Source organism: Phocoena phocoena, chromosome 3, assembly GCF_963924675.1.
Source record: "Phocoena phocoena chromosome 3, mPhoPho1.1, whole genome shotgun sequence".
Taxonomy (NCBI): Eukaryota; Metazoa; Chordata; class Mammalia; order Artiodactyla; family Phocoenidae; genus Phocoena; species Phocoena phocoena.
Window position 1 is genome coordinate 118907865 of NC_089221.1, and position 141857 is coordinate 119049721.

The following is a 141857-nucleotide window of genomic DNA, read 5'->3' on the forward strand; positions in this document are numbered from 1 at the left end:
GCTAAAATGACCACCCCGAGCGCCCTGCCAGGGGAGGAGGGTGGACTCTCCTCTGCCAGTCCTCCTCCACACCCCTCACCTCCCCCACCCTCCCTCCCAGGGGGCTTGGAATGCATGTGTTGGGTGGGGGGGAGGAGGGAGGCGGGCGGTGTCAAGGGGACAGAAAGGGCAAGACAGATATAAGATTGCCCGCAGGCGCAGATGCCCTCCCTCCTTCCTCTCTCCCTCTCTCCGTGCTTTACATTCACTTCTTGCCTAGCCCGTCTCCCGCCTCCTCCAGCCTCCTGGAAGCAAGGAGGGATTCGAGGTTGCTGCCGCCAAAGAAGCTGCAGGCAACAGAGTGGGAGGAAGGGGCGGAAGGACATAAAGACAGACCCATTGGGGTTTTCAGGGGGGTCGGTGAGGGCAAGGGCATGCCCAACCGCAGGGTTGGGGGTGGCTGTCTCTGGGTGTCCTCTGTACTCTCCCAGGGCCGGTCAAGCGGTCTCCCAGCTTCTGAAGTCTGTTGTCATGGAAACCAAGCCTTCCAACTAGGTAGGCGTCTGGGGGCGGCTTTCTTGCGTGGGAGGAAGGGTGGTGTGCGTGGTTGCTGAGATGGAAGCAGGGTTTTGTTTCTGAGAGCCAGGCTGCAGAGGGTGGGGTGCCGGTCGCCTGGGTTCTATTCCAGGCACGGAAGGAGACTGGCAGAGCGCGTGAGCAGCTGTGGTTGGTCGGTCCCCTAATTGGTATGTGTGCCTATACAGCTCTAAGCCAGAAACGCGTGGCCTCTGGGGGTGGGGAAGAAGGAGGCAGGGAACCCACCTCCGCATCCCCAGCCATACGATGGAGACAGCTGCACAGGCTGCAGGGTTACTCAAGAGGCTTTTATTTCCAGTTCCAGAGCCTGCCCAAATGGGTTTGTGGTTCCTCTCCAAGCCTTTCCCTGTCTGTTCTGGACCTGGTTTGTAAGATTTCTTTGTGCAGGTCACAATGTGCTCAAACAAGTCTGGGCTCTGAGCATCAAGTCACCTGGAGCATGACTTCTGTCTTTTGACCTCTGCTGGGCAGGCTCAGGTTTCCACCCCAGGGTAAGCCCTAGCCTGGAATGTGGTCTGTGGACACCAAAAGTGAGTGTGGGAGGGGAATACGGGAGAATGGCAGAATGGCAGTCATAGGTTTCCCTTAGCAAAAGAGGCACAGGTACTGCCAGGAAACTGCATGTGAAGTCTGGGGTCATGGGGAGGTGGGGTCCCAGAACTGATTCCAAGAAAAGGGTTCCAAGGCAAGAGGCAGCAATGTGGAAGGGTAGGGGGCTGAACTGGGGCCCTGCTCCTTTACAGAGGGCAAATGGCGGGACAGAAGCCACTATGTATGAATCAGTTCTAGCCCTGCGCCCAATCGTAGCGTCTGGCACCTTGAAGGTGCCGGCACCCTTTTGATGATTTTGTCAGGTCAATCGTGCTTGAGGCAGGACAAGAGTGGAGAAGCCTGGATGAGAGTGGAGAAGCCTGGATGAGAGTGGAGACAAACAGTTCAGAAATTCACAAACGAAGCTGTAAGGCAGTACTGTTTCAATGCTTTATTAACAGTTGGAAACAAACCCAACAAACTGGAGGTGATGACATCCCAGAAGCCCAAGAGGTGAGGGGTACAGGTTTGCATTTTGTCCCTTTTTTATTATTATTATTAAATGCATCTTAGCAAAAGTAGATTAAAAAAGAAAGGGTCAAAGCCCCAGATGTCAGCAGGGAGGAGGGACCTAGGGGAGCAGCAGGCCCCTGCACCGCGGTCCTCCCAGAAATAGTGCAAAGGAGCTGCTGTTGCCCCTCCACACACAGGCTCCAACAACCAGAACCCTCCTTCCGGGCCTCAAGGCCTCCCTGCAGGCGCCCTTAGGTCTCCTAAGCTCCCCCTTGCTCTAATAACTATACTTTTGCACCAGGTCCTACCAGTGCCATTCTCTCTCCCAGGGATGGGAAGCTGAAAGGAGCACAGGAGGGCAAAGTGTCACCTTGACCGGAGAATCTAAGCTTCCTGTGGCTGGGACCGCCAAAGAGTCTGGCCTGCCCACTGCAGAGAAGTAGAGCAGGGTGGGGCACAGCCTGTGCGCACTGCTCCAGAGTGGCCAGTTAGCATTTGCACATTTGGCTTGATAAATATATTAAATTTATAAAAACTCTGTCGTTTCAGAGCTCCCACTACTCTTAGGCCTGGTCCAGCTCAACAAGAGAAGAGTTTCCCCTTGCCCCAGAGTCAGATGCTGGGAGAGGGAGTCTGCGCTGGCCTCAAGGGCCCAGAGGCTTGAGGGCTGAGGTGGAGGTCCAGGGGCTTGTTCAGAATTGAGGCTTGTGGGGAGAAATCCCAGGGACTCTGGAACCTGCCATCAAAGCCTCTTATATTATGGAGGGGAAAGGAGGAAGGAAGAGTTATTTTTCTTAAAAAAAAAAATTCATATAAAAATAGATCCTTTTGCAAAACAATTTCTCAGCCAGGAGGCTCCACCTCCCATTTCCCTGGAGACAGAGGATAAGGTGTTGGGATGAGATGCACCAAAGCTCTAGGGAGGGCGGGAGAGAGAAGGGCCTGTGGCTCAGTAGCCTAGGGCTGGTGCAGAGGGTCCAGAGAGGCAAGGGCACAGAGCATGGCAGCAGACTGGGGGCAGCTCCCACCTGTGCCATGCCTGCCCGCCCTAGGCTCTGGCCTAGGCCACAGGAGAACAGATAAAAGTGGTCCAGGTTCTTTTTGTTTTGGGAGGCCTTTCCCAAAAAGTGGGATAAGGGGGATTTGCTCCCCACTTCCTTGGAAGCAGCTCCCAATGCCACACCCCTAGTAATAACAAGAGCCACGGGCAGGAAGAGCAGGGAGGCGGGGTGGTGGTGACAGCAATGAAAGGAGGGACAGAGCCCAAAGGTTCATCAGCCCATGCTGTTCTCAGGGCCAGAGAAAACACAAAAGAAAAGCATAAACCCAGCAAGACTGACCTAGGCAAAAGCCCACGGGAAAGGTAGAGGCTGAGAAAGCAAGTGGGGCCTTGTCTGAGATGAGGCCACGGAGAACAGAGGAGACACTTGGGGTTAAGGCAGCAAACACAGAGCCTGCTTTGGTAATACGAGAGCCAGGGCTGGCCAGGTTGGCCTCAGGCCTCCCCACCCTGCCCTTTCCTTCTGGCCTCCAGGCAGCTGAAGCTGTGTGTGATGTACAGAGAGCAGCAGGCTGGAGACAAAGATGGGGTCAAGGTGATGGGAGTGGCCACCGCAGAGGAATATCTCTGTGACCCTTCACCCACACGCTGCAGGGCAGGGACAGTCTGGAGCTCCACTGAGGAGCTGCCATGGCCCCAGGACCTGGCTTAGCTTGCACGGCCGAGCAACTCCTTGGCCTCCTCAAGGATGGTGGGGACTTCCTCGCTCTTGGACGTCTTGGCAGGAACACAGGTCATGGCATCGTCCCTGGTCAGCACTGATTCTAGCTGAGATATGGCTGCACACCCAACCTTCCTGTTGCCTGCAAGAGAAGACATGAGAGATCTCATCCATGGAAGGCCAGTTTCGAATTCCTATGGATCTCTACGGCAGATACTCGGCCAGAAGCCATGCACACATGGCGGCCCTGTCCAGTTCAGAGGCCCTTCTTTTGAAGAAGGAGGGGAAGAAAGCCAGGAACACATGGGAGATGCCTTTGCGACGGGGAGGGGGGCAAGCAGGGAATATGAGAGTACGGTACAGGTAGGAGAGCAAGCTCTTGAGTTCCTGTGTGAAAAGTAGTAAGAAGTTTGAATACAGCTAGACAGACACAGCGGAGTTCAAGTATCAGCAGTGTAACGTAAACAGAGAAGTACTCAAAATCTGTTTCCTCATCAGAGGGTTGTTGGAAGTAAACAGACTCAAGCTTAGTAAACAGTATTGTTTTTGTTTTCTTGGCAGTTCTCAGGAAGCTCCTAGGCCAAAATCACTTTCAGTCAGCCCTGGGCAGGGTTGTCCCGAGCAGAGGAAGGCCTTTAGCAGGTGGCCAGAGGGACTCCCGCAAAGAGGAGCTGCAGCCATGCACTGATGTCACATGATGCCACACTCGCCTGGGTCCCACCAACCCTCCCTCTCTCTCGCCGTGCCCACACGCTGAGCTCTTTTCCACCTCTTCAAGGGCAGCAGCGATGATCCAAATGCCAAGGGCTCTACAAGGTGTGCAATATGTGTGTGTGGGTGTGTGTAGGGGGAGGGGTAGTGAAAGGTGTGTCAGGGAAAGCAGAGCTGGGGTCAAGGATGGCCAGGACGAACCCTACAAAGAAATCTTAGCCCAGTGGGCTAAGGGATAGTGAAGCTTCTGTTGCCACCCTAAATAGGAAGAGAAGAACCAATCAGTCCATGAGTTTCTGTCCTAACTCCTGGGCGTCATCCCCAAGACTCTCATATTCATTCATGGAATCCACATTTATGGTTCCAGTTATCCTCAACAAGAAAGCTGTTCCTTGGGACCATGCCCATCTCATGCTCTCTGCCTCTTCCCATGCCCTACAAGCAGCGCAGAGAGACTGCAGGTCCCAAAGAGCTGCCTGCCAGGGGTGAAAGAAGCCGGACACAAAGGCCACAGATGCTATAATTCCATTTCTGTAAAATCTCTAGGATGGGCAAATCCAGGGACAGAAAGTAGGTTTGTGGTTGCCAGGCCTAGGCGTGGGGAGAATGGGTATGGGGTTTCTTTTTAGGGTCATGAAATGTTCTGGAATTAGTGGTGCTGGTTGTACAACCTTGTGAATATGCTAAAAAAAACACAGTAAATTGTATACTTTAGAAGGGTGAATTTTAGGTATGTGATTTATATCCAATTAAAAAACAAACAAAAACCAAAACAGCTTACTGGGTCATGGGAAAGCTGGGTGGAGAAAGCAGTGCCTAAACCTTAAAGAAGCAGAGACGGAGGAGAGAAGGCCAGCACTCCTAAATGCAGGACAGGGCAGCGGCAGGGCACGAGCAGGAAGGAAGAGGTCCAGGAGGGTCAGTGAACAAAGTGTCCACTTTGTCTTCTTGAGACGAGCAAAAAGCTTTAGCTGGGACGGAAGCCAAACAGGGTCAGAGGGCCCAGGTCTTCACTAGGGCTGTCAGCCTCTGCAGAAACATGACCCAGAGCCACTGTGTTCACACGGCAGAGGCTACCCGCGGGTCAGCTGGGAGCACACAGCACGTCCACAGGTTACCAATTTACAGGTCTCCTCCTCTTCCTCCTCCCAGGGACACGCAGGATTGTCTACCAAGAGGAGAAAGAATAGTGAAGACCCTGGCTGGCTGGCAGGCACAGGGCTCATCTGGTTACGGGGGAAGGTGTGTGACCAAGACTACAGGGTTTCACACAAACTACTCCTCGGATTATGAACGTGTAATGATGCCTCAGGGACGGACAGGGGAGGAAAGGGGTGCGTAGGAGTGCGACTAGGATGGTCTCCTATCTCCAGCAAAATCTTCCTCAGACCTGCTGAGTTTCTGCTCTCTTTCTGGAATACTCCCTTCTCTAGGACCCTACTTGTCATGTCCAGAAAAGGCAGTGGCTTGATTATCACTTTGCTGCTCATTTGAATTCAGTCAGGAGCAGGTGAGAAAATATTCCAACTATATTTGTGTGTGTGTGACTCAAGGAGTAAGTATATGTTAAAATAATTTCTGACTCTGGACCCAGGGAAAAGGAACACTGGGTCTTCAGGAACACCTGTCTTGGACAACATGGGAAAAGTCAAAGTACAAGTGTGAAGTATCTTCAGCTGTTTCTCTCTTTGGTTTCTGCCTCTAAACTAAGAAGATACCAGTTGTACCTAATCAAGCACGTCTCTGTATTTTCCTAGATTCAAAAAGCTTCCGATGCATTGCAGATTGCATAAAACCTGAGTGGATGGTAAGTCAGGAAAGTCCCTTTTAAGGCTAGAAGGTAGGTATACTAGGCATGGACCTGATGTGGCCTAAGGTCAGAATCAGAAAAGAGAAAAACTCTTGTTGGAACTGGGAACAGAATCGAGGAATCCTGGCTGCCACTCTGGCTTCAGGGCCACAGTTACGCTGAACAGCTTGACTATCCAGAAGACAACCTCTCCCAGCCTTTCCCTAACTTGGGTACTTGTTAGGACGATGAAAAGCAGCCACAGAAGCAGATATATATTTTGATTCTATGGGACCGGGGAGGATTATTAACTCCTAGTAGTCCCACAGACTGTGGGGAAAAGGGAACAATCTTGAGACATTGGCCAAAGCTCTCTGAGGCCAGATTTCTAGAAGTTAGGGGTGAGCTAGATAAAAACACCAGCGAAATCAGACATATAACACTAGTATGGATGAATTAGAAAAAGGTTAATGATTTGGAAAAAAGATATTTATAACACACAGGCTAGGAACTACTGCTAAGGAGGAAGTACTCTTGTTAATAAGCTTCCTTAGGGAAGAGGAAACTAGGACAGATGGGGCAATCATTACCATCCTAAAGAACTCATTATTGTCTACAACACTCCTAATTATAATTCCTGTCCTATTTTTACAAAAGTGGAGGGAGAAATAGTGGTGGTAGAGGATCTGCTCTTAACCTCTCTAGACAGGTGGTCTCTGGAAAACTCCCTGAAGCAATTTCACCATGTCCAGGGCTCTCCTTGCTGGAAGGTATGAAAGAGCATTTCTGGCCTACACAGAGGGCTCGCTGTCATCTCCTGCTCCTCACATAGGCTTAGTAGAAATATTCCTGGACTTGGATTCACAACAGTGGGTTACAGTTCTGGCTCTATCATCATTAGCCAGTTCTGTAGATCTTGGCAAGACCTTATCTGGGTCTCAAGTCCTGTTACCTACGAGAAGGTGAGATGCTAATTACTGGAGGGCTTCAGCGCTGGTCCCAACTCTAAGGTTCTATCAGTGTAGGGAGAGCTTAGCTGGAAGCTGGGAAGTGGCAGAGGGAAGGAAAGGGAGAGGGAGATGAATTTCTTTCTTTCCTTGACTTTTATCCCAGTGAGCAGATGGCCTGTATATAAGGAGCCACAATTCAGACATGGAGATAAAGTTGAGTCATTAAAACTACAAGCTGACTCAATCATCAGCCTGAAATAGTAGCTGTAATACAATCACATGGATTCTTCCCCTTGACACTCAAAGCATTGTTCTCCCACACCCTGCAGATCACAGCAGTTTACATGTCACTTTTAATGAACCAGCCCTGATAGTAACGCTCCTCTTCCAACCCCTCAATGGGTCTTTGTATACTGGTCACTCCCTCAGGTCTCCAGAGACCAGATGATGTTTTTTAAACATTCCTTTAAATCCCAGGGCAAAGGCTGTGTCTTTCAATATGAACAGCTGCCTTTCTGGGACGGAGGAGGGCTGTGAGGCAGACCTGCATGATAGTGCTTCGGTTTTTTAGCTCAAAATCAGTCAGCAGGAACAGTCAGAGACGGCCAGGCACTGGGTGGACCAGCTAAGTCTGGCAGCCAGTGAGGGAAACCTTTATAGTTTTACAACGTGGCCTTCTGGGTCCAGCCTCTTTCTTTTCTTCTCCTCTTAATCCTACTGTCACGGTAGAAAAAAAAAAAAATACTAAAGCTGTAAAGGGCCCTGGAGACCACTCTAGCCCAACTCTCATTTTAGACGTGAAGAAATTGAGTCCCAGAAACTTGTCTCAGGTAATCTAGGCAGCATCAGTTGGATGTGACATTGGGTCTTCTGATGCCTACCTAGGCCTGTGCTCTTTGCTCTCTACTGTGATGCCCTGCCTTCTGTTCATGTTTAATGGAAGGCCACGTCACTTTCTCAGAAATGAATGTACCAATCAATGTCTACAGGGGTTACCAGGGTAACTAGAAACGTCTCCCCTGATTCTCCCAGATATGTTCGGTGTGTTTAGTGACCCCAGAAAGATAAGGATACGAGATGGAGCCAATTTTAAAAGTACGTAGTTCTCAGTTTCACCTTCTTTTCGCTTCAGAATCTCCTAGTCCTTCTTGCACTGGGAAACAGCACTTTGACTGACCCAGGTCCTCTGCTGAAAGGTTAGGTTCCAACAAAATCCCTGCTTCCTCGGCCTGTAAGTCCTGGTTTCTCACTTGGGAAGAAGTGGAGAATGGGGCCTCTCCAGTAGAGGGAAGCCACTGATGTCTGGCTGCCTGTGTCCAGGAAGCATCTGGGATTCTGGTTTAGTTCTACAGGAAGAAGCTTAAAAGGGAATTCCCCACCAAAAGTCCGGTGAAGGTTGGCACTTAGCTGAGAGGATAGAGGAAAATAGGGAGAGGCAGTGTATTTTTGTTTATCTAGAAACGCTTAATGTCAGGCCACATCACCTTATATGGTGGGGAGGAAACAATGTCGCAACAATCTCTAAAGACTAAACACACCAAAAATACCACTAGCTTCATACTCTGCCCAAACCTAGATCTACACGACTGAACACGCTATCCCAGAAAGACCTAAGTCCATCACACTCACCTCTCCTCCCCTCCAGAAAGCCTGTACTCAGAGGATGCCAGGAAATAGGTAAGAGTTGTAATGAGGGATTCTTCTGTTTAGGGCAGGTTCTGAAGTCCTAGAGCAGAGCCCTCAGAGGGAATTTCCCTCTGGGTATTCAGAGTATTGGCAGAAGCAGGCAGTCAGCCATTCACGAAGAAACTCATAGTGATCTACAACGTCTGGCCCAGGACACTGACTCTGTGTGGGCTAACATGCTCCATACCCTTGATCATAAGGTCACCTTCACAGGCTGTGACGGGTACTATAGGTCCTACAGATACCACTGTTAATAGCTAAGCAGTGTCCCAAGCAAACCACACAACTCATCTGTACAATAACGTTGAAGTGAAGCTCCTATCACACAGGCCTACAGAACACACCAGCCAGGGAATAGGGAACATAGCTTAAACCACCTCAGAAGTACAAACTCTTAATGCTGCCTTTTCTGTAATGCCCACCCTTCAACCTAGGAAAGAAGCCATCATGCCTAGCCCCAAAGGGCCTTCACCAGACTCAGTGGTGCAGGTCATGAGGAGTAGCTTTGGCCATACCTTCTGGACCAGCCTCTTGGCCGCTATATACTTCCCTCAAAGGCAGTTTAACTGTTGATCCGTCCCCATACTAATGCCTGGATCATTTGTCCTCCTATCCCCATAATTCTTCTTAGAGGCTCTGGCTCAACATAATCCACTTAAATCTTCTGAAGGTCGGGAGAGGAGGCTGCGGGGGAGTAAACGGGGAAGGCAAGTGCAGTGGAGGCCAATTACACCCAAGAAAAAGGCAGGTTTCAGACATAGCACAATCCTTCGGTTGCGATGCTCCTCTACATTCTTACATCTGGGGAGAATGATGCCTAGCCTTCTCTCTATAGGATTCTATACTTTCTATTCTATCTCTTCTGCTTGTGAAGCTGAGAGTAAGGACTCTTGACTTATTTTTTTTGTATTCCTACATCTAATGTACAGTTTTGAATTTACATCAAATTTTTTGTTCATATCTCTGTGTCCTGCACAGTGGTTTGCTTATTCTACGTTTCTGCTTCAAGAATGAGGAGAGATACAAGAATAATCAAATGTAATATCTGTTGCCAGTCCCTCAAGTCCTAGTTCTCCAAGTCAGCACTTTCTAACATGGTTGGAAGAGGACTAGGTAATCCACTCTAGATGCAGGGACTATTGTGGGGAAGTTTCTAAACCCTCCAGAACATCATTACCTGCTCATTAGCCCGAGACAAGCAGGACCAGGAGCAGAGAGGCCTCACTGCCTTCCTTCAACACACAGGCTGGGCTCCACTTGCTGACTTACCCTGACGGGGTCCTCTCTTCCGCCGGAATGCTGCGCCTGACTGCAGGGCTTCCAGGAGACTGTCCATCACACCTGTCTCATCGCCCTCTGTCATGAACAAAAACGGAGATGTAAGCTCTTCAGCCCGAGTAGCACTCATGTGTTGAGCCCCACAAAAAATGCACTGCTACTGAACTGCTTGCCCTCGCCCAGTTTCTCGGGGCTCGGAGCACACGGAGGGCTCAACCTCAAGTCTCACAGCCCATGTTTACTCGTGTCTGTTTGAAAACAAAAGGTTTCACTGGTTACCAACCACTGCAAACCTTGCATAATTTTCCTGCAGTGCCCTCCTCCCTTCCCACCCCCATCAGAACTAGCACAGAAAAGTGTAGACCTGCTTGACTGCAAGACTGGGATACGTACAGAGACTGGGATTATGACATTAATAAAGAACTATATCACTCTCTATTTATCCTGAAGTGTTTCACTCCAATTTACATAAACCTCTCACGGAAAGCCTGCTTTCAGTTTCAGAGCAGGGCTGAGGAAAGATGAGAGACCACTGATCGAGAGTGTATTTCACTTAAGTACTGCCCCCAGTGGCTGCATCTTCCGGAAGTCAGCTCTGCATCTAAGAGGAGCTTCTGGTTGGAATACAAAGAGTTAATGTAAAATCCTTATTCCAGCCCGCTCCGTTTCCATGGCAACAGCTAAGGGTGGTGAAACCTGAAACTGTGAAATCCCTAGGAGCCTGGTAGGCTGCCAGCCACAAGGCTGGGCTCACTGCTCCCAGTGCCGCCTGCTGGCCAAACACCACCAGTGCAGCTGCCCTACATTCCAACCTCATCTGCTTGCCCTTGGGGACATGGACCAGGGCAGGGTCCCCTGCGCTGCCTGACGACTGTGTGCAGCCTTCGAATCAGCTGGACTCCCACAAATCAGCTGGACTCCACCTTTCCCTATTAGGTCCTAAACATTAACTGGGGACAAAGCCTAGAGGCCTGGGGAGAATGGGGGAAGGTGAAGGATGCTTGGTGCGGGCTTTTTTAATGGCATTACTAGAGCAAAGTTTGTGGCTTATATACAACTGGAGCAAGGGCAGGGGAACTGCTTCCCCAAAAAATATAAAGAAAAGACAGACACGCAGGCAGTTCTGCTGCTTCAGGTCCCTGATCGTGCCACAAAGAGAAGTCCCCGGGAGCTGGAGTGTCAGAGCAGCCCTCACCACTCGTGCTCAGCAAAGCATGGATTCTTGCCAGACCCAGCAGCCCAGAGAACCTCTTTACTTAGATGGCTCGTAGCCCCTCAGGTTCAAGAAGGGTGGCACCAGCTCAGGGCTGTGTGCAATGGATGCTGGATTTCCGCTGCCCACAGAGAGAGCAGCCAGAGAGGGGCAGGGAGTCGGCAGCAGGAAAGAAGCAGAAACAGGAAACAGAGGGCCAGTAATTGAGGCCATATGTTTCAACAAAGACATGCTTCTGAGAGTGAAAGAGATTCTGCTGAAGAAAGAAGAGGGTGGCCAGCTCCCCTGCCCCCTTTCCAGAAGTTCAATCCATTTACAATCTGATAGGTGTGTACAACTGTGCTGAGGTACTGGGGACACAATACTTAGTGAAATGAGCAGAAAGAGAAGGCAAGCCGTTAAAAGACAGGAGCAGGGCCAGGAAAACAGTTTGGGAAAAAGAACGAAAGATGTACTAGAGGGTATGAAAACCGGACGGGGGAATTTTTGGACAGGCAGAAGGCAAGAGTACATGTTACAGCAATACTAAATCACTGGGGAGGTGAGACATAACGCAGAACCAGCAAAGGAGGGAAAAAACTGAGAGTCGAGCACTGGAACGTGCATGTAATGGAGTCGGGGTTAACGTCCAGCATCAGGATCGTGGAGGAAGAAGGCTGCCAAAAGTCATTTGCCAGCAGTTGAGCTCAGACATGAGCTGTTCTCTGGCCTCTAGACTCTAGACAGAGAAGCCTTCCAAATGTGCCTGTATCAACCCATCGGCCCTTTGCCTTCGCTTCTTACCAGCATTCATGTCTATGAGCTGCTCTCTCTTCTGCTGCTTCTCCAGCCGCTCCTTCTCTGCCTTCTCCTTGGCCAGTTTTGCTCGCCGCATCTTCTCCTCTGTCTCCCGCCGCTTCTGGTTCTCCTTGACTGCTTGCTGTGGGGGAAGAAATGAACACGTGGGCACGTATGCACTCACACATGTACACACCCACCACCAACCAACATGAACCCAGTGGAAAGTGAGAAAGGCCCACGAAAGCTTCAGTCGGCAGATATACCCTGCTTACCACAAACATATTCTTAAAGTTGTGCAGGTCCATGAAGAATTCTTCCACAGACACCTTCTTGGGGTCAAAGAGGAAGTACTCGCCCAGCTCCTTATAGAGCGTCTCCATGTTCGAGTGCATCATCCGCAGCTTGTTGTACTGTTCCTGTGCCTCCTTCACAAAGCTGTGCAGCCAGAGAGTGAAGAGCCAACACCAGGAAGCAGACCCACTTCTCTAGCCCTGAGGACGACTCACAGATGGGCACCGGCATGCACGAGGATGCGCAACGCGGCGCATTAGCAAAACCCAGAAGCAATCTAGACACCCAAACGGGAATGGTAAACCATCAACTATGGTATTCCTAAAGAACAGGAAGTGGCAGTTTAAAGAGGGACTGTTCTGCATATACTGCTATGGAAACAGGGCCAAACATATTAAGTGCTAAAGCAATACAGTGCAATTTTTACTAAAATACATTCATTAGGGTGCAAATCAGAGAGAAGTCCAGTGGCAGTGGTTATATTTGGGAAGGGGAGGGAGAAGGGAATATGTATGTGTGTGTAGTATGGGGTGTGTGTGTCTGGCAGGTGGGGAGATGGGGCAGAGGGCAAGGGAGACTTTTACTTTATCTGCATGGTTTGATGCAAACCACAAGAATGAGAATGCTTTCAAGAACTATGCATTTAATGAAAAACCATTTTTTAATGAAAAACCATTTTTTAAGGGAAAATTGTGTATCATCGTATCTATCCTGTTGTCCCCCCACGGGAAGTTCTTTTTTTTCCTAGGGGGCAACTCCCTCCTTTCAAGAAAGGATATGGTCATTTTTTCAACGAACTTGTCTTTCTCATCTGTGGCAGCTGGAAAATTCTGAATATCACGTTCCACATCAGAAATCTGTTTCTTCATCTGATCTAGGTTCTTTTGCAAGTTTTCAGCAGAAACTAAAAAAACAGACAGCAAGAGCTTTTACTACCTCCAGTCTCAAAACCCTATTCTGTTTTTCAGGGCACTGCTCCAGTCTGTACATCCAGCTGGTACTTAATTATTTTAGCCCTCTCACGTGCCCTCTAATTGTTTCACACAGCTTTTCAGTGAAACTATAAATTACTTGATGATTAAACCTCCAGCCTCCATAAGCTGTACAATACTAAGAAGAGAAGAGAGGCTTCATTTAATTTAACAAGAATCTATGAAATCCCCCGGGATCTTGGTCTCATTTATTTTAGAGAACAGGGTTTGGGAGGAAGGAGACCTTACACAGAAATATAGAGGGTGGGCAGAAATCTGTTCCCATTTCTACTGAATGCTGCTTTTTTTCTTTGCCTAGTCCCAGGATGGTGAGGCCTGGTTTTTGCTAATCCAGTCTACGCTTTCTGAATGAGAAAAACTGTTGACTTAAACTAAAAATACCTGCCTTTCTTCTAGTTGTTTTTTGGTGTCTGGTGTTTCCCTAAGAAGGGAAAGAGCGCTTCCCACTTCTGTACATGGAGACCTCTCTTCTGCCCGATACTCCTCCCTGTGGCTTAGACATCATGCCTGTGCTCTCTCCCGTTCCTTAAAATTGTCTGAACTGAAAATGATCTAAAATCTAGACTGAGTCTTCTTTCCCTACCCCGTGCAGAGGTTTCTGGGGCTTGGAACCACCTTCTAGCTTCACCCCAATCTGCCTCACCTCGGCTGGCTTTCTCCACGTGGGCAAGCTCATCTGGAAACTTGAGGACCTCGGGATGGTCATTCTCACACAACTCAGCCAAGAAGTGCAACAACGTCATCTTCTGATCTGTGGACTTGGTGTCTCGAAGCTTGGGGGAAGAGGAGAAATGGTGAGTCCTGACACGCCCACGATCACCTCAGGCTGACAGCAGTTGGCCACACTGGGCTCCTAGAGGCCACAGCCTTCCCTTCCATCGTCCTGCTCTAACCCCCTGGCTCACCTTACAGAGGAAGCTGATATTGAAGCCGAAAGCACCAGCATTCCTGGAACCAGCATTCATATAGTTTCCAACAAGCAAGGTCAACTCCAGGAGGCTAGAGAAGTTCTCGCTCTTCCGCAACTCCTCACACGCGGCAGTGACAGAAACAATCTCTGGCTTGATATTCTCCACTTGCTCACTGAACTGCAGCTTGAAGAGGATGGCATTGAGGCGAGGCCGCAGGCGGGGCACAGCGCCCATCTGGGGAGGGACAAGCAGTTCCGTTATAGCCAACAGAGAGACAGGAAAGGAAGAAGAAGATACAGGCTTAAGCCCCCTATGGCAGAATCTGAGTTCCAGGGTAGGGAGGAGAAAGAGAGAAAGATGGGTTCAGAATAGACAAGAGGCCAGGAGCAAGTGCCCCGGATGCTCTCGGGGAAGAGGGGGTCAGAGAAGAGTCTGTGTGCCACAGGCCTCACTCACCACCACGCCGAACTGCTCTGACTCAGCCAGATCATCATATTCGTCCTTCAGTTCGGAAAGCATTTTTAACTGCTCTGGCTCTGGCATCTGCTTAATGAGATTCTGCAAGACAGAAGGGACTGTCTCAGTTTGAGGGGGATGAGCTGACAACTTGAGCCTCCTGTCAGTCCCTCGCTCTGCCCAAAGACCACTAAGAAGGAGACACGGGCTGGGGTAGGGGGTGGTGGGGGAGGCAGCTAGTGACATGGCAGGACTTTTGAAAAATATACCAGAAATAACCTGATCACCAGAGAGATGGAAGCTTATATAAAGCCAGCATTCTTTAAGTCCACGATGCTTACAGAGTCCTCGTCGTCTAGGCGGAGAGGAGACAGAGCTAGTGTATAGCAACGCAAAGAGCCAGCTCCAGAATGACCCTGCTCCTTACCTGGATCATAGACTCGGTCAGAACAGCCTCATTCACCTCCAGGATGACATTCTTAATCTCGCGATAGGGCATGCGGAAGGAACCCAAAAAGATTGCTGCCAGGAAATGAGATGTAAAGACATGTTCTTCTCAGTCTCTTCCCGCTTCCAGCCCACCCTACAAACCTACGCTGGACATCCTTCCTGGGAGTGCTCTCTTAAAGTCATGATCTGAAACCTCCACCAGCTCCCCACTGCCTGTATAGTTAAGCTCCAAGTTCCTGAGCTCAATGTTTAAGGTTCCCACCTCCCAACTCTCCCTCCCACGAATCCCCACATTTATGTCACACGCCAGCCACACTGTTCCAAGCACCACATTCTACAAACACCTTGTCTTTGCTCACACAGGAAGTCTTTGATCTCTCTCTATATATACATCAAAAATGTTCACCCTGTTCTATTTTAGTTCCTCACTCCCTTGACTCCATCCTCAAAGCTGCCACTGCCTTGAAATGCTCTGATTCTTAAATTGCCACATCCCATTCCCCAACAAACACTTCCCATCCTTTCGGCTCTCTCACTTATCCCTAAATTGACTCTTCAGTCTCATCAGAGTGCTCTCTTCCTGCGCGCTCTCTCTCTCCCACGAGAGAGATGACCACTCCATTTTCTCTGTCTCAGTTCTACTTTGCTTTCTCTGTTTAACCTAGACCCTGTAGTCTACCCTTTCACTCCCATTCTATTATTACTACTATTCTTATTCTCTTGTTTCCTTCTCCTTCCAGTCCTAAGTTAACCCAGCCATCTCATATCTCTCCCTTACACCTGGGCTGATGAACACTGCAGATCAGATTCTACGAATCTGAAGTGGCACCGGTGATGGTGGGGAATCCTTCTGTGTGTCCCTACTCCACGCTCTCCTGGCTCTCTTGGCAGCTCCTCCACATAAAATATCCCCATTCTCCCAAATGTCCTGCCACTTCCCCATTTGTTCTAAAAAGGCCTTGCTGCTTTTTACTGAGAAAAATTGAAGCCATCGGTCAAATTACTTGCTAAGCTTTCTCTCATGCCACTTATAAACTGAGCACTGGGGGCCCTCAGTTGGAACCAGACTAGAAAAGGCTCGAGTAAGGGCTATTTTGGAATCATCTAGAAAAAAACTTGTGCCGACACTTCTTTACGTAAGCTTAGCAGAGCTATATCCATATACTCATCCTTTTCTCGTGTTTCAATAGAACAGGTAGCCCTAAGGACCTTTTCCTTCAGCATATACAGTGGGCCTTCCGCATCTGTGGATACAGAGGGCCAACTATACTACACCATTTTATATAAAGGACTTGAGCACCCATGGATTTCGGTATATGAGGGGGGTTCTGGAACCTATCCCCCACAGGTACCGAGGGACAACGATATACACGTTCAAGTTTTTCCTATCTTAAAAAAAAAAAATCCTCCCCGATGCAACATTCTTAATTACCAACTTCCTTCTTTCCTTCACTTTATAACATTCTAAAAATATAACAGTCTATTCTTGCTTCCACATTCTCATTAATTCTTCTGTCCCCACAAAGTCAGTGAAAAGATGACCATCATTTGTTGAGTGCATACTCCATGTAAGACCTAGTATCTTAAACACAATCTACATATATGGTCTCATTTAACCCTATTTATAATAATGTATAAGTGTGTATTATTAACCACATTTGACAGAAAAGGAAACATACTTAAAGAAGTTAAGCTACCCGTCCAAGGTCACACTGCTAGTAAGGGTTGGAGCCAGGATTTAAATACAAACGGATTCCAGAGCTTCTGTTCTTAACACTTAGGCTATACTAAAATTATTCCTGCCTAGGTCACTGGCTTTCCTAATGCCAGATCCAAAAGACACTTGTCCTGTCCTGATTTTACTTGACTATGACTCCCACTTCTTAGACTATGTCAGACTATTTTTCTTGCTGTTCCTTTCCAGCCTCCTTTGAGGTCTCCCCTTTTTGTTACTTGCCCCCCCAAATATTAATGACCTTCAAAGCAAATTATTGGCTTCAACTATGACTCATATACTATCTCTTAAATTCTTATCTCCAGCCAGACATTCCTCCTGATTTCTATACCCAAATGCCTAATACACCCATCCTGTTGGAGGATTCCCACAGGAACCTTAAATTCTATCCTAAAATTAAATCAATCATTCCTACCTACCACTCTGCCATCTCTCACTCATGTCCACCATTTCTCCCACAAAAGACAGAATCTGCTCCTGCTGGATTTTCCTATTTCAATAAGTGGTACCACTCTCTATAGAGTGATCTTAACCCAAGAAAACATCTCCTTTATCCCCTCTATCAATCACTAAGTTCCATTAATTCTATCTTCTTAATATCTTCTGCCTTCCTATTCATTCTTACAACTTAGTTTCAGGCCTTGATCACCTCTCGCCTAGTTTAAAGCCATAACATAACACATCTCTCTGCCTAGAGTCTTCCCCTACCCTAGCAATCCGGCCTCATAATCACTGCTGAAGTAGCCCTCCCTCAAATTACATAGGGTTGTATCACTCACTTTCCTGATTAAAATCCCTCCAATAACTTTCACAGTTTTTAGGATAAAATACATACTTCTTAGCCTAAGCCTATCAGACTTCTTTATGATCTAGCCTCTATGTCTAGTTCTTGAAAGCTTCTTCAACCACCACTCCCCCACGTATGGCCTTTACTCAGCTGTACTCAACTACCTGCAGTTCTTGAACTGCATACATGCCTCTGCCTTCATACATGCTGATCCCTCTGCCTGAAACAAGCCAGCCCTCACCCTTCATTTAGTTTGTTGTAAATAGTTTTAAGCAGTACTTCATTTAGAATGACTGAGCTCTCTCCAATACTCCTCCCACTTGATTTAGATGCCCCCTTGCCCAGTGCTCTCATAAGCTTCCTAGCACACCTCCATCATAACACTTACCAACTTGTGCTATAACCATTATTTACTTTTCTGTCTCTACCAGACATATGGCTCATGAGGATAGGGACTACCTTACTTAGTTTTGCATCCTCACCATATAAGAGGCACTTAATAATCACTGAATCACTAAATAACACCTAGACCCTCCTAATCTCAATTCTCTTCCTAAATTCTGTTTCCCATATTGATATCGTTCAACTGGAAATAACAATGTACTACCCCACAGTCTTTTATCATTTTCTAAAATAACAATTGCTCATTTTAATGTTGCTAGAGATAATCTTGAGAAGAGGAACTATCTCACATCACTTTAATTTCCATAAAAGGACTTACCTACAGACACTATTTAGTAATATCTGCTGCCAATGATCTAAGATTATATAGTCAAGAATTGTAAAGGCTTACTGTTCTCATTATATCACTGACTATACTTGTGGGTATGTGTCCTCATTACCTGTGTGATCTTGGCCAAGTCATAACATCTGAACTTTAGTTTTCTCACTTGGTAAAATGGGGACAACAGCCATGTCACTGGATCATGAGTGGGCTTTATGGAATACATACCCTTTCATCTCTGAAACACACACCTAGTATGTGCCTAATAGAGCCTGAAACCTGGCAGACCTTCAAATATTTGTTGAACAAATATTTAAATCTTCATTATGCAACATAAAGTAGGGATATCAACAGTTGAAGTGAACAAAAAAATGAACGTTCATTCTGATCATTAAATACTACCTATATCAACTCTGCAGAGGAGTTTCTGATCTGAAATTTGCCACCAATCACAGTTATGAGTATAGGTAGCAAGTTCAGAACAGAACTCTTTGAAGTTTTTGATCCTACTCTGAGAAGTACAGGATTTACATTATTTATTCTAAACCACAAAGTTACTTTAGATTTAATGGAAGTCAAGCCAGTGCCCACCTTTAAAGGAAATACTTAAAAGAAAATGAGAAAGAAGGAAATGTGCAGTGGCTAGAACATTTGTGTTAGATTTTCTGTGGATGTAATGGAAATAGTAATGGCTTTGAAATAAGAAAATATGAGGTTCAACTCCCAGACCTGCCTCTTACCCGCTATGTGACTAGGCAAATTCCTAAAAGTCCTATTAGCCTTTATTTTCTTGCTGTAAAACTAGATGCTAACAATCCTGCAGTGCTATTGAAGGGATCAGATATCAGGTATTTACTATGCAATGCCAGGAACTAACAAATGGAAGTTTCATATCAAGGGACCCTGGATCCATGAGAATTAAGCTCTTAGAAAAACTCCTTCATATTTCAAATTGCTGAGATCACAGAGTTACTCACAGAGATTCTGGGCTGTCTTTGAATCCAACACCTTTAACTCTTTCACTTTTTTCTTTTGCACAGATTTCTTTTCTTCTCCACCTTCCTGATCCTTCTTGGCTAGCAAGGGAAAGATTAGAAAAGTATGATTAAGGACAAACCACATCTATGTCTAAATGAACTACTGTTCCAGCCTAGAGATACTCTTCACTTCCTCTCTATTAGTAATGGTCTTCCTATTAAATTCCTTCAAGGATAACCTCCTCTTTAGCCACCCACCCTTCTATTACTGACTTCCCCCTCTAGCTATAATAAATATATCATTTTCATTTCTTTAATAGTTAGCAATAATACTTTCCCACCCATAGCCTATCTACTTGTAGGGAACAGCAAATTTTCTTTCTGTAAAGGACCAAATAGTAAATATTTTAGGCTTTGCAGACTATGTGGTCTGTCTCAACTGCTCAACTCTGCCACTACAGAGTGAAAGCTGTCACAGACAATACATAAACCAATGAGCATGACTATGTTCCAATGAAACTTTACTTACAAAAACAGGTGGTCAGCCTAAGGGCTATAGTTTGCCAACCCCTGTAATAGAGTCTTCCACTGTGTTATCCTTTTGTGCTTATTATTACTTATCTTTCAAGCTCTGTCTTGATCATTAATTCCCTATAAACATTTTCTTGATCCCCAAATGGTTATGATCTCTCTCAGAATCCCCACTGAATGTGATACTTTTTTACAGCAAGTCCTCTCACTGACTTTGTCATAATCACATATAATCTCTCCTCTACAAGATGAGGACTTTGTTATTCCTCTTCGAAAAATCTCATGGCATAAAAATATATTCCTAGTATATAAATATCATGTTGGTACACACACAGAAGGTATAATATACTCCTTTCCTTCTACACTCTTCTCAGATTATCCAAAACCAATGTATTCTTCTCTGATAAATGTAGTCACTCTCTGCTTTGATGAACTAATTTTCGTGGTATCTGTTACTTAGATTTCATTCAACAATTAATAATTCAATGTTCATGACATTTCATATATATCATCTTGATCTTTCTAAATCCTGTGTTACTTTGTAAGTGTGGATACCTTCCCGCCCCATTTGGATTTTGAACTTCAAGAGCATGGGCAAAATAATTCTTCACTATATCACTCCCTCAGCACCTAGCATGACAGTAACATTCTCTCAAAAATGATTTACACTGCCTATTGAGAAGGATTCAGCAGCAGATAGAAAGAGAAACAGGAACTGTTCTGGACAGACAATTGTAAAATATTTTGTCAACTTTTCAGAAAGCCTTATGGGACTATCTCTTTAAGAAGTATCAAGAAAGTGACAAAGCTAGTTGCTTTTGAGGAGAGGAATGGGGTGCTTGACTATGGAAGAGGGAGGAATACTCTTCAACACAAATCCTGTTATACTGGTTGAATTTTAAACCATATGAAAAGTATTACCTGGTATAAATAAATAAGAAAGCGAACAAAAAAGAAAGTTATATGGCAAAAGGTACAAAGAACTATTAATAAAAAAACACATCCTTTGGCCTGAGAGTTCTAACTTGAAGAAGGAAAATGCTAAATAGATGAAGATTAGTTATTTAAGTAAAGACTTATTGAGTACCTGTGTGTGCCAGGCTCTGTTCTGGGTACCAGGAATAAAACAAAACAGAAAATAGAAAAATAGAGAAAAACTCCTGCCTTCATGGAACTTATATTCTAATGAAGAAAAATAGACAATAAACCAGCTAATAGATAAAATAGTATATTAGATGGTCATAAGTGCTATGAAAAGAAAACCAAGTAAGGAAGAGAACTGGGGGATTTGATGAGGGGACGGATTATAACTTTAGTGGGATGACCAGGGAAGGTCTTAGCGAGAATGTGACATGACAGTAAAGACCTTTTAGAAGGTGAGAAAGCAAAGCAATTCAGGCAGAGAGAACAACAAATGCAAAGGCCTGAGACAGAAGCAGGCCCTGATGTGCTAAAGGAAAAGCAAAAAGGTCATTATTCGTGGAGTAGATGGAATGAGGGGGAGAGCTGGAGCTGAAGTCAGAGAGGCCCTAAGGACAGATCATATAAAAAAATGAAGGGCTTCCCTGGTGGTGCAGTGGTTGAGAGTCCGCCTGCCGATGCAGGGGACACAGGTTCGTGCCCTGGTCCGGGAAGATCCCACATGCCGCGGAGCGGCTGGGCCCGTGAGCCATGGCCGCTGAGCCTGTGCTCCACAACGGGAGAGGCCACAACAGTGAGAGGTCCGCGTACCGAGAAAAAAAAAAAAAAAAAAAAGAAAACCATGGGTAGTCAGATAAAACTTTAGACTTAAAACATCCAGACTGTATCACAAAACCTTAGAAGCAGAGGGGCAAAGTACAAGTAAATCTCTCATTTTATATAGATAAAGTGAAAAGATACAGAGTCACTGCTGATGTTGAAAAATAGAAAAAACAGATGCAACTTTTTGTCTGGCAATAAGATAAAAATAAATGAAAAGTATAAATACAAGAAAGAAAGGGATGAAAATGTCATTTCTGTGGAAGATATAACTATATGTAGAATTCAAGACAACTACTAGAAGTAATGAAGAACTACTAATGAATAATCCAGTAAAGGTGACAGGTAAAAGACAAGCATATGGGCTTCCAGTTTCACCAAAATGGAGTAGCCCCATGTGGAGGAAATACTATTACATTTAAAAACTGGGGAAGGTAAAGGGACCTAAATGGAAATACGGTTTCTACACTTCACGTGGACTGGTAAAACACTGATATCGTTAGACTGGGAAAAGTTATGTGTGTATAATGTAATACCTAGAGCAACACCTAAGCAAACTGTATAAAGTGATACACTCAGGCATTATAAATAAATTTAAATGGAATAAAAAATATTCAAAAAAACACAGAAAAGTAAGAAAAAAGGAGGAAGCATACAGAAAACAACACAGTGGCAGACTTAAGCCCTAAAATATCAGTAGTTACCTTTAATATAAACGGTCTAAATATACCAATTAACTGAGATTGGCTGTAGTGTAAGTACCTGACAGTTTGTTTTTTTTTAATTGTAATATAAGTACCTGATAATAAGCTTTTGATTGCTGAGGCATCCACTTCAAAGACATCCATCTTGAATAAACATATTGCCAGCTACACAACTAGATAAAGAACCAGGCTACCATCCATGAAGTTCCTCTTTTAGAAAGCCGTGGGTGACCTACATAACTGATCATTAGAGTGACCCTGCTTTTCCTTTTGTGCACTTTAATTCCCGCTCTCATGTTTTAAATTCACCAATAAAGAGTGAACCCACGAAACCCTAGGCACCTCACCCTCAACCCCAATAAAGGAAGAAGCCCAGGGATGACCTAGAGCCCCCTACCCATCTCTCTTCCTGTGACCTCAATGCGTGGCCTGAGACATGTCATTCAGGACCTGTGAGCAATAAAACCTTGCTTGTTCTCTGATGCTTGTTGCTGAGGTGCATCTTGCAATCCTAATAAGAACCACAAGGGCTGGTCCAGCCACAACCCTGGCCCAGGTAAGTGCCCCCAGGCATTCCCAGGCAACAGCATTAGTAGGCTGAGACCTACACAAAATATGGCAGAGTGGATTAACAAAAGACCCAACAATATGCTTCAAACACAAAGGCTGAATGTCAAAGGCTGAAAACAGACATACTGTGCAAACATTAATTAAAAATAAAAGCAGAGTGGCTATATTCTATCCAGTGAGTAGACTTCAGAGCAAAGAAAATAGCTGGAGACAAAGAGGGACATTACATGATGATTAAAGGATCAATCCACCAGGAAGACATAACAATTCTAAATGTGTATGCACCAAACAACAGAGCCTTAAATATAAGAAACAAAAACTGATAGAGATGAAATGAGGAAACCAGCACAGCCAAGCCACAGTAATACTTCAAGGCATTAATACCCTATCTCAGTAATGGGTGGAACTCTATACAAAAAATCAACAAGGATATAGAAGTGAACAGTAAAATCAATCAACAGGGTCTAATTGATATATACATATATAGAACACTTCATCCAACAAGAGCAGAATAAATTTTTTTAAAGTGCTCACTGAATATCCACCAAGAAAAATATCCACCTGGGCCATAAAGTAAACCTCAACAAATTTAAAGGATTAAAATCATAGAGCGTGTTCTCTGACCATAATGGAATCAAACTGTAAATCAATAACAGAAAGATAACAGGAAAACATCCAAACACTTGGAAACTAAAGAACCACTTCTAAATAATTTGTGGGTCAAAGAGGAAATCTCACAATAAATTTAAAAAATACATTAGAAATGAATGAAAATGAAAGTACAACATATCAAAATATATGGGGCATAGCTGAAGCGACGCTGAGAGGAAAACTGACAGTGCTAAGTTTATATCAGAAAAGAAGAAAGAGCTCAAATCAGTAATCTAATTTCCTACTTCAACAAAGAAGAAAAAAAATAAACCCAAAGCAAGCAGAAGGAAGGAAATATAAAAGAACAGAAATCAGTAACAATGAAAAACAACAGGAAAAAAAAAATCAACGACACAAAAAGCTGGTTTAAAAAATAAATTAATAAAATAGATACACCTCTAGAAATACTGACAAAGATAAAAAGAGAGAAGACGTATCTCTCCAACATCAGGAATGACACAATATCACTTTAGGTCCTGCAGCCATCAAAAGGATAACAAGGGAATAATACAAACAACTTAGTACTCATAAACTGAACAATTTACCAAAAAATGGACCAATTCCTCAAAACCCACAAACTACTGAAACTCAACCAAGATGAAACAGATAACTTGAGTATTACTGAAATCATTTAAAAAACTGAATTCATAACTAAAAGTCTCCTGAACAGAAAATTTCCTGGCCAAAAGGTTTCACTAGAGAATTCTACCAAACATTTCAAGAAAAATTAATGCCAATCTCCTCCAAAAAATAAAAAAGGAAAAAATACTTTCTACTTCATTTTATGAATGCCACCAAATTATCCACTTTAAATGGTTCATTTTATGATAGGTGAATTTCACCTTAATAAAAAAATCTGTAATTTTTAAACATCTGTTTAAGATATTTAAAATCACTAATTAAATCAGTGAAATTTGAACATGGATTGTGTATTAGATAACAGTATTATATCAATGATAAATTTCCTAAATGTGATAATTACACTGTAGTTACGAAAAAGAAAGTCCTTATACTTGGGAAAGGCATGCTGAAGAACTTAGGGGTAAAGGGCCATGAAGTTGGTACTTTATCTCAAACAGTTCAGTTAAAAAAGAAAAAGAGAGAATATTCACAGCAGCATTATTCATAATAGCCAAAACATAGAAACAACCCAATGTCCACCAACTGACAAATGGAAAGACAAAATGTGGTATCTCTATACAGTAGAGTAGTATTTGGCCATAAAAAGGAATGAAGTGCTAATACATGCTAAAACATGGGTGAACCTTGCAAACGTCAGGATTAGTGAAAAAGTCAGACACAAAAGTGTACATATTGTATGAGTACACTGATACAAGACATCTAGGACAGGCAAATTCAGAGACAGAAAGTAGATCAGTGGTTGCCAAGTTGTGGGAAAAAGAAGTGGAGAGTGACTGCTAATGAACTGAGGGTTTCTTTTGTGTGTAATGAGAATGTTCTAGAATTAATTCAGTGGCTGCACCACTTTGTGATATACAAAAGACCATGGAATTGTACACATTAAGGGTGAATTTATCTTAATACATAAACAAACACATACATGCATACAACGAACCACAGGTCTAGATAGAAACCCTAAAACTATTAACCTTCTAAAAGGAATCACATGGAATTCCCTGGTGGTCCAGTGGTTAGGACTTGGTGCTTTCACTGCCATGGCCCAGGTTCAATCCCTAGTCAGGGAACTAAGCTCTTACAAGCTGTGCAACACAGCCAAAAAGAAAAAAAAAGACATCAGAAAAATTTTCACCACTTTGGAGTAGGCAAAGATCTTTCAGAAAAAGAAAAGTACAAACCATGTGGTAGGAAGAATCCTAAGTTGGCATCCTGGGATTTTCTTGGAGTTCTAGGAAACTAGGAGTTTCCCTCCAGTGCACATACCCTGTATAATCCTCTCCCTTGAATGTGAGTGGGCTTGACTTATTCTGGTGAGCCCTTTTTTTTTGGTTTTTTTTTTGTGGTACGTGGGCCTCTCACTGTTGTGGCCTCTCCCGTTGCGGAGCAACAGGCTCCGGACGTGCAGGCTCAGCGGCCATGGCTCACGGGCACAGCCGCTGCGCGGCATGTGGGATCTTCCCGGACCGGGGCACAAACCCGTGTCCCCTGCATCAGCAGGCGGACTCTCAACCACTGCGCCACCAGGGAAGCCCTGGTGAGCCCTTTTAAACAAGGGTTTAGAGCTCAGAGACAAGAGAAATCAGAGAGATTTGAAACTGAAGCAGATGCTCTCTTGTTTTTCTTGAAGAAGCAACCATCATGTTGTGGAGAAGGCCATGTGGCAGGAAATGGTGGGCAGCCTCCAGGAGCTGAGAACAGCCACTGGCTGATGACCAGCCAGAAAAGAGGAACCTGTGTCCTACAATTATAAGGAACTGGATTCAGCCAAATACCACATGAGCGTGGCAAAGGACACTGAGCTCCAGAAGGCAATGCGGCCCAGCCAGAACCCTGACTTCAGTTTGGTGTGACCGTGAGCAGAGGATCTAGCTAACTTGGATTCCAGACCCATGCAAACTGTGAGATAATAAATCTATGTTGTTTTAAACTGCTAAGTTTGTGGTAATTTGTTCACGGCAATAGAAGATAACACAAAACATAAAAGAAAAAATTGATAAAGTGGACTCTATAAAAATTTAAAAGTTTTATTCTTCAGAGACACTGTTAAGAAATAAAAAGACAAGCCACACATTGGGAGAAAAATGCCTGCAAAATACATTTTTGATAAAGGACTAGTGTTCAGAACATATAAAAAAAGTCTCATGAGTCAACCATAAGAAAACAAACAACCCAATTTTTTAAAACAGGCAAAAGACATTTGGACACTTCACCGAGAAGATACACAGATGGTACATAAGCACAGAGAAGGATGCTCAACATCATTAAGTCATTAGGAATATGAACTAAGAATTAAATTAATTAGGAATTAAAACTATAATGCCCAACCCACTAGAATCACTAAAATGGAAAAACAAAACTGATGATACCAAGTGCTGGTGAGGATGCAAAGCACCTGCAACTCTCATACATTGATGGTGGAAATGAAAAAAATGGTACAGCTACTTTCGAAAGTAAAGTGAAAACAGTACGGCAGTTTCTTATACAGTTAAACATACATTTATTGTAACATATGACCCAACAATCCCATTCCTAGGTATCTGTCCAAGAAAAAGAAAAACATGTATGTCCAGACAATATCTTGTATGCAAATGTTTCTATTGGCTTTATTCATAAATGCCCAAAACTGCATTCAACCCAAATGTCCATCAACCAGTGAATGGACACAAGGAAATACTACTCAGCAATAAAAAGGAATGACCACGCATGCAAACAACATGGACAGACCTCAAACACATGATGCTTGGTGAAAGAATCCAGACTTCAAAGACTCCTCAGTGTATGATTCCATTTATATGACATTCCGAAAAAGACAGAAACTGTAGGGACAAGAAAACATATCAGCCCCTGCCAGGGCCTAGTGGTGAGGAGAGGTGATGGACAAATGGGGAGGAGGAAACTTTAAGAGTGAGGAAAATGTTCTCTATCTTTACATGGCTGTACACATTTGTCAAAATTCACAGAAATGTACACATAAAAAGGGTAAATCTTACTGTATGCAAATTATGCCTCAATAAACCTGCCTAAACACACTGTATCTTCAAGGCCAATAAAATGTATTAGTATAAAGCTATAGTAACTCTAAGAGTGATAATGAAAGAAGAACAAATGAAGTTCTTAATAATAAATAATAATAAATAGAAGAGATTCTAGAAATAGATACGAAACACATTTATATGCTAAAGTAAAAACTCAGATTAATTTTAAAAAGTATAGTCTAGGGCTTCCCTGGTGGCGCAGTGGTTGAGAGCCTGCCTGCCGATGCAGGGGACGCGGGTTCGTGCCCCAGTCTGGGAGGATCCCACATGCCGCGGAGCGGCTGAGCCTGCGCTCCACAACAGTGAGAGGCCTGCGTACCGCAAAAAAAAAAAAAAAAAGTGTAGTCTAACACAGGAGTTGGTAAACTTTCTTAAATGACCCGAAAGTAAATATACGATTCTGTGGGCCACAGTTTCTGTTGGAACTACTCAACTCTGCTGGTATAATATTAAAGAAGTCAGAGCCAATATGTAATCAAATGGGCACGGCCACGTTCCAATAAAACTTTATTAACAAAAATGGGTTGGTCATAGTTTTCTGACTCCTGATCTAATCAATAGTGTTGGAACAACTGGCTCTCCATGTTAAAGGAAAATAGTTAGATCCTAACTTTACACTATTCACAAAAATAAACTCCAGATACATTAAACAGCTAAATGTTAAAAACCAAAATACAGTATTATTTTGAATAAATGAAAACTTTCCTAAGAATAACACAAAATAAAGACGGTATAAAGGAAAAGACAGACTGATTTGAGTACATAAAATTTTTGTTTTTCAGTGTGAAAATCATCATAAAATATATGAAAAGAAATGAAAATTTCCATTTCCAGTATTGGGGGTCAAGTCTCCCATGGAAAAACATCTAAAAATGCTGGTATGGTATTTTAAAAAATCACCTTGAAGCACAGAAGAGCTGAGAAGATGATGAATTGCTCCAGAGAAACAGTGAGCAAAACACTGGAGCATTGTTCCAATATCAGTTTGAGGGCTTTGTGCAGCAAGGGTACACAGGGATCAAGATCCAGTTTCTGCCTAATGTGGGGAATCTCATATGAGACTCTCTCCTCTTTAGCTGGGAACCCAAAAGGCTACATCCTCAGAGATAAAAGTGATCACAACAGGCTTGCACTTGGGAGCCCTAGAAAGCCTACACTCTAGGAAGAGGGTGAACCAGAGGTAGATCAAGCCTTTCCAAAACCACAACCAAACCTTGGCATAGCTCACTCCCTGACTGCATGAAGGTGATCAGCCCACACACACATCTGCCTAGAGAGGAAAACACAATAGGAACAGACTTATGCATGATCCAGACATTGGAGCTTTAAAGTAACGATAGCTAACATGTTCAAGAATATTGAGGGAAAGATAAAAATAGATGAAGATGGAGAAGTTTACCAGAGAACTAGAATTTATTAAAAAAAAAAAAAGGACATTCTAGAACTAAATGAAATTAAGAGCTCTATAGATGGGTTTAACTAGAGACAAAACAGAAGTTACTGAATTACAAGACAGATCAATAAAAAAGATACAAACTACAGGGCTTCCCTGGTGGCGCAGTGGTTGAGTCCGCCTGCCGATGCAGGGGACACGGGTTCGTGCCCCGGTCCGGGAGGATCCCACATGCTGCGGAGCGGCTAGGCCCGTGAGCCATGGCCGCTGAGCCTGCGCGTCTGGAGCCTGTGCTCCGCAACGGGAGAGGCCACAACAGTGAGAGGCCCGCGTACCGCAAAAAAAAAAAAAAAAAAAAAGATACAAACTACAGCAGAGGGATAAAAGATGGAAAGTAACAAAAAGAGTGCAAGGGACGTGTGTAATTGGAGGCCCAGAAAGAGAAGAAAAAATTGGACAGAGCAATTAACAATATGGTGCTGTACACGTAAAAACTCATTAAGAAGACAGATCTCTTGTTAAGTGTTCTTCCAATGAAAATGAAAACAAGGGGACTTCAGAAATCTTTTGGAGGTGATGGATATGTTTACTACCTTGATTGCAGTGATGGTATCACAGGTATATGCATATGTCCAAACTCATCAAAATGTATACATTAAGTATGTGCAATTTTTTGTATATTAAATATACCAGAATAAAGCTGAAGGCTGGAGAAAGGGGAGAAATGTGACTTGGAGCATGGGAAAAGTCCCAGGATTTCAGTCTCAAACAGAAGCCTTAGACAGGTACTCAGGGAAAGTAAAATATTAAAAATAACAAAGCAAAAACAAAAAAGCCCCATGACACACACACGTAAAATGGAATGCTAAATGTGATATTCACTGGCACTGAATTTGAAAGCAAAATAAAATGCCAATAATTAAAACAAAAAACAAGAAAAACTAGACAGGAGCAATATTTGAAGAGAAAATATTTGTTCTAAAAGTGATGAAGACTTCAACACACAGAATCAAAAGCTCAGAGAACCCCAAGTATGAATACAAAGAAAACCACACCATAGCACATTATCACAGTAAAACTGCTAAAAGCCAGAGTAAAAAATAAATTCTCAAAGTAGCAGGAGGTGGAACATATCTTCAAATGAATAACAGTAACACTGACAGTGGAGGGTTTGGTTTGTTTGTTCGTTTCTTAAGGGAAAACAAAAAATATCCTTCAAAAATGTAAGTGATGGGGCTTCCCTGGTGGCGCAGTGGTTGAGAGTTCGCCTGCCAATGCAAGGGACACGGGTTCGTGCCCTGGTCCGGGAAGATCCCACATGCCGCGGAGCGACTGGGCCCGTAAGCCATAGCTGCTGAGACTGCGCATCCGGAGCCTGCGCTCCGCAACAGGAGAGGCCACAACAGTGAGAGAGAGAAAGGCCCGCGTATCGCAAAAAAAAAAAAGTAAGTGAAATAAAGATATATCCAGACAAAAACAGAGAATTCATTACAAGTAGACCTGAACTAAAATAAACAGTAAAGGGGGTATTTATTTATTCAAGCAGAAAATAAAGTATCCCAAAAGGAAATACAGAAATGCAGGTAGGAAGGAAAAACACTAGAAAGGAGTTTTTAAGTGAATACTGATATTATAAAATAAGAGTAAAAATGTTTATAGGGTTTAAAAAATATGTAGAATTAAAATGCATGCAATCCATGACTCAAAAGATGTGTAGTACGTAGAGTTAAAATATTGTAAAGTTCTAACATTACCTGGAAGGTGGTAAAAGTTCTAATATTTATTAGGTTGTAATAAGTCAAGCATGCATGTTGTAATTTCTAAGGTATACACTAAAAGGATAGTAAAAAAAAAAAAGTGTAACTAAGAATAGGGGAAATGTGAAATAATGAAGTTTTAAATGAATCAGTAAGAAGAACAGAAAAAAAGGATGTAAACTGGAAAAATCAAACAGAAAACAAAGAGCAATTTGGTATATATCAATTCAAGTAGATTAAATACTATGCAATGAAAAGACTAAGATCATCAGACCGGATTTACAACACACACACACTAAATATGTACTGCTTACAAGGGACACACCTTAAATAAAGACACAGAAGTCTTAGGACAAAATAGTGGAAGAAAATATACTAACCAAAAGAAAGCTGATGTAGCTGTACTAATATCAGATAAAGATTTTATCTGTAATAATGCTAATGCCTTGAATAGACACATTTCATAGTAATAAAGGGTCAATCCACAAGGAAAATATGATCATTCTAAATCTAAATACATCCAATAATTTAGTTTCAAAATATATAAAGTAAAAACTGACTGAACTAAAAGAAAAGGGTAAATCCATAACTACAGCGGAAGAATTAACACCCTTTGTACAGTAACTAATAAAACAAGCAGACAAAAACTTGGAAGGGATGTAGAAAATATGAACACATCTAACAAACTTGACCTAATTGATACATTAGAACAATGCGTCCAACAGTGACAAATTACACCTTTTTTTCCATACACACACAGCACATTTACCAAAATTTACCATATGCTGGGCAAACCAACAAATTTCAAAGGATAGAAATCATTCAAAGTATTTTCTCTGATCTCACTAGCATTGCATTAAGTTGGAAATCAGTAAAAGGATAACTACAAAGTTCCCAATTATTTGGATACTGAATAAATATCCAAATAACTCTGGAGTCAGTGAAGAAATCACAAAAGAAATTAGAAAATATTTTGAACAGAATGAAATCAACATATTACATAGAACAGATAGAACTAGTAGAAAACACAAAATAAGATGGTAGATTTAAATCCAAATATTTCAGTAATTATGTTAAGTGCAGACAGACTATATGCTCCACTTAAGACCAACAATGTAGATGATGAAGGTACATTAATATTAGACAGTTTTCCAGGCAACAAAAAGCATTACAAAGATAAATAGGGACACACTATAACAATAAAAGTTTTAGTTTGTCAGGAAAATATAAGAATTTTGAGTTTGTATGCACCTGATAACAACACATATTTATGTATTAAGATATATAAAGCACCAAAAAAGGATAAGCTTAATCTAATCATGAGGATACATTAGGCAAATCCATACTGAGGGACATTCTACAAACTAACTGGTCTATACTCTTTAAAAAAATGCCAAGGTATTAAAAGATAAAGACCAAGGAACTACAATGAGGAGTCTGATTCCATCTTTGGTTTAACGGTTGACAGCTGTTAAGCCTCACCTCTCCCACTTCACCTTGTGCCTCACATCTGGGCAAAGGAACACAGAGGCCTCAGTGCTCCCTCCATGGTGCCAGTGGAGATTCAGACTATGCAAGGTCCTTATGCAGGAACTCTAAGCCTGACCCTACCCTAAACACAATAAAAACTTAGGCCAGTCTCCTTTCCTTGCCCTTTCAAGCCATTTCAAACCTGCTTGAGAGGACTATTCTCCTCTTCCCAGAGACCTCAATCATTTAAGTTAATAAACCTTTTCATACCCTCTTGGTTTGTGTGGGGCATCATCATTCTTGACATCCAAACCAAATTTTGAGTAGGGGTCCATATGCCTTTGCAGGTGACCATAACAGAAATTATTCCCAATTAAAGAATACTAAGGGACAACTGAATGCAATGCATGATCCAGTATTTTTTCTGCAAAGGATGTCACTGTGACAATTGGCAAAATCTAAAGGTCAGGTTACATAATATTATTACATTAATGTTAATTTCCTAATTTTGATATGTGGCTATGGATCTACTATTAGCACATGCACACCAAAGGATAAAGAGGCAACTGATCTGTACGCTTCAGAAAAATATAATAACACACACACAGGAGGGTAAGGCAAATGTGGTAAAATGTTAACATCTCAGGAATGTGGTAAAGTATGTGCAGGAAATTTTTTGCTTTATTCTAGCAACTTTTCTGTAAGTCTGAAATTGATATAAAAAGTTGATATAAAAAATTAAAAGAAGAAATATAAAGCAAAAACTGACAGAATTACAATGCTAAATCCACAAAGTGGGATGTTTCAACCATTTCTCTAAGTAACTGATAAAACAAGCAAACAAAAAGTAAAGATACAGAAAATTTAAACCACACAATTAACAAACAGGACCTAATGGAGATATATACAACACTTCATGCAACTGAAGAACAAATACACGAATTTCAAGTGCACATAGAACAGTTATAATATTTAACAATATTCAGAGTCATAGAGGAAAACTCCACAAATTTCTTAAGACGGAAATCACAAGAGCAGTGACCAGTTAGGCCTCCCCTCTTAAAGTATTGATTGTCAGTGCATATTAGCCAGGTGGTGCACTTTAGCTACCCTGGACAATGCTATCAGGTATGCTGGGAAGGGAGGAAGCCCTCTCTGCATGTGGAAGAGCCCATGTTTGGACTCCCCTTCTTCTGACATTGCAACAATAACAACCAGACAACCATGACATGTGGGTGGAGTCCATCAGGTAAAGTGTGCGAAGTAAACTACCTCAAGGTATGAAATCACCTCAGCAATTACTTTCCTTTTTGTTCCCCCCACCTCTTCTCTTTTTTTAAAATCTTTTTTTCTTTGTGGCTTGCTGATTTCATATATAAAAGAAAAGGAAAGCAAAAAGCAAAAAACCCCAAAAACCAAAAAAACAAGAGCACTGATCAAAACACAACTAGCTAGAAATTAATAAGACATTTTAAAAAATCCTGAGAACACACACTGGTAGACAGAATAATGGTTCCCCAAAGACATCCACATCCTAATTCAACTTTACATACAAAAAGTACATTGCAGGTGTGGTAAAGTTGATCTTGAGATGGGAGGATTATTCTGGATTACCTGGTTGATCCCATGTAATTACAAGGATCCTTATAAGAAGGAGGTAGGAGGGTCACAGCAAGACAAGAGACATGATGACAGAAGCAGAGGAGAGAAAGAGAGACAGAGGTAGAGATATGAAGATGCTATGATGCTAACTTTGAAGATGGAGAAGGGGCCCTAAGCCAAGGAATGCAGGCAGCCTCTAGAAGCTGGAAAAGGCAAGGAAACGGATTCTCCCCTAAAGCCTCCAAAGGAAACACAGCTCTGTCAAAACCTTGATATTAGGACTGTGGACTCCAAATAAATTTATATTCCTGTTAAGTCACTAAATTTGTGGTAATTTGTTATAGCAGCAATAAGAAATTAATACATTCCATATATCTAGGAATAAAGCACTTCTAAATAAACCATGAAAAGAAATCATAATGAAAATCAAAATTTATTGGACTGAATAATAAAAATGCTTCCTGTTATGGACCGAGTTGTGTTCCTCCCAAATTCATATGTTGAAGCCCTAACACGCCCCACGGCCCCCTGCCTGCACCCCCCACCACCTGGTGCTTCAGAATATGGCTGTATTTGGAGACAGGGTCTTTGAAGAGGTGATTAAGTTAAAAGGAGGCTCTTAGGGTGGACCCTGCTCAATCTGACTGGCATCCCTATAAGAAGAAAAATCTGGACAGACAAGGAGACACCAGGAATGCAGGCACGTAGGAAAAGACCATGTGAAGACATGGCAAGAAGGCAGCATATGCAACCCAAGGGAAAACACCTCAGAAGAAACCAGACCTGCTGACACCTAAATCTATGACTTCTACCCTCCAGACCTGTGAGAAATAAATATCCGTTTTTTTAAGCCACCATGTCCGTGGAACACTATAGCAGCCTTAATAAGCTAATACACTGCCTATTAAAACTTAGGGGCTACACCTAAAACAGAAACTTAGTGTCAAAGACATATATGGGGAAAAAAAAAAAAAGACCAAAAACTAATGAGTTAACTACTCATTTCAAGAAATTAGGAAAAAAAAAAATAGGAAAAAAAAATTAGAATTAGAACAGTAAAATAAACTCTAAAGAAAAATTTTAAAAGAAAATACAGGTAAAAGCAGAAACTAATGATCTATAACAGAGATTAACAAAGCCAACAGTTCTTTTTTTTTTTTTTTTAAGACTCGTAAATTCAGAAAACCTCTGGTGAGACTGATCAGTATTTAAAAATGAGAGAGAGCAATTAGGCATCCAACGTCGGGAACAAGCATCACAAAAAACAAAAACAAAAACAGAAATGAATAAATATGCTTCAGGCATTAAAGTAAATAATTTCATACAAAATATATGTGAGAATCTAGATGAAATGGACAAATTTCTAGAAAAATGTAACTTACCAAAACTGACTCAATAAGAGAAAACCTGATCCGTCCCTATAACTATGAAAGCTATTAAATTGGTAGTCAGTATTTCCTAGGAGACCCAGATGACTTCACCAGCCAATTATTTCAAACAGTCAAGGAGTAAATAATTCCCCTAATCGTATGTAAAAATTCTTCCACAGTATAGAAAATGGAAATATTCCTCAAGTCACACTATGAGGCTAGTATAATCTTAATAGCAAAATGTAAAAGAACAAAAAATCATAGGTTACTTTTACTCGTAAGCATAAAATTCTTGAAATACCAACAAACGGAATTAAACGATATAAAATAAAAAGGATAATGTATAATGCCCAAATTGGATTTATTTTAGCAGTGCAAGATTAGTGTAACAGAAGCCAATTATTATGCTTCACCACAATTACAGATTGAAGGAGAAAAATTATGTGATAATCCTAACAGTACAAAAAAGCATTTGATCAAATTCAGTACCCATTCATGAAAAATACTCTCAGCAAAGTAGGAATACAAGAGAACTTCCTTAATTCGACAGAGTAGTTACCAAAAGTTGAAGGCAAAAACCATGCTTAAAGGTAAAATGTTGAAAACTTTGTCTTTGAGATTAGGAGCAAGAGAAGAATATTCACCATTACCACTTCATTCAACAACACTGGCTGGAGGTCTGAGCCAGTGCAGTAAGGCAAGAAAAAAATCTTAAGCATTAGAAGAGAAGAAATAACACTCTCATCTGAAGATACTGATTATAAGTATAAAAAAATCCAAAAGAATCTATAAAGAAATTTTAAATATCATATAAAAACATGAAGTACCTAGGAATAAATTTCATAAAAGTTGTGTAAGACCTCTAGGAGAAACAATATAGCTTTTCTGAAAAACATTAAAAATGATAAATAAGTGAATGTAGATTTTAAGATCCATAGATTAAAAGACTTGATAACAAGACACCAATTCTTCCCAGATTGATTATAGAGTCAGTAGAATAAAAATTCCAACAGGGTTCTTTTTTTAAGTTGACAAGCTGATTCTAAAATTTATATGGAAATACAAAGAAGAACAGCTAAGACATTCTTGGAAAAGCAGCAAAAGATAGGAGATTAATACACTTTATAACAGTAATAAATCAAGATCGTATGGTACCGGCATTGGGATAGACAAAATGATCAACAAGAAGGAGAGCACAGTCCAGAAAATAGACCCAGGTGTAAAAGAGCACTTGATATAACAGACTGAGCATGTCAGACTTCCCAATAAATGGGACTGGAACTAAGTGTCCGTACGAAAAAAAGAAATTGTATCCACATGCAAATAAATCAACTACAGGTTAATTAAAAACCTTAACGTGAATGGAAAAGCTATAGGATTAATTATCTTGATGACTAAAGGATTTCTTAAATAAGCCACAGACGCATTACTCATAAAGGAAAACACTAGTAAATCTAAGCACTTAATATAAAGACACTGTTTATATTGAGACACTGTTAAAAAAAAAAAAAGTAGGTTTCCCTTGTGGCTCAGTGGTTAAGAATCCGCCTGCCAATGTAGGGGACACGGGTTCAAGCCCTGGCCCAGGAAGATCCCATATGCCGTGGAGCAACTAAGCCTGTGAGCCACAACTACTGAGCCCACGTGCCACAACTACTGAGCCCACATGCCACAACTACTTAAGCCCACGCGCCTAGAGCCCATGCTCTGCAACGAGAAGCCATCACCATGAGAAGTCTGCACACCACAATGAAGAGTAGCCCCTGCTTGCCGCAACTAGAGAAAGCCTGCGCGCAGCAATTAAGACCAAACGCAGCCAAAAATAAATAAATAAATTTATTTAAAAAAGCGAAAAGCCACAAAGTCAGAGAAGGACAAAGGACTTATATCTAGGATATATAAGGAATTCCTTTTGTTTGGCATAGCACCATTTTGCAATCGTAATGAATGAACAGATCTATGTACTGAGAATCAATAGCTGCTAACATCACAGAGGGGACAGCCACATATTATGTGCCTTCTGAAGAGGAACCTAACACCTATTATGAAGTCTTGGTGAAAGACAAACAAATGGAGCCTAGTTCTGATTAAGCCTCTAGATCCAATTATCAATTTACACCAAATACACAGGACAGAAATTACACACTACACTGTGCGAATACAATCACAAGGTTGATATTATGGGAAACTCCACAGATTAATGATACAGTTTTTTACAACAAATTAACTGCAAGGGGAAAAAAAAGAGAAAGAGGAAAAAGCCAATAGATTTAAGACATAAAGAAGACATTAAGGGGCTTCCCTGGTGGCGCAGTGGTTAAGAATCCGCCTGCCAATGCAGGGGACACAGGTTCGAGCCCTGGTCCAGGAAGATCCCACATGCCACGGAGCAACTAAGCCCATGTGCCACAACCACTGAGCCTGTGCTCTAGAGCCTGTGAGCCACAACTACTGAGCCCGCATGCCGCCAACTAACGAAGCCCACGCACCTAGAGCCCATGCTCCACAACAAGAGAAGCCACCACAATGAGAAGCCTGTGCACCGCAACGAACAGTAGCCCCCACTCGCCGCAACTAGAGAAACCCCATGTGCAGCAACAAAGACCCAACACAGCCGAAGATAATAAAATTTAAAGAAAAAAAAAAAGAAGACGTTAAAAAACATGGGTAGAACTAAACTGTAGTGTTCAGGAATATAAACTTGGGTGATAAAGCTTTTTCAAAAAATGGAGACCATACCTTAAGTCGGGATTTTGGTTTCTTTTAGAGGAGAAGAGGCACATGGATGTTCCTAGGAGTCTCCTGGAAAGTTTCTATCTCCTGACATGTGACATTTCAAGGGTATTCACCTCATAATAATTCACTAAGTTGCACATCTGTTTCATGTACTTTCTATATTTTTATTATATTTAACCATAAAAGTTTAAACATGAAGAGACAACCTAAAAATTAGCACTTTGGTTAATGGGAACTACAGCTTCCAAACTAGGCAGTTGGCCAACCTAGTCTCCAAGGACCAGACTTTACCACTGCCCTGCCAGCCTTGACAAGAAGTCAACTACTGCAACTTCCCTTCTGTAACCTGTGCTCTCCCACAAAGCAAGGGAATAGACTGCCTGCTGTGGCTGCTGAAAAGTCAGAGTCACTGACCCATTTCCAAAAGGGGAAAAAGAACACCAAGAGCTTTCATCTCATCATCTGCATCCAGGTCCATCCCTGGGGTTATCTCCAACAAGGTCATGGGGATGTTATAATCCCGAAGCCATGAAAGAATTTTCCCATGTGCCCGTTCCCCACACAACATGATATTTTTTCCTTCTGCAGAACAGTCTATGAAGTATTACTAACTAATTAAGTCTGATCAGGGAGAAAGGCTGCCAATTAAGTAAAAAGAAAGGTTTGGGAGATAAAGCTATGACCTGGAATCACTCTAGAGATGCAGCTATTAAAGAACAGGTAAATTTGGTGTCCCAAAGCTTAAGACCTCTCCTTTAATTCCCAGGAAACAGCATGGTCCACTTTGACCATGTTCTCTGTTGAGAGCAGTCTGCAAGCTTTTCTAAAGACTTTGGGTAGGTAACAGGCTATCATGTCAGGAGAAACAAGCCACTCTCCTAGTAAAAGACTCCAGTCCCTTCTCCCTCTGAAGGCTGCAGAGCACTGTGCCTTCACCTCCTCTCCCATCACCTCTGGGGAAATCCTGAAGATGGGAGGCTCCGCTGTGTGAAGAGAAGTTTGGCTCTGAATCTTCTCAATCCCAACTTGAGAGATCCTCTCTCCTTAAGAAATTAAGTCTATACACAAACTGCAAGATAAAAAAATAAGAGACAAAGGCAAGCTAGAGAGGGAACCTATAGAGACATCTACCAATTGTAATGTATAGACTGTGTGTGGCTCTGATTCAAACTTAAAAAAATACTACTTTAAGAATACTGAGTGGATATGCGATATTTACGAATTTTTCAGATGTGATAATACAATTCTCTCTTTTTTTCAAAAGTCCTTATTTTTTCATACACATTCTCAACTACTTCAGGATATTAAATGATATATGCTTTACAATAACTGGGGTGGTGAAGAAGAGGCTGATGCAGGTACATGAAACAAGACTGGCCATGAGTTAAGTTTTGAAACTGGGTGATGGAGATAGGTATTCATACTATTCTCTTCACATATATGTGTGTGTGCGTGTGTGTGTATGTGTATGTATGTACGTATTATATATGTGTGTGGGGAGAGGTTACATTTTCAAAAATAAAAGTTTGTTTTTTAACTCGTATTGTTTCCCTGAAGTCATTAGGGCATCTGATTCTTCTCAGACAGCTCAGAGAAAAGGGTATCTTTTCTTCTTAGCCGATTCTTTAATTGAGGATACCAGCCTAAATATCTCTGTGGTAAAAACCACCGAAGCCAGGCTTAGATTCTTCATAAGGCAAAGGGGATGTCCTGCATGCTGTCTCAAAACCAGCACCCAGCCATGGTTAGTAGGCGTCCAGTAGCCAGGCATCACTCTGCTCTTTGCTCAGCTGGCAGGGACTTGCTGCATCTATTGCTCAGGATGCAGGAAGCCTGCAGCAAGGTAAGTCCCTGATGAACAAGTGCTGAGTAAAGGTCTGGAGCCCTGCCTCAGCCTGTCTCACTCCCTCCCCCAGCCAGGCTCCTCCCTTGCAGAATTTTTTTTTCCTGCGTCACAAACACAAAATGGAGTTAGCTGGGAGCAAAAACAATCTATCTAAAATGGCTGAATGCAGCAGGGAGTGCCAGGCAATAAAGCGAAGGGAAAGGGCACCCCCTGCTGTCCAACACACGGACCCTATTTTTCTTTTTTTGCTATTTTTGCATATGTCAAAAGAATCAATCCTACAGAGTCCAAGCAATTTTGTCATGAATCTTGAAAATTATGTTTTAATTCCAAATTTCAGAGGGTAGAAATTGAGGCTAAGAAAAGAAAATAATTCTCCGTTTCTAAAGACAGAGCAGAGTCAAGGCACAACAGCAGCCAGAGTCCCAGTTATACTTTGGTTATGATTATTAACAGTTTCTAAGAGCCTGCAGAACGGAAGGGAGGTCCATCTCAGCACAGTATTCCCCAACTTAAACAAGAGCTAATGGCCCCCGGAGTCCCACAGCTATAGCCATCACTTCCCCAGGAATTCCTGCTGCAGGCTTCTCTCAATGAAGACCACAAACAGGAAATGGAGGAGTGGGGAGTTGCCTGACATCCTGGCAACTAAGTTCCTAAGAATCACAGGTGGGAGTGACTAAGTGGGATAGGAAAAAGGACTTTGGTGAAATACTGCTGAGAACACAGACTGGCTCTAAAGCCAGTTACACCTGAAGGGATGAAAGATTCAGGCTGATCTATAAAACAACTCCACCTATCCTTAATTCTCACTTATTGTCTCAGGACCACACACTACTTGCTCTGCCCAGGATGAAGCCTGCGGCATTTGTCCCTATTCTACAGGGAACACCCTCCATAGTCTTATGCTACAGCTCCCTTGAGTAAACCAAATATTTTATGACTAAAAGAGAACACACGAGAAAGATGGAAAAAGCAGAAATATGTTGAAAAATCTGTGGATCTAAGGCACCAACGGTTTCCACTACTTAAATGAGGCAGCACAAACATGTGAGTTTATCCAATGTCCATAAAGTGAGATAATGGCAATACATACAACACACATGAGCACAGAATCATAATAGGAAGTTAAAAAAAAAAAAGTGGACTCTGGTACCACTACAGTTCTCTCTTAAAAAACAGGGTCTTTGTGGAAGAGGCCTAGGTCTCCCTAGCATATCTGAAAGATGAGAATACTTAGTTAGACCTCTAGGAAATAACAACAAACTTTCTGTGAGGATAACATAGCTATAGAATCACCAAGTCCACCCAGCATACAATAAACCATGTCTGTTAAGCTCTACACTAACTCTTTGACTCTGGGAAGGGGACAGAGCAAGAGAGCCCTATCATGTGCTAATGTAAGAAGCAGCCCATGTGGGGGATTTCTACTTTATACTCCCCATAGCTGTAATATGCACGGGGGGAAAAATTCAGTACCTCAAAGCCACTTGCAGGTGTACACCTTGGTGGGAGGTGTGGGGGAACAGATAAACTGCATGCCAGTTGAACAGCTGTTATTCCTGCCCAAAGGTAACCAGATTTCTATCACTGACCTCTTGACCAAAATAAATACCTATCTGCTAAATCCAACAGAACTGGGCCATCATGGATGTGCAAGCTGTAAGGAAGGATGGAGCAAAGTGGCAGAGATGGATAAATCTGAAGGTCAAGAACAAAGCCAGACAGAATTCCAAATCTACAAGAACCAAATGCTGAGTTAGCAAGAAGGGGGCAAAGAGAAGTATGAAAGGGTGGCAGAAACGCAGCGTTCAGAATCTGGGCACTTCACAAGCATTTGCTCATTCAGACAATACAGTCATTGAGCTTCTCACAGATACTTTCCCAGCACACCCAGGATGGTGACTCAATAAGGGAGTGCTAACAACGAGATCAGCTTCCGAGATGTGGGTGGGTAGGGGCTAGAAGGACAGGCACTGCCCCAAGCAAGTCAGCAAAAGGGTAGGACGGGTTTATGTAAGGGAACAGGTGCATGAGAGGGCAGGAGAAAAGGCATCAAAATAAGGCACTGGGAATAAAGACTTTTCCTTCCTTAAAAAAATGAATCAGGATCTGAATAAGGGGTTGACGTATTTTTAGACTCTCTTTTAACGTATATGTTCCCTTCTATCTCCTTTTATCCCTTGAGATTTACTTGTTGAAGAAATCAGGACACTCGTCACTTGTGAAAAGCAAAGAACACTGCCACAGTGCCAGGACAGTCCCCAGCAGCTAGCATCTCAGGTTTTTCTGACATTCCTGCCTTCTTGCCACTCCCTTCAATAATGCTGGATTCTGAGCCCAAGAGACCTGGGGTCAAATCCTGGCTTGGTATTTACTTGCTATAAGCTCTCAGTAAGCAAAGGACATGTTAACTATTCTATACTTCATAACTGTCGGTTATAAAATGAAGATAATACCTATTAGGGAGCATTGTTTTAATAATTAGAAAGAATGGGTGATAAGCCTCTGTCACTGTATCTGACATTAAATAGGAATTCTGGGACAAAATGGAATGAGAAGACAAAATACGTTCATCTTTTCCTAGGTGCTGGGAAGTTTTAATCTCTGCTCAGCCTACCTCCCTCAGCCCCCAACCTAAACACGGAGTAAACTGCAGAATTCTAACCCATTCTCTGTAACAAAGAATCCTAGAAATACCCTCCATTTTATTCTGGGTTTTGGGAGGGGAAGTAACAGGGTAAAAGCATAACAAAGAGAACAGATGGAATAAACACCCAGCCCCCAGCCTGAGTCTGCAGACGCAGCTGCTGGTTTTCGTCACACTGCTGTTTTTTTCCTTTCTTTGTTCCTAAGGTGGAAGCCAGGAAAGGGTGGGTGGAGGGGGAAGGGAAGGGGTGGGGATGAGGGCTGGACCATCATCACTGTTACAGAAAGTCATCTGATAGTCTCCTCCAATCCCTGGTCTCTGACCTCACAATCTGGAACCTGAGCCAAAATGGCTCAACTGCGCACGCCCCGTGGCTGAAAAGAAAAATGCAAGCAGAACAGGAATGCAAGGAGAATAGGAAAAGGGGGACATTCTTCTTGGAAGGATTTTAGCGGTTTTTTTGCAAAGAGGAAATTTAAACACACACAGACAGACAGGAGAGTGCCTTATCTTTTCATCTAATAGATCCAAGAGAAAAAATCACTGACTTTAAGAACAGAGTTGGGATTGCTGAAGGATCAGAAGGGATGAATGATTCCATCCCATCTTGCAGACATGGGGCTACCAATGCCCTTTTGTTGTATAACTGGGGCTCCCTTACCCAGGGTAGCGGAAAAGAGAACAAATAGCTTTTTAAGTTGTAATCTGACTTTTCAAAGAGAAGCAGGCTAGGATCATTAGGGAGAATGAAGTAAAAGATGCTGTTACCTGCTCTACAGAACTGGGCATTAGCACTCTGCCTTGCAGAAATTAATCTATTGGGTCCAAATACTCTAGAAACCCCCTTTTCAAGCATTCCGGACACTAGCAAATTTCCTTCTTAACCCTTTTGTCTTTCCCATTATAAAACTAAGAGACCACAGTATAGAAAAGTTGAAGGAAAAAAAAGTCTAGCACCCTAACAAAATCTGTTATAATATTCTGGTATATTCCCTTTCAGACTTTTACTTCTGCATTTTTTTCTGTAAAACACAATTGCAATAAGGGTTGAATATAATTGTTTCCGGCATTTTCCCACCTAACACTGTATCATGAGCATTCTTCCATGTTGCTCCAAAGGTGATGGACCAGAGTCATAAAATGGGATAGTTACAGGGTATTAAGTTCTACAGCAATTATCTCCAGAACAAAAACTAAGTAGGAAGGCCATACCCTTTTATGGGTAGTGTCCCTGTGCTAGTGACACAAAGCTCGGCTCCTAGGAGGTCTGGAAGGCCCCTTAGCAGAAATTCTCAAGTCTCTCTTCCCCATACCACAGTGGCTGTAAGGCTCTAGTATGAACTGCTGTACATTTAGAGTTGGTGTTGGTAACTAACTGTTTAGTCGTTACATGAAAGAGTTTGCAAGGAAAGCAGGGAGAACACAAGGACATGTTCACACTAAGATGCAATCAGATCAAATGGGTTACTGCAGGGACTGTTTCCAAAAAAAGGACAGACTACTTCATTACTATATGTATTTCTGTTTTTTCGTAGTGTTCATTATAAAAGTGGTAACTAAAAAAAATTTTTAATTTAGAATTTTTTTTTTAAATGAGAAAGATCTCTATGTACTAATAAGAAAACTCTCCAGGATATAGAAGCAAGGTATAGAACAGTACAGACAGTACTTTTGGTAAGGGGAGGGAGGATAAGAATCTATATTAGTATTTGCTACAATTGCATTTTTCAAAAACTCTAAAAGAAATTAATAAAAATGGTTACTTCTAGGGAGTTCCCTGGCAGTCCAGTGGTTAGGACTCAGTGCTTTCACTGCTGTGGCCCGGGTTCAATCCCTGGTCGGGGAACTAAGATCCCGCAAGCTACATGGCACAGCCAGAGAGGGAGAAGGTTGGGATGCATGAATACTAGGAAGGGAATTAAGACTTTTTAAAAATATCATCTTTACTTCTGAACTACCTATATCACCTACATAAAAAATAGATAGTAGAGACGCAGAAAGAAAAGTCCCAGGGGAAACATTCTATAGTGGAGACACCCTCTGTACTCCCTGAAAACTAGTCTTCCCAACCTCATGTTAGGAGGCAGATTTGTCCCATACCAACAGAAAAGCAAGTTCAGACCGAATGATTCCCAAAGAGTAGAAGGGATCCTCAGAACAGTGCTTTTTCTTTGAGGCAGCACTGTTGGGCTCCAGTAGGAGCCCACAGAGCACTGGATCACTCTTCTGCAAAACCCATCCGAAGCCCAGCTCTGCTCTCACATTTCCCTGAGATCCCATTCCTCTTCCTACACACGTCTCTAATCCCTACCAACTCCAGGTCTCCATGGTGAGAGAACAACCAAACTTGAATAAGAGTTATAGCTGCACAGCTGTAACATCTTTCATCATGATCTGGACTTCCTCCAGTTCCTCACAGCTCCATCTTTGCTGTGTGGGCCTGAGAGACCTCTCATCATCTGCCCTCCATCCACCCTCTCCAGGCTAGTCAGTCTCGAAGTGCTTCCCAGCTACTTCACTGACTCCAGAGAACTTCTTTAGAACCATCCTTCTAAGATGCCTGTCGAGACCTGGCTGGGAGGATGGCAAGAAAAGAATTTTGTAAAAGCAAGTGTGGTACCAGTTAACAGAAAATGTCAGATTGTTTCCTAATTGATCATGCATGACCTCCATAAAAACAAGGATAATTGTACAACACTCACTCTGATAGACACATCAAAATGTTATTACAAGAAAAAGTAGAAATCAGCTTCTAGACTACGGCAGAGAGTGGGAAGACAGCGAGCAGAAAATGGAAAAAGAAATAAATACTGAAGCAATGGATCAAGCCATATTAGTGTATTACATGAGTAGCTTGTTAAAAACATACCCTTCTACAGTCCTTGGAATCTCTGCAGGTGGAGCCCAGGAATTTATACCTTTAACAAACTCCTCGTGTAATCCTTATGCACACTGAAGTCTGGGAATTACTGGTAGAAATAGATATTTAAGGATAAGGACTAACTGCACTAAGTTGACAGAAATCTAGGCAATACTCATCCCATAGTAGATGGCCTGAGTCTCAGCCAATGCCATATAAAAGAACATTTTGTCAGAAATAAAATCTGGAATCTGTAGGTAATGGGAGATAGGACCTTGGGTTTAAAAGATACAGTTTCAGTCTGTGTATGTCTAGAACAGTAACAGAGGCACAAACTAAAGTCTGAATAGCTAGAAAGAGGCTCTAAAACTGGGATTATTTTAAGATAATCAGGAGTTAACAAATGACAGAAGGGTTGACTGTAAAAGCTTTCTGCAGCAGCAAATTCTACCCAAGATAGGCTAGGGGAATTCCCTGAAGGAAATTCAGTATAGTATCCCTGGGAAATTATCAGTATATAATCAGTGGGTATTGTGTGCCTAAAGTAGCTATTCAGCAGAAATTGAGACAAAATAAATTCCATTACATAGGAATGTGTATATAATGGGATTACAAAATGAACTACCAAGCTGGTAAAATTTAAGCCCCTCTTTAAGCCCTCTGAAATGAAGGCTATGCTTTCATGAAAATATCAGACTAAAACAAAAACAAACTCAAAAGCATTCTCCAGCCTCTGGGCCCCCAAAAGAGCACTAATAGTGCTCCTATAAAAATACAAGCTGCAACAGGACAAGATGCTTTCGTTAAAGGGCAAGCTATAGCTTCCTGTCTTCGTTTTACTATCAGTCCTCCAAGTGAATTTCCTGACAGGTAGAGGGCAGCATACCAGGCAGTGTGTATTTGAACACAACAGAGGTTGCCTCTCTCTAACGTGACTGCGTCACTACCAGACGTAACAATGACACATCGAAAATAGAAGAGCTCCATGTGCCATCTGGTGGTGAAAAAGGAGAAGAGCACACTGCAGATAAAATATATCAAATTCCTCTAGTTTAGAAGGAATTAAAGTTTAATTTTCTTTATCTGATTACACCCTCCCTTAAATCTCCACCAGTAAGTCTTCCGTGGAATCTATACCAGCAGGCTTCATGCAAAAGTTTTAAAGTTTTACACCAGTTTAGCTCTCTATCCCCAAATACTGGTTGTAAGCAAGGAGGAAGTCCTAATGCCTGGCCCCAGTGCATGGGATAAGATGCATGAAACTCAGACCAAAACAAGTAAACCAACACAGGAACTTAGAAAGCTGTCAAAACAAGAGTGAGATGTAGACAGATAACACCGAAGACAGCTTATTCAAGGAAAAAAGGAAAATACAGTAAGAGAACCATAAGTTTAGAACTGAAAGGTATCTTTAGGTTTATCTATCTCATTTTACAGATGAGGAGAGGGTCAAGGTATGAAGGATAACCTTTGGTTCAGTCTCATTAGTGGTCAGATTAAAATAAGGTAACACTTTTGCCCTATCAGAAATTATAACAGTTTCTTATTCCTGGTGGAAGTGTAAAGTGGTACAATCCTACACCTAGTAATTTGGGCCCAGAAATTTTACTTTTAAGAATTTACCGTGCAGAAATGCAAGTATGCAGGGATAAATATAAAATATTTCTGGCAGCATTGTTTGCTGTTATATAAAAAATCAGTAATTTAAATTCTCAATAAGGGATCGTCTTGTACTATTTATCTGACAGAATTCAACTATCCATTAAAATAATGAGGCAGAATATGAAAAAGAATATATATATGTATAATTGAATCACTGTGCTGTACACCAGAAACTAACACAGCATTGTAAATCAACTATACTTCAATTTTAAAAAAAGAAGAAAAAAGAAATGAGGTAGATCTATATCTAATGATATCAAGAGATGCTAAAACATGTCAAGCAAAAGGCAGAGCAGTGGATACCAAATGGGATCACACACATTACATTAAAAATATGTATATACCTTCACATTTCTATAATTTTATCTTTTAATTCCCCTGCCCCTTAATTTTCCAGTACGGTTCTATTTGAAATTTTCCTACATTTTCTTTCCTGAACTAAAGGAGAAAAGGATTTTACCTATTCCTTTATTAGAATAACATATGCATATGAAAGGTATGGTTAGCCATGGTCGAGAGGGGAGAAGGAGATTTTATACTTTCAGTGTATTCTATACATTTGTTGAAATGAGGATATCACGTTGGCCCAGAAACTGGCTTTAGACAGGAACATGGTCACAGAGGAAGACACAGAAAGTAGGTAAAAGTAATGGTGGGAGTCTGTGGAAGCTCCTCTTCTGATTCAATTTTCTCAGTGAAGTAGAAAGAAAACATCCTCAACTAAGATTGAGGATGAGGGAGGTGTTGGGCCTTTGAGGAGAGAAAAGGTGCGAAATAATCATTTAGGAGAGTAGGAAACTGAATGGACTAGAAATGTTTAATATCTGTTGCCTGGCAAGGCCAAGCAATATTGCCAACTGAGCAGAGGAGAGACAGGAGAAAAAGCAGCCAGTGAGGCAGGAGAAAGAGACCCTGCTGTCCTGAAAGCCAAGAGAAGAAAGTGTATCAAGGAGAGCAAGTTGTATCCTTTTCTCCAGTGTGTCCACTTGCACAGCTACAGGTGCAGGGTGGACAGAGATGGAATTAATAACCAGGACTGTGATCTTGCGAACCAAGTAAGATGAAATGAGAGAGAAATGGGGAAAGGAAAAAAAAAACCTAGGGACGGGTTATTATAATTATTAATGACAATTTTACCTGAAGAAAGTGAAGTCTTCAAGGGGGTGAAGGACAGTGAAAACTGAAGGATAAATGGAGTGGCGTCTCAGTAGGGCTGGAGGATTGTTGGGGTCAGGGTACCAAAGACAGCAAGGTAAAAAGACAGAAGGTGGTACTATTAAGAAACACCCTCTCATCTTTTTTCTGTTTCTAAACTCACATCCATAGCACCCTGTTTTGAATTTTGGGACCATGTCTTGTGTTCTCTAGAATGAAACTATTTCAGCATTTTATTTTGTGCTGCTACTGTGGTTCAATTTCTCTTCACTTAGCATTACATCTAGTTTTTACAGCAACAATAGATACGTATTTTCTGGACATAAACTATATCTTTCACAAGAAAAAAAATGGAAGGTGGGTGGTATGAAATTGAGATCGTGGAGGGGCTGCAGTTCTGGTGATGACCGTAAGACAGATGGGTGAGATGGGGTGAAGGACAGATCATCACTAGAAAAGAAGAGTGCCAGGAAATGTGAGGCCAGAATATGGGGAGGATCATGACCCTTTTATACAGAAATTGCTAAGATTTAGGAAAGAGCACTGGAGTACTACAGAGGAATAAATTGGGGTGTTAGTAGACAACAGCACAAAGAGAGAAATTGGGTGATTATGACTTGATGTCATGAGATTCAAAATTATGGGTTTTTAGGAAAGAAAAAGGTGGACTGATCTGAAAGTGGCAATGAAGAACAAAGAGGACATCTACCCCATCTTCAGGTCCACTGGGGTGAGGTTTATGAGAGGAAAAAAACAAACACATGAGAGGGCAAAAGGGTTTCTGTTAGAGCAACAAAGTGAAGTCGATGATATAGGAGATTTTGTTAGTAATGGACCATGAATTCCTGAGGGCACAGTGGACAGGTTTCAAGAGCTCAGGTGGGATGGCAGGAGAAGGCAGAATAGGAGACACACAGAACCTATGGGGATTCGAGTATGGGAGATGAGGGTAACCTGGGAGTCTGGGCCTTCCCGTGGTGAGTGACATAAACCTAGATAAATGACACAATATTAGATCCAGTGGGTTCAAGGCAAATAGTGATGGCAAGGTTTGGAGTTTTGAGGGATATGTGAGGGGGTAGTTGCGGTTCTTCTTTTATACCACTGATGATGGGAGATCACAACCCAGAGGAAGTGTGGTACTTATTCCACATGCAGGAGTCCTCATAACCCCAGGTGATACAGGTAGATTTATGTTTTTAAATCACAAGGGAGTACTATCTGATATTACAGAACTTCCCAACTGCTTTGAGCTAACAGCCTGACCCTGCTCAAAATCCAAGAGTAGCAAGTAATTAAAAGACAAATGTTCACTTGAGCAGCACTTCTGGTCCTAATCCTATACACTTGAAAGGGTAGGGAACTGATGAAACAGACACCCTTCTGCCAAAAGAATCACTGACTAAGGTGGAGCATGAGGAGCTCTTAGAAAATCTTATTTCTAGAGGTTAAAGTTGCAGAGGCTGTAAAGATTCACTAAGGTGTTTCCTGATAAAGATCCAACTGGGTGGGTGCTACCTAGTGGACAGAAAAGGATCACAGGGAAAAGGAAAAAGACCCTTAGATCCCTTTTGGGAAAGATGGGATTGCTTCCCCAACACAGGCTCCTGTTGTAGACTGAAACCTTAAGCAAGAAGGTTCTGGGACAGCAGTAGACAGGTAAGCCTACCGCTTGTCACCAATAGTTCAGACTTGCGCGACTACAGCACAAACCTTGGAATCTGGGCTGACAGTCAAATCCTAATTAGAATATTGTTACTGTTTATGAAATTCTCAGCTTTTTGCCAGGATCTTACTTTTTGGCCAGAGTTCTTTCAACATTACTGCTATTAACCACTTGTAGAACTGCTCTGATGCTCGTAATTCCTGAAATGCACCTCATACTTTAACAGGGAGAGGGTCTAATGCTACATGTTGTCCACCGCCGCACACCTACTAAGGACGATTAGCTTGTGGATCTTATAAATCCAGAATTTTTTTTGGAAGGAAGGAATAAACCAAAAAAGAAAAACATCACTGTACTTAGGACATCAGTTATCACTTACCACCCTACGTTTTAAGAGGTGATACTTTTAATGGGATCATGATATCAACAAAAGAGAGTAAGAGAAGGAAAGCAGAATGAAAAACTAGTTATCCTGTACATACAAATAATGACCTGAGGCCACCACCACAGTGATGAAAATGCTCCCTAGGAGAAGATGAAAAAGAATAAAATTTAACTACTAAACATGTTCCCAAGGAATTCAAGAAGCAGATTCAACAAAGAAACCATGATAAAAGACTCCTGAGGGCTTCCCTGGTGGCGCAGGGGTTGAGAGTCCGCCTGCTAATGCAGGGGGCACAGGTTCGTGCCCCGGTCCGGGAAGATCCCATGTGCCGCGGAGCAGCTGGGCCCGTGAGCCATGGCCGCTGAGCCTGCGCGTTCGGAGCCTATGCCCCGCAACGGGAGAGGGCACAACAGTGACAGGCCCGCGTACTGCAAAAAAAAAAAAAAGAATCCTGGCTGATAACCATAAGCGTGAGAGTGAAAAAGGACTAAAAGTTTTACAGCACTGCCTATCAAATCAAAATTCAAAATATTCTCTGTCAAGGAATAAATCAACTAAGTAAATTCCTGATTTACAGAAAGTCAAGAGATCAGAAACAAGACAATAATCCTTAAGAGAGAAAAATGCATAAAAGAATCTGTAGTGTAAACTTGAGAACCACTTCCTCTCTCTTAGCTCTTCTTAGTAAAAGGCACACATCTTCCTGAACCTTAATGAAGCAGTGGCTCGAGACCTTTGACTACAGGAGGCAGATATCAAGAGTAAGGCGGATGTTTTCTTTGATGTTCATTCCTGGAGGAGCCGTCAGTATATGGGAGGTTTCAGGTACCACTAAAATATAAGGGGGATACAGCTATGCTTAACAAACAGCAGAGAGTTGTGTTTAGCAAGTGAGAGATGAAACAATGCAATATTATGAAAACCTTGTGTCCAGATAACTTCTTCATCAAGACTGGCAACTACTGGGCTGAAATCATTTAAGCAAGATGTCTACTGTACTAGATATGCATGTCGTGCTTCTCCAGCTGGATTAGTTTTGCTAGAGTTGAATATACTGTAATCAGAACATGGCTCCTCTTCTTCAACCCTAAATATCTGGTATCTTACTTTCCCTAATCTAATGTTGTTCCTTTTTTGTACTCATAAGAATCACTTCCAATTTAAGAATATTTGTGACAGAATGAATGAGGTGGTAGCAGAAGCCAGCATATCTCCTTCTTCAAGCTTCTGTCTGGATCTAAGCTTTCAGAAGCTCTTAGGGCAGGGACATACACATCTGGGAAGCAGGGGGTTAGAGCAGGACTTTGGGGTCACACTCTGGAGTCTGAATCCTGCCTCTGGCACTTACTATAAGGCCTTGAAAAAATTATTTAACCCATATCTCTACTTCATCTGGAAGATGAAATAGTTATAGAGTGGCAATGAGTATTTATCTATCATTTAATTATACCATCAATATTAAGGCTATGAATGAGAGACTTGGTAACTGAAACTGGTTACCTACTTGAAAAAAGGATTAAGAATGAAGGTATTCTGAAATGTTATACTAGAGATGTTCAAAGCACCAAAAGCAAAGTAAACTTTGCCTTCATACTGAGGAGCTCTAGATCCTCTGAGTCCTCACCTCTGAAGTTTTCTTAGCTTGAAATTCCTTACCTGATAAAAACCTAAACTCTAAGAAGCCTAAAGTCTTTTTTACTAAAGTGTTTTTGGGGGGCCATGTTGAAAGAAAGGGGCTACTTGGGAGGAGTCTGTATTAAGTCTGTCAACCACAGCACCAAGAGAGGGAGGCTCAAAACTGCCTCAGAAAAGGCAGAGCAGATGAGTTACCCTGATCACGGTGGGTACTGTGGCACTGGGTCCACATGCAGCACCTCCATCTGCTACTTGATGCCCATGTACACGATGTCAAAGCAACTATTCTGTCACCAAGAAATACACATTAGAACAAGTCCTGACATTCAAATACTGCTTGCATCACTATAGATTTGCAGAGTAACTCAAAGGAAAAGAAAGCAAGAAAATGTAGAAGAAATAAATAAACCAAACATTAAAGTCAGTAAAACACTGAAAATGCAAGGAAGAAATAATTTTTAAAGGGAGCAGCATTTGTTTCTTGGGAGAAGATGACTGGAAACATACAGATGTAGTGTGGTTGATGACAAGCAGGAAGGTTTCATTGCATGTGATAACTGTTAGAGTTGGGTAAACCGTAAGTACTTGTTTGATAGGAAAAAAAAAATCTCTCCCAGGAATTTTTATAAATGAGTAAGATTTAGGATGTTTGGAAAACTGTTCATGATTTAATAATTTTCAAGAACACCTTCTCTAGTGCTTCCTAATAAAAAGACTGGGAAATTAAGGCAGGATGCCAATTTAACACCTGAAAGTCCTAACTAAAGTAAAGATATTTAAAGACTAGCTAGAAATGGCCTTCGTCAAAGTAGCAGCAAACTACTAATGATGATTATGATTACATGAAAATCAATACTGACACTAAACTAAACTAAATTGACTAATTCATACTTATTCCTTTCAGATTAAGATACAGAGATTTCTAAGAATAATTTAAGAGGGGGGGCGGGAGCCAAAGCTGTCAGGAAGTTAGAATCATCAATGAAAAGAAAATAGTTTCCAGGGCAGAAATTGAAGGCTAAAAGAACATTAAAAAGTTTGGTTACACTGTTGAAAATAACAAACGATGAGATAAGGTCTTGCTTAGGTATTTAAAAAATACTACAGGGCTTCCCTGGTGGCGCAGTGGTTGAGAATCTGCCTGCCAATGCAGGGGACACGGGTCCGAGCCCTGGTCTGGGAAGATCCCACATGCCGTGGAGCAACTGGGCCCGTGAGCCACAACTACTGAGCCTGCGCGTCTGGAGCCTGTGCTCCGCAACAAGAGAGGCCGCGACAGTGAGAGGCCCGCGCACCGCAATGAAGAGTGGCCCCCGCTCGCCGCAGCTAGTGAAAGCCCTCGCACAGAAACGAAGACCCAACACAGGCAAAAATTAATTAATTAATAAAAAAAACAACACTACATACCAGGACTTCCCTGGTGGCACATTGGTTAAGAATCTGCCTACCAATGCAGGGGACATGGGTTCAAGCCCTCGTCTGGGAAGATCTCACATGCCACGGAGCAACTAAGCCCGTGTGCCACAACTACTGAGCCTGTGCTCTAGAACCCGCAAATCACAACTACTGAAGCCCGCACGCCTAAAGCCCGTGCTCCGCAATGAGAAGCCACCGCAATGAGAAACCCGAACACCGCAATGAAGAGTGGATCCCGCTTGCCACAACTAGAGAGAAAAGCCCTTGCACAGCAATGAAGACCCAACACAGCCAAAAAAAAAAAAAAAATACACACACACACACACACACACACACACACTACATACCAATTCACAGTGGGAATAAAATGCCGAGGCAAACCACTAAACTGCAGAAAACTCCACTGCAATCAACAGCAATACAAATGTACAGGATAAAAGAAGGATGGTGACAGAGCAGGGAGGAAAAGGGACCCAGTCAGTGTACGTTTGCAGTGGCACTCAGAATGCAGCCACCAGAAAGAAAAAGACACCAGAGGCTAACACAGGGATGTATTCTGTGAACTTACAAATTAGCAAATTTGATTTTGATTGTCAACTAGTCTTTGCTGATATTCTAGAGTAGTATAAGTGGTCATTATCACAGCATTTTTAATAGCAGGTAGAAGTAATTCTCCGAGCTGAACTTTAGTTCAGAAGGTGATATATCTCTTAAAGGAAAAGGCAACTTTGCCCAGAATGCTAGGGCAACAGGGCAGGCCTGAGCACTGTGATCTTTGACTCCTAGATACATTACGTGTAACTAGGGGCTGCCAGAGGCACAGGCTTCTTTTCTTTCTTTCTTTTTTTTTTTTTTTTTTTTTTTTTTTGTATTTTGTCTGTGTCATGCCATGCAGCATGCGGGATGATTCCCTGACTAGGGATCAAACCCAGGCCTCTGCAGTGAAAGCACCGAATCCTAACCACTAGGCCACCAGAAAACTCCCTGTTAGGTATCTTATTAGAATGAAGTGCAGCCTAGTCCCATCAGATCACTTAAGGAAAAAAGGAGTAACTGTCTTTAAAAATGCTTATTTACTGGCAGGGGGAGGGAGGAGTGCTCTGAAGTTGCACTTAATTGTCATCACTAGGGTCATAATAAACCTCTAAACAAACAAAAAAGCTGGAAGAAGATGGAAATACAAAATTATTAGGTTATAACTGTCATTAGGTACATGACAATATCTTGCAAATACTGCATCCCTCTGGGGAAATAACTGTAAGTTTCCCATCACAAGACAGCACGAAACCACAAGAATTAGGAAGTGAAGAAAGAAAAGGGCAAAATAGATCAGCTCTTCTAAAATAAAGGGGAAGATATGAAGGTGAAGAAGAAAAGCAAGAATTTATATGAAAAGACAGACCAGAAGTCAAGACCCCTGGATCTGGCCATATAAAACCTCAGGCAAGCTACCTAACTAATAAGGCTATGTAAGCTATGGAACGGAGATAATATACACCCAACCTATCTCATAAGGTTTCTTTGCAGTCCTAATAGGGTAGAATATGTTAAAGCACTTTGAAATTTGTAAAATACAACACAAATGTAAAGTAACAGTGTTATTATTTAAGTTGTCCCTCACCTCATAAGAGCAAGTACAATATACTTGCTCTTCCAAAGAAAGAGCAAGTATATTGTAGCTTCAACTTAAAATAATTTTCTTCCCTGTCAGCTAACATCAGAGCTACTGGTCCTTCTGGACTCTTAAAAAAAAACTAGCAAAAGAGAAATCAATCCCCAATTTCTAGTCTTAGTTTTCTAAAGAGAAATCCCTTTACATCTGTTTCATTTTTTTCTCTAATATTCAAGAGACCCGGCTACAAGGCTCTTCTGTATTCTTACCTTTCGAAGCTGCAGGAGCAAAGTGCCAGGAAGGAGAAAGCATCAGATATTGGAAAGAAATGGAAAAAAGAAAAGGGATCACATATGGTTCTTTGTTATTGTACAAAGACAGTTGTTCAGCCACCTCACCTACTAAAGACTCTGCTCAGCTCTTATCAATTACATATGTAGGTCTAAAGAAGGCGCCTTAAAGGCAGTGCCAGAATCCATTCAAGAGTATCATCAAAATGATACTCTCAGACCAGCCTGAGCTCGGTCACATTAACCTCATATCCCCACAAGTTACACTTGTGTACAATAACTACATGCATGTAAAATACCTACATGCAAAAAAACTGGGGGGAAAAATACGTACATGCAACAGTTCTCTTTGCCAACTCCAGCATCCCCAGAATACAAAACCAGCTTATTTTCTTCTGAATAGGAACTCCCAGCTCTCTTCAACCCTCACCCAGGGAAGGGAAAGAAATGGGAGACCCCCTTAACAAATGTTCTAAGTCCTACACTGGCCCTTTGCACGAAAGAGGAAAGGACTCACTCTTGGTCTGGGCAGAAAAGGTAAGGGTAAGTTTGGCGAAAAGTTCATTGTTCTCAAATCGGTCCTCCTTCACCTTTGTCCAGAAGCAGTCTTGGGAAAGGTCCTCAGCGACAAACTGTGGATACAGGCAGGTGTTAAGAGTTACTAAACTGAGCTCTGTACTTTCCATCCTAGAAAACTGATTAAGATGCAAAAGAAGCAGCTGGCTGGTTATTGTCAACATCATACTAGAATAAGACTAACCTGAGACACAGAGAACAGCTATGCTCTTTGTGGTGGGACCAGGAGACGATGATTCCAGGTTATGTGTTTATTGGTGATTATTCAACAACTAGAATCAGTCATGCTGCTTATCCTCTTTCTAACCCCAAATCCTCTACTTTTAGAAGCATTAAGGCTTTATTTCACATCTTCCCTTGCTCTACATTACACTTTTCCCATCAGGGTGGTGAACTGTACCAACTTCGTTCACTTTATGAACAAATCCCTAAGCTCCTTTATTTTACCTTGGTTTCCGGAAGCAAAAGGCTGATGCAGAATCACAGCGCTCTCAAACACACAGTGTGCCATGCAAACATATCCTGTGTAACTTATTTACCGGGGTGGGGGTGGGTGGGAGTGGTAGGGAGCTGTATCCATAAATCCATGACTTTTGGATCAGCAAAATTTATCAGTACCTTGCAGACTGGTGAAATGACTATTATCAAACTGTGTGGTATCCCATGGCACTCATATCCTCAGAGAAAAGGGCAAAAATATTAACTTAAGAATAAGTTTAGGTTTTGTAGCAGAGTATAGGGCTCGAAGAACTCTCCCGAGCGATATCCAGCATATAGGATTTGCCTATTATTTGCTGAATAAACATACACATGAGTGAAACCTGAAGACAGACAGATGTGAGCCGTAAGAAAGGGAAGCCCAACCATGCACAAAACACAAAGTAGGAAACTGAAGTGGTCTCTTAAAATCTACTGATGAAGAGATGGACAGAAATTCTCACCTTGGACCAGTTTGGCCTCCGGAGCTGTACCTCTGGCTTGTAAAGTTTCTTTGGGGTTAATCCAAATGGCAGAACTGGGGCTGCAGGAACTCCAAAAGGGAGAGGTGGAGGAATACCAGGGCCTCCAGGAAATGGAGGAGGTGGAGGGATTCCACCAGGAAGAGGGGGAGGGGGAGGTAGCATTCCTGGTCCTCCAGGCAAGGGAGGAGGAGGTGGGGGGATGCCAACACCCCCAGGCAAAGGCGGAGGTGGGGGGATGCCAACACCCCCAGGCAAAGGCGGAGGTGGGGGGATGCCAACACCCCCAGGCAAAGGGGGAGGTGGGGGGATGCAGGCACCCCCAGGCAGAGGAGGGGGTGGGGGGATGCAGGCACCCCCAGGCAAAGGGGGAGGTGGGGGGATGCAGGTACCCCCAGGCAGAGGAGGGGGTGGGGGGATGTAGGCACCCCCAGGCAAAGGAGGAGGTGGGGGGATGCAGGTACCCCCAGGCAGAGGAGGGGGTGGGGGGATGTAGGCACCCCCAGGCAGAGGAGGAGGAGGAGGTGGTGGAGGAGGAATGGCCCCACCCCCAGGAAGAGGGGGTGCGGAGGCTGTGCTAACCTCTCCTGGTAAAGGGGGTGAGGGGGGACTGACAGGCCCAGAGTCACCAGGTAAAGGAGGGGCAGGGGGAAAAGTAGCACTGCTAGGAGGGGCTGCAGCAGTAACTGCAGTGGAGAGTGAAGCCACTTCTTTCTTGGCATCTTCCAGTTCCTTGGACAGCTTGGCAACCTACAGAAATAACACCAATGGGAGTACTTCTCACTCCACTTCAGGGACCACTGGGGCTGGAAAGGACCTAAGAAGTTACTTAATCCAAACTTCTCACTTTACACATGAAGGGAGTGAAAGGAGTCAGACAGTTGAAAGGCTCCACCTAAAGTCACATAGCTATTTAGTGACAGAGACAAAACTAGAATTCAGGTTCCTAGTTCAGTATGCTTTGCATTAAAACGGCAACTTCCAAGTTTATGTTAAACTCTCCCTTTGATTAGAAAATGCAAAGATCGGGACTTCCCTGGTGGCGCAGTGGTTAAGAATCTGCCTGCCAACGCAGGGGACACAGGTTCAATCCCTGGTCCGGGAAGATCCCACATGCCTCGGAGCAACTAAGCCTGTGCACCACAACTACTGAGCCTGAGCTCTAGAGCCTGCGAGCCACAATTACTGAGCCTGCGTGCTGCAACTACTGAAGCCCGCATGCCTAGAGCCCGTGCTCCACAAGAGAAGCTACCGCAACGAGAAGCCTGCACACAGCAACGAAGAGTAGCCCCTGCTCACCGCAACTAGAGAAAGCCCGCGCGCAGCAACAAAGACCCAATGCAGCCAAAAATAAAATAAATTAATTTTTTAAAAAAGAAAGAAAATGCAAAGATCAAGTAAATCAAATATTCTAGGTACGTAATTAACATATGTGCTATACAGGTAATTATATAACCGCCTAGGTGATCAAGTTATCAAGTATCACAGATCATATAAATATCTATAACTGCAGAGAGTGTGTGGGCATAAATCTGTCCAGAGATGACTAAAATAAGAGAAAAATAGCAAATATGAGAACAGTTTGTTCAGTATTTACTCCTAAATTTATTAGAAGGCTATTATCTTTATTTCTGGGTAGTACTGTGACTCATTTATTCTTTGTGTTCTGTATTTTCCAAAATTTCCATCTTATGTATTACTTACTTCCAAAACAAAACAGCTTATGATTTAAAAAATATGTGCCATCTAACTAGATTACCTATTAGTATCTGAACCCTCCCTGGGAGTAAGATGACAGAGTCCTGCTCCAACACAAGCTCACTCTGAGGCTGCTGATGGCAGTTACAGGTCACTCTGCCTTCTCTGTTCAGATATTACCTCTCCTGTGAGCTGAGACACTTCTGCTTCCAGGTTCTGTTTCTCTGTGGCAATTTTTTCCTTTTCAGAACCCAATGCATCCTTTTCTCCCTGAAGATCCTGGAGCTTCTGCTCAAAGTCACTTTCCATCTTTTTCATTTCCACCTGTAGCTCATGTCGAGCTGTTAACTCTGAGTCCAGCTAGAGGAGAAAGAAATCAGGCTCCCAGTAAGCTCTCCAACTCAGCAAAGGCCAGGTGTTAGTCCCCATAATTTACTGTTTTGTGCTAATCCTTGATCTGTCGAGCTCACCGACCCAAGGGATGCCTGGAAAAAAGGCCACCATGATCTCGACCTTAAAATCAAGGTTAAAGGAGGGGGAAGCCAGGGATTATCTCCATAGTCTATCTATACTTGGAGTTATTTTAAAAAACAGCAACAACTAAGATTTTAAAGACATTTAACCAGGACAGCTAAGGTGCACAATTTTGATTCTCAAGGATCAAAAACCTATCGACAATAGGAGTCCTTGGGCTTCCCTGGTGGCACAGTGGTTGAGAGTCCGCCTGCCGATGCAGGGGACACAGGTTCGTGCCCCGGGCCGGGAAGATCCCACATGCCGCAGAGCGGCTGGGCCCGTGAGCCATGGCCGCTGAGCCTGCGTGTCTGGAGCCTGTGCTCCGTAACGGGAGAGGCCACAACAGTGAGAGGCTCACGTACCGCAAAAAAAAAAAAAAAAATTAAAAAAACAAACAAACAAAAACAATAGGAGTCCCTAATCAAAGAGAAAAAGAGAATTCAGACATATTCCAGTTCCTGTTGTTCTATGGATAAAAGGCCTGAGTCGTCAAGCAAACCCAAGTGCTGTCAATGTTATATGAGCGTGTCACCTGTCTTTCCTCCTGCTCAGGGGCCCAAGAACTGTGCAAACTCACGACTGACTAGCTCCTCATGATCACATCCACACCACTTTCTCCACTGAGTAACCTACAGCAGAAAGGGTTCCCCTAGGAACTGCTACTGTGTGCTGAACACTGAATATATCACAGGTAACTGTTTCACATGTCAGAAAAATCAAAATCCTTAAAGAAAGATATACTCCAATTATTTTTGATCTCTCATACATACCTTTTTTTCCAGCTCTGTAGCTTTGGCTTCAGATTTCTCCACCTTTGTTTTATCAATCATTTGATCTAAAAAGAAGGCGAACAGTCAGGAAGTCAAGTTCCCAATTCTTGTATTCCCCTCTCACTGCCTAAGCCCTTCTACATAACCAAAGGGCAGTCTTTGTTCTTTTTGTTTATTTTTCTAATCCTTCTTAATGTTCTGTACTAGACAAAGAAATGGAACTTTCAGTTAAGTTCAACATATAATTTCTGAGTGCCTATTATGCAGTAAGGCCACCATGTCGGGTGGCACAGAGAACGCCTACAAGTAATACTTATGAATCTCTGGGACCAGCAGCAGTAGCAGACAATAGCTGAAGTCCCTTCAAAACATGGGGTGGTGTATGAGACAGGATAAATTTTTAGAATTATGTAGAAATAAACTAAAGGCCTATACATTCCTAGCACAGGTATTGGTTATATCACCTAAGAAAGGGTGAAAATGGAAATACCAGGGGCTAGAAAAGTATCTTCTCTGAAATTTTCACTGAAAGAAAGATGCAAAATGAAAGATAGAAGCAATGTTTTATGGAACCAGACAGACAAACACGCTTACCAATCAATCCCTCAATATCAACCTGGAGGTGCCGGCACTTGAAGTCAGGATCAGCCCCGTTCTTGTACAGAACTATCTGAGAAATACATTCTTCAATCAACTTATAGTACTGTGGTCTACAGAAGAAACAAAATAAGGTTATTAAAGGAAAACCAAAATAAAATTTTGGTATTCAGGATCAAGAAAGGTAACTGCTTTGACAGCAGAAGGACCTGAGGATAAATGTTCTGGAAAAGACCTTTTCATAAAATTAACAGAGTATTGCTGCCATGCTAAGAAATCCCCCTCTTCCACATCAGCTACCCCATCTACTTCAGATAGTCAAAACTTCTTGCCATCTGCCTCCGAGTGCAAATCCTTTTCCACCTAAAATTCGAGCTTGATCCTGCCTGTGATGGATACTACTATTGCTGAATCTCTACTCTACTGCTTGAATCTCATGTTCCAACATCAATCAACTTTAAATGGCTGCCTTCCTTTGCTATCATCTTCACTCCACCCCACCATCCCGTTCCAAAAGAGGGAGGCAGTTCACCTTATACACTCTCATCTCTTCCACAGAGATGCCTTTCAGTTGGATTAAAGGGACAACTGGCAACTCCCTTTATGCCTGAAACTAAAAATGAACTCTAATCCATGTCTTTGTCTTTTCCTTTTCTCTCTACAGACAATCTTCGAATATAAGAAGTTTGCACTCTCCACTTAGGCTCAAATTCAAAACTTCCCACAGGTATACCATCTTACCTGGCCTCATAGTCATTTCGGACTAAGAGTAGGTGCTGCAGGATGGACAGGAAGTGTTGCTCTGCCTTTGAATCCTTCACTGTGTTTAAGAGAATCTGGAAGACTTCACTGAAGTCAGTGGAAAAGGAGAAGAGGCTAAGGAAAGCATATATTTAGAAACTATGTTTGACAGGTAGCTTGCCCAACTCTCGGGAGAAGTAGCAAGATGCCACTTCTATTCTAACAGCTGTTCCTCCTGTAAACCCTGCCCTAAACTTTAAGCTCTATAAACTTTCTTTGGCCAGGGGACCAGTGAGTCAGGGGGTACTATACACAGAGATAGAAAACTCCTAGTACTTGGCTTGAAAATAGAGCAGTAGACAGACACAAAAAGGTAACTGCCTCAAAGTCACCTGTGGCAAGTATCAATAGGTAACCAAATTATTCCCCGTCAGTCTCATGGAAACATACAAGAGAGCAAATTACAACCTCACTCCCTGACTTGTCTATGTTCTCCCAAAACCAGCTCTACATCTTAATAAGCTAAGCTATCATGTTCTAGGAGGTCTATACTAATTTTGATGGCTGCTTCCATGTTGAGCAACCCTCAGATCGCCTTTCCCAACTTCTCTGGTCCACAATGACGTAAATATATCCAATGGCAATCAAAAGGCACCTGCCTAATCTACAAAGAAGACAGGGCTAATGCCCTCGTGTAAGTCATCAACTCCACACCATTCCTTACAGGGATCTACAACTGAATGCAACTGAATGTCTTGTGTCTTCAACCCAGTCAGTAAAAGGATATTCCATCTCCATTCGAATGTCATCCAGACGTCCCTTCAGGTCATAGGAATCCTCTTCTCCTTGTTCATCAAACACATTTAGTTGCACTTTCATATCATCATTTTCAATCTCTCGAAGGTCCTGTCAACAGCAAAAGTATAGGCCAGGGAACCCAAAAGTGTCTTATGCTGGTTAAAAACCCAAACATTTCAACCTGGTTTTTTTTTTTTTTTTTTTTTAAATTTTTTAAATTTTGGCGTGCCGCATGGCTTGCGGGATCTCAGTTCCCCAACCAGGGATTGAACCTGGCCCACAGCAGAGAAAGTGCTGAATCCTAACCACTAGACCACCAGGGCACTCCCTCAACCTGGTTTTTAAACTGAAAACCAAAGTCTTCCCAGGGATGATGGGGTTATAAGAGCAGGAAGGAACCAGCCCAGCCTTTCTAATGAAGTGCTGCATCTCACCTGCAACACTTGATGCAGCCCCAAGCGCATCAGTTCGCTTCGGATGTGAACTCGGAAGTCAAGTTCTTCAGCTGGTGTGATAAGAGCATTGATCAGCTGTAGGCATCCCACCTAAAATAAGAAAATTCAGCAGCTGTGTCAATGTTAACTCCCAGAGATCAAGATTCCATTCTCTTTACATGCATTCTGAGGCCCCCAAATATAACCTAGAAGATTCAGTACAAAAACTACAAGAATGACTTCCTTATATATAGCAATACAACTTGGTTTAAACACAGGTCTGGAGAGTTCAGAGGTCTAAAGGATTCCAGAGATTCTATGGTATAATTTGTTCTAGGCCTTGTTTTTCTAGCTTGTAAATAAATACCATGACTTTTTTCCATCTCATAATGAGGAAGACAGTTCTTTCTCTGCCTTCTTGGAGAGAAGGGTAATCATTTTCCCTTCAGAAAGAACTCTGAAATATATATCATTGGTAACCACTCCATGTGTTCTCTTAAAAGGTCAAATGAACTTAAGTCTTTCTATCTTGAATTCTACTTTTGGGCCACGTTTCATAGGTATACATGCCTTGAGAGCAATGGAGGTCCCACTTTTTAATCCATCCAGCAGTGGCTGAAAACGTTCCACCTCATCCATTTCAGCTCTTTCTGTCATCGCCTCCAAAACTCTTTCATTCCTGCCAGAGAGTAAGGAAAGGGAGAGAACTGGCTGGGTGCTCTGACACAGACAGGTACACAACAGGGATATTATACAGAGGCATAGATCAGTTAGGAAACAGACATTATCAATGTTCTGGATTTCTCACATTCTTCTTCTCATCACCTGGAGCAGAGGCCAGATCAACAGGAAACTAAGGACCATCTCTTCAGAAAAATGCACTCCCTAAAATCCGCCCCAGACTCCTACCTATATTTACCAAAGTAAGACCCCTGTTCTATGGCATATAAATTGGTACAACTTTTGGAGGGGCATTTAACAGTACCAATTTTTTAATGCACGTAACATTGGCTTACTTCTAGAAAATCTATCTAACATAAACACATAAATATGAAATAATATATGTACAAAGAATATATGCACAAGAATTGATAATAAAATTTTTTATCATCTGGAGCAGGGGTCGGAATGTGCTAAAAAAAATTCTACCTAAAAGTCTAGCAATGAAGGAATCATTAAATTATGGGACGTACAGAGTATGAAATGCTAAACAGCCACTAAAGATAATAAGATAGATCTAGAAGTACTGCCAGAGAAGAATGTCCAAGAGCTACTGTAATAAAAAGAAACAAGTTGAAAAGAATGGTGGTATGATTTAGCTTTTGTTAAACCAAACCCCTCCACAAAAATAAAAATCTATCCTATACATGAGATTGGCTTTACAGGCAAAAGCCATCTTTCCTTAATTCTAAGAAACCATCTTTTGGAGTGGCAGCTGTGTTAGAATTTAGTAAATATTTGTCTGTGCTAGAAAATGATCTATGAGACTGTACCACACCATTAACAGTGGTTACCTCTGCAGAATAGGGTTTGCCAAAGGGATGACGTTGTTAAATTGTACTTCATATACTTCTATGTTGTTTGAATTTTAAAAATAATGGTGTGTTACTTCTGAATTTTAAAAAATGTAAAAAGAAACCCTTGTCCTAGACAATACAGACATTAATGGAGATCTAGGAGATCCTGCTGTACCTTTGATAACCAGTGGTACATGCAGAACAGCTTCCATCTCTTAACAATCTTTCTTAAATATCAAGATACACAGTGTTCATGTAAGAAATATAGTCTTACCTAGTATTTAAGACTAAGTGGACACCCAAGCAACTTAATATTCCTCTAGACTAAGGAAGACGATAAAAAAAATAGAGAAGAAAAATAATTCCAGTCACATACATGTCTTCTGGCTGTGGTAGGATACAAAGTGCAGAAAGCAGCTTAGCTGCATCAATCATCATGTTGGGAACAGCAGGATCCATGGCTCTGACCAGCAGCAGAATCCCTTCTTCTGTCTCCAACATGGTCTTGATTCCAAACTGGTAGGACAAAAAGAGAAAAGGGAGGCTTAAAGATGAGAGCATCTTAACCAAGGACAAGTTTACGGGTTCTTACGGATTGAATGGTCCTCCTCCCAAAATTCGTATGTTTAAGTCCTAACCCCCATTACCTCAGAATGTAACCTTATTTGGAAATAGTGTCATTGGCAGGTGTAATTAGATTACCATGAGGTCAGACTAGAGTAGGGTGGGCCCTTAATCCCATATAACGGTTATCTTTATAAAAAGGGGAAATTTGGACACAGATGTGCACACAGGGAGAACGCCATGTGAACACAAAAGCTGAGATTGGGGTGATGCATCTACAAGCCAAGGAATGTCAAAGATTGCCAGCAAGACACCAGAAGCTAGGAAACAGGCATGGGACATACCCTCTCTCACAGCCTTCAGAAGGAACCAACCATATCAACACCTTATCTTGGACTTATCGCCTCTAGAACTGTGAGATAAATGAACTTCTGTTGTTTAAGACACCCAGTTTGTAGTACTTTGTTATAGCAACCCTAGCAAACTAATACAGGGTAGAACGCTTTTTCCAATATAGCTAAACAGAAATGAGCATAGCAAAATAATTTTCTAGCAGACACAACAGAATTCTATGTCTTCCAAGAATAAAAACTTTGATTCTTATGTTTCTTTTCAATGCTCCCCCTAAGCCAGTGGAATAATTATAACAAAATTAAATAGTGAGGAAGACAGATTTGCACTGAGGAACAAATAACTGTAGGATCCCTAAGTTTAAATACTAAACAGACAAAAAAAGAAAAAGAGGAAGAGAGAGAGAAAGAGAGAAAGAAAAAGAAAGGAAGGAAGGAAGGAAGAAAAGATTGTAAAGTAGGAATAGACTGGGGAAAGAACAACAACAAATAAGCAGAAAATAAAGTAAACCTTCCAAAAATAATAACTACAGGTCAGGAAGTTTAAGAATTAGCAAAAAAAGTATAAACAGAAGAAGAAAATTAAGCCTATCCTCTGAAACAGACATTACAACTGAGGGAAGAGATCCATAAAAGCATGTGTACGTGGTGATCAAAAAGTTACGGTACTAAAAGGGAAAGCTAGAAGCCTTGAACCTCATATTCCTAGGTCCCTTTTTGAGTTTGCCAACAGAAGAGAAAAAACAGCGGTCACGATGGGGGTTGAATGAGAATGGGAAATATCTTACCTTGTTGTTCATAAAAGCTTTCAAGCAGCGGATGATCTCATGCTTGTTACGGCTATCGTAGCTTCTGCATGTAGAAGACGTAATCAGTGAAGTCCCTTCATTCTATACCCCTCCCCATTTGACTTTTCAATCTTGTAAACAAGGGTCTTAGGAACACTCCCAACTAGTAGCTGAGTAAATTCTAGCACATAGCACTCTACCCTAAAACACTGGCGAAAAGAGGTAGCTGAAGAAAGAACCATTGGTTAATCCTCTCATAAACCAAGAATTCAGTATTATATTAAAATCTTCCCTTTAACTCCCTGTAGGCTCCTAAGGGCTAAATTCTATCAGGATAACATCCCACCTATTACTGCTTGCCTCACTGCGTCAGAGGTTTCAAGTCTGTACGTTCAGGAGGTAGAGGTCCTGTGTTTTGTTTTGGAAAGATCCCAGGAAGTAGAGAAATCATTTTGGGTCAGGCTGGCTTCAAGGTAGCCTAACCTAAGACAGTGCAAGGTATCCCCAGAATTATTCCAATCCTGAAGACTATCATAAAGCTAGTCCCAAACTGATCAAGTGTATTATAAGACTTCCAAATGAGATATGACCCAGACCAGATCACAGGAGAGCTTTAGACTAAATCAGACCCTATTTCCAGACTGGATAAGAACCTGTGCTGGGAGGCTCACAATCTTATGTGGTATATATCTTGTGTTATTCACCGTGAAATTTAAGTTCCTCCTTTCCCTGTACCTAGAATCATCCTTCATTCTCCGGTCACCCCTATGATAAACCCCATTCTCAGCTAACAGCATAATATCCTAGTCCATAACTTTCCATTTAACTGCCATTTTCTCCTTTAGAGCAAACAGCCAAGTCCTCTACTACCCTCCACCTAGAAGATGCCAAGACTCGGAAGTCCTCACCCAGCAGTCTCCTCTTTCTCATCATGAAGTCGTTTAAGGATGTCCAATAAGGAAGCCAGGCCCTCAGCACCAAATGTTTGCACCCAACTGTAAGGAAGAGACAAAGACGATGCAATATCAAATCAAATCAATAAATATCCACCAAAACAAAGTATATCCTGGCAACTCTTTACTTCCAATCCAAAACAGTCTCATACTTCCCTGACTCCTTTGATCTTTAATCCCCACCAGTGAGCTCCAACACTGGGCTCTCACTCCTGTTACTACCTCAGAATCCTCACCTGACAGGGTTGTTGTTGAGGGAGACACGAAGGGACTCCAGGCAGCTGAGCAGAGGCACATCCCGCAAGCCCGACCTCAGCTCCTGAATGTACATCATAGCTGACCTAGAGCTCTCCTTTTGACTCATGCCCTGGAAAGGAGCATACATAGATTAGTAAACACTGGACTCAGTCATAAATTGGACCAGAATTAGTTAATACAGTTTAAACAATATATATATACCACCAAACTATGTGAGTCTCAGAATTTCCTTCCCATTTCCCATACATACTTCATGAAGATCGAATCAGGCAAAAGTATGTAAGAAAAGCAACTCAAATGAGAGTAAAAAATGAGTAGGTTTATATAAAAGAATGAAATAAAACTGATGTGGACATGAAAAGTTCTATAAAAGTAGCAAAACAAACAGGTCCAAGATAAGGGCACAGTCTCCCACGTCGTGGGTACCTGCCCCAGGACTCACAGCCTTGGAGGTGTGCAAGTACTGGGACACCATCTCTCTCTTGATGATAATGTCCTTCTCCCTCAAAGGTTGCTGTTTTTCCTCATTCAGGTTCATATCCAACTAGAAATGGGAGGAAAAAAGGGGGAAAAATTGCCTTGAATTCCTTACAAGTTTTCAGTGTTTAATGTTTAGTATACTTAGTAAAGAGATGAACACACTAAATGCTTATTGAATAAATAAATTTTCCTGATCCTTAGAGACTTAAGCTATTATAGATGATGGGAATTCCTTAGGGATAAATATGGTTAACATTTTATTATAAATCCCAACAGACATTTTTATACACATACACTAAATTTTTCCCTAACAAAAGTGGACTCTCAATATAGAGGGAAAACTTATTTTGCATTATTGAAAGAAAAGCAAACATAGTATTTTCTGCACTTAGGATGGACCTTAATAATCTCTTCAGACTGAAGCACTGGATGACTGGCATCATGCAAACACCAGCAAAATCTGTACCACTCTAGGGCCTAAACACCCATTACCCCTGGTTAACTAAGTCCCTGTACAAACTCCTTTCCCATGAAGAAAGAACTGGAAACTGTGACAAATTCCCTCAACAGACATAACCTGGAGTGTGTCATTGGGGGAAAGGCTCTGCTTGACCCTGTTACATATATAACCATGTGTCTGAGCCTCCTATTTTTGTGAGCACAAGTTTAACCCTAACAAGTCCAGAATATTATTTGAAATGGGGAAAGTATAGGAGAAAAAAAAGGATATATTCAATTTCTTCCCCATGTGTGTGTTTGTGTGTGATGTGTGAAGGAATCACCACCACCAAACTGTCACAGTAATAATTTGACTTCTTTCTGACTCAATTCCTGGTGCTTTCTTCCTCCTTTTACAGATAAATTGAACAAGGAAGTTGCAAAATACTGGCCCTCAGGTTGAATCAGACCCAAAGATAAAGTATGTTTTGTCTGGCTAGCTCAACATTTTAAATTTGAGAGACTTCATATAAAAATATGAATTTATAGCGCCAAGGGATGCGATCAGCAAATTTAAGATTATGGAAAACTCTACAGGTCAAACAGTTTCTTCAACATAGTTTTTTATAACAAGAGCAAGGATTAAAGAGAGGGAGGAAAACCTATAGTTCAAATGAAACTTAGTAGAATATCACAATGGACCTTACCTGGAATTGTGATTTGAACAAATTGTTTTTCTAAAAATGACCTAATTCAGGAAATCTGAATGCTGGCTATGATATTTGTTTTTTAAAAAACAATTTTTGTTTTTTTAAAAAAATAGAGATTTCTGGTTTCTTTTGAAAAACAGAAATACCTGGCACTACTGGGCTAGCATTCCCAACTGGAATGCTACAAAACCTACTGGAACTGAATCGTGGTTGGAGTTTATCAAAAATGCCAAAAGTCCTTCATTTTACTGCAGTCCCTTCTCCTTTTTATCATCTTCTATGTAGCCTGCTTAACTTATTTATGCTTCCTCCCTTGGCCCTAAAGACATTTAAATTTGCAATCCAAGGCCAAGAGACTGTCTTGATAGATCATACTCTTGGACTCTTAACACACTTGGATTATTATGAGACAAACTGCAAGTTTCAAGGAAAGGTAATAATAGTAGTACTGGTTGAGTGGTGACTACCACAGGTACCAGGCCTCAGTTTTAAGGGTTTTAAGCGCATGCTTTTAATTAAGTTAGGCCTGCCACTGATCTCTAATTGAATCTGAGATCATAAATCCAAGTTAATATATAGGTCTTATGAAACCTTATAAGCATGTACTCAAAACTTTCCAAGACTTAGCACTAGTGGACATTCACTCAGTGTCCTCCCCACGCAAAGGTCCTCACTGAAGTCAGCAAAGTCAGTCACATCCATGCACAGCTCATTATTGAACTGACCTCAGCCCCAACCTTTAAAGGTCTTCTAGTGATTGTAACATCAGAATTCTCTTTCCAGATTCACCACTAAGTAGAAGATCTTGGGCAAACGACGCCTTTCTATTCCTCAGCTTCTTCTTTCCCTCCCTCCCTCCCTTCCTTTTATTTATTTATTTATTTTTGGCCGGGTTGGGTCTTCATTGTTGCGCGTGAGCTTTCTCTAGTTGTGGCGAGCGGCAGCTACTCTTCGTTGCGGTGCACAGGCTTCTCATTGCAGTGGCTTCTCTTGTTGTGGAGCACGGGCTCTAGGCTCACAGTAGTTGTGGCACGCGGGCTCAGCAGTTGTGGCTCACGGGCTCTAGAGCGCAGGCTCAGTAGTTATGGCGCACAGGCTTAGTTGCGCCGCGGCATGTGGGATCTTCCCAGACCAGGGATCAAACCCGTGTCCCCTGCATTGGCAGGCGGATTCCCTGCGCCACCAGGGAAGTCACTCAGCTTCTTCTTCATATAGATTTTGTTGTGAATGTTTTAAAACTTTATCTACTCTGGCTAACCCAAAGGTGGTCATCACACTACCACAAGAGCTGTCCCACTCATTTTATATCTTTGTGGCTAAAGTGCTGCTGGGCTGCAGGACATTAACAAGGTGGTCAGTGATCAGATATTTCCAAGCCTAATTCATAGATTCCAAACTTACGGACTGGCGCTTGTATATGTAGTCCCTTCATTAATGGGACTGCTATTAAGAAGTTCTCTGTTAAGCCTGGAATTTTTTGTAATTAAAGGATAGTTAAGGGGGACTGTACACAAAAAAGGGCCCATCGTGCTCGTAAAAGCATTTTCAAGAAGAAGCAATGCTTTGGGGTGGGAAACTTACCAGCATCTGTTCAAAGAGTACTAGAACTTGCTCATCTGAAACATCCTGCAATGACTGTGCAGTGGGATCATCCCCATATGATGCAGAAGAATTTCTATGAGCAGAATTAGGCTTTTCTTTCTCCTTCTTAATTCTCATGCTGGTAAATCTCTCCAGCTGAGAAAGAAAAAAAAAGTATTAGCAGTGATCCATTTTCATTTACACAACAAAGCACACATCAAATAGCCTCTAACTTCTTATACGTGCATGGCTCCTCTGGTTTGTGGCCAGTTCAAGGCTCTTCTGACATGAAAAAGAGAAACCAGTCTTCCTTGTACCTAATTTACTACACGGACTCTGTACTCTCACCTTCATCCAAAGATAAGAGGAATAAAGTATTAAGAATTGGAAACTCTCTAAAAAGAGAAAACCTTGTTCTTTAGCTCCCCTGTCATTTCTAAGCCGTCTAGCAGCACAGAACTGACAGCACCTCATGTGCAGAGTGCTCAGTAAAATGCCTTTTGTTTCCCTCTAGCTATCCAGTAATAAATATGGCCAGGCCCTCAGAGGATCTCTCCCTTCAAGAGGTAAGTGTGACCACAGATTTTAATAGATATAAGTCATATACAAGAAACAAGGAAATGCCTTAAAACCAGGAACCATTCCTTTTTCTTTCTTCTGTACGCTCCATAGCACCTGTGTTATGTAAGCAGCAAAAGTTCAGTACATATTCTCCAAAATCCCCTTTGCAAAGAATATAATCTACTTCAGGGGTATATATGTCATCTCTCTGTCAACCAAATGCTTATGAACCACTCCTCAAACCGCAAGGACAACTGTTCGATTCAAAAAGAGCTACCGATAAGCTGCAGCTTATCGGCACTACCTGATTGAAAATAACAGTAAATATCTGCAAGCATTCTGGGGCTTCAAATGATAAGAGTGACATCCAGACAGCAAGTCAGCTTGGAGTTTAAAGAACATGCCTAACCTTGGAGCCAATGAATGTGCCAGGGAAATGCATGCAATGGGTCAAACAGAGCAAAGAGTTAGGAAAAAGCTTTGGGATGATCTGAGAATAGAACCCATATCACATTTATAAGTTATAGAAAGTCAAAGTTATTGCAACTGGTAAGTGTCATAGTGTAGGAAGTGAGCCATGCACATGCTGAACAAAATTTCCTTACCTCATCTGCCATGAGCCGCTTCAGAGTCTAGGAACAGGAAAAACGAGGGAGAAGAAAGGGAAGAGAGATCAGTGAAATGCCAGGAAACCTCCCAAATACCAGATGGGTTGGGGAAAAAAAGAGGAGAAAATAAGTTGAAAGGATATAGGCTCCTTCCCACATGCTAGATTTCTGCCAGACTATTCCTTAGCACATTCCCTTAGGTAAGGGGCAGGAGTTTTTTTTTTGTTTGTTTGTTTGTTTTTTTTTTTTAATTTTTTTTTTTTTTTAGGGGCAGGAGTTTTAAGGTCACTAAAATATAATAACCCTTTGGGGAAAAAAAGGTGGAGAACTGAAAAAACTCTAAATGGGTGACTGATAAACCTATGAAATGTGTTCAACTGCATTAGTAAACAAGGAAATGCAAACTAAAACCACAACGAGGTATCATTTCACACTCAAGACTGGCAAAATTTTTCACGTGTGTCTGTCTAGTCACAGAGCAGTGGGAGCTCTCACACACTGTTGCTGTGAATGTAAATTGCTATGGCCACTTTGGAAAACAGTATGGCATGATCTAGTAAAGTTAAAATATACAGATATATTACAACTCAACATATCAGTTCCTATAAATCTACCCTTCAGAAACTTGCACATATGTAGCAGGTTGTGTATAACAAGAATGTTCACAGCAACACTGTAATATCTATCAATAAAACAGAGAACAATCCAAATAGCTATCAAGAATAGAATGGATAAACTCGTATAACGGTAGAGTGGAAAACAATTACACAAAGAAAGTGAATGAACTTATAGCTACTCACAAACATAAAAGTGAATGTATTATTTCTTTTACACTGAGATTAAAAACATGCAAGACTAAATTATATTATTTAGGATGTACAATTATAAAGGGAATGATTACCACAAATGGCAAAACAGTGGTTACCTGAAGTGGGTGGAAGAGTAATGACTGCAGAAAGGGACAGGGGGCTTCAGGGGTACTTACAATAATATTCTATTTCTTGATATGGATGATGGTTACATGGATGTTCTGTTTATAATTATTCTGTATGTTTTATATTCTCTTCTGTATATGTGCTACACTTTACCCCAAAAAATCTGAACAAGCAGGTATTCCAGGAAAGCAGGAATTCTTCATTCTAATACTTAGTTTTAAACCATATCTATTTTTGCTAATGTCCTTAGAAGAGTATAGTAAATGCCTCTTGATGAACTTTTCTCAACTAATGAAAAACTATTTCTGACACTGCCACAAAGCTACTTTACCAACCTTTTTACAGACGAGAAAAATCTATGTCCTTATGTTCATGTGCCCCATGTCAGAGTTCGGTTAAATCCAGTGTGACCTGTGAATCTTAACTTTGCCCTCCACGGTCCAGAGGAGGTCAACCTTCTACTGATGGAATGCTAATCACTCACCCAAAACCATACGATCCTTGCTCAGTGTCAATGGAATCTAAAGTTACTTTGTGTGTGCTGTTTACACAAAGTAAAGGCAGAAGGGCAGCAAAGGCAGAAGGATGATGAAGCAGAGACAGCAACACCCAAGGAGACTCACAGTTCCTTTTGTCACCACCCTGTCACCTGACACACAGAAGTGAAACAAGCCACAAAAAGGATGAATGTTTATAGTTAGGTTGCCATTGCGAAGCTTAAACTTACTTGCTCCTAGAGCAAGTGCTTCCAGAACCTTGTCCTCCAAACTCAAAATGTTCCCTCAGAACCAAGCAACAACCCAAACAATTCTGGGATGGATATAACGTAGGTAACAGAACCTGGGTCTAATGAATCAATCTCAGCTGCAGGTTAAGTTAAAGAACAACAAACCAGCAACTTGTTCTGTCTGCAGACTCTTATTTCTCTTCCCTCCATCCCCACTATTGAAGTTCACGCCACTATGATCTCCTGTTTGATTTACTGTAATAGCCTCCTAACTGATCTCCTTGCCTTCAATCCCATCTGCCCAACACAAAATCCATTCTATATACTATACCCAAGAGTAATCGTTCTAAAATGCCAAGCTGTCCATGTTATTTCCCATTTAAAACCCTGCAATAGTTCCCTACTGCCCTCAGGTTAAGATCCAAATTCCTTAGCATGGCATATGACACTTCTGGCTTCTCTCCCTTGACTCATCTCGCAACAAACCCTCCGTTTCAAACTCTATGTTCTGGGCATCCTAACTAGCTTGCAGGTCCACAAACAGATCCTGCTGTCTCACAACCCAAGACTTTCTCTAGGCTGCTGTTTCCCTCAGACTAGACTGTGCTTTCAAGGCTAGCTCCAACAGGCCCTACAGGATGATACCTCCTCTAATTGGATGGGTACCTCTCCTTGTGTGTATATAGAAATAGGTACTTTCCTGTCTCACAGCACTAGAAGTGGATTACAACTCTCTTTTGATTGCCTCCTCTAGCCATTTCCAGACTAAGTTCCTTCAGGGTAGAGCCTAAGACTTAGTCATTATATCTCCTATGAACAAATACCATAATCTGGGGCTGCTCTCCTAAAATACCAATCCCTGCAAAAGCCCTCAAATCTATTCCACCTCTTCACTGCACTAGTGAAGAAACTGAAGCCCAGACAGGTGGAGTAAATCACTGAGGTCACATGAATAAGGGCAAGCTGGGTATGGAACTCTGGTCTCCAGATTCCAAAGCCCTAAATATTTGCATTCTCCAGATTCTTGTCTTGTTCCCATTTAATGCCCACTAACTGTTGCCTTTACATACAAAAGTAAACATCTCTTTTCTTAAGAAGGAAGAAACCAGTCTCCCTTGCTTTCCTTGGTGCATCATTAGAAACAGGTTTATTCCTTAAAAAAATTATCCATGCTTTAGTGCTCAATTTGAGTAAGGACAGTAAAAATGATCCATGCATTTCCTCAACTACTCCAACAGAGGGCAGCATCTACCAGCAAAGTGAATCACAGTACTACAGGCAAAATTCTGTTTCAGAACCCAACAGAACACCCAAACAGCAAGCTCAATTCCATTACTGAAATGGAACCTGCTGCTACAGTATACTGAGGGTGTATTAATTTACTTATTTAATACTATGTGTGCTTTCCTTACAGATCTTGAACATACAGTTTACAAACAGCTTTGTTTTTTTTTTTTTTTTAACTGTACCATTAACTGTTTTGTGGATTCTCTGAGATACGCAACAAGAGGTTCCTAGCTCATGAAAAGTAAGAAGGACTAAAAATAGTGGAGACCCTGAAGATAAATGCTACTGGAGCTATATTTATGCCTTATGCCCCAGAGGTTCAAGCTTTTAAACACAGTCTCTAATGATCCCACCTACTTCTTTCTAAATGCTTCTACACTCACCTTTCTCCTTGTTTGCTATCAATTATTTTCTGCCCCCAAACTATAAACCCTTACTTATCTTCACTAAATACTTCATCGTCCTGTCCCTCCTACTGAGTCTTCCACTAAAACTATACTAAAACCTTTAACTACAAATATAGATACTGAAGGAAGCATAAATACGGAATGAAATTTTTTAGCATATCAAAATCTGCTCATGAATACAGATTAATAGGAACTTCCAGATAAAAGACGGTAGACTGAATCAAATTTCCCCGCTTTTTGAAACCCTTCTAAATCTACAAAAAAGGAATTTTTAGAAAGAAAAAATGATAGAGGGAAGGGAGCCTACAAGGTTGGGAAGAACAAGAAAAGCGTAATTGCAATCACCTTTTGAAGCTGGGACTAAGACCCAACAGACCTAAGAAAACTGAGTCCTAAACCTGCCATAGGAAAAGCTAATGACCAATCCAAATTGTACTTCAGGATCCTCAGCAGGCTCAGGAATTAGCAGCACCAGGTACCTATAGAAATGGGCAGTTGGAGGGAGGGGGAGGCCCAAAAATAAGATTGGTTTGAAAGCTGTTTAAGAAGCAGCTGGACAGGTAGATTCTCCGTTACCCCCCAACACCCATCCCCCCATGCCATTGGGAGACTACCCTCCCTTACTCCAGCAGAAGCCTGGAAATTTATTCTTAGAAGACAGTAAAACACAGATCTCTGGATCAGGGGATGCCAGGCACAGTTGTGGGCAGAGATCCTATACCAAAAAGAAGAGTAATAATCTATGCATACTATAAGCTGGGATACCCAGCACCTTCCCCCTTCTAGTTTCTCAGGACCCCAGCACCCCAAAACCCTTACCCTCGAGGCAGAAGTTTGGAAGAGCCTTCTCTAGGGAACTGAAAAACAACACTAAGCTACTGACATAGTCCAAGCAGATGAACCGTGCCATCCAATACAGTGGCTACCAGACACAGGTAACTATTAAGCACTTCTAATGTGCCTAGTGCAACTGAAAAAGGAATTTTTCATTTTATTTAATTTGATCGAAATTTAAAATTAAAAGCTAATATTTTATTGTTATTGTTAAACTTAAGTATCAATATGTTTGGAACACGCTAGGTATGCGAATCTACCTTTCACCTGTAAATTTTTTCAAATCTAAATACACATCAAGTATCTTCATGAAAATTTAGCATCCAAATTGAGATGTGCTATAAATGTAAAATAAAAACTGGAGTTCCATAACTTCATATAAAAAACAGAAGGTAATAATTGTTATATCTATTACATGTTAAAATAATGTTTTAGATATACTGGATTAAAAATTTTATTATTAAAGTTAATTTCACATGTTTCTTTTCACTTTTTTCTTTCTATCTTTTTCTGTGGCTACTAGAAAATCTACAATTACATATGTGATTCACATTATAGTTCTATTGGACAGGGCTAGCCTACAATAAACTGCACAGCTAACAAACCCTACCCATGCATCCAGAGTTACCAATGAGTTTTTTAGCCCCTCATTTTAAAACATTAACAGACAACCAAGGATTATCAAACACATGAGGAAAAATCCTAATACGAGAGGGGGAAAAAGCAACTCATTATACAGAGACTATGCAAGAAAAAGAAAGATTAGGAAAAAAAATTAATATCCACACGGGAGAACATAATGCCATTTTTTTAAATTGTTTTTTTAAAGTTTTGGCCATGCTGTGCGGCATGCATTATCTTAGTCCCCCGACCAGGGATCAAACCCACGCCCCCTGCAGTGGAAGTGCAGAGTCTTAACCACTGGACCGCCAGGGAAGTCCCTATAATGCCATTTTAAAAAGAAACATTCAGAGGAAAAAGAACCCTGAGAAACTGAACACATGAGAACAGAAACTCAAGAGAAAACTCAATAGAAGGGCTGGAAGATAAGAATTTCAGGATATCTCCCAAAATTAGAGCACAAAGACAGAGATGGAAAAATAAGAGAGTAAAGATAAGAAAATTAGATCAGTTTGGGAGGTCCAATATCCAAATAACAGGAGAACAGAGGAGGAAGCTATCAAAGAAATAATTCAAGAATATTTCCCAGTACTGAATGTAAGTTGGTGCAGCCACTCTGGAAAACAGTATGGAGGTTCCTCAAAAGACTAAAAATAGAGTTGCCATATGATCCAGCAATCTCACTCCTGGGCATATATCCAGAAAAAAACTATAATTTTAAAAGATACATGCAACCCTATGTTCACAGCAGCACTATTCACAATAGCCAAGACATGGAAACAACCTAAATGTCCATCAACAGGTGAGTGGATAAAGAAGATGTGGTTTATATATACAATGGAATACTACGCAGCCATAAGAAAGAATGAAATAATGCCATTTGCAGCAACATGGATGTACTGAGAGATTATCATACTAAGTGAAGTAAGTCAGAAAGAGAAAGACAAATACCATATGATATCACTTATATGTGGCATCTAAAATATGGCACAGGGCTTCCCTGGTGGTGCAGTGGTTAGGAATCCTCCTGCCAATGCAGGGGACACAGGTTTGATCCCTGGTCCAGGAAGATCCCACATGCCGCGGAGCAACTAAGCCCGTGCGCCACAACTGAGCCTGCACTCTAGAGCCCACGAGCCACAACTTCTGAGCCCAAGCGCCTAGAGACCGTGCTCCGCAACAAGAAGAGCCACCGCGATGAGAAGCCCGTGCACCGCAACGAAGACTAGCTCCCATTCGCCGCAACTAGAGAAAGCCCGCACACAGCAACGAAGACACGACGCAGCCAAAAATAAATAAATAAAATAATAATTTTTTAAATTAAAAAAATAAAAATAAATAAAATATGGCACAAATGAACCTATCTATGAAATAGAAACAAACTCATAGACATAGGGAACAGACTTGTGGTTGCCAAGGAGGGGGGTGGGGGAGTGATGGATTGGGAGGCTGGGGTTAGCAGATGCAAACTATTATATCTAAAATGGATAAACAACAAGGTCTTACCACATAGCACAGGGAACTATATTCAACATCCTGTGATAGGGACTTCCCTGGTGGCACAGTGGTTAAGAATCGGCCTGCCAATTCAAGGGACACGGGTTCGAGCCCTGGTCCGGGAAGACCCCACTTGCCGTGGAGCAACTAAGCCTATGCACCACAACTACTGAGCCTGCACTCCAGACCCCGCAAGCCACAACTACTGAAGCCCATGCACCTAGAGCCCATGCTCTGCAACAAGAGAAGCCACCGCCATGAGAAGCCTGTGCACTGCAAGTAAGAGTAGCCCCCGCTCACCACAACTAGAGAAAGCCTGCGTGCAGCAATGAAGACCCGACACAGCCAAAAAAAAAAAAAAAAAAAAAAATCCTGTGATAAAGGAAAAGAATATAAAAAAGATGTATACATAGGTATATCTGAATCACTTTGGGGTATAGCAGAAACTAACAACATTGTAAATCAACTATAGGTCAATTTTTAAAAAAATTTTCCAGTACTGAAGGATAAGTTCCCATCACAAAAGACAAAAACAGATCACCACACAAAGGTATATCATGGTGAAATTCCAAAACACTGGGAAAACAAAGAAAATCCTACAGTTTGAAAGAAGGGGGACTTCCCTGGCGGTCCAGTGGTTAAGACTCCGAAATTTCACTGCTGGGGGAGCAGGTTCAATCCCTGGTCAGGGAACTAAGATCCCGCATGCCATGCAGTGCGGCTGGGGCAAGTGGGGGCGGGGAAGAAGGGAGGAAAACTGGTCATATACAAAGGAATCAGAGAAGCTTTGAATTTTTTAAACTACATACAAAAAGCTAAACAATGAAAAAAGGCCTTTATAAAATCTGAAAAAAAGAAAACAACTTTCAACTTAGAATTCTATAGCCAACCAAATTACTCATCAAATGTGAGTTCAAAATAGGTATTTTCAGACATTGAAGCTTTCAAAAAATTTATCCCCGTGCACCTTAGGAAGCAATTGTAGGATACGCTCCACCAAAATGAGGGAGCAAACCAAGAAAGTTAAAGATCTGAAATACAGGAAACAGGAGATCTAACACATGAAAGAGGTAAAAGAAATCCCTAGGACAAAGATTCCAGGATCTTTGTGGTGATCCCCTACATTCCTCATGGCTTAACCCACGGATACCCTCAGAAGGAGCCCTTGTAAACACACAGAGAATCTAAAGTCAGACTATGACTCCAACACTTGGGAGCCTCCTCCTCAGGGTGGCAATATCGTCATTTAAATATAGTCTAGATTTTTGCTTCTTACTCAATTTTTATAATAATCTTTCAGTTATATGCAAACAATTATAGATAGAAGCACAAAATATTTTTTAAAGGGGCAGAAAAACATTTATTCTATAGGAATTTTTTATTCAATAGAATTGGATGGGTAAATAAATTTCTGAAGGTCATTAGCTGGTACAGGAAAAGAGCTTAACAAAACTGCATTTATTAAAATAAGATTCATTTCCTCTAAAAGATTCTCAGTATTATCAAATCTTACTTAAATTAACACAAATTACTCAAAGGTACACTGCATCAAAAGTAATAGCATCAGAATAAATATACTTGGCTGGGCACTGCTCTGCATTAAGACCATCAATCAACATAAAAATGAAAAGCTGTCCCTTCGCTCTCCTTCCAGAGTGTAATTCAAAGCGCTGATTCAGTCACCACATCCTAATGTAGTATGTGGTAAGATAAATCTTTTGGTTACCATCTACAGGAAATAAGAAACTTCCTAGAGACTTTACAGTTTGGTTTCTCTAAGAAACCAAAAATTAAAGTCAATCTCCCAAGGTATGCCCTATGAGGCCAAGCTAATTAAAATAAATTTATGACCGAATGAGTCTGAAACATACTCTGATCAATCATTATCATAATAAATGAAATCTAAAACTCCTCTTCCATAGCTGGATTTGTTGTTGTGGTGGTGGCTGCATCTATTAGCACTTCAGCTTTTTAAAAGTGGGCCGATCGGACTAAACTTGGCAGACTTTTTGGACAGAGGTTCCCTCTGTTTGCCTAGTAACAGAACTGGTCTTATTATAAGTTCAAGGATATAAGAAAATTCATCCAAGGCACTGATTCACTTCTACCCAATTCCCTGAATCTTTAACTTTTCCATCTAGTCACAAAAAGGGCATAGGATTCTCAGACAATTAAGGACAGTCTCTTGGAACAGGATACTCATGTAGCCTAACAAAAAGTAATTAGGTAGTGTCCTTAGCAGAAGAGAGGTTAGGAGAGATCTAATAAGAGAATATGATTAACCATTACTCTGATCACAGAGTACTTTACACAGCAAAAAGTGTTTCTAATTCCTACCAATGTGCTTCACAGGAACAGTTAATCATGGACTTTTACCTCATGAACCATGTGGCTAGCATACGGGTAATATAAACCTATTAGAGCAAGCCCATATTTCGGTACTTTCTAAAGATTTTGTTCAGGCTAACTAATAGGGGACAACTATATCTGAACTCTCGGCTAAGGGAGAACACCACAGGTGAATGCCACTTGGCCCCTGCTCTGTGATGATTCTAGGAGGCCCAGGTTTTTCTCATAACACCTATAATCACAATGCAATTCACTGCCTCAATATACTCAATTCCCACCTCTCCCTCTTCTGACATCCACACTTGCTCATGGGCTAATTCAGCGTGAGGGAAATATTTAGTGTGGTAGGTAGAATTCTAGGACGTCCCCCAAGATTCCCAGCCTGACATACATACGCTGTATAATCACCAGGACTGTAAATATTATAGGATATCACTCTTGTGATTAGGTTATATTATTTAGCACAACTGACTTTTAAGAAGGGGAAATTATCCATGTGGGTCTGACCCAATCACACAAGCCCTTTAAACCTAGGGTAAGAGGTCAGAAACACAAGGATCCAACATGCCATTTCTGGCTTCAGCATAAAACAAGCCAAATGGCAGGGATTACAGGCAGCATCTAAGAGCTGAGAGCCAGCAAAGAAACAGGGACCTCAGTGCTACAACTGCAAGAGGCTGAATTCTTCCAACTTGAATGCGCTTGGAAGGTTTTCCTCCAGCACCTACAGATGAGAAAAGGCCCAGCTGACACCTTGATTTCAGCCCTGTGATACTCTGAGAACCCAGCCAAACTATCCTTGCTGGACTTCTGACCAACGGAACTGTGAGCTAATAAGTGGGTTTTATTTTAAGCTATTGAGTTTGTCATGTAAAAGTAGGCAACTAATACAGTAAGCAAACTGACAAAATTTATCTAGAACTTTAGCTAAAGGAAAAAGATCATGAGTCCTAATTTTTATTTATGGCATGCTAAACAACTGCAAGTATGATTCTGAGCAAATCACGTTAATTCTTCATGCTTCAGTTCCCCTATTTATTAAAAAACAAAACAAAACCAGACACACACTTCTTGGGACCACTAAGATCATAAAATGGAGTGAGAGAGCATTCTATAAAAGCAATTGTGCTCTTATTACTACAGAAATATATTTTCGTAAAATATACACATGTACTAGTTGACACGGTACTCCTACAACATGGCATAAGGAAAAAGTTATTCCTCATCTGTAAACTGTATATTTAGCCATAGCCAATCATTTCACAAAAAGATCTAAAGGACTCAGCCAAGCCAGGCTCTAAATATTTTATATCAGATCCTTCTTCAGACCGTTATTGTAGCTGTTTCTGTGGACCAGATTGTAAGTTGCTTGGGGGCAAGAACCCATGCTTTGTTCATTTGACATGTCCAATATTTAATAAATATTTTAAAAATTATCATCACTCTAGGTTTAAGAACATCATCCTAAGCACAGTATATTCATTACTTTATGCAAATTGAACAAGCTAAAGAAAAGTTTCAAGTTAAGGTTTATGACAGTACAGTATGATTGTTATAGACAGCTCAGACCAAACCTTCAAGAATAATGTCTTTCCCTATGAATAAGGCCAGGGGACCCTGAGTGGTGCTTCAGCCCACATGACATATTTGTTAGTTGTCCTTGGGGAAAATATCCAATTATGGCACACATGTCACCTAGGGAGTCTTCCACCACCTGTGAAAAGCAATAAGCCTTCAGTGAAGACATAGGCTACCTATGGGTAAAATGGGAAGTAAGTCTCACTGCAGCCAACAACAGTTTCCTTTCAAGTCCTAATATACCTACCCAGGAAGGAACAGGTAAGGTATCTGTCATTCAGAACCAGAAAGAACAAAGAGCAGGGTCTGGCTCTGATTCATTTTTTTTATTCTAGCACAGGACTGACATTCAGTTTCTTAGGATAGTGAGACAACAGAGGGTCATAACATGGATGTGAATTCAGTTACCAACAAGCCCTATTCCAGCTTTGCCACAAGATTTGCTACATTTCCACTAAAGGACATTAGGCAGGGTAAGCTTTTTTTTTGCGGGGGGGGGGGTTGTGCTGGGTCTTCGTTGCTGAGCGTGGGGGCTACTCTTTGTTGCGGTGCACAGGCTTCTCACTGCAGTGGCTTCTCTTGTTGCGGAGCACGGGCTCTAGGCGTGTGGGCTCAGTAGTGGCAGCTCGTCGGCTCTAGAGCACGGGCTCAGTAGTTGTGGTGCACAGGCTAAGTTGCCCTGCGGCATGTGGGATCTTCCCGGACCAGGGATCGAACCTGTGTCCCCTACATTGGCAGGAGGATTCTTAACCACTGCACCACCAGGGAAGTCCCAAGCTCTTCTTTTTATCCACCACAGTTTCAGCCTTCCTATCTTTAGGACTATGTTGTCTCACAGGGCTTGTGTGAAGAATAAATAATAAAATAGACGTAAAGCACTTTGTTTTGCAAAGTGTTTTGTAAAAGGTAAATAATATATGATGATGGAACCAATGAAACTCCCTTCAATTCCCACTCCTTATAGAGAAGTCAATTAGAACTAGAGAGAAGGAAATAATGGATACCTTCAAATGTAGGAAATTTTCCCTTCCATTTTAAAATAATGGCCCCAGGATGGCATGGAATGAGTCAATATCTCATATTCCATTTACAGAGAAACAAACTAGATTCTGACATCACTACTTATTAGTGCCAACAGCCTCAACAGGAGTTGTGTAGAACTGGAGTACCCACTTCAAAAAAGAAAATCAAAGAAAAAAGGTATATCAGAGGAAAGGAAGTCTAAAACAAGAACACCAAATGACTAGAAATTGAAAAATATGAATGAACTCTAAAGCTAATTTACCATTATAAAGTTAAATGTGCTTAAGGGAAAGAAAACTGAAGATTATCTAGCAACCCCCAGAAATGAGATGGCACACTCATGTTCTCCATGACTGCTAAGGAAAAAGTGCTAAAGGAACAAGTAAGACTCTAGCAGCTCATCCACTTAGTTCCACACTGCCTCAGCAGCCCCACAGCTAAACTCAGTATTGGAGAGTTAAATTTGTGACAACTCATACAAGAGATAACACAGGAAACACAGTAGAGGAGAGTCCAAGATCTTTTTTTTTTTTTTTTGTGGTACGTGGGCCTCTCACTGTTGTGGCCTCTCCCGCTACGGAGCACAGGCTCCGGACACGCAGGCTCAGCGGCCATGGCCCACGGGCCTAGCCGCTCCGCGGCATGTGGGATCCTCCCGGACCAGGGCATGAACCCGTGTCCCCTGCATCGGCAGGCGGACTCTCAACCACTGTGCCACCAGGGAAGCCCCCCAAGATCTTTTATTCCTAATTAAAAGACGTCTTTCAATCTACCCCTGCCTTCCAGAATCAGTATCTTTATCCTGATACAACCCAGGGAGCCCAGAAAGATTCCAGGCAGTGGCCCATGTGAAGCACAAGTTAGAAATGCCATATAGGGGACTTCCCTGGTGGTCCAGTGGTTAAGAATCTGCCTTCCAAAGCAGAGGACGTCGGTTCGATCCCTGGTTGGGAAACTAATATCCCACATGCCGTGGGGCAACTAAGCCCATATGCCACAACTACAGAGCCCGTGTGCTGCAACTACAGAGCCCACATGCTCTGGAGCCCGTGCGCCACAACTAGAGAGAAGCCCGCCTGCCGCAACGAAAGATCCGCGTGCTGCAACTAAGACCCGACGCAGCCCAAAAAAAAAAAAAAAAAAATACATTTTTTAAAGGCCATGTAAAGAACATTATTAGGTAACTGTACTCCATCCCCTGTTTCAGTAATTATAAACTTGAAGCAATTTGCTTATAAATTCAAAGCAACAAACTCAATTTCCCTCACGACTGTCCAAAACTGTTTAGAGTCTGCTTTCCAATAAACCACATTTCCCGACTATAATTAAAATGAGGGGAAAAAACTATCTTAATATTAGAATTCAATCCTCTGAGAGACAGGTCCAGTATGTTCGAACAGTTCTCTAATAGTCCAAGAAGGCAAGTCTCTTGGGGAAAAGGAGAGGGCAACTCCAGCTTAGCTCATCCTGAAGCTAAGGACTGGCAGAGACTGCATCCTAGATAGCTGATAGCCTAGAGGAAGAAGGACAGTCCACTCAGGTTTCACTATTCCAGCTCAGCAGAACAGGTGGAAACCAGGCTGGGAACATTGCATTCTTCCTCTATGTCCATGCACACAAACTGCCAGCCCCCTGCACTACGAAGCACTCAAGGGCCGGGAAAACAAGTTGTCACTAGAGAAAGTGCTCAGATTCTAGAAGCCCTAGTTTCCTATCAAGTACCACATGGCGTGGCAGACACGTTCCTCTCCTTTGCTGTCAGGAAGGAGGTGCACACACATTCTGTCATCTGGTGAGAGGGCAGAGTAAGCAAAGCTTCCTCCCTTTCAAACATCCAAAGGTTCTAATAAAACTTTCAAATACACATATAGAAAACAATAAATAACGTTAACCTACTTTTCCAAAGTTTTGACATACTTCTCAAGCTCCAAATACTGATACTTGTTCTTTACTTTCTTATTAGGCCTCTCTCTTCACTGCCTTAGCTTAGAGAAGCTAAGAAAAAAAGGGGTGTTGTTCATTCATTTGGAAACAGTCCATGACTCAGGAATGCTGTTTCCCAATCTCCGTAGCAACTGTCTTCTCCTCCCATGTTGTGATGTGAGTAGCAGGACATCTACTCTTTCTCAAGGGTGAGCACATGAATGACACACCCAACGGCCTGACAGACAGGAAGTTCCTGCAGCTAATATTGCTTCTACATACAGGCACCAAGCAAGAGGCCACCTTGTTTTAAATCCCATTCTCAAACCCTTCATTTCTAAATGATGGTTACACTTCTTCTACCCTCACATCATTCCTGAATATAAGAAGTAATCACGACCTACTGATAATAGCTTAACTGATCCAAAAATTATACTACTACTCAAAAAGCCAGACTTGATCTTATGAAACCACAGTAAACATTTACTGGCCTTTTACAAATCTAGAATTAAGATTTTATTTTGAGAAAATTTGGGGAAGGGAGGGGGGAGACAGCATGAGGTGAAATCTCATTACTCCTCTATAACCAGAAATATAAGCAAGAGTTAAAACAAGAAACTTCTGATACTTCTAGCAACCATACTTGTGTGGAACTATGTTCTAATGCAAACACATTACAGAATTTCATGCCAAAGTACTTAGGCTCCAAAGAGACTTCCATGTACCATGTATTTTTCTCTTTGGTTCTAACTACTGAAAAATAACTAAAATTTCTGGAAAACGAGTTAGGATATTGTTTTACTCTATTTTTATACACATCTACATTTTCTTAGAAAAATGTGTATCACTTTTATGATACAAATACATTTCCAGGGAATTACCTGGTGGTCCAGTGGTTAGGATTCCATGCTTTCACTGAGGGCTGGGGTTCGATCCCTGGTCGGGGAACTAAGATCCCACAAGCCGTGCGGTGCGGCCAAAGCAAAATAAAACAAAATTTCCATTTCAAACAAAAGTACCAATTTTCAAAGATTAGAAAGCTGAAAAATGTTTATGACACATTGTTTTAAAAGCAGAAAGTGTGTAGCAACTGTAATTGCAATGTTGTAAAAATATCTGTGCATAGAGATGACTAGAATATTCAAATACTAAGTGAAATAAAAAATAAAAATTGGGGGTTCTTAGATTTTGCTATTTTGAAAATGTATGTATATGCCTTTTCAAAAAGTATAAAAAATTATTTTAAAAGAGTATAAAAATTAGCACAGCATAGAAAAGCAAAATATCCAATATTCATATTCAAAATGCCCACCAGCATTTACTCTTTTCCAGTAGTACTTTGCTTAAGGCAACACTCTGGCAGGGCACAGTCACAAAATTTAGGGATGACAATGCAATGTGAGAAAGAATAATGAACAGTTAGTGGAGTCTAAAAGCTAGCTTACCTAATTACATGACCTTGAGCAACTTAATACCTCTAGGCCTCAGTGGCCTTCTCATGTTAAGATGAGGAGGCTGAGTCAGATCATTTCTAGGGTCTCTTCAGGGACCCTTAAAGACAGTGCTTAGTTACTACTGCTCTTTTTGAGGGCAGCCCAATGCCTGCTGCTTGCTTGATAGGACATATCCTACAGAGACTTCTCACCACTTCTTCTTGTGGTTTCAATCACAGGAAACAGACGTCACCCACGGGCCTAGAAGTAAGTAACGAACAAGCCCTGGCGGATGCAAAGAGCTGCCAACTAAGGCCAACTCCCATCTTTTTAAAATACCAGAATCAAGAAATCACTAGAAACCTCTATGCCTGGGGAGCCTGACACACATCTTTCACAAAAACTAACAAAACTAAAAATATCTCTTTAGGCCCCGTGAAAGCATGATGAAATAATTTTAGAAAAACTACTTTGCTTCTACGGCCAAATGAAGGAATCAAAGGAACTCCATAGCTATGGACAGAAATATGTGACTTTGAGAAAAAACTAAGGCAATCCTACTGCCAGCAGCATTTTTTGTGGAGATCCAGACATATCCTGAGGACCTGAAGACTCATCTTGGTCTCCTTTATTTAATATTCTGTGTAAACCTTTCTGTAGCCATGAAAGACTGTGGTACTGATTCAAATAATATAGGAACTTAGCAATTATTCAATTTAAATGTATGTTATCAATCCCTAGAGCAGTGGGTCAAATACTGCTCTCATTTATAACGATAAAAGCTGGCAGCCCTGTGCTATGTAAAATAATGCAGATTTAAAATCCGATAGACATGTTCCTTCATTAAATATTGATACAAGACAAAACCTAAGACACTATCTCTAGAGAAAAATTAAAATCTTTTCTCAACAGAGTTCTTCTGGTCTGGTATAGTCATATCAGTGGTGCTCTTTGCCTCACAGTTACCTTGGTGAGAGGACTAATGTTTTCAAAACCGTCAATCTCCTACATTAGACCACAGAAATGGAGAGACTTGAAAGTAATCCCAAGAGTCACAAGACTCACAGTAAAACTAAAATACGTAACAGGTTATTGCTAATATGAGCTAAACGCCACCACTCTTAGATACCTTACAAGCTAGATGGGAGATAAGACCCACCCTCCTCAAGAGATTTCGATATCATTCTGTCTTTCTCTCTCTGTCTCTTTATACATACATATATATACACACACACACACACACACACACAATATATATATATAGTGCATTCATGAAAGACTAAAGAACACTTCAAATAAGCATGCAATCAAAACCAATACTGCACTGTGCTAAAGTATGTTTAGAAGAAAATAACAGGTCCCAGAGATAGGCTCAGATTATTCCCACAATTTCCCACCTGAGCCCACAATTTGTTTTTTTCTTTGGCCGCACCGCATGGCATGTAGGATCCTAGTTCCCCAACCAGGGATTGAACCTGCACCCCTTGCATTGGAAGTGTGAAGTCTTAACCACTGGACCTCCAGGGAAGTCTCTGAGCCCACAATTTGACTATACAGTGCTGAGATCCAGATGAAGACAGTCACATCTTTTAAAATCTAGAATGATCACTGAAAGTCTGAGAAGATGGATTATTACAATGGATAATGAATGGAAATCAAACAAACTTAACTACCTAAACTCCCATCTAGATAGCAGAAGTGATTTGCTGGAACCTTAACACTAATCTGTTCATGTTCTTCACCACCACACATTCACAAGGCCAAAAACTGCATCAACATGCATCATGACATGTTACAAAATGCAAATTTTTCCATTCTGCTTTCCGTGGGTTTCTACAGAAAGAGAACCTAAAAGCCCTTCCCAGGGATAAAATAATCTCTATGAAGTGGCTTTCTTAAATGATTCATCTCCCACTGATCCTCTTGACTGCTATAACCGGGCCATTTCTTTTTGCTACAGCCATACATTCAAACCTCTGAGCCTCTGTTCACATTGTTCCCCACCCCACGAAACCCCTTACCCCTCTCCTCTACAAATCCCTGGATTTACTTCCAGGGCCTATCATGTTCTTTCATGTTCCAGGGCCTTCATCTTCCATGAAGCTAACTAGCATTGCCCACAATTGTATTCTAGATCATTTATGTAGAATTTGGGACATTAGTATAGACCTTTGAAATCATTCATGCTAACTCTCTCATTTTACGAGGAAAGACCAAGAAAGAAGAGTGACTTGCCCAGAGTTCACACAGTTAATTAGTAGCAAAGTCAAACTAAGTAGCAACATATGGAAAGAATATTTCAGTAAGAGTGAGAGATGGGGGTTCTAGTCCTAGGTCTAGTTGTAAACTTGGACAGATCACTTCTCTAGGCCCACATTCCTTCATCTATAAAATAAAGGATTTGAATTAAATAACTTTCAGCATCCTTTTCACCTTCAGCATTCTATGATTCTGAAACAGGTCTTCTGACTCTCAGCTCAGTAATCTTTCCACATAATCCCTTAAATTCTCTGAATTTCTACAGCTTTTGAAGTCTATGCTCATGGCTTTTAAGCTTTTCCTACCTATTCTTCTACAGACACGGCTGAGATTACAATCTCTTAAAAAGCATGGACTGAACCTGATAGGTCAAACACATGGGCTCTTGATCTTCAGCCTTGTGGATCTAGGGTAGATTCACACAAACAAGAGAAACTCTATTCTCTACTCTTTGCCACCAATCATACAGAAAATCCTAGTTCCAGGTACCTGGACCTCTGTGGCAATGTCTTAATTATTAACCACAGGCAAATAACTGCCAGGTCTAAAGAATAAACTTCAGCAGTCCCCAGACTCAGGAGAGACCCTAGAGTTAGTAACCATTTGCAATCCTTATTTGTTTCAGGGCCAATTCTAAAATATAGAAAAGATAACTATGGAGTTGGTCTAGCAACAGCTTCCTCCTTCCTATACGTCACCACTACTTGCTGCTCGCAGCAATTTAAACAACTAAAATTCCTGCCAGGTGATGCTGTTAGAGCTGTTCTATTTACAAAGGAGATAAGGTTACATTAAAAAAATAATAATAATTTAGACAACTTCTTAATAACGTATGAGCCAGGGGAAAGGTAGATTTTGCATGCACTATAACAGCTACTTTTACATGCCTAAGAAAGGTTTAATTAAGATTCCTGCAATGGTCTCAAAGTCTAAATTATTAAATGCAAAACGCAGTTAGGCATTTAGCCACTGCACTTTGTTCATCTAGACCCAACATTTCTTTTCCCACTAACTGAACTGAAAAAGAGTCCAGTTTTAATAGACTGCAGTAGTCAAAGGGCTCTAAAGATATACCATCAAAATTTTCTATGAAATTCCTAACAGTGAATACCCTTTGATACAACAAGTGCAAAAACTGGACATTTGTAAACTGTCAATACAATGCAGTGAACAAGAAGATGGCTGTGTGTGTGTGTGTGTGTTTAAATCAGCCAGATCTAGGTTTGAATTCCAGTTCTATGACCTAAAGCATGTTGCTGATCTCACTGAGTTTCAGTTTAATTACCTAGAAAGCAGGAATAACAATAGTACCTATTTTATATCTAGAGCTGTTCAGTGCAGCTCTAGGGCTATAGCAAGTATGCAACAAACAAGTGCTATTATTACTGTTACAGTTATTATTACTCCCTGTCCTTCCAGTCTGCAATGAAGTAATCTTCCTATTTATAAAGATGATGAGCACTCGTTAATATCTATAGATAGGAAGATTGGCAATATACAACCTGTAACACACTGAGTACAGGAAAACAAAAGGTTTCTAACACCACATAAGAGATGAAAATGCTTTCACTATAAATAGAATCTCAAAGGTCCCCAATCCCAAGAGTATCAGAAATGGTCTGTCTTGTCTACAGGTGAAAATTAATACCCCAAAGAGAACATGTGGAATATAACTGACATTTCCACAGTGATAGGAGAATTTAAGAGCTAAATCTATAAAACTTTTAGGAGAAAAATCTTAGTGACTATGATTTTAGCAAAGATTTTTGAAATATGATACAAAAAGCAAAAACAATTAATTGGATGGACTTCATCAAAATTAAACATTTTTGTTCTTCAAAATATACTGTTAAGAAAATGAAAAGGCAAGTCACAGGAGGAAGAAAACATCTGTAAAAACATATCCAACAAAGGACTTGTATTTAGACAGTAATAAAAAAATTTTAAGTGGGCAAAATTTTTGAACAGACACTTCAAGGAAGATATACAGCAAATAAACACATGAAAAAATGCTCAACATCATTAAGGAAATGCAAATTAAAGCCACACTGAGATACCGTTTGTAGACTGGAAAAAAAAATGCACAACCTATAAAAGTTGAAAATTATGTTTTATTCAGAGGCCTTACTGAGGACTAAAGCACCGGATGGCAGCCTCTCAGATAGTTCTGAGGGACTACTCCAAAGATTTAAGAGAGGAGCCGGGATATACAGGAATTCTTGCTGGAAAAAAAAAACCCATGAAGTTGAACATCAAAAGATTACTGCTAATCACAAAAAAACAGACATCTCAAGTTAATGATTTTTAGTGCTTTTCTGTATAGGGGAAGATGTAAGAGTCTGGGCTTACTGAAATCATTCCTTTGATATGCATCTTAACTACCTAAGGCCAGTATCCTGTTTTTCTCCATCCTGAATTCCCCTCAGGGTACATAGTCTGGACAGCTACAGTGACTGATGGCTTGGTGGCTGGCAACCTGTTTTTCTCCTTCCTGCATTCCCCTCAGAGTGCACCAACAGGGACTCCTACAGTGGCTGATGACTTTATGGCCACAACATCCTTTGTTTACTGAAATGGCAAGCGACATTCTTTGTCCACTCACTACACACCCACTAGAATGGCTAAAATTTAAGACTGATCATACCAAGAGCTGACAAGGAACCAGAACCCATGTATTGCTTGTGAGAATGTAAAATGGTATAACCACTTTGGAAGCAGTTTGGCAACTTCTTTAAAAGTTAAACATAGCCCTACCATATAGCCTAGTCATTCCACTCCTAGGTATTTACAAAAGAGAGATGAAGGCATATGTCCAGACAAAAACTTGTACATGAATGTTCACAGCAAAACAAAAAAGAACCAAAACTGGAAACAATCCAAATGCCCATCAACAAGTAAATAAATAAATTACAGTAAGCCCATACAATGTAATATTACTCAGCAATAAAAAAGAATGATCTATTAATATAGTTAACATACATTATGCTGAAAGAAGCTAAAAGAAAGGGTTCATATTGTGTATGTCTATTTATATAAACTTCTAGAAAATACAAACTAATCTATAGTTATAGAAAGCAAATCGGTCGTTAGTTACCTGGGGATTGGGGCACAAGGAGGAATGAGAAGGAGAGAATACAATGGGGCAGGAAAAAACTGTTGAGGGTGATGGATATATTCATTATCTTGCCTGTGGCAATGGGTTCACCAATTGTGCACTAAATATATGCAGTTTATTGTATGTTAATTATACACCAATAAAGATGTTTAAAGAAAAAAGATGTCCAAAGGATCTGTGGCAAAACAAACAGGTGAAGACCCCTGAATAAAGTATGAGCTACTCCAGGTGGAAAAAAAAAAAGCAAGTGTGGGTTATCTTTTTACTTGATTTACTTTAATGTTAATTACTTAACATTAAAAAAAAAAAAGGCAGCTATATCTGAGATATAAGCCCACTACCTTGGTTTTCTGTGACCTTTAGGATCAAAGATGGTTTATAAAGCAACCTCTGTTGGATCCTTGAAGTATGCTAAGTCTTCAAAGAAAATGCAAATCCTATTGCTTTCAAACAGTACTATTCCTAAAACAGGGAATAAGTCACAGAATCAGAAATCCAGAAAAATAATCTAGGACATCATGACCGCTACCTGTATCTGCTACCTAACAAAATGACAAAGTAGCTACTGCCTAAAGACCACTTATAACCACAATCAAGGATGGAATTTCCCATCTTCCATATAACAGTGCTTCCATATAGGAATGCTGTGTTTCTCTTAATTAAGTTCTTTATGATTTTTCTCTTTTGTGTCCCCTTATCTGTTTCATCCCCCTTCTTGGAGGGAAGAAATTTAAGCAAATATTTAAAGGACCAATTGACACTCCCTAATTGTCACAGAGCCAAGCAACAGCGTCAATTTCTTCAATCTTTTCCCTTTCAGTCTCATAGCTTCTAGCTGTATCTCTTCCTTTTATATAATCCCTTTCCTCCAAGATCCTGAAATTTACTAAAGGAAATGTAGAATCCAAAATTTTATGCTTTTGCCTCATCCATTTATTTATCCAATTTCCAACCTACACCTGTAAGAAGGGATGCTACACTGAGCAGGTGTTTGGGCTTGATGACATTTAAAGTCCCTTCCAACTCTAAAATTTTAAGACTACCATTCACAGCAAGCTTTACTAATGAATGGAAGTAAGAATCTCAAAGTTGAAAGAACAATGATTCACCCAGAGTTATCCTGTAATCAGTGGTAAAATTCCTTAAAATACTGGTCTCAATTTCCCTTTTCCTACAGTAATTCTCTTACTTTCTTAAAAAAGGTTCTTTGATTAGAAAAACTGTTAAAAAAAAAAAAGATAGGTAGAAAATAAGGTAAGATATGTTCATAGTGATTAAAATATTCTTTATTTTTCCATTTTAGCTTCAAGGTTTTAAGAAATTTTAGTATAAGCATCTTTTACTGCTCCTGATTCCCCAAAGGCCTGGCTATCCAAGGGACTAGAACCAGTCCTTATAGCAGCAGGGCAGTAGTAAAAACAAAGAGGGAGGGAATGATAAGACAGCTAGGCACAGGGAGAGGGTTGGCATTGTCTCATCTAACCCAAACAAGGGGCAAACACCCAATACTGCTTTGCTGGTTAGCAAGAGATGAATTTTTTCCTACTGCTTTCAGACAAAAGTGATTGAGAATAGAAGGCTCAACATAATAAAGAAAAACACTTAAGATTTCTTTCAATATGGGGATGCTTTTTGTAGTCATGATTTCAGCTGAGACATAAAATGAGAGAAAACACCACCTGCATATACAAACTCTGTTTCTCTATAATACCTGATATTTCTTGTTAATAAACATGATTTTAAGCTGTTTTTCTAAATCATATGTGGTATAACCTTATCTTTTAAGCCTCTGTTACATTTCACTGAAAATATAACACTCTCCAAGAATAACGTATAACGTGGCAATCCGTTTATAAAATACACTGAACACCCCAGGGGATAACAAAAGGTGATTTTATCACACAGGAAATAAAATTAGTCTATTCTGACCCATATGCCCATCAACAAAGTTAAATCACTTCTCACTTATTACTATATTCTTAGCTTTTTAAATAAACAATTTACAGGTCATAAAAATTTCAACTCTTTTTATAAAAATATCCGAACATTTAACAACTCTCTCAAGGCAGAGATTTTAATTGAGGCATTCCCTCAGTTTCACCTCCTGTGAGGGAGGATTTCCTTTGAGACAAGTAAATGTAACATTATCCAGTGGATCCTTGTGCTGTCGCTTTAAAGACCAGGCAGGCAGAGGGCAAATTTTTAAGGTATCATTCTGTCATCTCAAACTCTCAATAACATTCCTGTAGGCTCCCCTCCCTCTTTCCAAACTAAGTAATCCCTGTGTTTATCAACTTCAAAAAACACAAATGACTTGTATAAAGTTCTATGCATACTCCTTGGTTTTCAGCGACCTTTTGGATCAAAATTAAAGCAGGTATCTGCATGAACAACTCCACTTCTTTCATAATCTCTACTTTTCCTAATATTTGTTTAAAATTCTACCTGGCGGGCTTCCCTGGTGGCGCAGTGGTTGAGCGTCCGCCTGCCGATGCAGGGGACACGGGTTCGTGCCCCGGTCTGGGAGGATCCCACATGCCGCGGAGCGGCTGGGCCCGTGAGCCATGGCCGCTGAGCCTGCGCGTCCGGAGCCTGTCCTCCGCAACGGGGGGGGGGCCGCGACAGTGGGAGGCCCGCGTAACGCATAAAAAAAAAAAAAAAAAAAAAAAAAAAAAAAAAAAAAAAAAAAAAAATTCTACCTGGCATCCTTCATTTTGGATGAACAGGGGTCTACAACTAAATATACTTTCACTCTCACTTTGCTTTTATTTATTTGTTTTAAAAATAAATGTATTTATTTTTTATTTTTGGCTGTGTGGGGTGTTCGTTGCTGCGCACGGGCTTTCTCTAGTTGCGGCAAGTGGGGGCTACTCTTCAGTGTGGTGCGAGGGCTTCTCATTGCGGTGGCTTCACAGGCTCTAGGCACACGGGCTCAGTAGTTGTGGCTCACAGGCTCTAGAGTGCAGGCTCAGTAGCTGTGGCACACGGGCTTAGTTGCCCCATGGCATGTGGGATCTTCCCGGACCAGGGCTCAAACCCGTGTCCCCTGCATTGGGGAGGCGGATTCTTAACCACTGCGCCACCAGGGAAGTCCCTCACTTTGCTTTTAGAAGGGCATGAAACTGCAACACAGCAATAATTTTACATAGGTATCCAAAACTAAACAAGATTTTAAAAATTACATATATTCTATTATTTCTAATCCCACACTAAAATTCACGTTTTACGAAGTTAGGCTCCTAGTTGAATCAAGATGCGATAGTCTTTCTTAAAATGGATCAGTTCTCGATTGTATGAGAAGACATGGAGTCTATAAAATGCAGGAATACTCTGCAGCTTCCTAACACCCTGGTTATACTTACTCCCCTTACACATATTTCAGAAATCAGTCTCTCTGACACCCACATTCATTACTGCTGAAAAGGCAGAAAACACTCTGTTCATTTAGCATTTTTATTTCCCTTCATCTTAAGGGCTTCCAAAAGGAACTGGTATAATGCTGGACAAGGGGATAAGCTCATGGTCCAGGAGACGACAGACTCAAGAAGAACCAAGGGGAATGGACCAGACAGCCTGGCTTCACCACACACATTAGCATCTCGAACAACCACATGTTTTAAAAAGATGAGCCCTACGACTGTTTAAACTTAGACTCCTTGTGTCCTTTCCACACTAGATGCCTTTAAGGGTAAAGAGCAGATCTTAGGCAATTTGTGAGCTCTGTGTTCTCATCAGTTGATCTGTAATTAGAACCTGCATCAGCTTGGAAAGGTATGTAGCAGCTAAAGGGATTAGTAACCCCTCGGGTGCAAACAAATACCTTCAGGCACACTAGGTCCAAACCAGTGCAGTTTTATAAAATGCATTCTTAATGTAGCTCCCGAGGACACACACTGTAGAAAAGATGGAGCAGGTGAAACAGCTTTGAGTTCACTTTTAGCCTGTAGTTCAAGAAAACTACACCATGGGTAACAAAAGCAAACCAGCAATCTCGCCCACTCTACCCACCGCCATATACATACACAGACACAAAGAGAAGTGGATTGCAATGCTCCTCCTAGGCTCTCATTTCCACAGAGTTCTTATATAAAGAGCAATGAGGAAGACAGAATATCCTGAAGCCTTGAGCTATGGTATAGTTGGCAATAAAGGGGTTAAGCAGCTCTACTTTCCTGGAAACTTTCCAATTCCTAGCCAGGAATGCAATTCTCCTCGCTACCTGTGTGTGCTACATATTTTTTAAAAATTCAGCAGATTAAGAGTTAAGACCAACACCTCAGAAAGAAAAAGAGAACTTGGTTTAGCTGTACCCTCTCTAAAGCAAATACCAACGACTCTGAGCCAAATCCACTCAGCATACACAAGACTCCACGGACATGCCAAAAAACAGGTGAAAAGAAGTTGAATTTCCTCAGCTATCTCACCTTTCAGCCCCACACACTTAGTAGAATTTACAAATCTGTGAAACACGTAAGTGTTAAGATAAAACAAAAGCACATGTAAAATTCCATTTAGAACCTGAAAAACATTTACAAGTCACAGAGGTCACTATAAATCAGCAAAAACAGCTGGAATTTGGGTGAGGAAGGTCAAAGGGTAACCATGGAAACAAAAGCAAAACAAAATGATACATAAATAGAAGAAATATGGGCCTTAAAACTTAAGGCTTAGAAGGAAAGCTCCCTAACTAGAAGTTCATGCCTATCCTAAAGAAACATAGGGAAATATTGCTTTGGTCACCATAGGGGGAAAACTGTCACTACTATTAAACCTACATTTCTGGGGGAAAAAAGATGTTCACCAGATAAAAACACAGGCAGTGACTGACAGCCTACAGTCACAGGAAAGGACATCCAGAAGCACCTGTCTTGCTAGAAATAGGTAGGAAGAGATGAGTCACTATTTTAATTCTGTTTAGTGCTCTCCACATTCCAACCCTCTAGGTCCCAAAGCAACATTATCCTTTTTCATCACTTTCTCAGTTTTCTTCCCAGACTTGTGGAGTTGGGTCCGAACGCTAAGGGGTGGGGATAAGAGAAAAGAGAAAGAAAGAGGAAAAAGTTAGAAACCTTTTGGTTAGTAGAAAAAGATACTGGGGTGGCAGAGTAATTACCTGGGAGAGAAGACTACATTACAGTTACAACTAGCAAACGGTTATTAAGATCCAAAACTCCCTCTCTTGGACAGCGCCCCCTATCTTTCAAAGCTTCTACAGTAAAAAGCAAACAACTCCCTGGAGAGAGGAGTAAAAAAGAAGATGCAGTGTGTGCAAAGGTAATGAGATACCACAGTGTTACACGAATATCAATATTCTTTCAGATTGGAATTGGCACCTGATGAAAGTCAGACTCTTCTACAGGTTGGAAAAGGGTTGTCAGTAGCCTTGGGGCACAGGATGTGGCAGAAGAGCTGAAGAGATAGTTATCATGGGAATCGTACAAAAGGCAATTCCCTTAGGTACTCACAAACTTCTTGGCCTTTTAGTCTAACTTCCCCCCCATGGGGGAGGGTGATCACCGTCCTAAGAAGGGCATATTCATGAGAGAAGTTCGAAGCCCTTGATAAGTGATAAGCAACAGGGCAAAGGGACAGGTTCTCTGGATAAGGAAATACTGGGAAGCCAAGTACCGTCATGCCCAATGACCAGAGTAACTGGGCAGGTACCCATTCCTGCAGCCGCAAGGACAAACGTCCAAGGGAGGAGGGAAGGCAGGGCCCAAGTCAGGTAACATTCCTGGGGGGAAGGATTATCAGGTGACACTGGGCTGAGGGCCCAGAGAGGAGACTGGGCGGGAGGAAAGTTAGCAGGTGAAAGAGATCAATCTTGGGCAAGGAAGTGACCTTTGGAGAAGCAAACAGGAGGATACCAAAAACAGGGGGAAGGGTAATAAGAGAAAATGGACCCCGAAAAGCATACAGGATCGAGATAGAGAAGGCGTGTTCGGGTAACGGAGAAAGAAGAAAGGAAGTGGGGCTGAAAGGGAAGAGATGGGGCCGAGACCGGCCAGGGCTACGGGGTCTAAGAGCAGAGCGTGCGGGCTGGGGGATGAGGAAGCCCCGAGGTTGCCGGGGCAAGAGCCAGTTGGGACTCCGGGGCTCCGGGAGGTCCCGGAGCAGTCGGAGGTTGGGCTTCGGAGCCCAGGACCGAGCAAAACGAGGAAGGGAAGCGCGGGGTCGGCTCCCTAGAGACTGGCGTGCACCCCTGGGGCTGGCTGCGGAGGTCTCCAGGGTCCGGAGGGCGGTTACGGGGCCAGGCTGAGGGAACCGGGTGGGAGGGACACTCACGAATTTCTTGGGTTTGCCGCCGTCGCCGCCCGCCGAAGGCAGCTCGTCCGGGCTCCGGCCCTTCTTCTTGTCCCGGGTCCCGCGGCCGGGCCCCGGGCCCCCGCCGGGCGGCTCCATGTCCAGGTTCGCGCTGCTAGTGACCCCGCGCCTACGCCGCTCCCGCCCGGCAGCTCCAAGCCCGCCGCCGCCGCCGCCCAGCAGCTCCTCAGCCAGCCGCCGCGCCCCGCCTCATTAGCATGCCGGGCTGCGCGCGCTTCATGAATATACAACCGCGACGCCTCGCTCCCGCCCGCCTGCCCCACTTCCGCCCGGACACGCAGCCCCTACCAACGGGGGAAGGGAGGGGGGGTGGAGGAAAGCCGCGGAAGCGCACTACCTGCCTGGCGGGCCTAACCATTCGGACCCACGTTGGGGGGGTGATGGTGAGTGGGCGGTGCAACTCTCCCGGACAGCGCCCCCTGGCGGTTGGAGCGGCGCAGGCCTCCCTGCTCCCACGCAGTGCCCACGTGGCTGTAAAGCCTGGACCCTCTCACACTCCAGACCAGGATATTATTATCTGAACCAAAAATCGCATAAGAGAGACTGTTATCTTTGCAGAAAATTTAGTGCCGGGCTTTCCAGGATAATATAGTTTTTATGTGTTCAATACCCATGGAGCACATGAAAAAGTAAAGTGATAGCTACCATTTATTGAAAGCTATGTACCAAGAACAGAGCTTGGTCCAGGGCCAGCGCTAGACTGAAGTCGACTAGCTCTGGAGTTAGATTACCTAGTTCTAAATCCAAGGTCTACTACTTTCCATGTTTCTAATCTGGAAAAACTAGTTATTGCTACAGTGTGCCTGAAGCTTAATAATAGTTAACCATTTACCATACACACTTGTTCTATGCCAGACTCTATGCAAAAACACTCTACACCTATTTTCTCACTGAATCCTCACAATGCCATGTGATAGATTCCACTAGTCTCACCATTTTAAAGATAGGAAATTTGGACATCGACAATTGAAGTGACTTGCCCAGGGACACATAATGAAGTGACAAAAAACTTAAAACCAGGTTGGTCTGACGGCCAAGCCCTATATTTAACCAGCATTCCCTACTGACATAAACCAAACCTGAGTGAAAAAAACAGGCATTCTCCAAAAGTGTGTTCTTTGCTCTACTAGCTTGATTCCTCCCTCAGTGATTTCATCTATTCTCAAGAATAGCTACATCAGTCCCTTGTGTGAAAAGCCTGTGGTACCCAGTAAGTCCTCAAAGTCTGGACTTATCTTTCCCACGACTGGCAAAAGATTTCAACTGCATGTTCCTGGAGGGCAGTCAGTGACTCACTCATTAGGGAGCCCAGTGCTCAGTCTAGGGTCTGTTATTTTACAAAGACTCTGCCAAGCTGGCTGGCTCCTAAATCTGACCTTCATCTCTTACCTTCCACTTTCTAATTGCCTGATGGACAGCTGCACAGAGTTGTCCAGCCCACACTTCGAAATCAGTTTGTCCAAAACAGTTCAAAAGCTACTTACTTTCTATGCTAGTGTTGAGAAACGACAGGATCAGAGCATGGAAGGAGTGATCCAGGTATTACTCTTCTTTCTTGTACCACTGTCTACATCTACTATAGCATTTATCTTACTCCCTACTGGGGAAGAGTCCATGTTTGTGGCTACTACAATATCTAGCATCATTCTTCACATAGACAATGAAGATAAGGAGCAACTGCTTATGTCAGTCACCATTTGATCTCAGTGTATCCTCACCAACTAGCATCACCAATCCCAACACCCAGGTTCAAAAACCTGAAGTCATCTTCTACTCCCTCTCTTAAGCTAGTAATCTGCTCAGGTTTGTCTAACTCTTAACTAAAATGCTCTCTTAACTCCCTATATATGAGTAAGACAATCCATGTAGAATACATGTATACAGGTGCTAATGTAAGCTGAGTGCTGAATGAATGTTAACTACGATTTTTATTATATACATCATCACCCCATTTCCTCTCTCTTCATACACAGGCAGCTAGCAAGAATTAAGAATATTCCCAGAAAGGCAAAAGGTACAAAAAATACCAACTTGGTTTATTGAATAAAAAGGGTGGTAAAATGGACATAAAGCCAGAAGTTAGAACAGGACATTTTCACATCCTCCCCGATCTCAAAACTGCACTTCCCATCATCTGGGTTAAGGTGTTAGGGAGCCAGAGCCCCCTAAAATCCCTTACTCTTCACCTGCACTGGAAACAAGGCCTGCATTAGGATAACCCAGGAGGAAGTCAAAGGCAACCTTACTCCTGTCTACCCCCTCACCCCTAAAGTCTCTGGGTTAGAGGGAAGTAGGGAAGGAATAAGTGAGCCAGAAGGGCTGGGACTGGCCTCTAGGGCTCACCACCCAAGATGTCCTAGAGATGGCTATCCTTGTCCCCATCCAATCCCTAATAGGTACCATTCTCAGACCTTGGGAGGGAGAAGAGAGGGGATAGTTGGTTCCAGAACAAGATGTGGTCTCCAAACCCTCCCCCAGCGTTGGTAAAAGCCCTGAGAGTAACCTGACCAGGGGTGGAAGAGCCACACCTTTTCCCTCCCACCCAACCAAGAGGTAAAAAGGAATATCTGGGGACACAGCAAGCCCAGCCACTCTTAAATCTCCACGTCGCTTTCCTTGTCATTGTCATGGTCTCCATCATAGAATTCATTGGGTGCCTCTGGCCTACAAAGCAAGGAAAGAGAGAAAGAGAGGTCAGGTTCCCACTCTCCAAGTTCCAATCTTCTCCCACATAGGTACCCTCTCTGGAGCCATTTCTCAGGCCCCCATTGTCAGGGAACCACTCCTCTCCTTCTGCTGGTAGAGACTGACTGCTATTCATTCATGCATTCATATAGTCAATAAACATTTACTGACAGACTGCACTGTGCCAGACACTGTCATAAGCCTTAGCAGTAGAGAATCAATCGGACAAAATTTCTGCCTATCCTCAAAAAACTCACCGAATAAATGAGACTGACAATAACTAACAAAGTAAAAACATAAATATGGTAATTTCAGATGGTGGAAAGCACTATGAATAAAATGAAATAAAGGGATGTGACTGAGCGTGATGGGAGGAAACAGGTAAAATTTCAGATAGGATTATCAGGAGAGGCTGTTCTAACAAGGTAAGACCTGAAGTCTGAGAAGAAGCTGGACAGGCAAAGACATCAGGAAGACCATTCCAAGCTGCAAGAAAACCTAGTACAGAAGTTATAAGGTGGACGGAGACTGATGTATTCCAGTGAGAAAAGGAGGTCAAGATGGCTAGGGGACGTGTGCACAGACGATGGTCATTAGTGATGAGACCAGGGACATAGGTAAGGGCCTTTTAAAGCATGCAGAGCCTTTTAAAGCCACCGTCAGAAATTTGGATTTTCTTCTAAGTGCAATGGAAAGGAGCGTTTTTAGCAGAGGAGTGATATACTATAAACCTGTAGTGAGCAAAGGGATGTGAAAGCAACACAAGGTCCCATAAGTACTCAATACTGCTCTCTTTCTTTTTGGAAAACTATTCTCTGGGAGAATATGTATAACTGAATTATCCTGCCCACGGCTGATAACTGAGAAAGAAGGAAGAAAGTCATCAAAGAGAAGCCGGGGAACAAAGTCGGGAAAGGCCCCTCTGCCTGGAAAGCAATGTCTCAGTTACCTCTAAGTGCACAAGGGTTAAAGGTGAGGAGTCAGAGACTCGAGTTTGAATCTCAGCCCTGATATTTAGCTAGCTGTGGGACTTTCAGAAAGTTATTTAGCCTCTCTGAGCCTTAGATTCCTCTTCTGGTAATTTAAGAATAGCGCCTCTTAGGGTTGTCTGATGGCAAGAGACTGATGACAGGATGACATTGTATCATGTATGTTTTAATATAAAGCACTCAGTAACAGTCTGGGGCTTAGCAAACCCACAAAAAGTGGTAAAACTTATTACTACTCTGCAAATGATATGCAAGCTGGAGCTACAGGCATCAAAGAAAAGGAGCTCAGTGGGTGGTCTGATGGTAGGGCTTAGGACAGGAAGAGGCCTGAGGCTTCTGCTGGCTCTTGAGAGAAGAAACTAGGCCCAGATGCCAGCCTGGAACTACAGATAAAAATAAAACAAACTTTGCCAAAAGGAAGAACTTAAAAACAGATTTTTAAGAAAATCAATTTCTAAAAGTCAAGCCCCAGAGACCTGGAGAAGTTGAGAAGGAGATGAGGGGTCAAAAAGGATCCCTGAGGGCTTCCCTGGTGGCGCAGTGGTTGGGAGTCCACCTGCGGATGCAGGGCACACAGGTTCGTGCCCCAGTCCGGGAGGATCCCGCATGCCGCGGAGCGGCTGGGCCCGTGAGCCATGGCCGCTGAGCCTGCGCGTCCGGAGCCTGTGCTCTGCAATGGGAGAGGCCGCAGCAGTGAGAGGCCCGCGTACCACAAAAAAAAAAAAAAAAAAAAAAAAGGATCCCTGAGGCCAGATGTTCAGATACTTCCTCAACCAAGAGAGAAAATAAGGGGATACTCATGGAGGATAAGGGTTGGAGTGGTCCCAAGGGTCTAAGCAGTAGAGCCCAGGTCCAGAGGAGACATCTGAAAGCCTGAACTCTAAGACAGAGAGAAGATTCTGGAAGGGACTGAGAAGCCCATCAGACTCTGCAGCAGAGCCAGATCAAACATCTAACAGTGCATGGGAGCAGGACCAGGTGTCCTACAAGCGTACAGCTGTGGTTATCCCCCAGTCACGTAAGGAAATCTGTTCTCTATTAAGTGCATCTGTTTCTGCACTTCTGGGTTCTGCTGTTTTTTCCCTTCATTTTTCAGAAAAGCCTGGTTTGGGGTTTTTTAAAAAGTCTATTCTAGTCTTTTTTTCCCCCTATTCAGTGCATCTGTAAATATTTTAATATGTATCTCAGAAAGGTAAAGACATAAAAACACACACACGTACATAATACAGCTGAGAAAATTAACAGAGGAAAGAAATCCAAGGGCCTTTCAAGAGCAGTACATGGGCAGTGACCTGTCCAGCTTAGAATCTGGAAGGAGTGAGTAAAATGCTGGCAAGAATATAAACTGTTACAGACTTTATGGAAGGCAATTTGGCAACAAATAAAAAAATTTTTAGTGCACACGGCCTTTGACCTAGCAACAACAATTCCAGGAATCTCACCCACTCAAACAAGCATGCAAAGATGTATATGGACGGGGATTCACTTCCATACTCTTTGTAATATGGATAAAATGGGAAATAATGTAAATGCCTGTCAATGGCACTTGGTTAAATTATGCTACATCCACACAATGGAATATTATACAGCTAATAAAATAATGAAGCAGATTTTTATATATATTGGCATGGAAAGATACACTGTTACGTGAAAAAAAAAAGTTGGAAATTGTAGAACATGTATAGAGTAATCCAATTTGTATTAAAAAAAAAAGACTGCACAACTCTGAAAATGAGTGTATGTGTGCCCTTGTGTTTATATGTGAATGTTAAATAGTACAGTTGTAATCTACAGAAAAAATCTGAAAAGATAGAAATCAAACTATTAACATTGGATACTTTGTGAAACGTGTCTGGGATCATGTAAAAGCAAACTGAACATATTTTGGTGCTGTTTAAAATTTTTACAACAAACACATGTTACTTACGTCATTAGAAGCAGGGCAGAAAAGTGTGGGATTGCCACATACCAAAGGAGGTAAGCCAAGGACAATTAGGCTAATGCCCTCCAATGTACTTTTTCCCTCTTAACCTCCCCAAAAAGCTTGTGGGAATCCCTTGCTCTCAAGTCCCTGCCCCAGACCTGCTGTAGTTCTCCTCGGGACCCCTCTCCTCCGCGTCAGCCTCATCAGTCCTGTCATAGGTCAGGAGGTCTGCCGGCACATCATGAATCTGGACACTAGGTGCGTGGTTCAGCATCTTCAGGTTTTCAAAGATTGTCTGGCGGATCTGGTCCAGATACTGGTTGGGGATGAGGAATAGACAGTGAGCAGCTCCCAGGGATTCCCAGGGCATCTATGCTTCTAACTGCCTTTTGCCCCTACTGTCCTAGTTTCAATCCCACCTCACATCTTAGTTTGAGTCTCCCAGCTGTTAACTGTCCCTCCTCCCAACCCTGACTGCTTCTGCTTTAACCTGGGCTGACTCCTAGCTGAGAACAGTGACAGTGATGGCTGAGAACTTCTTTTCTTCCCTGGTTTCTCTGACTTCCCACATCCTGGACCTCTCCTGGGCTCCCCCGCCCTGGTGCTCAGCTTCTCCGAGCTGCTGACCTGGCGTGAGTTCTGATTCTCGATGCGGGTGCTGACATCTGGATGGAGCGTGAAGTCCGGGGCAAAGTACTCAAAGTATTCTTGGGGTAAAAGGAGATTAGGAGGAGACGTTATGGCTCAGATAGAGGCAGGCAGGTCCCAAGACTTGCCACTCCCTTTCCTTTCCATCCGAAACCCCTACGTAATAGCTGCCCAACCTTTTCCCTGACCTGGGTTCAGGGGTTTAGTCTGCAGAGCTCTGAGAAAGTCAAACTTTCCACCTGCTTTCAAACCAGGCCATTTTGGGGTCTTGTGAAAATGGCCTTCCTGTTCTGGGGGCATCATGGGGTGGTCCTTACCACTGTAGGGAAGCTCCTCACTAATGGCCTCTTCTACTAGCAGCGATGTCTCATACGTCCTGAAACAAACCAGCAGAGGGGGGCGGGCTGAACAAGTGGGTTGAAGGGCCCACCTAGCCATCTCTCAGGGAGCCCCTAGCTCACACTGGACAAGGGGGAGGAGGAAAAATGGGGGCGTGCTCACCAACAGCGGGCAACATTCCGGACAGTATAGCCACCACCACCCAGCACCAGCAGAGGGATATTGAAGCTCTTGACATATTCAACGCACTCCCTGTTAAAAGGAACCAGAGGAACAGGTGGCAGAAGTTACCAAAAGCCAAAGTATACGCTTCTAGATATTGCCTGGAAAGGTGCACAAGGAAACTAGAAATGTTCTCTATCTTGATCTAGGCAGTGAAAATCACTAAGTTATATCCCTGAGATTTGCGCACTTTATTATCCACATGTTGTGTCTCAATAAAAACTTTAAAATAGGGTGCACTCCTACCTCTGTCCTGCTCAGCACCCACCCTGGCACCCGACCTGTTAGTCAACTGTTCTCACCAAGGCACCAGCAAGTGCTGTCAGTTTAGCCACCAAAATATAACTCAAATCATCTGCTTCTCTCCATCAACCACCTCCTCCAACTTGGCATCCTGCCTACACAATACCAATAGCTTCCTAACTGGTCTTCCCACTTCCACTCCTGTGTACCGCCCCCCCGCCACCCCAAACCTTTCTCCATTCAGCACTCAGAGCAGTCACTTTAAAATATAAGCCGGATCATATCACTTCCCTGTTTAAAACCTGTCTAAAGTTTCCCATCACATCTGAAATATAATCCAGACTCCTTACCAGGGTCTAAAGGCTCTGCACGACCCCACCACTGCCGACTTCTCAGACCTCACCTCAAACCACCTGCAGCCTGCTCTCCCTGTCCCTACCTTGTTGGTTTTACTTCATCTCCTCCACTATACCAGCTCTGCCCTGTCTCAGAGCCTCTGCATGGGTCCTTCTCACTGCTTGGGATAGACCTCCCTCTGCTCCTTTTATGGCTCGCTCTTTTTAGCCTCCAGGTCTCAGCTCAGAATTTTGGGAAATTCTTTCCAAATCGTGCTATCTAAAGTAGGTTCTCCATTGTTATCCTGTGTCTTAGCTTTCTATCTTTTTCCTTCACAGAATTTATAACTATCTACCTGTCTTGTTTGCTTACTTATTTTTTGTCTGTTTCCTAGGCTAAACTGTAAACTCCATGGGAGTTTCCCCACTGCATCCCCATCTCCTAGTACAATGCCTGGAACATAATAGGTGCTTAACAAAAACCTACTGTGAATGAATGACCAACTGGGGAACACTGTTTAAGGTGACATTTCTGGTTCAAAGTACAACATGTAGCTATTTTTGAGTCCCAAAAGGAGGTGAGGTCCATTCCCCAACTACTCCCATTCCATGTATTGAGGCCCAAGGCCACGTGAAAACCTGGGGGAGTGGAAGGAGGGCAGGTCTCACCCATGTCCTCGAATGCTGAGGTTGAAGCAGCCCAATCGATCACAGCCCAGAGAGTCAGCTCCACACTGCAAAAATCAAAACCCAAGGGGGCCACAGTGAGATAACTACTCAGAATGTCACAGATGTCCTTCACTTCCCTTCCCCCACCAGCCTAGGGACTCTCCTCTTTCCTGCTCTCTTCCCTCAAGCCCAGTGCCTGAGGAGGCACTGACAGTATTACCTGGAGCACAATGCACGTGGGTTGGTAGAAGTCCACCACCTGGTTGATAACTGGCTGGAAAAGGTGCTTGTAACCTGGGAGAGGGCCAAAGATGGGTACCTGGCACCCCAAGGGGATGGGGAGACAGGGAACAAAAGGAAAAAGGGGGTTCAGAGAGCGTGGAGCCCAGGAACGGGTGGCAGAAGTTACCAAAAGCCAAAGTATACGCTTCTAGATGTTGCCCCAGGAATGGGGCAACCCAAAGGGGCAACCATTGGTTCTGAACTTCTAGGTGGGGTCTGATGAACTTCTGGAGTGACTGATGGAAGCTAATGACCCTTTTCCCAGAAAAATGCACATACAATATGTTGCATACAATTTCCGGGGAATTCATGGTCCCTCTGAAGGCCATTCATCCTTAAGGACACCTGGCCCAACAGTAGACAACATCAGGCAGAAGAGGTTAACTCAAGGAGAGAGAGAAGGAGCCTAGTGAGCGGGGAGAAGACTTCAGTACATACTCTGGTCATCAATGCCATCCCGCAGGGGCACATTGAGGCAGTAGTAGCGGCCACTCTCTGCTCCAACTTCATACATGTCACCTGTAGGGAAGTGGGGGGTGGGAGTGGCAGCGGTACCCGGGAGGTATCTATAACCCAGCCGCTTCAACCCCAACTGTACTCCGAGGGCCTCTCACTCCATCTATGTGCGCCCACCACTCACTCCCTCGAACCACTAAGTCCCCTGCAGCTTGCATTCATTCAACAGATACTTTTGGAGGGCCTACCATGAGCCAAGCTGGGAGCGAGGCACTGGGGATACAGCAGTAAAGAGAACTAACGAAATGACTGAAATCCCACCAAGCTTATGTTCTTGGGAGGTAGGCATGATAAGGTGGGAGGCAGTTAACAAAACAAAACACCACAATAAATTCAAACAGCAGTGAGTGCTCTGAAAAAACCAAGCAGAGGGATGTGACAGAGTAACGGGGTGATCAGGAAAGGCTTCTCCAAGGAGGGGGCCATCTGAGCTGAGACCTGAGGCTGAGGAGGAGAAAGTCATGGTAAGAGCTGAAGAGTATGAAGGGGACAGACGTTCCTATTCCCATACCTGTGCCAGGGAAGAAGTAGTTTCCATATTTGTGGAAGGACACTGTCATGACCCGGTCCGTGAGGTAGAAGGCTTCCTGAACCCCGTCACCGTGGTGGATGTCAATATCAATGTAGAGCACCCGAGGGTGGTACCTGGGGTGAGGGCAAAGCCAGGGTCTGAGGCAGAGGTGAACCCCAGGAGGAAAACCCCCCAACCCACTCCTCCCAAACACAAGGTCTGGAATTATGAAGAGTCTACATTGGCCCAAGTCACCTGAAACCTAATACCACCAGTTCCCTAAGGGCAACCCTGGGGCTCCAGCCTGGAGGCAGGGACAGGAGAGGGATGTGCAGAGAAGGCTGAAATGTGAGCAGGCAGCGGGGAATCTGCAGCAGAGCACAGGAAGAGGCAGCCTGAGAAAAGCATCAAGAACTTGGGAAAAGCTAGTGTGGGGTGGAGGTCAGGGTCAGGGCCAGGGCAGTCTCAGACCTCCTCAGCCAAGAGCCTCTTAAGTCCCCCCATCTCCTCCCAGGCTACTTACTTGAGCAGCTCCAGGATGCCAATCACAATGTCATTGACATAGCAGAAGCCAGAAGCCTATGGTAAGAGAGTGGTCTTACAGAGAGGAACGACTCCTCCACCCAGCTGCCCCCTAGTGTCATCCTGACCTCCTACCCTACAGTAGCTGTTGTCTCCCCCATCTCCTCCTCACTCACCTCAAACTTCTTGGCATGGTGCAGACCACCAGCCCAGTTAATGGCAATATCACAGATCTGAAAGACAAACACCCAACTCACAGTCCTTCTCCTGCCCACCGCCAAAGCTGGGAGCTCTGGATCAGGGTTAAGGCCTTGGATTCAGGGACCCACAGGAAGGGGGAAATAGGACTCGGGGCTATGGTCACCTTGTTGTTCAGCTGGGTTGCTCCTTGCAGAGATGCGCCTGTGTAACGGGAGCAGAACTCAAAGAGCCCGGGAAACACTGGGCTGCAGGAAGAAGAGCAAGTTGGAGCCCTTTTACCTTCGTCCACTCCCTTCCTACACCTCTCTCCCTACCCCAAAGGCCTCTGATCTCCATGCTTCAATAACCCCCCTGCCCCTCCTACATACCTGGGTTATCTGCAAATTTATTTGACAAATATCTTAGACCAAACCATGTACCGAGCCTTGTGCGAGGCACTGGATGGGAAGTAGGGAAGCCCAGTGGTAGTATTCCCTAGCTGCACAAAGAGCATTTACGGCCCCAGCTGTGGCCTGAGGGCTGACTCTGCATTCCCAGATCTATAAAGTGAACTCAGAAATAGCAGCGGCAATAACACAAAGAACAAGAAACCTCCCAAGACAGCATGCAACTGAAAAACCCAATGGGCAGGGCAGCGTGTGCAGGACAGACCACTGCGACTGGTGTGGTCAAGAAAGGCTTCATGGCATGAAGCTTCATGGTGGTGTGAAGGCTGAGAAGGCCTTGGTGAGGCTGAATGGGGAACAAAGGGTATTCCAGGAAGACACCCTGCGCAGCAGGGGTGTGGGGATAAGGTTGGGAAGGTGCTCAGGGCCAGCCTGAGGAGTTGGCCTCTATCCTCCAGCCCAGGCTGCTTCTATTGGTAGGATCTTTCAGGGAAACGGATTAGTGTAGTGTTTAAAAACCTAGGCTCTGGATCTGAATCCTGCCACCTCCACTGACCAGTTATGTGACTCAGGTTAAGTTACCAAAATCTCCTCAAATTTCAGTTTATGTACTTATGCCTACCATCAGGAAAAGGACTAGTACATCTCACGGGTGGTGTGAGAATTAGGTGGATATACCAGTAATCCTTGGCACAGCAGAATAAGTACTCAATAAACTGTAGCTGTTGTAGGAAACTATAGGATCAACAACCACGTTTCTTCAAAAAATAAATTCAAAGGAGAGAAGGAAACATTATAAGTTAAAAGTCTTAAGAGACGTAGCAACCAAATATAATATGTGGACCTTGTTTAAATCTTAATTAATTTAACTGCAAAAAGGAAAAAATTTGAGACGACTGGAGAAATTTAAGTACTGATTGCATATTTGATGATATGAAGGAATTACTGTTAATTTTTCAGGTGTGATGATATTGTTCACTTTTTTTAAAGAGTATCATTTGGAGATATATAGTAAAGTATTTATGGATAAAAGGGTGTGACATCTGGAATTTGCTTTAAAATAATCTAACATGGGAGGATATAGACGAAGTAAGATTAGCCATTTGCTCTAAGTGTTGTAGCTCAGGGATAGATACATGCGGGTTCACCGTACTTTCAGAAATGTTTGAAATTTTCCCTAACAAAAAGTTTAGAAATGAATTGTGTAGATGACAGCTCTTGTGGTCACTATATTTTTGTGGATGTAGACTAGAATGGAAGCAAGGATCATGGCTTATCTTTATTGTCCACCTTCTTCCCACAGGGCCTAACTCTGAGTCTACTTCTTATGATATGAGTTCAACGTAAATGTGGTAGTGTCTAATCACTCTCTTGCTTTTTAAAACACTTTGATGACTTCCCCCTACTCAAGAGGTTAAAAACCCCAACTTATAATAGGGCTGTTTACTTTTCAAAGGCCCTACCTATCTCTTTAGCCTTGATTCAGATCACTCTCAGATTCTGTGGGTGGCCTTTTTTCTGTTCCTCAAATAAGTCTCACTCTGTCCTACCACAGACCCTTAGCACATGCTGTCCCTACTGCCCAAGACATTCTTCCCCTCACCCTCCATCCTCCCAACTACCTTTCCTCTAATTACCTCCTACTTTCTTTAGATCTCAGCTCAATCTTTATTATTTCCTCTAGGAAGCCTCCACTGACCAGCCCCTGCCCAGGCTACAGAATTCTCCCATGTATACACTCTCATAGTCTGTCATATACATCTCCTTCAGAGGCCTTAGCACAAGTGCAATATTAAAATTGTTTTGTTGTTGTTGATCATTGCGTCCCTAGCATTTAGCACAGGGCCTGGCCTAGAGCCAATGACCAATAAATATTTGTTGAATAAACGAGTAAATGATGATTCATTGACAAGTATCCCCCCTCCATCATATCTTCCCACTGCTGCCACAAGACCTCACTCAAGTACTCTCATTGAAATGCCTGGCAACAAGGTGTCTGGCATCAAAGGTCCGAGTCCTCCCCTCACCAGTCATCGCCCACGTTGAAGGCATTAAGGCTCTTGGTGAAGCCTTGCATATTGGTGGGGCTGACTCTCTGCAGGAAGTCGATGTAGTCCTCAGAGTGGAAGCGGCACATGTCATGCTGGGAGGCCTGGTATGGCTTGAAGACCTCGGATGGAAACACAAGGTGAACCCAGGCAGGGTCAGTCCCACTCACTGGGCTGAGACTGCCCACACTGAGCCCAGACTTGGGGACTGTCCAAAACTACACACAGCAGTCCCCTCGCCCCCCAATCCTTGTTATTCTGTGAGACAAATGTCAGTGAAGAGAGACTGATTAGCTTGGTGGTTTATTATGATCAAGCCCCCTAAAGACCACTGGGCTTGCCTTTTCCATCCCACCTCCAGCCCAGCCTTTCCTACCTTCTCAAACCTTAACCCCCTTCCACCTGCCCTGTTCCTTGGATCTCCTATTCCTGATTCTCTTCATACTCATCTCCCCTGGGCTCTGATTCTGTCCACTCTCTCCTCTGAGTTCTTCTTAATTTTGGAATCAAATAATATGGGACACACGACAACCTTCTAATTAAAACCCAAGATGCCCAGGTGCTAATAAGCCAGAGATTTATTATCTTTTGAGTGGTTCACACACTTCTTTAGAAATTGGACAAGAGCAAAAAGTTTTTCTCTCCCCAGAAAATGCTCAAAGGCACATACTGGCAAACAATTTCAAGAGAGTCAGGGATTCATGCACTAACATCACCTCAGTCTTTTCTACGACCAATTAACTTGTCTGTGCCTCAGCACGAGCAGTGGACACTCATTCATCCTGTTGACTAATTCCCCTTGCAATGCATCAGGGCCGAGCAATATGTTATAATCACATATCACTGCTATAAATTCCAGGCCAGGAACAGACAGCATGTGTATATCCAGGAGATGGAGGAATAGGTAGTAATTAAGTATAACTATGTGTGTGGGGGGGCGGGCGGGTGGTATTCTAGGTTGAAAAGGGAATACCCAGGACATCTCCTTCTGTCCTACACACACATACACATTTACACAGAGGGCTGCAAAGTCCTCCCTGGAGCTCTAGCTTGGAGGTGGAGAGAAGGTATGGGAATGAGGGTAAACCTCACATCCAGATACAGTGATCCAGCCGCCTTCCGTTCTTTGAGGCCACAGAACTGCCCTAAGATGCTGGGGAGGGAGAAATTTTGTGTTTTCAAACCAGCCCCACTCCACCCTACCCCTAGGCCAAGAGTTGGTCCACTTGAGGTCAAAAGATGGCCGACCTAAGGTGGAAAAGTATCTCTCATTAAGTCAGTGGATGCACCCACCAACACTCTGCATATGGGAGTGCTCCTGGTTCCTTCTACCCCCCCACACACACTCTAGGGGTGGGTCGCTCTTGGTGCATTCAGGGCAGCCTACCCATCCCTAGGGCCGCAGCTCCTCCCCAACCTCAATCCCCAGCAGAAGCCGCGAGACTCACGATCATCTTCTTATAGAGACCGTAGTGCAGGACCAGACTATGGGTCAATGCCAAGCGATGGGGCTTCATAGGGTGACCAGCCCCTGGGGGTGAGAGAAGAGAGTTCGTCAGTACGCATTCCTGGAGTTGTAGCCCCGACCTCGAAACCTCCGCGTCCCGAAATCCCTCGCCTACAACCTTGTTCCCTCACCGTAGTGGAAGTTGCCCACGTCGGGGTCGTAGAAATAGGCCACAGTCTTGGCCATGGTGCCGGCGGGACCAGGCCCAGCGCCTCCGCCGCCAGCCTGGCCGCCTGCCCCACCCCCGGTCCTGCGTGCTGCGTAAGCACGCAGCCTGCCTCTGCGGAACTGGGAGACCCAAGCCGGCCTCCCTTAGGCCACGCCCAGGCCACGCCCCCTGCGGAGTTCCGCCCTCGCCTTGCTACGCCCTTCTAGGTTCTGGGGCTTGAGCCTCTGGCCTTGGCCGGAGGACTGTAGCGTCGGTAATAGTATGATAGGGCCATTTCCTTCCGGGCGGGGGTCAAGTCCTCGGGAAGCCGAGCCATCCCGTCCAGCTACCTCTCCAAAACGGGGCGCAGGCCATGTCACCTCTCTAGGAGGCTCCGGAGAACCGGCCACGCTGTTCCTTTCGGGTGCAGAAAGCCGGCTCCCTCCGGCCCGCTGGGAAGATTCCCTGCTACACATCCGGCCGGGGCATCTGAGGGCAGGAGCCAAGCCAGCCGTGCCCGATAGACCAGTAGAGAGCACTCTCGCCTGACTACCTGTCCTCCTCACCGGACCCAGACTCGGCACCGCACACTCCCCCGACGCGGGGTCGGGGAAGGGGGGGAGCGGCGCAGTCACGCGCGCATCACACTTGCGCTCACAAGCGCGCAAGGCTCTAGCTCTCCGCCCGGCACACCTGCGCTCCGCCCCCTGGTCCCGGGCCGGCGACGGTCGAAGGCTTTTGGGAACCCAGGGCGGCGGCGGCGGCGTCCCCCTTCTCCTTCCCTTCCCAGGGCTGGAGTTGTCCGGAGCCTCTCCCCGGTCCCAACCAGCCCGCATCCCTCTCCATCCTTCCCTCCCCCCGCCTGCCGCGGCAAGGGTATCTGCGGCCGCAGCCCGGAGCCCTTGAGGCGGCGAAGGGGGGAGGGGAAGAAAGCAAGGGATGAGCGCCGGGAGGGCGTCGGGGGCCCTGAGCCGGACTAGGACGCCCCTGGAACCGGAACCCGAGCCGGAGCCGGAGCCGGAGCCAGAGCTAAACCACCGGTACCGGTGGGCCAGGTGGTCAGGATGGGAGGAACAGAAAGGCGGGAGGGGGTGTGTGCGCGAGAGTACAGGAAGGGGAGGGGGCTGTGGAGGCCTGGCTCAGGCCAACGCAGAGGAGGTGTGGACGCTGACTCAGGCACGATCCTTGTGCAGGCCGCCTGAGAATTCCGTCCCATCTCGCTCTGCAGTGTCCTTGGGAGGGACGGAAGCTCAGGACAAGCTGGAAAGGGGAACGTTCTGGGCGTCGGGGAAGCGGACCAGGGTCGTGGAAGACAGCTTGCGCAGCTGCCGTCTGGCACCCCTGGCCCGGACCAGCACCCCTGGCACGGACAGCTCCCTGGTTGGGTAGGGGGTGGGGCCAGACCTTAGAGGCTTGCCTGTCTCGGATCCTGAAGAAGGCATTCCTATCCCTCCCCCCATCTCTAGCTGCAGCCCCCTAACCCCAGGAGGCGCCCTGGCCCGCGCTCGCCCCCCAGGGCCTCATGTCGGAACCACAGCCTGACCTGGAGCCGCCCCAACATGGGCTGTACATGCTCTTCCTGCTTGTGCTGGTCTTCTTCCTCATGGGCCTGGTAGGCTTCATGATCTGCCACGTGCTCAAGAAGAAAGGCTACCGCTGCCGCACCTCGAGGGGCTCGGAGCCTGACGACACCCAGCTCCAGCCCCGTGAGTGAACAGCCTGGAACCTGGCTCAGTCACCTTTCTCCCTGACCCTTCTCCCCACACCTCTTCCTGGTCAACAGACCCAGGCCAAATCCCGACCAAGTTTTCAGGAGGTCTAGTAATGCTTTCTTGACTCTGCAAAAGCAATTGGGTTGCCACCACCCCGAAAGCAGGGCTAGAGTAGGCAGCATGGGTGGGAAGGGCCCACTGATGAGTCTTGGACTCCCATTGATTTCCCCATCTTTTCTGCTCTGGCCCTTGAAATGCTAATGTACAGCACGATGGCAATTTGCTAAAGGGGTAGGTCTTGAGCAAGAAGCCACAGAAGCCACCAGGTAATGTACCCCCAAAGCTGACTCATTTACTGCTTCCTTACCAACCTCTTTCATCCTTCAGCTGAGGACGATGACATGAATGAGGACACAGTAGAGAGGATTGTTCGATGCATCATCCAAAATGAAGGTGGGTGTATGCTGGCCCCTCGTTCCCCACCTCCTCAACTTCCCCTTGCCCCGGCCTTTGCCTCCACTGACCCCCTCTTTTCCTTCTCCCCTCAGCCAATGCTGAGGCCTTGAAGGAGATGCTGGGGGACAGTGAAGGAGAAGGGACAATGCAGCTGTCCAGGTGAGCTGAGAACAAGGGCCAGCACGATTGAGCTTGCCTTGGAGAGTACCCTCTCCTCCTGCACATTCCTCTCCCAGTCTCCTTGCATGTTTGGGTTGACAGGGGAGAGTAAGGCTGGTTAACATACAGGAAGAAGGACGTTTTGTAGAAATCCTGAGCCCTTCGACCCACATCTCTCCTCTGGATATCATCAAGCCTAACCTTCACCCCTTATGCCACTCCTCTGCATTAAGCATTGCCCGCTTTTTAGCCCCGGAAGGGAGAACACATGGTCACTAATATCTTCATATTGAGTTTATTAGATAAAGACAAGAAACGAATGGTGGGACCTGGGGCAAGTGGGGCATCTGGGGTTTAAGGAGCACGCTGAAAGAACAGGAGCAAGTCGAACAGGAAGAAAACTGGGAATATCACCCCTGGTCCTTTCCTCCCTACCGTCCAGCGTGGATGCCACCTCCAGCTTGCAGGACGGAGCCCCCTCCCATCATCACACAGTGCACCTGGGCTCTGCAGCCCCCTGCATCCACTGCAGCCGCAACAAGAGACCCCCACTTGTCCGTCAGGGACGCTCCAAGGAAGGAAAGAGTCGCCCCCGGCCCGGGGAGACCACTGTATTCTCTGTGGGCAGGTGGGTATAGAGTGCCCCAGGGAAAGGGAGGTTGAGGTGGGGACCCCAACGGTCAGGCACCTGCCTCCAAAGGTAGGCCCTGGCTCTTTCTTTGTGGACTGTGAGCCACAGCAGAAGCCAGGCTGCACAATGTGCCCCACAATCTGGTCTCCCCTGCCCTAGGCCAGAGGGAAGTGCCTATCAAACCCAGGATGTCCCTGATCGGAGGGAAGGGCCAAGCAGCCTCTGAGTGGTGGTCCTAAGCCCCAGTGTTCCCTCCCCTCCCAGGTTCCGGGTGACACACATTGAGAAGCGCTATGGGCTGCATGAGCATCGTGATGGCTCCCCCACGGACAGGAGCTGGGGATCTGGTGGGGGGCAGGACCCAGGGGGTGGCCAGGGGTCTGGGGGAGGGCAGCCCAGGACAGGGATGCCTGCCAGTGAGAGCCTTCCCCCTGAGAGGCCGCAGCCCCTGGCCCTTGCCAGCCCCCCAGTGCGTAATGGAGGACTCAGGGACAGCAGCCTAGTCCCTCGTGCACTTGAGAGGAGCCCTGGAGCCTCTGCAGAGTCGATGCTGGGGGCTGGAGGAAGGGGCCCAAGCCCAGGGCTGGCCAGTCAAGAGGCAAATGGACAGCCAAGCAAACCGGACACCTCAGATCACCAGGTATGAAGACATGTGGTGGGCTGCGGTGGGCTCAGCTCTTATTGCCCCTACTCTAGGGGGGCACTGATATGACCCACCTCCTGTTCTCCCACTGGTGACCCCTCCTCTCTCTCTCAGGTGTCCCCACCACAGGGGGCAGGGGGTGTGTGAGGTGAGTCTGCCTGGGCCCCAAGTCAGATAATCTCATCCTCCCACCCCCTACTTTAAACTACCTAAGCCCATTGGTTCCCTGAACCCCCAAGCTAAACTGCAGGCTTAGCCTTTGGTACATATTCCTTGGTTTGGTGGTGGGGAGTGGGCTTGTGCTCCAGGGGACAGGGAAGGTCCTGCAGCCCCTGGGGAAAAGCGGGGACACAGCTTGAAGAGGAGGCAACACTGTTACCCTTCCTCTCCTTCATTGCGCTGATGGACTACCAGCTGGCAGGGCCAGGGGTTGGGTGGGCATGAAGCCCCTCCTCTCAACTGGACAGCACTGCCCCCCAGCTGAGGGACCAGCCCTACTTCCACCTGGAACTGCACGGTCTCAGGCTGGGGGACCTTGGGAGAAGTCCCACCTCTGGTCCTCAGTCTCTTCCCCTTCCCCTGTCTGCCAACAGGCCGCCTGACCTGCTTTCCCCATCACCTCACTCCATGTGCTAGAGCGTGTGGCTGGGAGCAGGCCCCTGCCCTTGGTGGGCCCTTAAAGCAATAGCACCTTAGACCCCCCTGCCCTCTTGGCACAAGAGGCCCAGGCCCTGGCTTGGGCTTTGTGCCCTTTATTCACTGTCAATAAATCCGCTCAGACGATTACAGCTGCTTTGCATACTGGCTCCAGCTCCTTCTGACAGGCCTGCCCTCATCCCCAGTGGCTCTGGCATCTGGAGTGGGGTGATTCACAGAACCAGGGTGGAGACACAAATAAGCCAGAGCCACTCGAGACTTTGGGGGATGAATTCCAGTCCCAGAGATTTCAGGGTACTTCACCACCCTAGAGATGGGGTGGTAGCAGAAGACAAAGGGAGTAGTTTCAGCCCTTAGAGATGGCTGGAGGATGATGGCAAAAAAGGAGTGGGTTCCAGCCCCAGAAATGGGGAGAGAAGAAATTTCTACCCGTGAAGGTGAGAACGGAAATCAGGGAGATTCCAGCTTTTGGCTGTGTCGCTCTGGATCACCGTGGGGAGGGGTGGTCTCTGATAGCACGGAGATAGGGGCAGCAGCATCACTGGGGGAAAGTGATTCCCCCTGGCTTCAGGTGAGAGGATCTGGGTGGCCAGGATCCGGGGCTTTAGCTGGCGGGGGAGGCGGTGGACGCATCTGTAGGGAACACACAGTCAGTGCACCAGATGCCTCCCTTGGGGATATCCCTGTCCATTCCCTCTGTCCTGCAGATAAAACAGGACAAGTTGGAGTGACCCCTCTCCAAACACTCTCCTCCAAGGGCGGGGCCCTTACCGGCCTGAGTCGAGGCGCCATCACATCCAGGGGTCCAGGGCAGTCCAGGTCTTGGTCTGGAAATAAGAACCACAAGTCAGTCTTACGACTTTGTTTTGTTCGCTTCTGTATCTCCAGCACTTAGGACAGTGGCACTCGGTAAATATTTGTTGAATTAACAAATAGTCACTAACCTGGGTCATAATATCCATCAATCCATCCAACCTCAACGCTTATTGAGCACCTGCTGTATAATCGGGCCTGCTAAAGGTACCCGGGGGCAGGTGGGATCCACACCGCCCCCACCCCTAATGGCTGCCAGGAACTGCATAATGAAACACTAACAGACACAATGAATGACTGAGTACTAAATCATTCAAAGTGAATGACGGGTGCTGGAGAAGCGGGGTGCAGAAAACGCTCACGGGGTTCCAGGGTCGCGGTGGGTGGGGGGTGCAGTGAAGAAAGTGAAAGAACCTTTTAGAAAAGATGGTTTTAGGAAAGATGGATGAGGTAACAACAAAAACAAGGAAAAAAAAAAGAAAAGACGGATGAGGAAAATGATGCAAACCAGGTGTTTGCAGGATTCAAGAACACTAAGGGCAGAGGATGTGTATTGGGAAAACACTGTGGGAGAAACTGGCTAATTTTTAAAATAATAATAATGAGAAAACAGCTACTAATTGCATGCTTGCTATGTGCCCAGCACAACGCTGGGCACTCTATAGACACATCCCTTTAACTCTCACAACTCAGTGAGGGAGGGACCTTCCTCCTCACTCTGTAAAGGCCCAGACATGTTAAATCACACACTAGGACGTCATAGAGCAGAGTTTGAACAGTGGGCCCAGCTCCAAAGCCCAAGCTCTTCTACCATCAGGCATCAGAGAGCCTGATGGAGGAGGTTCCTGAGGGCAGGCAGAGGGGCTGAGTGTAACCAAGGAGCTCCAGACTTCCTCCTCCTTCCTGTCTCTTACCCTCCCAGGGCCCCAGCTCCTTCTACTCACCACCGGGCAGGACAGGTGCAGGCGACCCATCCAAGGCAGAGGTGGGTGCAGGAGGGGAGAAGCTGGGAGGGGAAGGGGATGGCAGGATCTGGGGATGAGGGGGCAGAGAGTTATTCCCGGCATGTGGGAAGGTTTCACCAGCTCTTCCTCCCATCCCATCTTCAGTTCCTGTCCCGTCACTCCCCAGTTCAGAGAGTGACCAAATGCTTGTATCTGGGTGGGGCTTGTAGGTGATACACATTTCAACAGCCAATATATATTGACACTTAATATGTCCCAGGCATTTTGCTAGCACTTCGCATGCACTAATTCATTCAGTCCTCACCACCACCCCATGAGGTAAGGATTTGATGATTCCTATGTCAGAGGTGAGACTCAGGTTAATCCATCTATCCAAAATCACAGAGCTAGTTAGTGACAAAGTCCTGGCTGGAACTCCTGACTCCTACTCCTATGCTCTTCTTGCTAGAACAACAGGTACCATATATCAAAGCACCTATGGGCCACTGTGCTAAGCACTTCCATTATCTCTAATCAGGATAGTTAGCCTCCTGAAAGAGGCATTACTGTCCCCCTTTTACATGCATGTGAAGAAACAAGCTCAGAGAGGTCTAATCACTGCCTACAGTAACAGAACAGGAAGCTGAACTAAGATCCAGCTCTAAAGCAGGACAACCAAACTCTAATGAAGACTGCCTTGGTTTCCCTTTTCTCTGTGCCAAAGGAGATGGGGAATCCCAAGCCACTATAGGGGGGGAGGGGACATTAAGACGAATATGGGACCTCCCTGGCATGGGAGGGTCAACTCATTGGTGCCTGGGGACCCAGGGAAAAGGAAGCCTCACCTGTTCAGGGTCTGAGAGTTCAGATGGCCCTGGGGGGCCAAGCAGCTCCTCCACCAGCAGGGAGGGGAAGACCCCAACATGGCCCCCAAATTCTCCCCTCCAGAAGCCATCATCCACTCCATCCTGGGTCCGGGGCAGCAGGCGGATAAGCGCCCCCTCGGGGAAGCTCAGTTCCTCTGCACTCTGTCCCGTGTAGCTGTACAGGGCGCAGGCCAGGAACGCTGCGGAAGCCCAGGAGAGATGGTGAGGGGAAGAGGCGGGCAGCGGTGCCCCCAGACCAGGGCTACAACCACTCAGTAACTCTTCTCCCTTTCTTACCTGTGGGCTCTGCCCCCGAAGGATTGTCGCTGTCATGGCTGCTCTCAGGGAAGGAGAGGTCCGGGAAGTTGAGATACCGCTCAGGGACAAAGCCTACCTCACCGTGCTGGTTCCGAGCCTGCTCACCCAGCAACGTGAACAGAAAGCAGGCTTGCCTCAGCAGTCCACGGCCCTGGCCCTCCTCCACTCAGGCTTCCAGCTTTGCCTGGCTGGGTCTTTACGGACCACAGAGGAGTCCCTCCCACTGCCCCCTTGCCAAGGGCAGAGCCCCGGGTCCATACCCACCTTGACCCATTCGTCGGCATCTCCCTCCTCTATGACCTCCAGCCACTCGCCCTCTGTGATGGTCAGCTCGTCCTCATGTCCTGCCTGGGCCCCACAAAGAAGGATTCAGGACTGGCTGTTCTCCATCCCTGCCTGTCTGAGGTCCCCACCTCCATTCATACCTGATAGCCAAACACCACATGGACAGGGCAGGGGAGGGGCCTGGTGGCCAGGGCTGGGGGGGCGGGCTCCTCAAAGAGCTCCCCCGTCTCCTCACATTCCTCAAAGTCAGACAGCTCAGCATCCTCAGCCTGGGGGGACAGAGAACAGGCATCGTTGTGAGGCCCAGTCTCAAGCACCACCCACTATATCTCTCACTCCTCCAGTCTACCTTTTTTTTTTTTAAACATCTTTATTGGAGTATAATTGCTTTACAAAGTTGTGTTAGTTTCTGCTGTATGACAAAGTGAATCAGCTACATGTATACATATATCCCCATATCCCCTCGCTCTTGCGCCTCCCTCCCACCCCATCCTACCCTTAACATTGTGGATCCTCCTCCAGGGTAGTACCACCCATCCGTTCACCCTGGGTCACAGGCAGAACCACCACAGAGCAAGATAACACTAACAATAATCACAGAGTTACAGTATTGAGTGCTTATATGTGCCAAGCACAACGCTAAGTATCTTACGTACATTGTCTTGTTTAAACTTCTTAATAACCCAGTGTTATTTTGCGAAACTATCAACCTCAGTTTACTTAACGGGAAACTGAGGCTCAGAAAGGCTAAGTCACTTTCCAAGATCACACAGCTAGTAAGTGGAGTGGCTGGTACTCAAACTGCTTATAGTCTGCTCTCGGGACCTTTCATAACCACCATCCTATACTCCATAATAAAAGTTCATTGAGAGCTCTCTATGTTACAAACTGTGCGAAGAGTCATACTTAAGTGATTTCATTTAAGCCTCACAACCACCCTTTGAGTTAGCTACTAGGGTGATTCCCACTTTATAAGCTCTGCTTTCCACTGGGGCTCTTTACCCTCCTGGTGTGTATGGGGAGGGAGTGGAGGGAGCTCACCGTGGGAGAGAGGTCCCTCTGGGACAGCCGGGCCTCGCTGAGCCGTCGCTCCTGCTCTACCTCATCCTGGGCCTGGGTCATGGCTGGCTTCAGCCAGTGCTGCACATCCAGGCCAGCCCCCTGCAGCAGGGCCAGCCGGGCAGCCCCCTTCACCTGGCTCACCTGACACAGGGAAGAGGGGGTCAGTCAAGGCTGTGGCTGGGCCTGCCCTTGGGAGGTGAGTGGAGCCTCCTACCCAGATGTGTCCACCCTCTACCTCCTGCCTCCAGTCTCCCCACCATCAGATAAAGAAGTGGAGGAGGGTGTTGCCGGAGGAGGTGCGGTCTCAGTGGCTCTAACCCCAGGGCTGTGCCTCACCTGTGCCCGCCGGATGCTCTCCCTCACTTCCTGCAGCCGCTGTTCTATGCCTGGAGCCTCCCGCTCTGAAGCCTGCTGCCGCCTCTGCTCCAGCCTCTGCAGCACCTGGTTGGGGACGCAGAGGACAGGAGTGGGTGGAGATACTATGGGGCACAACTTACTAATAACCCGGGAGTTTCCTAGTTGTTTCACATGCATTATGTCATCTCATCTTCCCTGTGATGTGGGTGCTATCATTAGCCCCACTTTAATGATGAGGAAACTGAGATCCAGAGAGCTTAAGTCACTCCCTTACTCAGGGTTACATAACTAGGAAGCAACAGAGCAAGATTTGAGCCCAGGTGAGTCTAGTCCCAAAGGTTACGCTCTTAAATTACTGTGCCACACTGTCGGCTTAAATTACCCTTCCCTCCCCTCCTGCCTGCAGCCCCCTGACATCCCCAGTGACGCCGGGATCCCCATCTCTCAGCTCTTCTTGCCCACCCCCGACCCCTGCACTCCCCACCTCACCCGCTGCCCATGGTTCTGGATCTTGTAGTCTCGGGCAGCTCGGCTCGTCCAGCGTTGAACTTCTTTCTCCAGGCCACTCTCCCCGGCCACACCTCCTGCGCCCCGCTCCAGCTCCAGGACACACACCTGAATGAACGGGGAGCTGTGAGGATGCCCTGATGCTGCTCCTTCTCCGCTCCCCCTCCCTCCAGTTCCCTCCTTTTTTTCTTCCCTGTCTCCTGACCTCCAGGGTCAGGGACAAATAGGTGGGAGCACACACCTATGACTGTGGACACAGGAGTGCATTCATGTGGACACACAGAGAGTCCCAGAAGTGGGATCCAGGTTGAGGGACAGAGGTAGAATCAAGAAGATAGTGAAGGGACAGAAGGGTGGGAGGAAGTGCGTTCATTTGTGTCCTGGTGGGAGGGAGGTGAACTGGGGCTCTGAAACCCTCTCTCCATGGTTTAATAGTCCCTAAGTTAAAACCAGGACAAGGATAATGGGGAAGAGGCCTACACCACAGTCCCCTTTCCAAGTGGCCTGACTGCATCTAGCAGAGAGGTCTTACCTGATCATTCCCTGCTGGCTGAAACTGCTGAGCTGGGGTGGGGGAGAATACTCCGGGCTCCTGAAGAAAAAGCTCCAGATCCTGCTCCCAGCTTACCTGGGAGTTGGAAAAAATCAAAGTCGGCCACTCACTGGCTCCCTCTCCAAGCCTGTCCCCAGCCCTTCTTGGTAGAGAGAGGACAAGGTGAGAAGGAAAGGGGCAGACATGCAGTGGTGGACGGGGCGCTGTACTGGGAGAGAAGGGTAAAGAGGATCTCTGGGGAGCTTACCTGGGAGGTCGCTTGCCCCCCACGGTGGGCATGCTCCAGAGCCATCTCTGCAGCTTCCAGCTCCGTGCGGCTCAGTGAAGTCAGCGGGTCCCTCAGGTGTTCCAACAGCTCGCTGACCAGGGCCTGGAGAGAACCCCAAGATGCTGACACCACCCTTCCCCCAAGCAGGCTCTCTGTCCAGGTTTGAATGGGTGATGGGTATGAGGTATGGGAAATTGAGAAGGAATAAGACATTTTTATGCTTCTAATAATAGGCCCTCACATGTGCACAGCACTTAACAGTTTAAAAAGCATTTTCACATTCATTCTCTCCCTTGAGCCCCATTAGTCTTATAAAGTAGGCAGAGCAGGGGTTAGTCCTGAGGAAGAAACTGCAGTTCAGAGGGGTAAGTGTTCTGTACAATGTCATGCAGCCAGCTAGAAGCAGAAGCAGAACCCAGGTATGTATCTTCTGCCCACTCTGAGCAGACTAGGTCCCCAGCCCCACACAGCCTGATGGTGGTGGGAAGCAGGGAGACGACGCCCTCCCTGCTGAGACGCAGGGGTATCTAGGCTGAGACTGGCCTTGAGCACGGCCGGCAGTTCTTCCTGGTAGTAGTGGTCAAGGTGGGCATTGGTGGCCACCAAGTTGAGCAGGTACTCATTGCGGGCCGCTCTCAGCTGCTCTGAGTACTGGGCCGACTGGACAGACAGCTAGGAGAGGAACATAGGTGTCAAGTGGGAGCCCTGGACCCTTGGGGTCCTTCCACGGCCAACCCAGATCCAGAATGGATTCTCACATTACTGAGATAACTGGCAAATCATACTAAAAATTTTACATACTCACAATTCCTGCTCAAAATCCTCTAGTGGCAACTGCATACATTTAGGATAAAATCCCAACTGCTCCTTACCGTGGTCTACCAGGTCCAACATGAGCTGGCCCCTGCACCCTCTCTGAGTCTTTCCACAGTGCTCGTCCCCTTGCTCACAGTGCTCCAGCCACACTGGCCTTCTCTCAGTTCCTCGAGCCTACAAAGTTATTCCCACCTCAGAGCCTTTGCACTCACCACTGCCTCTCCCTGGACTGTTCTTCCCCTACATCTCTGCATGGCTGGCTCCTCCTTGACACTCAGGCCACCTGCTCAGAGAGGCTTTCCCTCTAAATTACACTCCCCTGTTATGCTTTATCATATCACCTTCTTTTCATTTATTCTGAGTCTTTGTTTATTTACTATCTGTCTCCCCTAACCAGGCTGTGGAGGCAGGAGCTCTGCTGGTAGTGTTCCCCATCATATCCCCAGTGTTTCAAACAATGCCAAGTACATAGAAGTCCTCAATAACTGCATATTAAAGGAATGAAAAACAAAGGTACTATTTCCATTTTATAGATGAAGAAAATGAGGCTCAGAGAGATCAAGTTGACCAAGGTCAGGCACCAAGGAAGTAGGGTAGCCTGGATTCATCCCAGTCTCTCTGACTTATGCCTCCGGGTTCCAAACCACTAGACTAATCTGCCCACCTCTCCCTGCCCCGACTCATGCCCACATCCTCTGAACCTTGGTGCTGAGTTTCTGGAGACTGGTCCGAGTGTGGAAGAGGCCATGGTCACTTCGGTTAAGCCTGTGCAGGCAAGGGAGAGGAGCGGAGGTCAGGCCCAGCCATGGCACCTTGGCTCCACCCCCGACGCCACAGGCTTCCTAACTCCCCATGACCCCACCTGGCCTGGACATCAGCCGCCTTCTCCTGTGCCAAGGCCCACACCCGTTCACGCTGCCCATACAGCTTTCGACTTCGGCTCAGCTCCCGGACAGACTGCAGCACCTCGGCCTGCGCCCTCTGGAGGTTCTCTGCTCCCTAGGGGCATGGACACACAAGTCCTGATCCAGATCACCTCCATCCCTGAGTCAGCCCTTCCTTCACCCCATCCACTGAGCCGTACCTTCCTAAGCACCTGCTCCTTAGCGCTCCGCCCTGTGCCTCCTGCCAGGTCACGGTATCGGTCAGATGCCTGGAGCCGGGCTTGGCCCCCAGCCACGGTGGCATCCAGCAGGCAGCGCCAGGCACCAAACACCATCCTGCCTCTCCCCAGAGAAAGTCTGCATTGACGAGGGGAGCACTCCAAAGCTTCACGAGATGCCCCCCCCCCAACACCATGGGAGACAGACTGCTTTCCCATCCCCCTCGTCTGGGAGTCCATCAATCGATCAGCCCATTAGCTCGGCCACAAGGATCACTTACGCCCTCCGCCCCCATCCAGTGTCCTTGCTGGGTCAGCTGCTATCCCGCTGCCGTGTCAGCTCTACCTGCCGCCCACGTGCCCTCCTCATAGGTTCCTGGGGTTGAGCTCCTCATCCCTTCTTGGCTCCCTGGCCTCCCTGCCACCCCACCATGGGACCCACCTGCTGTCCATCTCCCCACTCCGGTGTCCTTCCCTCTTCAGAAATGGCCCAGCCAGTTTCTGGAGTGCCTGGTGGGAAAGTCATTACAGACCCAGTTCCCTTTCAAAGACTCTTCCCACTTGGGAGAACATACAATCAGAGTATAATAATGCCACCCACTTTGCTAAGTGCTTTACATGCATTAACTTATTCTGTCCTTACAACAACCTTGCGTGAAGGTACAGTTATTATTATTCCCATTTTACAGAGAAAGAAATTGAGGCCAAGAAACGTTAAGTAACTTGTCCAAGGTCACACAGCTAAAAAGTACCACAGCAGGGATTTGACACAAATTTTCCTGGTGCTAGGCATTTGCTCTTGACCAGAACAGGAGTACGTGTGGAGGCACATTGCTGGTAGTGTAAAGGAGGCTAGAACAAAAGGGAAGGTCCAGAGAAAGGAGTCCCATACCTGCCCATACTCCCGTTCAATGGCTGCCCTCTGCTTGCTGTAGGATCTGTGGAGATTAGGGGGATGGGGTGGTCTTACTGTTTGGTCCTTTTCTCCCACCCTCGACCCTCTCCTTAGCCTGGGCAGGAGGGAGAGGGGAGCCAGGCCTGGAGTGTGACTATACCAGGAGGGCCTGAGACTGAAGAGAGAGTCCTTGAGATCACCTCGGGCAGCCGCAGCAAAGGACAACCTCACCTCAGTGCTCAGAGCCTCAGCAGGATCCTCCCCACCCCTGGAGAACCATCTGTGTGCTTGGAGGTGAGGACTGATGGGGGTCAGCTGAGTACAGCGTGTGCCAGCCTTCCAACAGGTCTGGAAGAGGGAGGGGGGATTCTGTCCTAAGTCTGATTGTGGGTGTGGAGGGGGCGGTGTGGAGTGAAGGGGTTTGAGGGAGGGTCCCTGTGTGTTTATGTGTGTTGGGGTGCGTGGAAGGATCATTCGTATCCGGCATCTGGAGAGGTTGGCCTAGTATGACGGCCTCGAATGGGCAGGTTGGAGAGCTCTTCACCCCCGCCCACCCCGACAGCTGTAGTATGCTGGAGAAGAGGCGGAGCGTGTGACAGAGAAAGTCGGGGTACGTGGAGGGGGTCAGGGCTACCTGATATCCTCCAGTAGGTCCGCCTCTCTCTGCTGCCGGGTCTGAAGGATGTTCAGCTGCTCCAGGAAGCGAAGCTTCACCTCCTGGGATGGCTTCACCTGTGTGGGTAAGAAGAAGATGAAGACCCCTGGCGCAGGGACCTGAAAAACACTCCGCGCAGGGAGCGGTGAGGGGGCGGGGCCAGGGAGGAGCTGGGCTGTTTCCTCGGTTACTTCTGGGTTGGCCCTTGAACCCCTTCCTACTCTTCGTCCCCCCACCGCAGGTCTGGTGCCCCTTTGGGCCGCATCACTCCCCCAGCCCGCCAGGAATCCCCGTCCCCAGGCCAAGCTCACTTTTCGGGGCGGCGGCTGCATCTCCGCTCCGGCCCAGGCAGCAACTCGACTCCGGAACTCGAGGAAGCCCCGCCCATAGCTAAGCCCCGCCCAGGATCTGGCCCAGCTCCGCCCTCGCCCCGCCCACGCCCGATCAGTCTCTTCGCTGGGCCGCGAAGCGCCAAGAGCGGCAGGAACTAAACCTCTGTTACTGCTGAGAATACCCCGGAAAGGGTCCGCGCCGCCCTGTGGACGCCGCGTCCGCTGGGCGGTAGGGGGAACCCCAGGTTTCTGTGTCAAGACGCCTCGGTTCTATTTCTGGTGGAGAGCTATTGACTTAGCTCGTAATTATTTCTAATCATTCATTTACATATGCAGACCTCCAATCCCGACGCGACGGGTGAAGGATGGTGAGGAACTCAATCTGTAACCAGGGAAACTGAATCACTGGATGCCTGAGCGCAGGCAGATGCGTGTGATGAGAGAAACAGGGCTGATCCCAGACCTTTTCCTAATTCCCACTGAACTGGAAAAGCCTGCGTGAGTGAGGGTGAGAAAGACGCCTGGAGCCAGGAAGGAACCAGTACCAGAGGAAAAGACAGGGCCAATGGAGTGGGCGTGAGCTGGGAGATGAGAGCTGGGAGATGAGAGTGGGGACTTGCCCCTATCGGCTTTAGGGCCTGCCCTTAAGGTTCTACACCCCAGGACATACCCCCTATCCCCGCCCTGGCACTGCTTTCTGAGGATCTGCACACACACTTTCCTCATCCTCCTCACCTATCCATGGCTCACACCTCCTCACTACACCCCCGACTTGGAAAAGGCAGATATCTGTGGCCCAAACTCCAGATTCACATTTCCAACAGCTCACCTGACACCACCACTTCATCTAAATAGGTACCTCAAACTCTCAAATGGCTCCTTCTACCTGATCCTTCCCCAGTCACCTCCCCCAGGTAACATACTAAATGGAACCATTCTCCAGCCAGTTAGGAGAGTCAGAAAGCCAGAGTCTATGTACCCTTCCTCCTACCCCCACCTTCCATCCATCAGCAAGGCCTATAGGTTCTATCTCCCATTGATCAACTTCCCTCAATTTCCAGAACCACCAACCTGGTCCAAGTCCCCATTATCAGTCTCCTGGTCTGATATCTGGCCTCCTTGCTTCCAGTCTTCCCCCTACAACCCATTGTTCAGAAAACAGCCAGAGTGATCGATCTTTTTGTTCAAAGGAAGCAAAATCTCATCCCTCTCTTCCCTAAGACTCCTCAATTGCTTCAGAATAAAATCATGACCCACAAGGCTGATCATCACTGGGTCCCTGCCAGTCTTTCCCCCTTCAGCCCATACTCTTGTCCAGCTCCCCACTCACGGTGCTCCAGCCACTCCAGCCTCCTTGCTCTTCCCCCAACATGCCAACTCCCTTCCCATTGCAGAGCCTTCATGCCTACTGCCTTCCCTTTCCTTCTGGAGTGCTCCTCCTCCCAGCACTCCACATGCCTGGCTTCTTACCTTTACCCTCCACCCAGCCCAAATGTCACCTCCACAAGCACATCACTTTGGTTTAGTTTCTTCACAGCCCTGACTTTGTTTGTGTGTGCATATTCTGTTCCCCTTAAAGCAAGGACCCCCATCTCTTTTGTTCACACTATATCCTCAATAGCTGGCACCAATTAGGTGTTCAATATATATCTGTTGGGGCCTCCCTGGTGGCGCAGTGGTTGAGCATCCACCTGCCGATGCAGGGGACACGGGTCCGTGCCCCGGTCCAGGAGGATCCCACATGCCGCAGAGCTGCTGGGCCCATGAGCCATGGCCGCTGAGCCTGCGTGTCCGGAACCTGTGCTCTGCAACAGGAGAGGCCACAACAGTGAGAGGCCCGTGTACCACATAAAATATATATATATATATATATCTGTTGAATAATTGAATGAATGAAGTAAAAAATGGCAGTCTTTTTGTTCCAAGGTTTATTAACAGTGACGCATCCTTTCTGGCTCCTCTTTGCCCCAGTTCCCAGCCCTAATCAACCTCCCCACTCTGGGGCTTCACTGTAGTCTCTGAATGTTGAAGGTGGGGTAGGATAAACTTGGAGATCATTCAAATCTGTGCCTTCCAAATCTTTTTTTTGTTAATGCATAAAACCATTCTTTTCAAACCCAAGATCTCTCATAGAACCCCTACATATCAAATACATAGAGCGGAAATTGCCCTTCTCGAGGGAAACTATGCGGGGCTTACAGCTCTGAGAAACAGTTTGAGATTCACCATTCTCCTTATTTCAGTTACTTCATGGTACAGGTAAGTCAGCAGAGGCCCAGAGAGGCACCACGACCTGTCTTTCTCTGAGCAGGACGCAGCCTCGGGAGCTCTTGGCCCCATTCTCCTTCCACAGCACCATACTGGCTTCTAGAGTCTTATCAACCAGGGCAAAGGATGCTCCCAGCAGGGTCTGCCATGGGGAGAGCTTGGGCCTTTGGTTACCTACCCCTCAGACTGCTGGTGCCAGGGTCATGTGAGGGGCTGGCTGGGGGATGGACTGGAAGTGCAGGGAGCTTGGGTGGGGAAGCCAGGTGTCTGTGTCGGAAGGCCATTGGGGCTCGGGGGCTGGGGGCTGGAGGGCTGAGAGGGGCTGCCCAGGCCTTCGGTGGCCTCTCCCTTCCTCAGGATGAGGCTGCTGAGCTCCTGGAGCAGCTGCTCCTCCAGGGACCCATGTGACTGGGGGCTGCTCTTTGAAGGGGGCCCCGGAGGGGGCTCAGGTGGTCTCTCCTCCCAGCCCAGGGGGCCTGCTTTGGGCAGAGGAGACTGATCAAAGGACCGCTGGCTGGCCAGTGGGGTCTCTGGCTTGGCTGTCCGCTCCGGTGTGATGGAGAAGGAGGTGGAGGTGTCTTCGGTCAGCTCGGGGAAGGCCCCCACTTCCTCATATACCGGCTCCTCGTACACAGGCTCCTCCAGTTCCTCTTGCTCCTCCACAGACCCCTGGGATGACTTCATCGGCTGGATGGGAATGGGGGTAACCAGAGGCAGGCACAGAGTTAGAGTTACCAGATTATTAATCGCTAACATTTATTGAGCTCTTCCTCTTTACCAGATGCTGCAAAATACTTTGCATGTATGATGTCAAAAACAACCCTGTATGATGGTTACACTGCAGGTGAGTGAGCTGAGGTGCAGAGGGGTTAAGTAAGTTGCCCAAGATCACACAGTTAAGTAAAAGGTGGTGCTGGGGCTTGAACCCAGGTCTGTCTGACTCCAAAATGCATTCACGTAACCACTTCCCTTCTATTTCTCAGATCCTGTGACCACTTCCCCCTTTCCTCACCGCATCCTACCATCCCTTGTTTTCCTCATTCCTTTTGGTCCCAGTACTCTCTCTCTCTGTCTCTCTCTCTCTCTTTCTCCCTCTCTCTCTCTCTCACACACACACACACACACACACACACACTCAATGATGGTCTGCATCAGGACAAATACAGAGAGCACACCGGCTCAGGCAGCACAGAGGAATACAGGGACACAGGGTTGACAGGCACACAGCTGGAGCAGGCACAGTACTCACAAAGAACATGGACAGGGTCCTCCGGTTGTGAAGTCGCCGCTGGGCACAGGTGGGGTGGGGAGGCAGGGAGGGAGAGACACAGAGACACAGTGAGGCCTGGCAACAGGAGGCAGGTGTAGAGATTGGGGCATAGAGAAGGCAGAGGGGGCACCAGGCTGGCAGGCACGCCACTCCTTTCTGTAGTGTGGCAAGGGCGTGAGCAGGGACCCGGAGGGGTTGGGGCAGGCTAGGGGGACCTCACCAGGGTCTGATTGGCAGAGAGGAGGGTGGCCCCACTGTCATCCCCACGGATGGGCAGCAAAGGCATGGTGCCAAACTTCTGACGGGCGAGGTCAGAGGAGGAACGGCGTCGTAAGACCACTGGCTGCTGGTCATCATGCTGGAGAGAGGGTGAGGGGATGGCACTGGTGGGCATGGGAGGTGCTGAGGATTAGTGCTGAGTCCACAGACCTACCCCTCAGCTCTCTCTTTCCCCTCACCTGGGCTTTGAGGATGCTGGTGGCCCAGTCCCACATCTCATCCTCGTCTGTGCAGGACAGGTAGCTGGGGGTGATCAGAGGGGAATCAGCAGGAGGGGAAGGGGTCACAGCTAGAGGGATGGAAGATAGAAAAAGCGAGAAGGTAGAGGACAGGGAGCCTGACTGGGCCACAGGAGAAGCCAGGCTGGGAGGTACTCACAGGTGCATCTTCTCCAGGATCAACGTGAAGCCCCACCTGAGAGGCAAAGGAGAACGGTGATGGGTGATCGGAAAGGCCAGCAGGGGGGCAGCAGGAAGGCTCTAGAAGTGTGGACTGGGGAAAAAAACTCACGGGGTGGGAGGCTTGAACTTCTTGCGGATTCCCAGGTAGACCTTGGCACCTTCCAAAGGCCACTCCCGTTCTGGTTTAGAGCTCTGACAACGCGAAGGCAGTCAGTGAGGTTGAGAGGTGAGAGAGAAGAATCGTGGTTAAGGAGGTCAAGAAGTCATGGAAGCACTGGGGTTGTGTGAGGTCAAAGGGTCACAGAAGTCAAAGGGCCAGGGAAGCAATGAGACTGATGAGAACATGGGCTGTGGAGTGACAGGGTCAGTGCCATCAGGGATCCTCCCACACGGCCACCCAGCATCCCTCCCTGCTCGCCTAGGGCCCACCTTCTTCTCCTTGAGCAGCAGCAGACAGCGGCCACGCAGCAGAAAGAATCTCTCCTGGAAGCGGTTTCCCAGCAGGCGGGGCGGTTCTTCCCGACACCGCAACAGGCCCACCCGGGGGCTCTCACGGCGGATACCTGGGCACAGATGGGCAGGGCTAGGTGGAGGGTCCCTGAAAGAGGCCTGGGAGGTGCTGGGCTGAAGCAGGAGGCTCACCTGTGAAGAGGCAGCCGGCATGGGCCAGGGAGACTTTTCTCAAGAGCAGGGAGGCTGAGCAGGGCTCTGGGAGCTGGCACCATTGTAGGGCCTGCTCTAGGACCCTTTCCTTGGGGTGCAGTGGCCGCTCTAAGGGGCAAGATGAGGGTGGGTATCAACCAGATATCGATCCACTGCCTGGAGCGCCCCCCTCCTCGCCCACCAGTCACTCATTCATTCATTCGTCCATTCCACCATCCAGCCACAGACATTATTTAGCACTGACTGTGCCAGGTGCTGGGCTGCCCTGGGGATACAGTGGGGAGCATGAAACACACGGCCTGCCTTCACAAAGCCCACAGCCTGGCGAGGGAGCAGAGAAGAACAGATAAGTAAATGAGGTAACTAAAGACAAACCATTATTCTGAAAGAAGCAATAAGAAGCTGAGAGACAGTAACAGGGCAGCTACTGAGATAGGGTGACCAGGCAAAGCCTTTCAGAGGAGGCATTTGAAGATGAGACTCAGAGGACCTAAGGATTGGGAAGAACAAGCCACGCTGAGATCGGGGGAAGAAGACTTCAGGTGTGACAAAATGCAACACCAAAGGGCCTGAGTTAGAAAGATGTGCTTGAGGAACTAAACAGTCAGTGTGGCTCAATCAAAGAGAATACGTTATGTGAGACGAGGTCTGAGAAATAAGCGAGGGCCAGACATTCAGGGTCTTGTGGGCTATAATAAGGGGTTTGAATTTTATTTTAAGTTCAATGGGAAGCCATTGGAAGGGTTTAACCAAGCGAATAGCATGATGATTTATGCTTGAAATGCTCATTGACTGCTGCGCGGAAAACGGATTGTTGCGGGGCGAGAAGGGAACATTGGCCAGCTATGCCCTTTCCCGGGCTGTACATTTTAGTAGTTAACGCTGGGAAGCAGAAAGATCATGGTGATTTCAACTAGGTTGGTGGTAACGATGGAGACGGAGAGGTGATAGATCCGAAATGACTCAACAGGACTAGTTGCCCATTGTGTATGAAGATGAAGGAAAGGAAGGAGTCCCAGAAGACTCCCAAGTGTCTGTCCTTGATAACTGGGTGAATGCTGGCGCACTGACCAAGTTAGGGAAACTAGGAAATGGCTTGGGCATTTTGTTAGGGGAGGGGACTGGGAACTGAGTTTGGTCTTAGACTTTTTTTTTTTTTTTCATTTTTTTTTTTTTGGCTGTGCCACGCGGCTTGTGGGATCTCAGTTCCCCAACCAGGGATCGAACCCGCAGCCCCTCCAGTGGAGGTATGGAGTCTTAACCACTGGACTGCCAGGGAAGTCCTGGTCTTCGACGTTTTAAATGTGAGATGCTATAAGATGTACAAGTGGATGTGTCAAGTAGCCAGCTGGATATGTGAGTCCGGAGCTCAGAGGAGAGGTCTGGGTCACACATAAACGTTTGGGGGCCGGCTTATTAATGGCATTTAGAGCCATGGGAATGGATGAGCTCATCCAAGGAAAAAATGTAGACAGAGAAAGGAAGAGGGTTGAGGACTGAGCCCTGGGTCCCTCCAGCATTTGGAGTCTGGGCTAAGGAGAAAGAGAAGCCTCCTTTGTGGAAGGGAAACCTAGGTTCTGTGGGGTCCACGAAAGCCAAGAGAGCAGAGAGTCCTGAGAAAGAGCCAGTGGACAACTGCATATCTGGTAACACATAAGTCTTGGTGACTTTCACCCCGCACCACATGTGCACGCGCACATGCACGGTCATACTCACCAAGCTCCCCACGCTCTCGAATCTCAAACGTCACCCACAAGTCCATCCCGGCTGCCGTCCCCCGGATCTCCAGTACCTGGTTAGTCAGCTCCTCGGCAGTCAGTGTCGGGGACACCTGGGGTCAGGGCAAGAGCAGAGGACCCGTGCCGGTCAGGCCATTGCCCCTGCCCCCCACCATCCTCTCATCTCCCCTCCTGTCCCCTCAGGACTGACCTTCAGGGTGACACAGTTGTCTGGGAGCTGCTGCTCTATAAAAACCTCCATGATGAGGTCTCCAGCCTGGGACAGCTGAGGGGAGGGGTAAAGAAATCAGGAGGACCCAGACGGTGCAAAGAATCAAGGTCAGAGGACTCCTCAGGTTGCCTCATGAGTGCTTCCCCGCCCCACAGAAGCCTCCTCCCAACCCTCACTCCAAACATCGCTCAGGTCCTTCAAAGAGAAAAAACTCCAGGCATGGCGGAACTGTGTACAGAGCTTCCCAAGGCAGTGCAGTTGTGCTTGGGAAGACAGGTTTGGAGTCAGACTGTCTGGGTTCCAACTCTGCCACTTGCTACAGTACAACCTTGAGCAAGTGACGCTCCAAACCTCAGTTTCCTTGAAAAAATGGGACTACCTACCTCCTGGAGTTGGGTGATGCTAAAGTGAGAGTACAGGTGCTTGGAATATAATTAGTCCTCAGCTGTTTGCTACTGTATTTGTTATTCTTCTCACCTATTTGTCTAACTTAGCTAACCCTTCCTTGGATCTCTTACACATGAAACTGAAGTGCTCCTGCCACCCTTTTGTAAAGAATCCTCATGGTGGAATAAATGGAGCAAATCCTAAACCAAACCCCCTCCCCAAAGCACTCCTCTCCTTGGGTTTCCTGTGTCCCAAAGAACTGAGGGCCAGTGTCCAGAAGCAGAAGGTCACCTTCCTGTCCTGATGTCCCCTCCTGGCCCACTCGGGAATCTAGGGTTAGGACAAGTTACCTGCACATCCTTCCAAGTGGTGATAAGACTGACCTCCAAGTCAATCTGAGCTACCTGGTCAGGGTCGATCTGTGGAAGAGCCAAAAGGGTGAAGGTGTGTGTGTGTGTGTGTGTGTGCATTGGGGGGTGGGGGGGGCGGGCTGCCGGGAAAGGAGGGAAGCAGGGAGAGATGTGCAAGACTGGAGCACCTGTAGGAGAGGGTTAGAGGCCAGAAGAGCTAAGAACCAGTGGGGCAAGCATGTTAGGAGCATAGTTGCAGGAGATTGGGGCCCAGGGCTCTGGGAGGTGGTCCCTGATGCGGAAGGCCTTCAGAGGGCTAGGCTGGGCCTTTGTTAGGGTGAGCAGGATCCAGAGTCCAGGAAGAGGGACTGTAGGTCAGGGGTTGGGAAAGCTTACATCAAACACAGAGATGTAGCCGTCAATGAGTTCCTGCAGCACCCGCACCTCATGCTCCCCCCGCCCGTCCGTCTGGAACACGCTGGGTGCAAATAGCAGGGCCAGGTTCCGCGTGCACATCTGGTTTAGAGCCGCACACTTTTGCACCCTGCAGAGGGGTGTGAGGGTCATGAGGAACGCAGTGAGCTTCCGCTCACTCGTTCATCGACCCCTCCCTTCATTCAGCAAAAGGTTATTGAGTCTCTACTGTATGCCAGGCCCTGAGCTAAGCGCTTGAGATACGGCAGTGAGTTAGACAAAACCCTGGCTCTAAGAGCTCCCAGTCTACGGGAGAGACAGACTTATAAATAGGGGTCAGCAAACTTTTTATGTAAGGGGACAGAGAGTAACTATTTTAGGCTTTCAGGCTATACAGTCTGCTGTGTAGGGTGAAAGGAACCATTGAAAATATATAAATGAATGGGCATGACTTTATATTTTATGTACAAAACTTTATTTACAAAAGCAAGTAATGGGCTGGATCTGGCCCATAGGCCATAGTTGTCCAGTCCCTGTGATATAGTGTAATCAGTACAACAGAGCTGAGGCTCACCCTGGAATCATTTAAAATTCTGTCTCCCCAACAGACTGGTAAAGGTAGGTGTGCATCTTATTCTTCTTTGTGTCTTCAACATCTAATCTTTGCCTGGCATAGAATAATAAATAAAACAAAATAATACTGATTGCTCACCATTTCTGAACGCTTACTACATACATGCCAGGTGCTGTAGTAAGAAGCTTACAAGGATCATCTCATTTAAATCTCGTATAACCTATGAGGTGGATACTATTCCTTATACCATCTTCCTGTTACAAATGAGGAAACCGAGGCTCAGAGACAGCAAATAACTTCTCTAAAGCCACACGCTAGGGAATTTCCTGGCGGTCTGGTGGTTAGGACTCTGAGCTTTCACCACCAAGGGCCCGGGTTCAGTCCCTGGTTGGGGAACTAAAATCCCGCAGGCCGCGCAGCGTGGCCAAAATAAATAAAAAATTAAAGTCATGCGCTAGAATAGTGGAGCTGGATTAAGGCCTAGGTCTGTCTGACTCCAAAGTCCACGCTGTGAGCCTTTATGTTGTGATACCTTCACTTAACAATTATCTGTGGGATGAATATGTGAATGTAAGCCAGGGGGTTGGACAGAGGTGATGAAGGGTCACGGAGGAAGCCTGCAAGGGGATCTGGCTGTACTGACCGATAGAGATGCCCAATGAGGGTGGCCAGCGTGCGGCGGTTGACCCGTGGCAGGCAGCCAATCACTTCTTTGTATTTCTCCAGGCGCTGGTTCTTCTGGGGTAGCTCTGGGGATGGGATGGGGAAGGGTTGGAGAGGGTCAGGGAAGGAAGAGTAGAGGGATTTTTAGAGAAACAAACCCAGGATGCATGTGTTTCTGCCCCCTTCCCACCTTGCCTTGAGCCGAGTCCCTGGGTGATCTTCCAGTGGGGGAGTATTGGGGAGGGCGGCCGCCCAATCCCACAGGGGAGGCTCAGGGATTCTGGTGGGGTGGGTGGAATTCTTGGTTGGGTCTTGGTTGTCGGTGAGGAGTTCTTAGGGATCTTGGGAGCACCTACCGGCAGCCTCCCTCCAGCGAGGCAGCAACCGAGCAGAGGTCACAGGGTCATCAAGCTCTCGAAAGAAGCGTTTGAGCGTGTCAGTGACATCCTCCACAAAGTGCTCCCCTGGTCGGAGCTTCACTGACCGGGCATCCCGCCGAAACTCAGCCAGGAGCCGCAGGCTGCGGGCGCGGGCGCCCCCTTTCCGGTATACGCCCTCCAGCCGGAGCCCTGAGAACGGCCATCATCTCAGCTCACCGCTGCCCAAAGACCTGCCACCACCCACCCACCATCCTGTCTGTCACCCCTCATGGTATGTGGCTATTGGAGGTAGGAGGGTCAGAGAGGAAGAAATCGGCCTCTGTGGTCTTGCTTCTCAGGTCCCTGCTCCAGCCCTCATCATCAGAAGGTCCTTGCCTAATCACACAGCAGCACCCTTCACTCTCTCTCTTTCTCCCCTCCCCCACTTTGATCTTTAAATAGCACTCTGAAATCACATTACACTCAGGCCTCCTTATTCACAGGTTCTATACTTATGAATTCATCTACTTGCTAAAGTTTATTTGGAGCTCCCGAATCAATACTTGTGGCATTTTGCAGTCACTTGTGAACATGCCCAAGTGGAGAAAATTTTGAGTTGCCTGATGGACATGTTTCTAGCTAAGGCCTCATATGGTAAACAAGTATCATTTCGTGGTATAGTTAAAGTCACATTTTTTGCATCTTGTGCTTCTTTTTTGGGGGGGATTTCACTGTTTAAACTAGCCCCCAAGTGTAGTGCTGAAGTGCTTTGTTCAGGCATGAGTTGCTGAGTATTGCTGGCTGTGAGGTCAAAATTAACGAATCAACAATTTATATTAAATAAGGTATCTTTAAAGCAGACTCACAGATACAGAGAACAAACTAGTGGTTACCAGTGATGAGAAGGAATGGGGGAGGGGCAGTATAGGGGTAGGGGAGTAAGAGGTACAAACTATTTGGTATAAAATGAGCTATAAGAATATATTGTACAACACAGGGAAGACAGCAAATATTTTAGAATAACTATAAACGGACTATAAACTTCAAAAATTGTGAATCACTATATTGTACCCTTGTACGTTATCTAATATTATACTTCAATAAAAAAAATTTTTTTTAAAGATGAAAGCTTGGAACTATACTCAATATCTTATAATAACAATAATGGAAAAGAAAAAAATATATATATATATAAAACTGAATCACTTTGCCATATATTTGAAACTAACACATTCAACATTATGAATTAACTATACTTCACTTAAAAAAAAAAGAGGAAAAAAAAAGATGGAAGCTTAAAAATAAAGTGTCTTTAAACAGAAACACACATAAAACAAAGTTACATATTGATCAATTAATGAAACTATGACCAGAGTTTCCCAGGAACCTAACCCTGTATTTCCACTGGGGCAACGGTTCAGCATTCATTGATCCAGTCCTTTCAGTGACTTTATAGACTATAAGTACTGTGAATCACGAGAACTGACTGTGTTTGTTTTCTTAATTATTACCCATCTCTCCCACCAGTCTCTGAGCTTCATATAACCTTCCTCGTTCACTGCCATATCCCCCGTGTCTGGCACAGGGGAGCAGCTCAATAAACATTTGTTGAACGAAGAGTGGCAGTGCGGGAACTGTGGAGGAGCAGGGAAGAACACCCACACTTTCCCCAGGGCTTTTTCACTGGGCCTCCTACTTCAATCCTCTTATGAACACGAAGGAGGCTGGGAAGGGGATAGGGGTCTAGTGAGTGGGGGAAGTCAGTGCACGAGGCTACTGCCAAGGCGTGGAGAATGTCTTTAGCCACTGACTATCCCTTGTCCGTGTAGTAAGCACAACTACTTGTCGGTGCATGGATGTGTCTTTTTCCCCTTGACTGTCCTCCTTAGTTTTCTGTGAATTTTCCTTCTCAAGAGCCCAGCCTTCTAAAGAGGGTTTGCGGGGAAAAAAGATTCAACTTAGTCCTTACTTGGGAAAGAAAATAAAACGGAGGCCAAAAACTCACAGAGAATTCTGGGAACCCCTTGCATAGCTGATCCTTTATGGCTGGAAAACCTCCCACACAGAATAATTCTGCTCAGAGCCCCAAGGATTTTGCCGCACAGCGTGGCTCTTGCCTTGTAGCTGCCCCCTCTTTGTTCTCCATGGCTCTGCATCTCCAGTCGCAACTCAGTGCCACCCTCATTCCATGCCCACGCCCCAGTAACAGCTGCCTTGGAACACTTCACTACCTGCCAGGTCCTGCGCTCAATGCTTTACATGTGTTATCTCACTATCACAACTATCTTGGAAGATGACACTGTTAGTAGCCCCATTTTAAAGATGAGGGAACTGAGGCTCACAAAAGCAAAGCAGCTTGCCAAGGGTCATACAGTCGTTGCTGTCAGGCTGCAGTCTCTGGAGGCAAAGCTTTTGAAGGCAAATCACACACACACAGGGCAAATACCTGCCTCCCCCGCTGCGCCCATGTTACCCATCCCCCACTCGGTGTCAGCCAGTACCCACTCACCATGCTGAGTGACAAAACTGATGCAGGCATCCACAATGATGGGGATGTCACCCCGGCTCATCTGCTGCTCCTGCAGCCCTGTGCCTCCCCCGCCGGCTGCCCCGGCAATGGCCGCGTTCCATGCTGAGAAGTCTAGCCGGCCCTCTGCCTGCAGATACAGTGTCCTGAGACCCAAGAGACCTGAGTCAGAGCCAGCTCCAGAGGAGTCCTCCGACTAAGAGGCCCAGGAGCACAAGGACCAGACTTCCCAGAGACACCAGCAGGGGGCAACAACACCCAACCCAGACAGGGCCCCTGAACTAGGGAAGTGACTTTGAGGAAGTGGGCAGTGGTCCAGCAGGCCAGGGTGGAGGGTGTGAGCTGTGCTCTAGAAAGGGGGGCCCAGAGTCAAGGGTAGTGGCAAGACTTACCTTCCTGTCTCCACCAGAACCAAATGCTCTTTCTTGTCTGGGGTGTCAGTGGCTGAGACCACACCTGGGAGGAGAATCATTGGACATTATCATCATTGTCGTCTTCATCATAGTGACTAATATTTATTAAGTATTTAAGGTATGTAGGTTCCATGCTAGGAGCCTTACAAACAATACTGCAATAAATCCTGTGAGTTACATATTGTTATCCCCATTTTACACATAAGCTCAGAGAGGTTAAGTAACTTGCCTCAGATTACCTGCTATAAAATAGAACTCAAGTTTGTCTCCGAAACCTCAAAACACTATCCTACACTGTTCCTCTTTTAAGAGGAAATGAGAATTCCTAGTCCCTTCTCCCAGTTCCCAACAAGCAAGCAACTCCAAATAATGATAATAACAATAACATTTATAACAAATAACATTTATTGAATACCTACAAGGTGCCTCCTGACAGGCTCTGTGATAAGTGTTTTACATGCATTGCCTTATTTGAAACTCATTACAACCCTAATATTGTGCCTGTTGTGAAGATGAGGCAACTAAAGCACAGAGAGGTTAAGTAACTTGTCCAAGGTCACACAGCCAGGAAGTGATGGAGGTGGGGGTCTAAATCTGGGCACTTTGACTCCAGAACTTGTGCCTGAATCCACTATTCCTGCTGTCTCCCATAGGGACCCCCAAATAGATGAAGGTCCACTACCCACCCTAACTCCCCATAGCCACCCTTCATCCCTGCCCCCAGCCCTGCTCACTGATCTCCTGTAGCCGGCGCAGATGAACCATGTCCTCGGGGGCTGGGGGGCCCGGGCCCGATGCTGGGCACAGGAAGAGGTGATCTCCACGAAGAAGTCCAAACCCAGACAGCCAGAGGCCAGGGGCCAGGGCAGTATGGGAGGGGGACCGCAGCCACAGGCGGCCCAGCCGCAGCAGCCCAGGGCCCAGCAGCTGGTGACAGCTCAGTGGGGAGAACCACTGTGAGGCAGGAGGACAAGGGGAGAGAGGAAAATAGGGAAAGAGACAAGGAGTGGGGGAGAGAAGTAAGAGTGAGAGGGATAGGGAAAGGCAGAGAAAAACATGGAGAGAAAGCCAAGGAAACAGAGGAATGAAAGGGATGGGGAGAGAATGAAGGAAAGACCGGTGAAGGAGACAGGAGGTGGATGGAGAAAAACAAGAAAGAAATGCAATTCAATTTGATTTGCTCCAGCCAACCCAGAGAAGATCCCTGTGTGGCAGGCAGCCTTATGCCCTTAATTGGGATGTAGGGGAAGACAGAATGGGTAGCTACATGCTGTAACCGAAGAGTCACGAGGCCCCGGGAAGTCCCACCCTCTTGGGGCCGGGCAGAGGCTTCATGGAGAAAGGACTATTCGAGGTGAACCTCAAAGCAGTGCTTCTCAAGCTACTTGTGGTGAAGGAACAGGGAGTTTTAAAAAAATTTTCCAATCTGTCACTAACCAACACTTTCATTAAAAAGCAACAAAATGAATTACTAGAAAAATGAAATGAGAAGAATTACAAAATAAGCCCCCAATTTTAAAAATTAGATTGCACACATAAAATCTCTCTGTCAAATTGCTATGAGAGACTCTAAATGCGGACTCAAGCCCTGTACTTAAGCTGTCATGGGCCATAACAGAGTCCCTGGGCCAGGATGGGTTAACAGACCACACTTGGGGTAGCACTGCCTTAAAGGATGGGCTAGATTTTTGGAGAGTAGATAATACGAAGAGACTTGGACCTGGCTGGGAGGGCCATGACAGAGCCCTTAGAGGATACGGAGATAACTTCTTGGTGAGGAGTTACAGGCAAACCAGGAGAGTGGGGTCAGAAGCCAGAGCAGGGGAGCATTTCCCACAGAGGAATGTGAGATGCAGAGACTACCTGGTGAGGCCAGAAGGAGGCCCTTGGACTTTACCAAGGGCAGGTCACCAGCCACCTGCAGGGTAGCAGCTCAGAAGAGTATGGCAGAGGGGGGCAGCTACAAGGGGTTAAGGAGGAACTGCAGGCTGCCAGAGCACACAACTTTCTAAGGAGTTGTCAGGAGGGCGCCAGGATGGTGAGTTGAAGGTGGAGCAGGGCTGGGGGAAAAGCTGTTTAAGGATGGGAGCGATTGTCATCATCATTGCCATTACTACTTCAACACCCACAGGCGGAGGGCTTGCTGCGTGCCGGGCAGTGTAGGCCTCGTGTGTCACTTAATCCTCAACACTAGGGGGTGGGGTCTTTTACACCACTCTACTCACATGGAAGAGCTCACATGTGAGAGTTGGAGGACTCAAGTCCCAGGATATCTGACTCTCGCGCCTGAACTTTTAATGCCACAGAGGGGATGCAGGGTGGAGAGACAGTGGCTTGCCTGGGAATGGAGAAGGTGGAACAGATGAAGGCAGCTTTGCCTGTGGACTTGGAGATCTGAGGGTTGGGGGAAGGGAGTGGGAGTCAGAGGCAGCCTCTCTGTGGGAAGAGGCCCAGCACAGTGAGGTTTGGCCCATGAGCTTTGGAGACAGAGGCCTGATTTTCGTCCTGTGCTCTGCTGTCTCCTAGCTCTGTGACCTTGACCACGTGACTTCATAACCTCTGAGTTCTTTAGGTGTGAAGTATTAATAATCCTTACCTCTGAGGGTTGTTGTGAAATTTAACTGAGACATTGAGTGGGCAGCGTTTAACACAGGGCCTGGTACAGAATAAGCGCTCAGTCAACCTTAGCTGTTAGTGGAAGGGGTAGGAGTGGCTGTAGGAATAAGAGAGGACGGGATGGGGGCAGGTGGGGACAGGGAAACCATGAGCTGTCAGGGAGGGGGTCTCGGCTATCTTACCTTGCCCACGGCGCTGGTCCAGGCCTCCAGACTGTCAGCTCCATCTGTGCCAAAATGCTGGATCCTCCCCCCAGTGAGGACGAGCTCAAAGGAAAAGGGGAACCTGGAGAGAAGATGAGGTCCGGGCGGAGAATGGGGGTGAGTGAGGGGGTTGGCAGGCTCAGGCTCAGGAAGGGAAAAGGGGAGTTCAGGGAACATGGCGGGTGTTACCTGTCGAGGTCACCTGGGTCAGTGGGTGGGGGGTTCACACCCAGACATACGACATCCTGGGGCTGGATGAGGTTGAGGGGTTCAGGGCTGCTTTCTGACACAAACATTTCCAGAGCCGCACCCAGCACGCACCACAGTCGGGGGGGAGCTAAGAAGGAAACCGATGGTCAGCAGGTGGCTGACGTCTGTCCCCACTGTCAGAATTCCCATTTACCAGATATTTATCCTATGCCAAGCCCTCTGCCTGTGTATGATCTCATGTAATCTTCTCGGCTCTAAGAGGTGGGTTTTACATTCACTCCTGTTTTGCAGAGGAGAAACTGAGGCTCAGAATTTGAGCAGCTTGCCCAAGTCACATGGGTAGAAAGTAGCAGAGTTGGGATTTGACCTCCACAGTCTGACTTCAAAGCACAGCCTCTCAACCATCACCCAATGCTGCCACCTGCCATGGTCCCTCTCTGACTCCCGGCACCCAGCCCACTCCAAGGCATGTCCTATCCCTGTCCTCTCCTCCCTGTCCCTCTATGGAACACCCGTGCCCATCCTGGTTTCTGCCCACCTCCTCGCATCCCAGAGGGTTTCTGCCCTCCCTTCTCACCATCTCGGCCCCTGCGAGGGGGTGGCGGTCCAGCTTTGTTGCTAATGGGACCACAGTACAGGAAGCTGCTGTAAGTGGCAGGCACCACCACCTCATTGTACACGCCAGGGGAGGGGTCTGCAAGGGGAAGGAGAAGTGGTCAGGTCAAGCCAGTGTAATGGGACGGCCTGACCTCCTTGGGAAGGGATTGAATCAAGCAAGACAGTGGGACCCAACTCCACTGGCAGCATGGCCAAGTAGAGCCCAGTGGGGACGTTTCGCCACCTAGATTAGAAAAGAGTGTGGCAGGAAGTGACGAGGCTTCTAAGCCAGGTCTTGCCCACTGTCTGTCCCCACCACAAGTCAGCTCTGGGTGGAGGCCTCAGAGCATGGGCCATCCTATAAGTGTCTTGACCCGTTTGGCACGACTACTTGAGACCAGCCTCTATAACATGACCATTTCTATGATCAGACTACCCCTGGGGAGGTGGGACCCGGCCTACTGGTTTATCCCATCAGGGGTCGGCCAGCAGTAACACCTCAAACCTCCAGATCCATTCCAGACAGTGGTCATTTCATAACATCAAGAAATAGGACCTGGAGGACCTGGAGGGTTGGGAAACTGCCCAGGCTGGACCATTGTGATGGGCTGGGTGAGAGGTATTTGCCCCTCCCCCCTCCCCCCGGAAGAACCAAGGCTCAGATCGGGGCTGGGAGTTCTTGCAGGGAGAGAGAGGAGGCATTTGTGGGGATTACCTGAGGGCAGGAGACCAGGGAAGCTGCCATCGAGGGCTGGAGGGGACCAGGGCTCCTCTCCCTCAAAAGCCTCGACGCAGAGGAGCTGGGTCATGTTCTTTAGCAGGTTGGGTCCCGCCACAGCTGTACACAGTGCC

The 141857-nt window shown here is 44.9% G+C and overlaps 5 protein-coding genes across 7 annotated transcripts in view; 1 reads left to right on the forward strand and 4 right to left on the reverse strand.

Moving 5' to 3' along the window:
* Positions 1 to 3328: 3328 nt before the first annotated feature.
* Positions 3329 to 96798, reverse strand: DIAPH1 (diaphanous related formin 1). 2 transcript variants are annotated; one of them, XM_065874449.1, is made up of 28 exons: positions 96617 to 96798; positions 70341 to 70367; positions 69175 to 69330; positions 66408 to 66509; positions 65944 to 66074; positions 65663 to 65749; positions 64755 to 64818; positions 63429 to 63568; positions 62106 to 62214; positions 61536 to 61646; positions 61091 to 61209; positions 60304 to 60420; positions 59560 to 59675; positions 58966 to 59030; positions 57860 to 58039; positions 55964 to 56731; positions 54964 to 55078; positions 54426 to 54434; positions 19072 to 19170; positions 14826 to 14920; positions 14399 to 14500; positions 13937 to 14176; positions 13675 to 13804; positions 12819 to 12943; positions 12021 to 12185; positions 11752 to 11887; positions 9747 to 9833; positions 3329 to 3483 (listed from the first exon to the last, which is right to left on the reverse strand). In XM_065874449.1, the coding sequence occupies exons 1-28, from the start codon at positions 96731 to 96733 to the stop codon at positions 3329 to 3331; spliced, it is 3867 nt and encodes a 1288-aa protein (XP_065730521.1). In that variant the 5' UTR covers positions 96734 to 96798. The 2 variants fall into 2 exon arrangements, with proteins under 2 accessions (XP_065730521.1, XP_065730520.1); XM_065874448.1 differs by lacking the exon at positions 70341 to 70367 and having other exon boundaries at positions 96617 to 96733.
* Positions 96799 to 98670: 1872 nt separating this feature from the next.
* HDAC3 (histone deacetylase 3) lies at positions 98671 to 110914 on the reverse strand. Of its 2 annotated transcripts, XM_065875376.1 has the most exons (15): positions 110814 to 110914; positions 110624 to 110706; positions 109155 to 109297; positions 106905 to 106986; positions 106717 to 106773; positions 106542 to 106597; positions 106019 to 106152; positions 105430 to 105510; positions 104930 to 105003; positions 104710 to 104774; positions 103403 to 103492; positions 103219 to 103277; positions 102881 to 102960; positions 102412 to 102569; positions 98671 to 99319 (listed from the first exon to the last, which is right to left on the reverse strand). In XM_065875376.1, the coding sequence occupies exons 1-15, from the start codon at positions 110866 to 110868 to the stop codon at positions 99250 to 99252; spliced, it is 1287 nt and encodes a 428-aa protein (XP_065731448.1). In that variant the 5' UTR covers positions 110869 to 110914; the 3' UTR covers positions 98671 to 99249. The 2 variants fall into 2 exon arrangements, with proteins under 2 accessions (XP_065731448.1, XP_065731449.1); XM_065875377.1 differs by lacking the exons at positions 106542 to 106597; positions 106905 to 106986; positions 109155 to 109297; positions 110624 to 110706; positions 110814 to 110914 and having other exon boundaries at positions 99250 to 99319; positions 106717 to 106733.
* A 1438-nt stretch (positions 110915 to 112352) lies between these two features.
* On the forward strand, positions 112353 to 114578 carry RELL2 (RELT like 2). Its single transcript, XM_065875169.1, has 6 exons — positions 112353 to 112536; positions 112930 to 112995; positions 113091 to 113157; positions 113600 to 113785; positions 114053 to 114428; positions 114546 to 114578. Exons 1-6 carry the CDS (start codon positions 112353 to 112355, stop codon positions 114576 to 114578), a joined length of 912 nt encoding a protein of 303 aa, XP_065731241.1.
* A 686-nt stretch (positions 114579 to 115264) lies between these two features.
* On the reverse strand, positions 115265 to 124861 carry FCHSD1 (FCH and double SH3 domains 1). Its single transcript, XM_065874485.1, has 20 exons — positions 124841 to 124861; positions 124509 to 124606; positions 123872 to 123917; positions 123422 to 123489; positions 122962 to 123103; positions 122740 to 122876; positions 122579 to 122642; positions 121605 to 121733; positions 121041 to 121163; positions 120773 to 120868; positions 120223 to 120348; positions 119713 to 119817; positions 119356 to 119517; positions 118455 to 118583; positions 118294 to 118377; positions 118009 to 118126; positions 117691 to 117911; positions 116846 to 116933; positions 115860 to 115915; positions 115265 to 115721 (listed from the first exon to the last, which is right to left on the reverse strand). Exons 1-20 carry the CDS (start codon positions 124859 to 124861, stop codon positions 115656 to 115658), a joined length of 2079 nt encoding a protein of 692 aa, XP_065730557.1. The 3' UTR covers positions 115265 to 115655.
* A 2469-nt stretch (positions 124862 to 127330) lies between these two features.
* ARAP3 (ArfGAP with RhoGAP domain, ankyrin repeat and PH domain 3) overlaps positions 127331 to 141857 on the reverse strand; it is a 21479-nt gene continuing 6952 nt past the window's right edge. The window contains exons 12-32 of the mRNA XM_065874306.1: positions 141721 to 141856; positions 140986 to 141102; positions 140388 to 140535; positions 140178 to 140280; positions 138114 to 138333; positions 137359 to 137422; positions 136949 to 137112; positions 134437 to 134649; positions 134061 to 134166; positions 132826 to 132973; positions 132430 to 132498; positions 131672 to 131746; positions 131459 to 131573; positions 129722 to 129850; positions 129509 to 129642; positions 129189 to 129271; positions 129057 to 129092; positions 128858 to 128921; positions 128620 to 128757; positions 128379 to 128417; positions 127331 to 127816 (exon numbers count right to left, since the gene is read on the reverse strand). Coding sequence (XP_065730378.1) covers positions 127331 to 127816; positions 128379 to 128417; positions 128620 to 128757; positions 128858 to 128921; positions 129057 to 129092; positions 129189 to 129271; positions 129509 to 129642; positions 129722 to 129850; positions 131459 to 131573; positions 131672 to 131746; positions 132430 to 132498; positions 132826 to 132973; positions 134061 to 134166; positions 134437 to 134649; positions 136949 to 137112; positions 137359 to 137422; positions 138114 to 138333; positions 140178 to 140280; positions 140388 to 140535; positions 140986 to 141102; positions 141721 to 141856 — 2787 coding nt within the window. The remainder of the gene's footprint in view (positions 127817 to 128378; positions 128418 to 128619; positions 128758 to 128857; positions 128922 to 129056; positions 129093 to 129188; positions 129272 to 129508; positions 129643 to 129721; positions 129851 to 131458; positions 131574 to 131671; positions 131747 to 132429; positions 132499 to 132825; positions 132974 to 134060; positions 134167 to 134436; positions 134650 to 136948; positions 137113 to 137358; positions 137423 to 138113; positions 138334 to 140177; positions 140281 to 140387; positions 140536 to 140985; positions 141103 to 141720; position 141857) is intronic.

Bases quoted from the DNA above. Each gene is read 5' to 3' on its own strand.
- HDAC3 (XM_065875376.1), bottom strand. From the start codon at position 110,868: ATGGCCAAGACTGTGGCCTATTTCTACGACCCCGACGTGGGCAACTTC. The intron at 106,987-109,154 runs GTGAGGGGAGGA...TTCTTCCTGCAG, and splicing joins TTCAACGTGGGCGATGACTG to CCCAGTGTTTCCCGGGCTCT. The intron at 106,153-106,541 runs GTAAGTAGCCTG...CCCTCACCCCAG, and splicing joins GGCATCCTGGAGCTGCTCAA to GTACCACCCTCGGGTGCTCT.
- DIAPH1 (XM_065874449.1), bottom strand. From the start codon at position 96,733: ATGGAGCCGCCCGGCGGGGGCCCGGGGCCCGGCCGCGGGACCCGGGAC. The intron at 70,368-96,616 runs GTGAGTGTCCCT...TCCTGTTCCTAG, and splicing joins GCGGCAAACCCAAGAAATTC to ACTCTGAAGCGGCTCATGGC. The intron at 12,944-13,674 runs GTGAGGCAGATT...CTGTTTTTTTAG, and splicing joins CGTGGAGAAAGCCAGCCGAG to TTTCTGCTGAAAACTTGCAA.
- RELL2 (XM_065875169.1), top strand. From the start codon at position 112,353: ATGTCGGAACCACAGCCTGACCTGGAGCCGCCCCAACATGGGCTGTAC. The intron at 112,537-112,929 runs GTGAGTGAACAG...TTCATCCTTCAG, and splicing joins CGACACCCAGCTCCAGCCCC to CTGAGGACGATGACATGAAT. The intron at 114,429-114,545 runs GTATGAAGACAT...TCTCTCTCTCAG, and splicing joins CGGACACCTCAGATCACCAG to GTGTCCCCACCACAGGGGGC.
- FCHSD1 (XM_065874485.1), bottom strand. From the start codon at position 124,861: ATGCAGCCGCCGCCCCGAAAA. The intron at 123,104-123,421 runs GTGGGTCCCATG...TTCTCTGGGGAG, and splicing joins AGTGGGGAGATGGACAGCAG to AGGCAGGATGGTGTTTGGTG. The intron at 116,934-117,690 runs GTGAGGCTTCCT...CCTCATCCCCAG, and splicing joins AACTCTCAGACCCTGAACAG to ATCCTGCCATCCCCTTCCCC.